Source organism: Bos grunniens, chromosome 9 (assembly GCF_055505025.1).
Source record: "Bos grunniens cultivar Pamir isolate PY7600 chromosome 9, Bosgru_T2T1.0, whole genome shotgun sequence".
NCBI classification, from domain to species: domain Eukaryota; kingdom Metazoa; phylum Chordata; class Mammalia; order Artiodactyla; family Bovidae; genus Bos; species Bos grunniens.
The window spans coordinates 97,639,802-97,751,273 of NC_141173.1; the positions used below are offsets into that span (position 1 = coordinate 97,639,802).

The 111,472-nt window shown below is 44.8% G+C and overlaps 1 protein-coding gene across 6 annotated transcripts; it reads left to right on the forward strand.

The window, feature by feature from the left end:
* The first annotated feature begins 5,239 nt into the window (after positions 1–5,239).
* MAP3K4 (mitogen-activated protein kinase kinase kinase 4) lies at positions 5,240–110,334 on the forward strand. Of its 6 annotated transcripts, XR_015133417.1 has the most exons (28): positions 5,244–5,533; positions 40,412–40,602; positions 50,826–52,192; positions 64,464–64,706; positions 67,505–67,651; positions 72,422–72,579; positions 76,210–76,326; positions 78,477–78,576; positions 78,754–78,837; positions 79,118–79,384; positions 81,195–81,344; positions 84,784–84,945; positions 85,360–85,493; positions 86,026–86,104; positions 87,192–87,258; positions 91,174–91,270; positions 92,263–92,391; positions 95,680–95,780; positions 96,455–96,535; positions 99,659–99,850; positions 100,949–101,019; positions 101,592–101,708; positions 101,800–101,890; positions 102,606–102,765; positions 105,284–105,406; positions 106,049–106,155; positions 107,824–108,003; positions 109,791–110,334. XR_015133417.1 is itself a non-coding variant. In XM_086318606.1 (27 exons), exons 1-27 carry the CDS (start codon positions 5,406–5,408, stop codon positions 109,809–109,811), a joined length of 4,773 nt encoding a protein of 1,590 aa, XP_086174732.1. In that variant the 5' UTR covers positions 5,243–5,405; the 3' UTR covers positions 109,812–110,334. The 6 variants fall into 6 exon arrangements, 4 of the variants coding, with proteins under 4 accessions (XP_086174730.1, XP_086174732.1, XP_086174729.1 ...); XM_086318606.1 differs by lacking the exon at positions 101,800–101,890 and having other exon boundaries at positions 5,243–5,533; XR_015133418.1 differs by lacking the exon at positions 92,263–92,391.
* Positions 110,335–111,472: the final 1,138 nt, after the last annotated feature.

Genomic DNA, 111,472 nt, shown 5'->3' on the forward strand with positions numbered 1-111,472 from the left:
TTCAGGGTTGATTTCCTTTAGGATTGACTGGTTTGATCTCCTTGCAGTCCAAGGGACTCTCAGCACCATAGTTCAAAAGCAACAGTTCTTTGGCGTTCAGCCTTCTTTATGGTCTAACTTTCACATCTGTACATTTATAGTATAGCTTGGCATAAACATTATTTTTTATTATCTTGCCACAAAACCATAAAATTTACTTTCTGCTAATACGTTAGCCTTGATAAGATGCTGCTGCTGCTAAGTCACTTCAGTCGTGTCCGACTCTGTGTGACCCTGTAGACGGCAGCCCACCAGGCTCCCCCGTCCCTGGGATTCTCCAGGCAAGAACACTGGAGTAGGTTGCCATTTCCTTTTCCAATGCATGAAAGTGAAAGGGAAGTCGCTGAGTCGTGTCCAACTCTTAGTGACCCCATGGACTATAGCCCACCAGGCTCCTCCATCCATGGGATTCTCCAGGCAAGAGTACTGGAGTGAGGTGCCACTGTCTTCTCCGGATAAGATGCTAAGGCATTATAATGATGCCCTTAACACTGATACATACTAGATACACAGACAGATAGATACCTATCCCTATGTTGATGGGGATGACAGAGGATGAGATGGTTGGATGGCATCACTGACTTGATGGACATGAGTTTGGGCAAGCTCTGGGAGTTGGTGATGGACAGGGAAGCCTGGTGTGCTGCAGTCCATGGGGTCGCAAAGAGCTGGACAAGACTGAGCAACTGAACTGAACTGATGTTGGTTCAGAGTTCGTCGTAGTGGCAGCATGTGTCAGAGCAGGGCCTGAAAGTCGCGGTGAGCAAAGTTCACAGTGTTTTGTAGCTTAACCTAAACTGGACCTTTGGTAGAGCTTTAACCTGGGCTTTTGCAGCTCACTTTAAAGTAAAGAAACTTAATAAGGGTTCTGTGAATTTAGTCTTGAGGACAGAGTGAGACACAATTCTCTGAAGATTTTATTGTCATTGTTTTTAAGAACATGGTTAAAGGCATGAGATCAGCTATGTGCTAAACAATTTAGAAACAAAAATCTAACGATGATCACAGTTCATTAATGTTAAAGAAACCCTACTTCCCAAAGGCAACAATATTTCCTGAGTTTCTCCAATGTTTGGGGAAACATTGCCTCACTGCCCTCCCTCCAGGACTGTTCCAGTGGGGGTCAGGGGTCAGTGGTGGATGACAGAAGGGGTCTGTCCTGAAGGAGTGGACACCCCAGCAGGAAAGGAGGGCTGTGAGGGTCTGGGTATGGACAGAAAATCATGCACTTTAATTGAACACATAGTACAAATTAAGTAAGGCTCACACAAGTGAAGCCGTAACCTAATCAGCTAAATGTAAATTTGTTTGGTTCCTGCTGAAATAGTACCCTCAGGCTCCAGTGGCAAAGAAAAAAAAAGAGAAATCAATAGAGAAAAGGAGAGGGTCTGTTTGACTATATAATATGTAAAACTTTTGTCTTCCAAGAAAGATTCTGGCTTGGAAGATTGTAAAGGAAAATTAGGAAAACTAGAATTACAGAAAACTGGTCAATACTTTTCCAAGCTTCCTTCTACACACTGGCCTTGAATTAGTGTGAAAATACTAGCTTTTATAAAGTCAGTTTACCCCCTTGGAACAAATATTTTAAAATCACCATTTGGATGGATGCTGATTCTCAGCCTGTAGGAAGGCCCTCGTCTCATTCCTGCCCTAGGGAGAGCATGTCACCAGGGGAGAGGTGGCCTCCTAAGAAGAAATGCTGGAAGGGGACGACTGGAAAGGGCCGGGCAGGTGAAAGGGTGATGGAACGGGATCTCTGTTTGCACAATCTGAGTAGCAGGACCACGTCTCGAGCATTTGACAAACTCAAAAGAGTCTGGCAAGGACTTTATTGGTAGAGCAACGAAATGTTGATAAAATGGATCTGATAAGAGTGATAGGGCTTCCCTGGTGGCTCAGATGGCAAAGAACTTGCCTGCAAATGCAGGAGCCTCGGGTTCTACCCCTGGTCAGGAAGATCCCCTAGAGAAGGAAATGGCAACCTGCCCCTGTATCCTTGCCTAGGAAATCCCATGGACAGAGGAGCCTGGTGGGCCATAGTTCATGGGGTTGCCAAGACTCAGATGTGACTTAGTGATTAAAGAACGACAAAGAGTGATGTGCTTCGATGGAGATTCAGAAAGGTTTTGGGGGCTGCAGCGTGAGAACAGATGGGGTGGGGAGTGAGCATGCTGACACCGGGAGGGCTGTCATGGTTATCTAGGGGAGATGCCGCCATGGTCTGAGATAGTGAGGCTGGAGAGAAGTGAATGGATTCCAGAGGGGGTCGTGTGTGATGGGACCGGACCCAGGAGTCAGGGGCTGCGTGGGTGGTGGTTCAGATGCTGACCAGGAGAAAGCTGCTGCAGATCATCAAGTCAGAGAGCCCGGGCAAGGAGTCGGGGTGAGGCTGGGGTGGGGAAGAAGGAGACGCACTCAGATCCTGAAATCTGGAACCCTGAACTGCAGAGCTGAAGTGACACAGGATGGGAAGAGAACACGAGTAACACCAAGGGCTGATCAGTTCAGTCCTGTCTGACTCTTTGCGACCCCATGGACTGCAGCACGCCAGGCCTCCCTGTCCATCACCAACTCCTGGAGTTTACTCAAACTCATGTCCATGGAGTCGGTGATGCCATCCAACCATCTCAAGGGCTGATACAGGATACAAAATGAACTTGAAGAAAAAATACACAGCACTTAAATTGAACACATAGTATATTAGTTCACTTGGGTTTCTACATACCTTCCATGATAAGTGTAAATTTGTTTGATGTCTGCTAAAAGAGTACCCTCAAGTGGAAATTAAAACAATAAAGCACACATCTCTCAAGTGCTGGGCTGTATATCGAATATTATAGATTTACAAGCTGGGAGACCCGAGGACAGGCCTCAGGCTGACTGTCTTCAGGAATTATTGTGAACCATGACTGATGCAAAATATTAAAATACCTTTAGAAGTATTTATTATTTGGCTGCACCAAATAAACAGTTGTAGTCTGCAGCATGCAGGATCTTTAGTTGCAGCACGTGGGCTCTATTTCTCTGACCAGGATCGAACCTGAATCCCCTGCATTGGGAGCACAGAGTCTTAACCACTGGACCAACAGGGAAGCCCCTCAAAATATTAAAATACTTGAAAGGTTCATTAGTGAGAATAAAGTGCAGTGATTTGGTCATATCACTATTTCAAAAGAAAATCTGAAATTCAGTAAGAATGTATCAGTTTTCTTTTGAAATAATGGTATGACTAAGTCATTTTATTCAGACCCATCTGTGTAAAGCAACATTGTCCCCTTCAAGCTCCTCCCAGTTTACTTCTCTCCATGCCAGTAATCACTGATATGTTAAGTATTCACTTGTTTTTTTATTTATTTATTTTTCTGTCTCTTGTTCGCATCCCCTTACTCAACTAGGAAGTGAACTCTACCAGGAAAAGACTTTGTTTTGCTTACCCCTATACTGCCAGCATCTAGCTTAGTTCCTGGCACACATGGATTTAATAAGTACTTGTTGAATGAATGGTGTTGAATAAATACAATGAATTTCAATTTGGAAATTCAGCACTATCAGGTCATAGAATAATAGACTATCTTAATAGAGAACATTAATAATTTTAAAATTAAATTAAAAAGCAGAGACATCACTTTGCCCACAAAAGTCCGTATAGTCAAAACTATGGTTTTTCCAAAGCTATGGTCCAGCTCTCATGAATGTGAGAGTTGGACCATAAAGAAGGCTGAGTGCTGAACTGATGCTTTTGAACTGTGGTTTAGAGAAGACTCTTGAGAATCCCTTGGACTGCGAGATCAAACCAGTCAGTCCTAAAGGGAATCAACCCTGAATATTCACTGTAAGGCCTGAGGCTGAAGCTGAAGCTCCAATAATTTGGCCACCTGATGCAAAGAGCCAACTCACTGGAAAAGACCCTGATGTTGAGAAAGACTGAGGGCAGGAGGAGAAGGGGACGACAGAGGATGAGATGGTTGGATGGCATCACCGACTCAATGGACATGGGTTTGAGCAAACTCTGGGAGATGGTGAAGGACAGAGGAGCCTGACGTGCTGCAGTCCATGGGGTCACAGAGTCAGACACAACTGAGTGACTGAACAACAACAAAACAGAGGATATAGACTGAAACAGTTGTTAAACTACAGAGAAATTTCTGTAAAGTACTGAGTGCACATTAGCTAATTTCACATATACATGCGAAATTCACAAATATGTATATATAATATAATGAACTTTTGAATGTGATACAGCTAACTGGCCTTTAATTGTATCTAAAATTTTTCATCTTGGCCACTCTTCTTACCAACATTTAGTCAATAAGTGTATCTTACATAGTCAAGCTCCACCGAATGAGCTTCTGAACACCAGCGCATTTGAATGAATAGACATGTACTTAATTTTCAATGATGCTTTTTTTGAGTTAAGTCTGAACTTCACCTTTAGGGACATTTATTTTGTTAAGCCTTGCAACTTAAAACCGTGAACCCTGACATGCTCTGTGAGCAAAAGATGCGGTGGAATTTCAACAGTTGTTTCTTTGACTCTGAAATAATCTTTGGAACATCTCCTCGGTGTAGGAGCACTGCAACGCCAGTGTCTGCAAGATCCATACTCCCTTCTTGTGATGCTGAGGTCAGGAGGTTAGATAAGCATTCTTTCCCGCCCTGTAGAGAGCGGGGCGACTTGAAGGTTCTGCGTTTCCAGAGTCTTACTTGTGCTGAAGACGGCGCTTTCAAAGCATAGCGCTCCCCTAGACCCCTCCCAGGACCCCCAGGACCCCCAAAGCTCCGGCGCCCGCGCATGAATGACCAGCGTTGCATCCATCCATCCCTGTCTCTGGACGACGGCCTGTTTGGCTACGATCGCCCTGCTGAAGTTTACAAAGCACTGGAACGTCTGGAACCGCCGCCTCGCCGAGGCCGCGCCGCCCTGCGCGGGGTGCACGCCCAACGCTGACCGACCACCTGGGCGCACCGGCGCGCACCGCCCGCAGCACACTGATCAGCTGCGCGAAGCCAGACGGCGGCGCCGCGACCCCGACCGGCCGGCCCGCGCCCGCAGCCCTGCCCCGGGCTCCCGCCTTCCCGCCCTCCCGCGCAGGGCTGCTCTCGCCGCCGCCGCCGCGCCCGTAGCCCGGGGAAACTTGTCCCTCGCCATCCGCCGCCCGCGGAAGCGTGTCCCTCGCCGACCGCCGTAGCCCGGCGCTGGCCGGCCGCCGTCTCCAAGATGGCCGCGGCGCGAGCGGCTCCCGCGGCGGGCTAGCGCGGCGGGGGCGGAGCCGAGCCCCTCCCGCACCCCCGGGGCGCCCCGGGCCCCCCGCGCCCGCCTGCCGCTCGCTGCCCGCCGCGGCCATGCGGGGCCCTGCGCACGGATGAGAGAAGCCGCCGCCGCCGCCGCGCCGGTGCCGCCGCTCGCCTGCGCCGTCACCTCAGCCGCCATGGAGGAGCCGCCGCCGCCTCCGCCGCCAGAGCCTGAGCCCGAGCGCTGCCGGGCGGCGAGGTGAGCGCGGCGGGCCCGGCGCCCAGAGCCGGGCGCGCCCTGGCCCGAGGGGGGCGTGGGGTGTCGGGGTGTTTTGGGGGGCCCTCCGCTTCCCGCCAGGTGCTGCGGGAGCATCCAGGGGGCCGCCGGGGCGCAGCCCGGGGCGGTACCCGGGGCGGGCGGGCAGGGCGGCCGAGTCGCGCGGCCGGGGCGCCGCGGGGTCCGCGGGAGCGCCCATCCCGCCGGCCTCGCTGCGGCTTCCCATGCTCGCGGGGGGCGCGCTGGGAGACCCCCCACCCCCTGCCCCGTGCTGCAGCCGCGACCCTCGTCTCCAGCGAAAACGCTGCCTCCCCTGCGCCCTTCTCCGAGGCAGGGTGGACGCTTGCGAAGCAGATACACGCTGGTTGTGTCCGTTCTCCTCTTGCCGTCCGTTTTTGTCCACCGCCCCGCCATCCCCGAGGGTGCCTGCTGAGAAACTGCATTTAAGCTCTGCAAACAGGTTGCTTTCTTTTTCCGAGGGCACCCCCCCCCCCCCCCTTCCCCGGCCGTCGGTAGGAGCCCGGTGCAGGCGGTTGCTCGCACGTGCATATCAAGTAAAGGACCGATTTGTGCCCAACTTGGCTCCCCCGCCACCACCCCCGCGGGAAAGTTCCAAGATGGAACTTTGGTACCCAAAGCGTGCATGTGGCGTTCGGTTCCCCTGGAGACTGTGTTCCGCAATGATTATGCCGTTTTAGTGACTGGGAGACGGAAACGCACCATAACCCAGGAGCACTCCGCTCCTCTTGCGTGCCTCTGTTTGTCCATTCAAATGCCCTCTTACCCCCTGTCCTCTGCATCGCCCCGTATAAACTTGGAGACTGCTGCCCCCTGTCCCTGTAAGGAAAATAACTTCCACATCTGCTCCTGCATCTTAACTGTCTTGCTGTATAGTTGCAGGAATAAAGGAGTTAAGTGTCCTTTTTCCTCCTTAAAGAAGTTTTAAAAGTCCGTAGCTGTAGTTTGAACCGAATACAGGAACCACATTCGTGCTTGTTATGACCCAGTCGGCCCAAACAGATGTGTTTTTTTTTTTATAAGCTGTGAAGAAAGTCCTCCTTCATTTTCCTTCATTCCAAACTCCTGAGATACTCTGGTGAACTTTTAGGGAACAGCTTCTCTAAGTCATGATACGTGGTGCAATGAGAATTTGTTTGGGTCCTTTGGAATGTATCTAACATTTTTAGAGCTTTTGTCAGAAAGTTTGTGCATTTATTAGTAGAGTCATTCTTGAGTATTTTGACCCCTGTAAGGTTCTCTTTAAAAATAATAGTAGCGAGCCCTTATCCCTTAAAACATGCTGTTTCTTTTGCTTATGTTAATCATTTAATCTTGACCAACAGCCTTATGAGGTATGTCCTATTACTGTCTCTTTTCAAGATGAGGAAACTGAGGCACAGTGTTAATTGTTTTGTCCAGGCTTTCACAGCTAGTGCTGAGCTCAGGTCTGGCTGCACTTTCCCTGTGTCTGATCCCCATAAAAAGGAGATGTGATTTCATGATACAAATGAGCAAATCAGAAGTTGTAAGTCTGTGCAGCTGTACTCTGGGAAAAAATGGATGTGAGCATTCTTAAGTAAAAGTAAAAGGAACAGAGAGAATTGAAAATGTGCTGTTAAAAATGACTTTCTCTAATGATGAAAAGAAACCTTGAGTTTTCAGCCAGGTCTCTGTCTTTGTTATAGTAGAAATAGGTCAGGATAATGGGCTTCATCCAACTTCAAGTGAGCAGCAGTGTACGGAACAAGCAGATCTTAGAAATATTTTTCTTAGCAACATTGCAGTTAATTTTACAATAGCAAATCTGTAAAGCATTACTTGACAGAGCTGTTATTTTCTCTTCTGTACATTCTCATTGTTACCACCACCTCTTCAGTGTGCAGAGCTGACCTCTGACCAGTTTACTGTAGATCATTAGTAGATGATGTTTCAGGGCTTCTGCAGTTGTTTGTTTGAATCTCTGCTGTTTGTGTTTTTAGCCATTTCAGAGAAGCTTGGTGTGCATTTTCAAATAATGTAGGATGCCACACTTGGCCACACTGGGGACCAGTATCGTGCCTTGTGCTACTAGGTTAACTGGTCTGGGGACAGACCAGAGTGAAGCTCACCGTCTGCCATCTTTGTTCACGTCCTTCATGGCGGTGTGTCATTGATCAGGAAGGCTGATCTAATGCACAGGTCTTTGGTGGAAAGCAGGCCTGCACACGTTGGCCAGGGCTGCAGGGTGGCAGGTGCCAGCCCAGCACATCTGCTCAGCGCCTGCTGACGTGAGAGTTATGCAATGACCGGGGAACACAGGCAGGTTGAGAGGTGATCGTGCGCTTACAGTGTTACTGCCTGTTGTCATTCGTGGATACCTCTTGTCCTTGTTTTTGATAAATAATTCATGATAAGGATAGAGCAGTTGTTATTGTTAGTGATTAAACTTAGGAGTAAATAAGCATTTCTTAACAATTTCTTTTTTAAGCTTCTGGGTCAGTTGTAGGAGGATCCCGAAATTATCAGGAGAGCTATTAAAACTGATCTGGAACGGTTTACTTTTGTGATTTCTTGAATCAGCACTTTAAAAAGCACCGATCTTAGCTACTAAAAGCTGATTGGAGACTGCTGCTGTATTCTGTAAGCTTTCATAAAAATATTTACGTTAAAAATAGCCCCATTATTCTTGTTTATTGACTGTGTAAAGTGTAGGTTACTTGAAATAACTTTTTGAAACCAGTGACTTTATTATTTACTGTAATATAGTTCTCATAAGTTTATTTGAAGAAAATAGGTCTCGTTGCTAAAAAAGAAGTACTTGGCTGTCCCATCACTCCTAGGTGATTTGACCCTGTCTCTCCACCTCAGTGCGCCCTTGGAGCCTGCTTGTCTCAGCCCTGACATGGGATGTCCCTCCCTATGTGTTCTCGCCAGTGGAACCCACCTTGTTTAGCAGCAGGCTCTCCTGGCCACATCAGTGATGGGCGTGGCATGAGACCCTTACAGGGGGCGCTAACCACTGACTGGGGTGGCTTTAGGCAGAGAAGCAGTTAACAAAGGACTCCAGCGATGCAGAAGCTCCCCCTTCATGTTCTGAAATGGGGACCTCTGTCTCTCGGGAAGGACTCTGTGGTTCCCTTTGATTGTCATGTCCTCAGAAGCCTCTTCTGCTTCCTCCGTCTGTGTTCTCTGGGTGTCTTGTAGATCTGGTTCTGAGCCCTGCTGAAATACGGGAATAGAAAGGCTTGATTGCTTACTGCATGCGTTTGCCTTAATAACTTCCTATTACGTCATAATTCCTCATTCCTCAGAGATGATCGTTTTTCACTCATAGCAGTCTGTTGTTTCAGCCTTCTCGTTTGACCAGGTGGTTTGTATTCTTTTTAAAGACACTTTGATGCCACCAGCGGGTAGGCCATTGGAAATGATTTCTTTAAGGAGTGGAGGAGATGTTAGAAAGGGAGTTTGGCCAGGGACTGCGGTGGGTCTTTAAAAGCTGGCGTTCCCTGGGCAGGATAAGGTAAGCAAGGTCCAGGCATGGAGCTTCAGCTCCCACCTGGCTTCATCTGTGCCTGGTGGCTCAGTGTACCCTCTTGCCAAAGTATAATTAAGAGATTGGTCAGCATGATGTCAGCAAGGGAAATTAGTGGAATGATCTTAGCGACTGATGTTACCACACCAAGTTGGCTTGCACCCCTGTTGGGCATACCCCCTGCTCCCAGGATGAGAGGCATGTGACAGAGTCTTACTCTTAGGCTTTCATTACCCTAGACTTCACACATGCTGCTTTTTTCCCCCATTGATCACTTGTTATTCAGTCACTAAGTTGTGTCCGACTCTGTGACCCTATGGACTGCAGCATGCTGGGCTCCTCTGTGCTCCACTGTCTCCTGGAGTTTGCTAAACTCATGTCCATTGAGTCAGTGATGTTATCCGACCATCTCATCCTCTGTCGTCCCCTTCTCCTCCTGCCTTTAGTCTTTCCCAGCATCAGGGTCTTTTCCAGTGAGTCGGCTCTTCCAATCAGGTGGCCAAAGTACTGGAGCTTCAGCATCAGCATCAGTCCTTCCAATGAATATTCAGGGTTGATTTCCTTTAGAACTGACTGGTTTGATCTCATTGCAGTCCAGGGGACTCATTGATCACTAACTTCCCTCAGTTGGTTAAGTTATAGTGTGTTTGTTTTTAACTTTTCAGTTCAGTTCAGTCGCTCAGTCGTGTCCGACTATTTGCGACCCCATGAATCGCAGCACGCCAGGCCTCCCTGTCCATCACCAGCTCCCAGAGTTCACTCAGACTCACGTCCATCAAGTCAGTGATGCCATCCAACCATCTCATCCTCTGTCGTCCCCTTCTCCTCCTGCCCCCAATCCCTCCCAGCATCAGACTCTTTTCCAATGAGTCAACTCTTCGCATGAGGTGGCCAAAGTACTGGAGTTTCAGCTTTTAGCATCATTCCTTCCAAAGAAATCCCAGGGCTAATCTCCTTCAGAATGGACTGGTTGGATCTCCTTGCAGTCCAAGGGACTTTCAAGAGTCTTCTCCAACACCACAGTTCAGAAACATCAATTCTTCGGCACTCAGCCTTCTTCACAGTCCAACTCTATACATGACCATTGGAAAAACCATAGCCTTGACAAGACGGACCTTTGTTGGCAAAGTAATGTCTCTGCTTTTGAATATGCTATGTAGGTTGGTCATAACTTTCCTTCCAAGGAGTAAGCGTCTTTTAATTTGATGGCTGCAGTCACCATCTGCAGTGATTTTGGAGCCCCCAAAAATAAAGTCTGACACTGTTTCCACTGTTTCCTCATCTATTTCCCATGAAGTGATGGGACCGGATGCCATGATCTTCGTTTTCTGAATGTTGAGTTTTAAGCCAACTTTTTCACTCTCCACTTTCACCTTCATCAAGAGGCTTTTTAGTTCCTCTTCACTTTCTGACATAAGGGTGGTGTCATCTGCATATCTGAGGTTTTAACTTTTAGTCTTCCTTTAATTAGATTATGACAAATCTTGCTTTTCCTACTTTACTTTGAAGTATATTGTATCCTTGTCCCTTAAAGACAAGGGTTTTTAAAAACAGTGGTAGATTTTTGCTAATGGTAAGCCTCAGAGGATCACCTACCTTCTCCACCCTCCCCATAATCCACTCCTCTTACCCGGAGCCCCGCTCCCCCGCCCCAAAGAGCCCTGTGGCTAGTTTCTGGAAAAGGTGTGGCAAAGATTGTTGGTGCTTTCCTAAAATGCTTTTTGTCTCTTGTGAGTGTTGTGTTTAAAAAAGATCATGATGGCATGTGGTTTTTCTGGATTTAAGTCATATAATTAAGTGTAAAAACCTTAGACCCACATAAAAAAATTCTGTGCAGCTATTACTAAAAAACCACGTTTTTAAGGTGTATTCAGTGACATGGGGAAATGCTCGTGATCTAATTCCTGTAAGTCTTCACACCAGTGGGACCTGTTACCGTTGTTAAAAAGATTCCCTGGGCACTTCTGGTTTATGCTGTGCTCAGTAGAGGGCAGGGCACACAGCAGCACGAGCCGGGTGTGGCAGCCAACCCGTGAGGTGTCTGCTCAGGTCACACGCGTTTCCCCACCAGCTCGGCCTGTCCACCCTGTCTTGCCACCCCGCGTGGCCGCCCCTCTCGTGACCCCGTGGCAGAGACGGAGCTGCCCTTGTCCTCCACTGCCTGGCTGTAGGGATGGCACTTGATGAGAGCTAGGCCCCTGGAGCTCTTTACTAGGATCTTTCAGATGGGAGCTGGAGGACGGAAAAGCTCTTTATAGTAACTGAAACGACTCCTGCGCAGTCATGAGCCTGGAGGTAGCTCCCTGGAACTCTAGTCACTGTCTCAGAGAGAAGTAGTCTGGTTTCAGAGTAACCAAGAGAAGTCGTCGGCCGCTGTCCTCTTCTGCTACATTCATTCCCATTTTCTCTTGAGAATTCAACGTGAATTAATAAATCCCTTTATTTTTGTTTAAACTGTTAATATAAATTTGAATTAAAACCTTTATACTTAGTGTGATCCTATTAAAACAAAAAGTGTATATGTGTTTAGAAAATAGGTCAAAGGGATACATGGTACTTTTTTCCTAAAATTTTTCATAAGGAATGTTGCATGCTTTTATTTCACAATAAAAAGAGAACCTAACTTATTGTACATTTATAAGTTTAAGTCTCTCTACTTTGCATTGTTCCTAAAATTGAAATTGATGAGATTCTATATGCTATACAAAGGGAGTGCTGTGGCCAAATTTTAAGTTAATTTAAATTTTCTTTTTAAGAATTTTGAATATATGAATTATCTGAGAGGACTGTATCCAGTTGATTTTCTTTAAGTACTCATGGCATAGGCAGTATGCAAATTTGTTTTTGACCTCTAAGATCATTTGTTGTATTTTGCAGACATTGATAGACTTACTAGTCTCATGGATCATGTGGATGCCAAATGTTTATAAGGTAGCAGGGAAAGCTATTAAGAATATATTAGGCATTCTTTTAAAAGCATTTTATAAGTGGAGTTCATTTCAGCGTAATTTCAAAAGAAATAAGCCTTCTGTGGAAAAAAGTGGATACTAAGCTTTGTTTTCAGTGGAACTTTTTTTTTTTTTTTCCTTTTTGTACATGAGCAGGCTATTTGAGGATACTGCTGAACTGTAGAATGTTCTGAACAGGGCTTATTAGAGGACAGCTAGTTTAGAGATGTAAAATTAACAAATCGTCAACCTTTTTAGTCTTTCAGAAATATTTTGGAAGAAGATTGAATACATGCGTTATTTTTATTGTACCATTAAACATTCTGAAGTCTTTATGTGGGAACATAAAAATGTAGGTGTAACTTGGTTTCCTCACTAAGTGGTTATAGTTAGTCTTTTGAATGTTTAAGTATTTAGTTCTTACTCCAATACGGAATCGAGCTCTTACTGTTTTGTTGCAAGTCTTACAGATGGAGGGACTCTTGGTGTGCATTTAGTCCTGCTTTGCATTGCTTGTAGACTTTCAGGAGGTTAGAGCCCAAAGGGAGCTTGGGGATCATCTGGGCGGTGCCCTTTATTTAGAGGTGAGAAGGCCAGCCCGGAGAGGCTGCGGCTTCCCCGAGGTCTCCCTGCTCTTGCTCCCCTTTGCTTCTGTCAGACTGTGCTCCCTTTAAGGTCCAAAGCTCAAGGTGCTGTTCACCTCAGACCTGCACACCAAACACAGTGAAATACTGTGTTTTCTGGATTAACTGGACTTTATAGGATGGAACAGCGATGAAGGATTTTTAGGGGGAAAAAAAGCAAAAAAAAAGAAAAGGAACAAACCCTACCCTGAAATCCCCCCAAACTCATTGTACACAACTTTTCCCCCCAAACTCATTGTACACAACTTTTTCCCCCAAACTCATTGTACACAACTTTTTCCCCCGTGAAGCTTTACTTCAGTCTTTCAGGCTCCCAGAATAAAGAGGAGCCAGTGCTCAGACCTTTTTAGACATCTCACTCTTCTTTCCAGTACTTGGTCTTTAGGCCAAGGCGGCTGTAAGATGGTAATTTCTGTCCTGGGGTGGTGATTCTGGCTGCAGTTGTGACCTGTGGGAGGAAGTGTATTTTACAACAGCGTGTGGGTGCTGTGTAACTGAAATAAAAACTTATGGAACAGTGCTTGACCTTATACAATATACTCTAGTAATTCTCGTTTTTGTTCTCTTCTGTAAAAAGATTGTTCATCATGACTCATTAAATTGATGTTATCATCCACAAGTCGGTTGTGACCCTCACTTTGAAAAGCATGGCTCCACCGAAATTAAGGGAAGCTGCTATTATGCCTTGTCCCTTGAGACTGAGTCAGGAGAGCAGCAGTGTTTGCCACTGAGTGATCTAAAGGCATTTTGAAGAAGCCAGGCATGTTAGGATCTGGCTATTTTCTTCCTTGAAAACAGTGTTGTTTCCCACAGGCAAGAATAAGAATGCATCTTAATCTTTGTCTCCCAAGGTCGTTCTCTTGGTTGCTTATCCTTAAACATAAGACTTGTAAAGATGAGTTTAAAATTTAGTGTAAGTTTTGGAGTAATATTGGGATTGGAATATATGAATATTTTAGATAATTTGTTCATTTTTCTCTGAAACACTAACATATATTTATTTATTTATTTATTTTTCCCAGTGGACTTGTCCTCAAGAAAAGGTAAAAAAGAAACTCATTGTCTCCTGCTCTGTGTGTGTGTGTGTGTGTGTTAGGGTACAGCAGCTTTCACTGCAGTGAAGTGTATTTTTAAGAAAACGGTGACCTGGGGTGTTATTTCTACCCGGTCACCTCTTCCTCCTGTCCCTGGTCTTCTCTGAGGCATTGCTCACCACAGGGTCAGCCTTTCCTTGACCTTGTACCCTTCCACCCATGTCTGCGTGCCTGCCCAGGCCTGTCCGACTCTTTGTGACCCTTTAAAGTGTGGCCCGCCAGGCTCCTCTGTCTCTTTGAGATTTTCCAGGCAAGAACACTGGAGTGGGTTGCCATTTCTTTCTCCAGGGGATCTTCCCAACCCAGGGATCGAACCCAGGTCTCCTGTGTCTCCTGCATTGCAGACAGGATTCTTGACCTCTTGAGGCATTGATTAGATTAGGTCCTTCTGTTAAAAGTCTTCCTGGTCCCCATGGTTTTCTGCCATGTTCTAGTGTCTCAGCATTTGTGATTATCCATTTGTGTGAATGTTTTTTTTGTTGTCTGTTGGCCTTAGTAGACATCAGACTGCAGAAGGGCAGAGGCGTGGTTGTTTGGCTCATCTCGGGTCCCAGCTCCTGGCGTAGTGTCGTGGTGGTCAGTTGGCCCTCTTGTCGGGTGGAGGAGGCAGTGGCTGTAGTGGGGAGAGCACATGGGCATTGGTACTAGAGTGAGTGTATATTAGTCTAGACAGACAGGCTTTGAGCCTTACCTTCTGATGACCAGCCTGTTAAATACTGGGGAATTATTTAACCTCTTTGCGATTCAGTTTCTGTATTTGAAAAGCAAATAATAATAGCACCTACTTCCTAGGTTGTTACTAAACTAGAAGAGCCAATCACCTTTTACAAAAAGTACCCAGTAATTTTTAGCTATCATTATTACATTTTTTTTCTTCTTTTAATTTTTTTCTTTTAAAGTGATAAGGGGGGAAGTCCATCGTAATTAGTTTTCATAAAAGGCCATCAAGTGTGCTTTGAGGCTACGTATATTTTAAAACAGTTGCAATAATCTTTATCCAGGAAACATTTGTTTTTCTGTGTCTGTGGAAGTCATAAATGAGGATTTGGGGACCCGGCTTTTCCAGATTCCCTCTTTTGCTTCAGCTATAAAAATTTTGCGTAGTACTCCTAAAGGTACTTGGAATTCTGACCCAAGGATCATAAATCACGCTACTAAAATCAGAAGTGTAATACTATAGGTTGAATGACTCCTTGAGGTCATTAGGTATAGCTCAGTCTTTTTTCTCTAGAACTTCTTTTTAGGTTTTTGGTTTAACTTGACATGTCTTTACGACTTAGGTTAGTACCGTTTTCATTTTTTAAAATGTTGTGCATTATGTTTAAAAGTATTGCTTTCCAAATTGATGTAGCTATTATTGCCTTAGAAAAGTGAATGAGATTACTTTTCTTAATCAGTTAGAAATCTCTGATTATAAAAGCAATGCATGTCAATTGTAGAAAAGTCTGAGAAGTATAAAGAAGAAAATAGTCATAATCCTACTGTCTAGAAATAGTCACCGCTAACATTTTGGCATATTTCTTTCCTGGGCTTTATCTCTTATCTGTGTGTGTGTGTGAGAGAGATTTACCTATGTAAGTTTATATGTGTAAGTCCTTCCTCCGTACAGTTTAGCTTGGTGTGCTTAGTTGCTTAGGCGTGTATGACTCTCTGCGACCCTGCGGACTGTATGTGGCCTACCAGGCTCCTCTGTCCATGGGATTCTCCAGGCAAGAATACTGGAATGGGTTGCCCTTCCCTTTTCCAGGGGATCTTCCCAACCCAGGGATCGAACCCAGGTCTCCTGGATTGCAGGTAGATTCTTTACCATCTGAGCCCCATTAGTAGCTAGCATATCATGAACACTTTCCCATGTTATAAACATATTTAATGGCAAGCACTATTCCTCATTATCAGTATGCTGTAATTTAATTGCTTTTGAATTACTTTCACAACAGTTCTGTCAGTCCTGATTCAACCCACTGGTATGATCTCAGAGTGGTTTAAACAGGCCGTCGGGAGCCTGTCCCTGAAAGTACATGGGAGAGTCCTTCTCCTCAGGCCCAGAGGTGGCCCTTCTTTGCTGGAGACAGGCACCCTGGCCTGGAGCTGATGCCCTGTGCTCTCGAGGAAGCAGCTCAGGGAAAGAAGCCCCTCTGTGGGTGGAAACGTAAGAGAAGGACGAGGCGATCCTTCCTACAGGGCGCTTGGCGTGGTCTTGGTCTGCCAGGGGCAACCCCTGTTGCTGCCTCCTGCCTCCCCTTGAGGGTTCCGTCAGGGTTCTGTTCCCGGAAGTGCTTCTGATCTCAGTTAATCTAACCAGTCTTTTGTCCGGCTATTTGAGGTGTTTCCATTTCTTTTGCTGTTATAAGCAGCAATATTATGAGTGCTCTTTTTGGCTCAGTCTTTGTGTATACCCAAGATATTTTATTAGAATAAAATCCTGGAAATGGAATCGCCTTATTAAAGAGTATGCATATATTTATGTTAGGTATAATCTGTTCCTCTCTAAGTACAGAATTTTACATATTGAATTATATATAAAATAGAGGCAACTATATAGGCTGTTGGCAGAGTTTGATAATACAAAGATAAAAGAGAAAGGGAGGCTAGTGACCAATTAGGTGTGACCTGGTAGATTCCTTCAGGTTTTTTTTTTTTAGTTTTAGATTTTTGGGCAACATTTGCTTTTATATTGTGTAAGGCGGACGTTTGATACATATGACACATGAAGCAGGATTTGGCATCTAGAAGCGAATGTGCTCTTGCAGAGATGAGCTTTGTGACAGAGAGCAGTGCCCTACAGATCCCTTCTGCCCGGCCACTGCCCCTCCTCTCCTCGTCGCCCTGACACCTAGCGACATTTTACATCTTTCATGAGACGTGATGTTCATGAGATTCATCTGTTTTCTGAGTGATGTGCTGTGCTCAGTCGCTCAGTCGTGTCTGACTTTGTGACATCGTGTCTGACTGTAACCTGCCAACTCCTCTGTCTGTGGGATTCTCCAGGCAAGAATACCTGAGTGGGTTGCCATTTCCTTCCCCAGGGGATCTTTCCAACCCAGGGATTGAACCCAGGTCTCCCACGTTGCAGACAGATTCTTTACTGTCTGAGCCATCAGGGAAGCCCAAGAATACTGGATTGGGTAGCCTATCCCTTCTCCAGGGGATCTTCCCGACACAGGAATGGAACCGGGGTCTCCTGCATCGCAGGTGGATTCTGAGCTACTGTATTTTTGTTGCTTTAAAGTGTTTCATTGTGTAAATGTGTCACAGTGTATTTTATTCACTCAGGGTTTTGGGGAGGGTTGTTTTTCATTTTGCTTTTTTTTTTTTCACCATTGTAATCATTTTTAAGTGTTCAGCTCAGTAGTGTTTAAGTATATTCATTCAGGCTGCTGTGTGGCAAGTCTCTAGAACTCTTCATCTTGCGAAAGGAGACTCTGTGCCCAGTAATTAACAACTCCCATCTCCTCTACCCCAAGCCCTGATGCAGGAAGCTTTCTGAGGTGGTGAACTCCCCAGACTCAGATTTGGCTAGAATGACGGAGGCCCTGAATTTCAATGCAAGTCACTTTGTGAGAAGACTTGTCAATATATCCCTGCACAAAGTTGCCACTCAGATCAGATCAGTTGCTCAGTTGTGTCCGACTGTTTGCGACCCATGAATTGCAGCACGCCAGGCCTCCCTGTCCATCATCAACTCCTGGAGTTCACTCAGACTCAACGTCCATCAAGTCAGTGATGCCATCCAGCCATCTCATCCTCTGTCGTCCCCTTCTCCTGCCCCCAATCCCTCCCAGCATCAGAGTCTTTTCCAATGAGTCAACTCTTTGCATGAGGTGGCCAAAGTACTGGAGTTTCAGCTTTAGCAACATTCCTTCCAAAGAAATCCCAGGGCTGATCTCCTTCAGAATGGACTGGTTGGATCTCCTTGCAGTCCAAGGGACTTTCAAGAGTCTTCTTCAACATCACAGTTCAAAAGCATCAATTCTTCGGCACTCAGCCTTCTTCACAGTCCAACTCTCACATCCATGCATGACCACAGGAAAAACCATAGCCTTGACAAGACGGACCTTTGTTGGCAAAGTAATGTCTCTGCTTTTGAATATGCTATGTAGGTTGGTCATAACTTTCCTTCCAAGGAGTAAGCGTCTTTTAATTTGATGGCTGCAGTCACCATCTGCAGTGATTTTGGAGCCCAAAAAAATAAAGTCTGACACTGTTTCCACTGTTTCCCCATCTATTTCCCATGAAGTGATGGGACCAGATGCCATGATCATTTTCTGAATGTTGAGTTTTAAGCCAACTTTTTCACTCTCCACTTTCACTTTCATCAAGAGGCTTTTGAGTTCTTCTTCACTTTCTGCCATAAGGGTGGTGTCATCTGCATATCTGAGGTTATTGATATTTCTCCCAGACTGGAATGCAAAAGTAGGAAGTCAGGAAACACCTGGAGTAACAGGCAAATTTGGCCTTGGAATATGGAATGAAGCAGGGCAAAGACTAATAGAGTTTGCCAAGAAAATGCACTAGTCATAACAAACACCCTCTTCCAACAACACAAGAGCAGACTCTATACATGGACATCACCAGATGGTCAACACCGAAATCAGATTGATTATATTCTTTGCAGCCAAAGATGGAGAAGCTCTATACAGTCAGCAAAAACAAGACCTGGAGCTGACTGTGGCTCAGACCATGAACTCCTTATTGCCAAATTCAGACTGAAATTGAAGAAAGTAGGGAAAACCACTAGACCATTCAGGTATGACCTAAATCAAATCCCTTATGATTATACAGTGGAAGTGAGAAATAGATTTAAGGGCCTAGATCTGATAGATAGAGTGCCTGATGAACTGTGGAATGAGGTTCGTGACATTGTACATGAGACAGGGATCAAGACGATCCCCGTGGAAAAGAAATGCAAAAAAGCAAAATGGCTGTCTGGGGAGGCCTTACAAATAGCTGCGAAAAGAAGAGAAGCAAAAAGCAAAGGAGAAAAGGAAAGATATAAACATCTGAATGCAGAGTTCCAAAGACTAGCAAGAAGAGATAAGAGAGCCTTCTTCAGCAATCAATGCAAAGAAATAGAGGAAAACAACAGAATGGGAAAGACTAGAGATCTCTTCAAGAAAATCAGAGATACCAAAGGAACATTTCATGCAAATATGGGTTCGATAAAGGACGGAAATGGTATGGACCTAACAGAAGCAGAAGATATTAAGAAGAGATGGCAAGAAAAAATAGAACTGTACAAAAAAGAGCTTCACGACCCAGATAATCACGATGGTGTGATCACTGACCTAGAGCCAGACATCCTGGAATGTGAAGTCAAGTGGGCCTTAGAAAGCATCACTACGAACAAAGCTAGTGGAGGTGATAGAATTCCAGTTGAGCTATTCCAAATCCTGAAAGATGATGCTGTGAAAGTGCTGCACTCAATATGCCAGCAAATTTGGAAAACTCAGCAGTGGCCACAGGACTGGAAAAGGTCAGTTTTCATTCCAATCCCAAAGAAAGGCAATGCCAAAGAATGCTCAAACTACCGCACAATTGCACTCATCTCACACGCTAGTAAAGTAATGCTCAAAATTCTGCAAGCCAGGCTTCAGCAATATATGAACCATGAACTTCCTGATATTCAAGCTGGTTTTAGAAAAGGCAGAGGAACCAGAGATCAAATTGCCAACATCCGCTGGATCATGGAAAAAGCAAAAGAGTTCCAGAATAACATCTATTTCTGCTTTATTGACTACACCAAAGCCTTTGACTGTGTGGATCCCAATAAACTGTGGAAAATTCTGAAAGAGATGGGAATACCAGGCCACCTGATCTGCCTCTTGAGAAATTTGTATGCAGGTCAGGAAGCAACAGTTAGAACTGTACATGGAACAACAGACTGGTTCCAAATAGGAAAAGGAGTACGTCAAGGCTGTATATTGTCCCCCTGCTTATTTAACTTATATGCAGAGTACATCATGAGAAACGCTGGGCTGGAAGAAAACAAACTGGAATTAAGATTGCGGGGAGAAGTATCAGGAACCTCAGATATGCAGATGACACCACCCTTTATGGCAGAAAGTGAAGTTGCCACTCAGGGGTAGCTAAATTTGAGACTCCTTTCAACCTAAGGTACAGGCTTCCCTGGTGGGTCAGTGGTAAAGAACCTGTCTGCTAATGGAGGAGACTGGAGTTCAATCCTTGGGTCAGGAAGATCCCCTGGAGAAGGAAATGGCAACCCACTCCAGTATTCTTGCCTGGAGAATCCCATGGTCAGAGGAGCCTGGTGGGCTATAGTCCATGGGGTCGCAGAGTCAGAGACGACTTAGTGACTAAACAACTACTACCAGGCCGAATAGACCCCGGGAGAACTTGCATCTTAGAATTTAGTCTCCACTCACAATGAACATTTTCCCATTCCCGAACACGACGTCTTTCTCAGCTTCTTGCCTGTGAGTGGATTGGTTTCTGGGAGCCTCTCGCCTGTGAGTGGATTGGTTTCTGGGAGCCTCTCGCCTGCGAGTGGACTGGTTTCTGAGCATCAGCTGCCCTTTTCCTTTCTTTTCTCCTGCAGTGTTTCAGACAGCACTTACCTTCTGAATATTCTCTTACTCCCCTAGGCCGGTAATACTTGTATTATGTAGGAGTGTAACATAAAACATCCCCTGTCTTCAGGGAATTTATAATCTAGTTGAGAAGAGATAAGGTAAATGGAAACTTTATAATTTGTGATCTGCTGTGGAAATGGTAATAAATTTGCATCTGTCACCCGTGTGCCATCATTCAAATAGTATCACGTGTTTTCTGTAATGAGCCTGCAAACTGGGTGCATATTTTTCAGATGGAGAAAGTGAGTCTTTAAGAGACGTACCAATGTTAGTTCAGAATACCTGGACTCAGGGCTCATTCAGCTTTGTTATACTTCAGAGTCTGTGGTCCTTTGTTTTATATACTGTATTTTTAGTCATGAATGTGAAAGAATGTGATGAATGATTTAAATAATGGTTTGCTGTAGCAATAAGAGATCTCACAAAAATGAATAATTCCCAAGTAAATTATACAGGGGTGATAGGGGGTCCCTCTCGACAGAGGTGGGTGTGATACATTGTCCGAACATACTGTGAGCATTTGCCATCTTAGTAACAGTATTAAACCGTCATTTAAAACTGGCTCTCTCATTCCATTTTATGGTTCTGCCATAAACCATCTAAGTTATTACCAGTTTCTTTCTGTTCCAGATAGCACTACAATGAACCCCCTGGTAACACAGCTCTGTTGGCTCTTCTGGGGGCTTTTGTGAAATCATTTTCTGAATGCAGAATTAGAAAGGAGTTTGAACACATTTAAAAGTTGTAATATCTATCGTTAAACATTTTCTTCTGGAAAGATTATAAAAACGTACAGGCCACAAATAGTGCTTACCTTATGAGCGTTCTAGTTTTGAGGATTTTTTAAAGCCTTTGCTAATTTAATAGCCCAGAAAGAGCTATCTTGTTTAGAGTGTCTGGTGACTAATAATAGGTGGAACTACTTTCATGTTTTATTGGTATTTAAGTTTATTTTGTGAATTATCTCTTTTTTTGTATTTTTCAATTATTATTTTCCTATTGGTATCAGGATTTTTCTTTCCAGTTTTAATGAATCTTTTATAAATTAAGGACAGTGTTTTTCTCCAGTTTAACTTTTAAAATGAGTGTTATTATATTTTATATTTTTAAATGTTCACATAGTTAAATATTTTCTTTTAAGTTTCCTTCCATTTCTTTAAAGCTAGGAAGACCAACACATGTAATTAAGGGAAAATAATTTCAGACCCATTTTTCTGGAAAAATGCAATAAGTACCATTTTCTGTGATATTTTGTGGGGAAAGCTATGAAGGAGCTTATAGTACTGGTTTCTGTGTTTTTACATCACTGTAAATCTTTTTCTAATAGCCATACACCTAGTAGATACTGAATAAGTATCTGTTGATGGAATACATAAGAGTTAATTCAATGAATTACCACTGGCAAGACTTTAATAATTTTACTGATTCTCGGCGCCTCTTCCTTTGTACTCTCTTTGTGTTCTTGTTTCCTGAGAACTTGTGAATAAAAGACAAAGGCGTGTCCTTTCTTTTAGACTCCTTATGCAAGATGTCAAGTCCTTTCTGCATCACTGTGTTCTGCATCTTACATGCCTGGTAAGAGCTCTCCTCTTGGAATTGCTCTTTGGGTGACAGCTGACCTAGAACCTATCATAAGATCCCCATTCCCTTGTTTTAGTAAAAGTAAGCTTGCGTTCTGTTCAAATCCTGCTTATCCCTGGTTCATATTGAGGTGTCCCTTTGGAAAAGAAAGTAAAATAACCTTTGTGGTTCAGTCGCTCAGTCGTATCTGACTCTTTGCAACGCCCATAGACTGCAGCACATCAGACTTTGCTGTGCTTCACCATCTCCCTGAGTTTGCTCAAACTCATGTCCATCGAATCGGTGGTGCCATCCAGCCATCTCATCCTCTCTTGCCCCCTTCACCTCCTGCCGTCAAATCTTGCCCAACATCAGGGTCTTTTCCAGTGAGTCGGCTCTTCACATCAGGTGGTCAAAGTAGTGGAGCTTCAGCTTCAGCCTCAGTCCTTCCAATGAATGTTCAGGACTGATTTCCTTTAGGATTGACTGGTTTGATCTCCTGGTAGTCCAGGGGACTGTCAAGAGTCTTCTCTAGCACCACAGTTCGAAAGCATCCCTTCTTAGGTGCTCTGCCTTCTTTATGGTCCATCTCTCACAATTGTACGTGACTACTGGAAAAAGCATAGCTTTGACCCTGTGGACCTTTGTCGGCAAATTGATGTTTCTGCTTTTTAGTATGATGTCTAGGATTGTCATAGATTTTCTTCCAAGGAGCAAGCGTCTTTTAATTTCATGGCTGCAGTCACCATCTGCAGTGATTTTGGAGCCCAAGGAAGTAAAGTCTGTCACTGTTTCCATTGTTTCCCTCTTTTTTGCCAGTGAAGTGATGGAGCTGGATGCCATGATCTTCGTTTTTTGTATGTTGAGTTTTAAGCCAGCTTTTTCACTCTGCTCTCTCACCTTCATCAAGAGGCTCTTTAGTCTCTCTCTGCCACTAGTGTGGTGTCACCTGCATATCTGAGGTTATTGGTGTTTCTCCCCTTGAAAGTGAAAGTCTCTCAGTTGTGTTCGACCCTTTGCGACCCCATGGACTCTACAGTCCATGGGATTCTCCAGGCCAGAATACTGGAGTGGATAGCCTTTCCCTTCTCCGGGGGATCTTCCCAACCCAGGGATTGAACCCAGGTCTCCCACATTGCAGGCAGATTCTTTACCAGCTGAGCTACCAGGGAAGCCCATTTTTCCCTTATTGAGATACAATTCATGTATCAAACAATTCACCCATTTAAAGTATCCAAATCAATTGTTTTAGTGTGCTCAAAGATATGTGTAGCCATCACCAGGTCAGTTTTAGAACACCGTGATCACCTCAGGAAGGTCCCCTGTGCCCGTTCGCTGCTGCTGGCTGCCAGCCTCATCCCTCCCAGTCCTAAGTGACCATTAATCTACTTTTGTCTCTGTTCTGAGCGTGTTATACAAATCGAATCATGTGATATGTGGTCTGTTAGGACTGACTTCTTTCATATAACCTAATGTTAGCAAGTTTCAGTCCTTTTGTACGATGTATCAGTCCTTCATTCTTTTCTTTGGCTGAATAGCGGCCCACTAAATGCATGTATCAGTACTGTGCTCTGCTTATCCACTTGTTACTTGATAGACATCGGCTTGTTTCCACCTTTTGACTATTACAAGTAGTGATGTTGTAAGTGTTCAAAGATGTATAGAGGTGTTTGTCTGGACATATGTGTTCATTTTTCTTGCATATATACTTAGTCTAATTGCTGGATCATAGATTTTTCAACTTGGCTGTACCATTTGACATTCCCGCCAGCTGTGTATGAGAGTTCTGATTTCTTCCCACCCTTGCCCATGCTTATTATTGTCTGACTTTTTGAGGACGGTCATCCTTACGGATGGAAAGTCCTGTCTCAGGGTTTGGATTTGCATTTTCCTAGTGTTGGTAAGCATCTTTTCAGGGCCCTTTGTATGTCTTCTTTGGAGAACTGTGTATTCAGATCCTTTCTCCATTTTTAATTGGTTTGTCTTTTTATTATTGAATTATGTTCAGGTATTTAAATGAGAACATGACCATTGAAGAAAAAATAGAAGACATTAAAAAAAAAAACTCAAATGGACTGTCTGAAGATGAAAAATACAGTGTCTGAAATGACAAATATATTGGGTGGGATTATCAACAGAGTAGACACAAGAAAAATGTGGCTGTAAAGAAACAGCCTGCCGGTGCAAAGGATGCCAGAGATGCGAGTTCAGTCCCTGGGTTGGGAAGATCCCCTGGAGAAGGAAATGACAATGCACTCCAGTATTCTTGCCTGGAAAATCCCATGGACAGAGGAGCCTGGCAGGCTATAGTCCATGGGGTCGCAAAGAGTAGGACACGGCTGAGCGACTGGTCACATTACACACAGGCACTGAGAAAAAAAAAAAACCTGGCCTTGTGAGCATAGCAACCGCAAGCGTGCACAGAGCGGTACAGGGAGCACGCGGGCCAGAAAACGCGCGCAGAGCAGCGGGGACAGGCGAGGTCCTGCCCAGCACTCAGCGTGTCTGCGAGTGCGGTTCTTGGAAGAGGAAAACCAGAGAAAAGATTTTAAGAAATACGGCTTAAAATGAACAGACACAGTAAGCCTATAGATTCAAACAGTTCATTGAACCCCAAGAAAGATAAACACAAAGTTCTCACTGGAAAATCACTTATTAAATCCCTTGTTCTTCCATGGTTTCTACCCTTGTGTGTCAGTCTTATAAATAACTTTATTCTTGTAATATTTTTTTCTTCTGCTTTCACATTTCTGTTACTGTATTATGTGGAACATTCTCCTTTTATCTCATTCACCAAACCATGGTGTTCCATATTTGCTTAATTTTACCCTCCAAAGGCTTTGCCTTTATTGTTTTTAATTGTAGCCTTGATTATGAACCGTTTAAGGCTTTCTCTAATTATTCCTAAATTAACTGTGCTATTCAATTAAATGTTCATTTATTTTAATTGACCACTTTTGCAAGGAGTATGGAGAATAGTGTCCTTCTAAACAGAAAACAACAGAGCGTCACAAAAGATTGAACACCGCGGCCTTATTTGGTTAACTTCTTGACATGTATGTGATTTAAAAGTCAGCTTTGTGCAAAGCCAGCTTGTGTGGTCGGAAAGGCATTGTTCTTACCTAATGTGGAAGCAACCTTGTAGCTCAAATACTGATTTGAATTTGTTATGCATCTGATACCTTTATCCTTTGAGTGTCTAATGTATGTCAGAATGAGACATTTTGAAAGAAGAACCCTGCTAAATGTTGGGCAAATATTGTCTAGGTCAGTGCATCTTCACCCTTTTGGGTAAGAGACTCCATCTGACAATCTGATAAAACTATGGACTCTTGACTCCAAAAATGCGTGTAAATTAAAATCTACATTCAGTTTCGGGACTCGTAGTCCCCACGACTGAGACACAAAGTGTAATAACATAGTTCTGATACTTTATTTTTTACATTCCCTATATTTTGTACATGTTGCATGTAATTACATACTGTGAGATCGGTTTCCTTTCTGAAACTGTGAGTGGTGTTTATCTTTGGAATACACTGGACTTCAGGCCTCACATTTCCAGCAAATTTCACATTAGCCTACGTATTCAACCACAGTTACCAATTATGTTCTCCTTAGTGAAGAGAGGTATAAAATTAGAAATAGCTTTTTTCTAAAAGTTTTTAGATCCAATAAAAGTTTTCTCCCAGTTTACATCGTTCTTAATTAAAAGATAGTTATATTTTTCACAAGACAGACTTTTTGTTTATCTCTAAGTGCATCTTTGACGTTGCATAGTGTTTTATTTCTTAGATGTTAACTTGCCATTTTTAAGAATTTCACAACTCCTGTAGGCAGCGTGCCTCTCAGGCGAACAATTATTTTTTTCTCTGCTGACTCCTTGCAGGTGAACTGGTCTTGTTTGTTGGCCTAGTGTAGACAGAATAGCTGTTTAGGTTGATTTTAAGACTGAATAGTTGAGCTTTATGTGTGAAAAAGTCAAAGTAGTCTTAGAAAAATGGGCGTATCTTTGTACCGGTCTGCTTGTGTAAGGAGACGTGGGAAACATTTTGAAGAAAAAGGTAGGTTCAGCCCTGCCTCGCCTCTGCTTAGCGCCCTCTGCAGCTGCACCTTTCTGTTAGGTCTGATGCCTGCCGGCGCCTTTGTGTACTCTGCTTTGCTCTGTCCTCAGCCCAGGCTGGCATGGCCTGTGGTTCTCGGAGGAGCTGTGGGCTCTTCTGTCTCAGCCACCTTCCCCCTCCCTCTCCTGGTCAGTGCCTTCAGCCGTCCTTCTTTGGAGATGTCTTCCTTGTTGTCACCCTAAGGGATCTCCAGGCTAGATCCTGTCCTCTGGTATGCTTTGTAGTTTTCCTTCACTACATAATGAGGAACTGTGCTTGAAGGACTTTGTGTGTAGTTAAGCTAAAGGCAAAGGAGAAAAGGAAAGGTACACCTATCTGAATGCAGAGTTCCGAAGAATAGCAAGGAGAGATAAAAAAGCCTTCCTCAGTGATTAATGCAAAGAAATAGAGGAAAACAGTAGAAAGGGAAAGACTAGAGATCTCTTCAAGAAATTAGAGACACCAAGGGAACATTTCATGCAAAGATGAGCACAATAAAGGACAGAAATGGGATGGACCTAACAGAAGCAGAAGATATTAAGAAGAGGTGGCAAGAATACACAGAGCTATACGAAAAAGATCTTCATGACCCAGATAACCACGATGGTGTGATCATTCACCTAGAGCCAGACATCCTGGAATGCAAAGTGGGCCTTAGAAGCATCACTACAAACAGAGCTAGTGGAGGTGATGGAATCCCACTTGAGCTATTTCAAATCCTGGATGATGGTGATGCTGTGAAAGTGCTGCACTCAATGTGCCAGCAAATTTGAAAAACTCAGCAGTGGCCACAGGACTGGAAAAGATCAGTTTTCATTCCAATCCCTAAGAAAGGTAATACCAAAGAATATTCAAACTGCTGCACAATTGCACTCATCTCACACGCTAGCAGAGTAATGCTCAAAATTCTCCAAGCAAGGCTTCAGCAGTACATGAACTGAGAACTTCCACATATTCAAGCTGGATTTAGAAAAGGCAGAGGAACCAGAGATCAAATTGCCAACATCCATTGGATCATTGAAAAAGCAGGAGAGTTCCAGAAAAACATCTACTTCTGCTTTATTGACTACAGTAAAACCTTTGACTGTGTGGATCACAACAAACTGGAAAATTCTTCAAGAGATGGGAATACCAGATTAGCTTACCTGCCTCCTGAGAAATCTGTATGCAGGTCAAGAAGCAACAGTTAGAACTGGACATGGAACAACAGACTGGTTCCAAATTGGGAAAGGAGTACGTCAAGGCTGTATACTGTCACCTTGCTTATTTAACTTCTATGCAGAGTATATCATGAGAAACGCTGGGCTGGATGAAGCACAAGCTGAAATCAGGATCGCCAGGAGAAATATCAGTAACCTCAGATATGTAGATGACACCACCCTAATGGCAGAAAGCAAAGAGGAACTAAAGAGCCTGTTGATGAAAGTGAAAGAGGAGAATGAAAAAACTGCCTTAAAACTCAACAGGCAAAAAACGAAGATCATGGCATCCAGTCCCATCACTTCATGGCAAATAGATGGGGAAATGATGGAACCAGTGAGAGACTTTATTTTCTTGGGCTCCAAAACCACTGCAGATGGTAACTGCAGCGATGAAATTAAAAGATGCTTGCTCCTTGGAAGAAAATCTATGAGAAACCTAGATAGCATATTAAAAAGTAGAGACATTAGTTTGCCAACAAAGGTCTGTCTAGTCAAAGCTATGGTTTTTCCAGTAGTCATGTATGGATGTGAGAGTTGGACTGTAAAGAAAGCTGAGTGCTGAAGAATTGACACTTTTGAGCTGTGGTGCTGAAGAGTCTTGAGAGTCGATTGGACTGCAAGGAGATCAATCCAGTCAATCCTGAAGGAAATCAGTCCTGAAAATTCATTGGAAGGACTGATGCTGAAACTGAAGCTCCAATACTTTGGCCTCCTGATGAGAAGAACTGACTCATTGGAAAAGACCCTGATGCTGGGAAAGATTGAAGGCAGGAGAAGGGGACGACAAAGGATGAGATGGTTGGATGAACATGAGTTTGAGCAAGCTCCGGGAGTTGGTGAAGCAGAGAAGCCTGGTGTGCTGCAGTCCATGGGGTTGCAAAGAGTCGGACACGACTGAGCAACTGAACTGACCTGCTAAATACCTAGTTCTCTGTGTAGATCGAAAAGTTTAGGAGGGCAGGCAGGGTGAGTCTCTTGTTCAGTAATGTGTGTTTCCTCAACTGCTAGCGCAGCCCTTGTCTGGCTGAGCCGATGCTGAGTGAACTGAGGGTCTGATGGTGTAGTTACACTACAGTATGAAGCAGTTACTGTGCAGTTTTCAACTGTAAATAAGGAAATCATTGAAATGGAGACCTAAGAAACAAAAAAACCTAAAGGCAATGAAATAACATACATTTAAAATTTTATTTCTTCTTCTGTCTCAGCTCTTACACAGAATCCCATTCTCAAAGTTAATTGTTGATTTCAAATAACTGGTCTCTAATTTAAAAGGCCTGTATTTCCTGTCCCTCCAGGGGGTGGTTTTACGCTCTTTTTTAGACATAAACACACAGATTTATATGAAAGTGAAACCCCAGCCTGATCTGTTGAGTGCTCTCGGTTCCCCTAACCATGTTCCCAGAAGACGGGGTGTGACTCCTGTACTTGGTAGGGGAGGTAGGCAGCTACCTGAAGGAGAGTGAAGTTGAGTTACACCTTACATTTGACATGCAGAAATAAGATGAAGTTCTCATCTCCCCGTACCCCCCTCTGCCTTCCGTTTATACTGTAGCCACACAGTGTCTACCCAGGGTGGAGTTAATAATACTCAAGCAGGTAGGCAGCTACCTGAAGGAGAGTGGAGTTGAGTTACACCTTGTTTTTGACATACAGAAATAAGATGAAATTCTCATGATTCCCCCCTCATCTATATCGTAGCCACACTGTGTCTCCCCAGGGCGGAGTTCAGACTCTTACCCATGCCCGTAGGTGAGGAATGTAGACCTAGAATAGCTAAGAGGCTTCGCCAAAGGAGGGAACCCCAGCGCTGGCCAGAGAGCTCGGTCCCTGAACTCTCCCTGCAGGCGCTTTCTCCAGCCGACAGGGACCTCCTTCCCAGGGGGTGCAGGGCTCTGTGTCTGCCTTTGGGAGGAGGTGGACACCCCAGGGACCTGGGACAGGAGGTGGGCCCAAGGTGGGAGAGTCCTCGGCTTTGAGGTCGAACCAGGGCTCCAGTTCTGCCCAGACACATTCCAGGGAGCAGGTCAGTTACCTTAACGTCTGCTTTTCCTCTTGTGCAGAATAGGGATTGGGAGAGGCGTGTTGGGAGGATGAGATGGCACAGCATCTGTCGATTGCCCAACTGAGTTCCCTGCTATGTGATAGGTATTTGATAACGAGAGTGTGATAATTTCCATAATCAACAAGAATGGGCCTTGTGGGCAAGGTATCCTTTCTGAAAATGGCGCCAGAAAGCTCTGGGGAGGATTAAATGCGCTCCTGTGGGGTGTTTACCGTGGTGCCTGACGGACCTTGGTGTTCAGTCTGTAAGGCAGCAGTTACACTGTCGCAGTGGGAGTTGTTTGTTACTGTGTGATGCATTCTGTAGCTGATGGAAAACATACAAACCTGATGCGTGTCCCAGTTTTGGAAGTCACTGTTTTAAGTGGGATTTCCTCATCTGCTGTTTAAAAATTGCTCTGTAACTGCAATCATCAATTAGAGTGATACAGAATGGCTTAGTTTTATAATTAACGTTAACATTTTTCTTTTCGTCCTGGCTTGTAGTCTTTTATGCCTGTATAGTAAATTTCTTAAGCGTTGTCATGGAATCCCATGGCGTGGCACGTCATGTCCCAGATCCCAGCCAGGACACCCCGTTACATTTAGTTACCATGTCTCCTCATCCGTGTCTTGGCTATTACTGTTCCTCAGACTCTGTTTCTGATGACTGTCACAGTTTTAAGGAGGGCCAGTCAGATATTCTGTATACTGTCGCTCAGTTTGGGTTTGTCTGGACTTTTTTTTTCATGTTTTGACTGGAGTCTGGGACTGTGACCACAGAGGTGAAGTGCCCTTGTCATTTGAAAGCTCATGTTCTCAACCTGACTTACTACTGATAATGTTGATTTATTTGATCATTTGTCTATGTAAATTACTTGGATTTTTTTCCATAAAGGTTTGTCCCTTCTCTTGTTTATTTATATAGTAATTATTTACAGCAGTAAAATCCAGTGCTTTGTCATTTATTTTGTTGTTCATATTGTTCCAGCTTTGGCCAGTGGGGATTCTTTCAGTTGCTCCTGTGGTCATTTTAAGGTACTCCTGTTGGTTTTTTGTTTTTTCAACACTTCCTCAGCGTGCTGCACGTACAAGATACACCCAGCTCATATTATGTCTTCCTCACTCCAGTCAGTCCAGGAATTGGCTGTTTCACCAAGAAGTCCTGGTTCTTCTGTTGAGAGTGTGGTGTTGGAAACCAAGATCTGGTCTCCAAGTCAATGAGCTCTCTCTCTGTTAATGTCAAAGCCGAGGTCAGAGGTTTAATGTCCAAATTGTCCTTATTCCACTTCTCTTTCCATTTTTCTTCACTGAAGACCCTGGGAGAGCATCTCATATGTTTGTATTTCCTCAATTCATCCCCTCAACAGTTGGAGTTCATCTTTTGAAAGTATATGTGTGTCATAGAGCATATTTATAGTTAACAATTTTTAAAATTTAACTTAGAAAAATAACTTGAGTTAAGGCAATTGAGACAGCTCATCTGTTTGCTACAGAAAGCAGCTCTTTAGTTACTTGATTTCTGAGAATTACATGGGAATTAATTCATGATATACAACACTTTTTCCACATATAAATTTGGATTAGAATAAGGGGGTTTTGAAAATGTTCTCACTTGTAAGGAAGAGAGTAAGTAGAAGGTCACAGTTCTTTGTTGTTGTCTTTAAAGTTTTGAACATTGGTCTTGTTTCTCTTTAAACTCTTAAATGTGTTGTGTGCTCTTGGTATGGTGTGGACCACTTGGCTTTTCCTCCCAGCTTTGGCACAGCTTTCTTCTTTGCAATTTCCCTGCCTTAGCTCCAGAGTTCTCTTTACTTAAGCCTGAAGCAGGCTTTGCAGCAATCATTGGTTTTACGTTGCTTTTCTTTAGATACATCCTTGGTCGGCATTCATGGTAAATTGCACCTGTGACGAGAAGCACAGGCTGCTTATCCTCACTTCTTGTGTTTACAGACGTGCTCCCTACTGACACCACCACCCCGGCACGAGCGGGTGCGCCTCAGGAATTTCTTCCCTTCTGATTGTTTGCTTGTTAATCTGTACACATACAGTCAGAGATCAATTTGCAAAGCTTGGGATAAAGATACAGATGCGCTCACATTTTTTTGGAGGCATTAGAACTGGCAAAAATAAGAAAGCACACTTGAAAATGTCTTATTCTTTGTCCCATTGTTTTAAAGTACTCACCTGTTTGCCGTGAAATTGCCGAAACTATAGAAATAATCACATTTATCTTTTATCTGTATCACAACTCATATATTTTTAACTACCTAAAATCTCTCTTTTTTTTTGGGTCTAGTTCTTTTTGGATAGTCTTCTGGTTAACCAGAAGTGAAGAATAATAACGTGAAATCTTTAAAGCATTTTGTTATATGATTGTATGATTTTTTTCTGAAAGCCTTCATATGACAGTATTTTTAAAATAGCTTATTTTTATTTCTAATGATGAATAAACTTTATCCATATGGGGTAATTTTTCTTCGTATATTTGTTTTCTATCTTTGTGTTCTTTTTTATTCTATGTACTTCACGACTGATAAAGTATACTTTGCAAAAATCTAATTCCCTGGTGGCTCAGACAGTGAAGAATCTGCTTGCAGTGCAAGAGACCTGGGTATAATCCATGGGTTGGGAAGATCCCCTGGAGAAGGGAATGATTACCCACTCCAACATTCTTGCCTGGAGAATTTCATGGACAGAGGAGCCTGGTGGAAGACAGTCCCTGGACTGACCGTCCCTGAGTCAGACACAACTGAGCAACTAACACTTTACTTTTTTCATGACTGAAGTAAGACTTCTAGAAGATCTAAGCCAGCTAGACCTGCACACTCATCTGCCTAACCCTTCCCAAGACCTCTCCCTCCCCATTTCTTCTGTAATCAGCTGATGCTCACAGCATCATGAATGATTGTGACTGATAGACTGCTCTCTCAAATGCCTGTGGTTTTCTGTTCCCACCAGTTGTTCCTATATATTTATCAAGAGTTCCTCATCTGTTCCTAAATCTTTTTAGGTCTCTTGTACATTTTAATTGTAATTGCAGAATTTAGTAAACGATTATATAAATATATGAGATGTGACTGCAAAAGGGAATTGCAGTTTCTGTATAAACTAATTTGGACTGCCTGGGAAAGTCTGAAGATAGGTCACCAAAAGAAAATTAGCATTAAGTTAGGGATAGGAAAGCACTGTTGAGGTTTAGATAATCCATAAAAATTACCCTATGAAAACCTTTAAATTTTGTTGCATTTTAAAGAACCAGAGAGTGGAGATGGCAGATGCTGTCCTTTGGTTGTGGTGTATTTGATGAAGTGGACTCCTGGCTTCTCTTGGGGATCCACACTAAAGACAAGGCTGTGGCCTCATCAAAGTCTTAACTAATTTAAACCCATTATTGGGCTTCAAGCAAAAATAAAGTGTTTAAGTATTGTATGTGTATCAATTCTCTATTGTAACTTAACAAACTATACCAAAGCTCAGTGACTTAAAACCATTTATTATCTGTTGTGGTATTGAATGTTTCTTCTGCTTTTCATGGTGTTGGCTTGGTCTCAGGGACAGCTGGAAGGTCTGAAATAGCCTCACACACAGGCTGGTAAGTTGGCACCGGCCGTCAGCTGGGGTGGGACCTCAGAGGCCTCTGGCCTGGCTGGCTTCTCCTTCATGCAGCCTTTCCATCTGGCTTATGAGGCTTTGAAGACCCTGGCAGTCTCAGGGTGGCTGGACTTCTTACCTGGTGGCTAGCGTGCCCTGGATACACGGGTGGTGTTCGTAAGGCTAAGGCCCAGAACTGGCCCAGAGTCACTTCCGCTACATTCTGATGACTAAAAAGATAACGGGGTCAGCCCACATTCAAGTTGTCGTTGTTGAGTTTGCTAAGTCATGTCCAGCTCTTTGTGACCCCATGGACTGCAGCACGCCAGGCTTCCCTGTCCTTCACTGTCTCCTGGAGCTTGCTCAAACTCATGTCCATTGAGCTGGTGATACCATCCAACCATCTCATCCTCTGTCACCCCCTTTTCCTCTTGCCTTCAATCTTTCCTAGCATCAGGGTCTTTTACAGTGAATCGGCCCTTCATATCAAGTGGTCAAAGTGGTGGAGCTTCAGCTTCAGCATCAGTCCTTCCAGTGAATATTCGGGGTTGATTTCCTTTAGGATGGACTGGTTTGATTTCCTTGCAGTCCAAGGGACTCTCAAGAGTCTTCTGTAGCACCACAGTTCAATGCATCATTTCTTCAGCGCTCAGCCTTCTTTATAGTCCAGCTCTCACATCCAGACATGACTACTGGGAAAAAACCATAGCTTTGACTGTGGGCCTTTGTGAGCAAAGTGCTGTCTCTGCTTTTTAATACGCTGTCTAGGTTTGTCATGGCTCTTCTTCCAAGGAGCAAGAGTCTTTTAATTTCATGGCTGCAGTCACTGTCCGCAGTGATTTTTGGAGCCCAAGGAAATAAAATCTGCCACTGTTTCCACTGTTTCCCCATCTATTTGCCATGAAGTGATGGGACTGGAGGCCATGATCTTAGTTTTTTGCATGTTGAGTTTTAAGCCAGCTTTTTCACTGTCCTCTTTGACCTCTATTAAGAGGAGATGATTATTCAAGGATGTGATACTGGGAGGCCACAGAGCAGCAGGAGCAACAGCCACCACAGGCGTGGCAGGTTTTTTACCTGCGGATCTCATTTTTAATGCTTTTAATATATATTTAAAAACTGACTCACCAGTATCACTTACCCAGTGATACTGGACAGAAGACTTCAAATAAGTGACAGTGTAAGCAAGCATAATACTTTGTTTAAAACTTGTATTCTTACTAATAAGTGTGGGGACACAGGGATTTCAGCGCATGGTGTTCTGACTCCAGAACCCTCCCTTATCCCATACTCCACTGCCGTTGTTGTGGTCAGGAGATAGTCATCTTGGCACCTGGGGTAACGCTATCACTTCAACAACATTGTCAGAAGTCAGCAATCTTTAATTCTTACAGCCTTTAAAAATTTGCATTCTTCAGATTATTAAATGTGATTTTATTAAAATAGAATTTAGATAATTAAGTCTAAAGTATCAAAAGATAAAATTATTAACCTCTCAAATCCATTTATTCAGCAGATAGTAGTGGCCACGTAATCTGCCCTGGGCACTGTTCTCCACCCTGGACAGACAGAGGACAGATGAGGTCCCTGCCCTCATGAAGCTTTGAGTCTAGTTGGGGGGATAGTTTCTTACCATTTCCATAGGAAATCTTGTTTTAGAATGTCTGCTTGTGTTTAAAAAATGAATTATAGTTAAAAAGAATTTGAATATCTATACTGAAAAATAATGAAGGCTTGCTGGTTTTGCACAGAGCTACACTCTGAGTCAATGCAAAAGTAAAGTCATGAATGTTGGACAAACTTGAGATTTGATAACAGCTTACCTGTATGTAAGCTGATGATAGACATTCAACTACAAGCCGATTGATTGGTCAGCTAACTTTTAATTGGCGCTTACAGTACAAGCCAACCATGCCACTTCAAACTTAGCTCCTTTTAATTTATAGTGCAGGCCAAGCAAACTATGTAAGGTATCTAAAAAAGAAACCTAGAAAATCTAGCCCCTTTGCCAACAGTAGTAAAAGCCCTCCTTTAATTATTATTTCACAGAGAATAGGTCAGTGACGATGTGGAGAGAAACTCACACAGGTGAGAACTGTACTAATATGGAATAAAATATTTTATGTTTAAGGACTTTCCTAAAGAACTTTCAGTGAAGTTAATTTTTTTTTTTAAGGGCTTTTGCAAAACCACAGATGTTTTCAAGCTCATCTAATCCAGCTCTATCGTTTTATAGATGAGCTATTTCAGGCACCATGTGGTTTCACCTATGATGTCAGAGCAGAACTATTTAACCCCAAGTTATTTGAATTTTTGTCTTTCACATACTTCATTTAAAAACTACACCAAACCCCTTTGGGTTGAATTTAAGTGGTGCCTTTCTTAGACCGGATTCCTGGTCAACCTGAATGGTACTTGAGCAAGGTTTCATGTTAAAAGAATGCAACATTGTTTTATGTGACTGTCAGATGTTTAGTACCAGAAAGACATTTCACATTTGTATGTTTTAAACACAAAGAAAAAAAATGTTTCAGGGCAGCTGATGTAGACCTTGTACTACTTTCCTTATCCAAAATAATTGGTATCCATGGAAACATTCTAAACCAGTCAACTGGCCACATGAGCTCATCTCACATGAGCTAATACCAAGTGAGGTTTTGGACGCTTTTGGTCAGTTACTTGAAGTGATGCAAGTTCTTTTGAACTTACACTAGTATTTATTTTCCTAGATTTTGTGTCTACATGATTTATTTTAAAGAAAAAAAAGAATGAACTTTTGCTCAATTTCCCCTCCTACCCCACCCCCCATTGTATTCTTAGCTAAAACTTCCAAATTAAGTTGTTTTTCTCTGACTGCTTTTCAGATTTTTCTCTTCATCACTTTTTTTTTTTAACAATTTGATTATGATACTCATAATCAAAAACTAGTAGTTTTCTTACATTCTTGTATCTTTGAGCTGCTGCGTTTGTTGTTTTTTCCCCTCAGATTTGGAAAATTTTCAGGCCTTATTTCTTCAGAGAATTTTTTCTGTTCCTCGCTTTTCTTGTTTTGAGCTCCAATAACACATATGTTACACTGGTGGTGGTTCAGTCGCTAAGCTGTGTCCAACTCTTGCTAAATGGAATAGAATTTTTAGAAATTGGATTTTTTTTCTGATGAGCTAGTTTTAGACTACATTAGCTAGTTTTAGAGTATTAATTTTACTGTACTTATATCAGTTTTAAAGTGAACGTGAAAGGGTCAGTCACTCAGTCATGTCTGACTCTGCAGCCCCGTGGACTGTAGCCCACCGGGCTCCCCTGTCCATGGGATTTTCCAGGCAAGAATGCTGGAGTGGTTTCCTTCTCCAGGGGATCTTCCCTACCCAGGGATTCAAGCCGGGTCTCCTGCACTGCAGGTGGTTCTTCACCAGCTGAACCCCAGGGAAGCCTGTGTGTATCACCCTGCTTGATGTTTATCCTGTGGATTACTGATGCTCTGGTCTTTCTCTTTTTCTTCCCTTTTTTTCTCTCAATCTTTTTCACTCTGATTAACTTTGGGTAATTTCTAGTGCTATATCTTCAAGTTTATTGATCTTTTTTTTCTATTGTAGCTAATCTGCTTTTATCTTTTCTAGAGTATTTTTCATTTCATGTGTGTTTTATCTCTGCAAGATCCACTTGAGTCATTTCTGGTCTGTCTCTATTGATTTTTCACCTGGTTTGGGTTGCATCTTCCTGTTTCTTTGTAAATTTGCATAGGATGGCAGATATTGTGAATTTTATTTATTGGGTGTTAGACTTAAAATTCTTTTAGGTAATGTTGGACTTTGTTCTAACGTTTAATTAAATTACAGTTACTTGGATGGAATGTAAACCAATAACATTTCTGACAGGTGTGACCACCATCTTAACAGAGTTAAGTAAACCTTAAGAAAGTATTAAATGCATATCTTCATCTTTGTATAATGCTTCTCCTAAGATTTATTTTAATTATGAATAAATATAGTATCTGGCAGCACATGGCGTTTTTCCTACCTCATTTTCTATGGTGCATAATGAATAAGGGATAAACTATATTATGTTTGATTGATTTTAATATAGTGTTTGACAGTATTCATCTTCACTTCCTTGTCATTCTGTATGTTTGCTGCTAGAATAATTAAAGTTTGGAGATGCTTTGAAATCAGTAGTTTATTGTGACTTTTTGTTTTGTAATAGATGTAGATTTGAAAACAAGAGATATTCAGCTTCTGTAGAATTATTACAAGGACTTAGTCTTCTACTCTGATTTGGAAAGTGCAGCCAAATGAATTTTTCCATGTGTAGAGAAATACAGTTGGAGAACAGTACAGCACAGATACCTTTTTCTGTTTCCCCAAATAAAATTTTTCATAAAAGTTAACATTTTCAAAATATGTGCTTTCTTAGTGGAGAAGGAAATGGCAACCCACTCCAGTGTTCTTGCCTAGAGAAGCCTGTGGACAGAGGAGCCTGGTGGGCTGCTGTCCATGGGGTTGCACAGAGTCAGACACAACTGAAGCGACTTAGCGTGCATGCGTGCATTGGAGAAGGAAATGGCAACCCTCTCCAGTGTTCTTGCCTGGAGAATCCCAGGGACAGAGGAGCCTGGTGGGCTGCCGTCTATGGGGTCGCACAGAGTCGGACACGACTGAAGTGACACTTAGCAGCAGCAGTGCTTTCTTAGGTTGTTTTTATCTGCTAAAAGCACTGGACCTTGTAGATAAAACAATGACCTCTCCTGTCTTGAGTTTGACTCTGTCCTCAGGGCTGGGGCCTTGCCGTTGGAGACTTGGCTTAGTGACGTGTGGACATTGTTAGTCCCTCTTCAAAAATTCCTCTTCTACCTGCACGTTACGTTGCGTTAGTTCATTCATCCACATAATACTGCTGGATGCGAGTGAAACGTTCCATTTCTTTATGCCTGTCTGATGCTTTAGTATTTTCTGCATAGCCTTTTACTACCATTATTTTGTTTTGTTTTTTGAGTCTTCACAACTGAATTTCCTGAAATATTTTAGAATATTGACCTTAGAAATTCTGAATTACTGTTTCTTCTTAGTCTGAGATTACGTTATGTGCAGTCACCCATCCAGGAAGGCTGGGGCTCAGCCTTGGGTCTTCTGCCTCCAGGTTCATGCTCTCCACCGCAGAGGGGTGTTCTGAGCTGGGTCTGATTTGCTCTTTCATACCTGACTCTGTTCAGTAATATATGAGATGTATTATCGTGGAAAAACAATGAATGGTTTTGAACATTGTCCTGAAAACTATTGGAGATACAAAAATAGTAAAATACAAAGTCCTTCCTTACCACTGACTTTATCTTAATGGGGGAAAAACAGAGTTATAATATTGAATTTGAAAGGAGTTAGAAGATGTTAAAGGGGCTTCCCTGATGGCTCAGAGTTTATAGCGCTACCTGTAATGCGGGAGGCCTGGATTCGATCCCTGGGTTGGGAAGATCCCCTGGAGAAGGAAATGGCAACTCACTCTAGTATTCTTGCCTGGAGAATCCCATGGACAGAGGATCCTGGAGAGCCACAGTCCATGGAGTTGCAAAGATTTGGACATGACTGAGCGAATTCACTTTCACTTTCAGAAGATGTTAAAATGTTAGAATTGTTTCCGGTGGTGTTCATGCTGAAGTCAAAGGCAGATTCTCTTTCCAAGTTGGGCAGATGCATGCTGAGTGATGTCAATCATTTAGTGATACTGCTCACACTGCTCCTGTTGAGCATGCTTTATAGGGTTTAGCCCTTACAGGTATGGAGTTCAAATACTTATCATCCTTATTTTATATATGTGCATTGCGGAGATTTTAAATAATTTGGCTGAGGCTCACACAGCTAGTAGCTGGCAGAGTCAGGATTTGAACCTAAGTCCCTTGTGTGAGGAAGCCTGTGTTATTCATTAGAAAGCTTGTGCTAGTAATCACAACACCAGATGGGAATGAAATCAGCAACCTTGTGATAGCCGTGTTTGTTTTTATCAGTTGAATCAACTATTTTGTAGTGAGTGCGGAAGAAATGAATATGGGAAATTTCAAAATAATTTATGTCCATGTGAATCACTTCAGTTGTATCCCACTCTTTGCGACCCTATAAACTAGCCCGCCAGGCTCCTCTGTCCATGGGATTCTCCAGGCATGAATCTCGGGGTGGGTTGCCATGCCCTCCTCCGGGGGATCTTCCTGACCCAGGGATGGATCTCATGTCTCTTATGTCTCCTTCATTGGCAGGCAGATTCTTTACCCCTAGTGCTGCCTGGGAATCCCACATTGTTATTTGCTGTGTGACTTCGTAAGTCTTAAATAATAAAGGTAGCTAGCCTGAGGGAATAGGTACATTTAAAACTTATGTCTAAATTTGCTTATGGGTTTAATTTGATTCAGTTAGCTTTTGGAATATTCTGCTTGTGTGTCTGATTGTGTGGGCCTGTGTGTGTGGAGGGCGTGTGCGCTCACGGTATCTAGAGTGGTCTTGTCTGGTTTAAAAATCAGTTTTTGACCTGTCCCAGGGATTCTTTAAATATTTCAGTGCTGTAAATTTGAATAATTCTGCAGCATTTTTATTTTTGAAAGATAAGGATCTTTTGTCAGTCTATTCAATTATAATGTTATCATACATTTTAGGGTGGGATTTTTTTTTTCCCCCTCATGATTTTGAAATAGCTTTGATTTTCTAACAGGATGTGTAAATCTCCAGGGAGAAAACTGGTTGTATCTTGAATTTAGTTTAGAGTTCTATTTTTAAAATATGAAGTATATTTTATAAAGAAGATTCAGAATAGGTTAGATTGTAAGGGTCCCTATTTGAAAGGAACTTCATGATTGTGTCTTTACAGTTTGCTGTTTGAGAACTGTATCTGTTCTCAGTTCATATATTAAATTTTATTTTCGTTAGCATTGCAAAAAATAGAACTTTATCCAAGTAGTGGTATTGTTGAGGAAGTCTCCTGGGGACAGAGAATTGGCAGGAAGTTTCCAGAGACCAGGTTAAGGGGAACTGCCGTTTGGAGGTCAGGAGAAAGTCGTTCCCTTCTCTCCTGCACAGCATCTTCCCCGCACGCCCCTCCCCGGCACTGCACTGCGGTCCCTACCACGTCATCAGAGCTCTCTGCTCAGCTCCTGCTCTCTGTTCTGTCTGTGTGTGCTTCACAAAGGAAGGAGCGGGCCTCTGAAGTCCAGGCAGGACTTGTCCACTCAGGTTTAGCTTGTCCGCACCTAGCACGTGAGCAATGCTCAGTTCAGTCGGATTTGTATCTTTCAGTTCTTTGCTCTTTTTTTCCCCCCAATCCTCAAGTATTTAGTTTTAAACTTCATTTATGTTGGAAAGAATTCTCCAAACAACAGAAACTGCACATTAGTTTCTGTGCGTGCTGAGAGCAGGAACACAGTGGCTGCGTTCTCCTTGTGAGTTTCTGCAGCTACAATAGAGGAGCAACATACACCAGGCTAAGGAGATGACAGAGCCATGGAAAAGTGTTACAGAGAGTTCTTAAAAGGAGCTTGGAGTGGTTTAAGTTTGAATTCGCTTCCTCTGTCACTGAGTGTTTTCTTCGCTTGTTGTCTTTATCAGGCAAGAGTGCGTATTGGGAGACTCAGCTTGCAAGAATTCCGAATCCGATCCTGAGGACTTTTCAGATGAAGCCAACACAGAGAACCTTTATGGCACCTCTCCTCCCAGCACGCCTCGGCAGATGAAACGCATGTCCTCCAAGCACCAGAGGAATAGTGTCGGGAGGCCCGCCGGTCGCGCCAATCTGAAAGGTCAGTCTTGCACTGGAGAAGATACACGTGCGAGGGCGTGGCGCGGTTCAGCGTCTCTGTGCCACAGGGCGCTGTGATGCACGCCTTCTACAGTAGCGGTGGTTACTCCCCTTCCTTTAAGTTTGATCTTACGCTGCCTGAAAGTTTTGTTTTGATACTTTCTGAGTTATTATCATTAGCAACGTTGTTAGTAAAGGAGAAACTGACTCTCCAGAGGTGGAAAGGCTTGTCCTGAGTGTTCGTTCAGGTCAGCGTGTGAGGCATTCGCGTTCCTTGTAGGATGTGGAGGAGGCGGTGGGGATGCCGTCGGCGTGCGCGTCCCGGACGGCTGGCTGCGGGTGTGCGGATCTGTGGCCTTCTTTCCTTCTTCGTATCTCTTGGGGGATTCGTATCTGTCTCCCGGGTGTGACGTCCTGGGCAGGTGGGGAGAGGCAGGGCCCGGCGTCTCCTCCAGGGTTCTCTGGGCGGCCTGAGCCCCGTGCGCTGTTCCCTCGTGTGTGGGGCCCTCCTGCATCCTGAGCACAGCACCAGATGGTGCCTTGTCACCAGGCTCAGAACTTCTGTCTCGCCTTTCTCTGTTTTTGAAATCCCAAAGCCCAGATAGCGTCCTGCTCCTGGAGACGGAGACTGTTCTCTGCTTTCATTTCTTCCTTCCTCGGAGCACGTCACCGCTGTTCATTTCTGAGGTGGAAGAATTGAAGCGTGCAGACCTGGCTACCTTGTACATACTTTCTAACGCGGAACCTCGGGTCACCAAGGCCTTACGGTTTTAGAAACTGTCTTGATTTCAGAAAACCACTGGTCCTAAAGCTGATCTCTTAGCTTCCTAGAATTCATCCACCTATTACTATGCAAGGTCGAGATTTCATTCCTTGTCTCCTCTGAGAAATTTCCGCTTGTCACATGTTCTCCTTACTGGAAAGCCTCATTTCTGGTTCCCTCTTTCTGTAGCCTGCGTTCTTCTGCCCTTTTTGGTCAGCTTCCCTGTCCCACACCTTTCTTCCGTACACTGATCTCTCATGGTTGATGTCCGCAAGTCCATTCTGGGTCCCTGTTATATATAGCTTCTCCCAGAAAGGAGAGAGGCAGGAGAGGTGGACTTTATTGTATTTGTGTGCTTGAATGACTTCTTGTCCAGGGAGGAATTCCTAGGCAGTAAATACCCTTTCTTTCCTATGAGGAAGACGTTTTTTTTTTTTTACTTTGTTTTAAAACTTTATTTGTAGTAGGATATTAACCTATGGCCTGTATTTACCCCGTTTGGAAAGTAATAGCTTTCTATTGCAGTATAGTATCTTTAAAATCAGTCCTTATCCATTTTCTCAAAAGAATTTCTCAGATGCCTACAGAAGGGCCTTATCTAAAGTAGTATTAGTGAAGGAGCATCTCCTGATCAGTATTGTTAATGACTGACTTGCTTTGTGGTGCTGAAACGTGATGATGCCAACAGGACATCTGCTTTTTCTTTACTGGTTGGTTCATACAGTTCTGGAGGCATTGCCCTGGTGGCTCAGCAGTAAAGAATCCGCCTGCAGTGCAGGAGACACGAGTTCTATCCCTGAGCGGGGACGATTCCCTGGAGGAGGAAATGGCAACCCACTCCAGTGTTCCTGCCTGGAGAATCTCATGGATCGGTAGGGTCTCAAAAGAGTTGGACATGACTGAGTGACTAAACAACAGCAACAGTTTTGGAACAGGAGTTGAGAACACAGTCCCCCTCTGTACAGATTAAGAAAGTGGGGCCCAGGGTTTTAAAGCAACTTCTTAGCCGCCAGAAGGCTTGAGATAGCGGCAGGACTGAACGGCCAGAAGGCTTGAGATAGCGGCAGGACTGATTTTAGGTGCTTTTTTTTTTGACCACTCTGTGCAGCTTGTGGGATCTTCGTTCCCTGACGAGGTATTGAACCCAAGTCTTCGGCAATGATAACCCACTGGTGCCAAGGACTTTCCAGGACTGGTTTCAGCGCTAGCTCTCCTGGGCCTCAGTTTGGACTTTATTCCCAGTTCGAGCAGCAGGGGCTAAGCTCTGAATGTGCTGCTTGAGATGGCTGTGTGTGCTCAGTCACTCAGTCGTGTCCAGCTCCTTGCCACCCCACGGACTGTGGCCCACCAGGCTCCTCTGTCCACGGGATTCTCCAGGCAAGAATATTGGAGTGGGTTGCCATTTCCTCTTCCAGGGGCTCTTCCCGATGCGGGGATTGAACCCACGTCTTTTGCATCTCTTGCCTGGGCAGGCAGATGCTTGACCATGCAGTCACCTGGGAAGCCCATTGAGATTACTGCGCATTGTCCCTTATCGGTCAGAAAACCAGTCACTGGATAGTTGTTGAGCTCCTGCTGTTGTTCTGGGCTGTGCCAGAGATAGAAGGTAGAGGAGAGATTGTCTGTCTTCTTCCTCAGCTTCTTTCAATTGTTTATTTCATGAAATGACAGAATTTTAGGTCTGGAAGATGTCAGAGACCACTTTAATTCCTGCCATTTTGCAGGTGAAGAGGGAATGCTCATTAACCTTTGACTTGTAGCTACCTGAAAGCAGACCTCAGGCATCAACTTATTTTTTTTTCTTGTTGCAAAAGATGACATGTTTAGGGAGTTTAGAAAATGCTGACAAAAAGAAAATAAAAATAGCCGTAAACCCAACATGTAAACATAACTTTTGCCATCTTTGCCCTGTAGTCTCTTTTTGCTTCAGTTCAGTCGCTCAGTTGTGTCTGATTCTGCAACCTCAGGGACTGCAGCACGCCAGGCCTCCCTGTCCATCACCAACTCCTAGAGCTTGTTCAAACTCATGTCCATTGAGTCAGTGATGTCATCCAACCATCTCATCTTCTGTCGTCCCCTTCTCCTTCCGCCTTCAATCTTTCCCAGCATCAGGGTCTTTTCCCAGGAGTCAGTTCTTCGCATCAGGTGGCCAAAGGATTGCTGTCCTTCATTAGTCCTTCCAATGAATATTCAGGACTGATTTCCTTTAGGACGGACTGGTTGGATCTCCTTGCAGTCCAAGGGACTCTCAAGAGTCTTCTCCAGCACCACAGTTGAAAAGCATCAATTCTTTGATGCTCAGCTTTATTTATGGTCCAGCTCTCACATCCATACATGACTCCTGGGAAAACCACAGCCTTGACTAGGTGGACCTTTGTCAGCAAAGTAGTGTCTCTGCTTTTTAATATGCTGTCTAGGTTGGTCATAGCTTTTCTTCCAAGGAGCAAGTGTCTTTTAGTTTCATGGCTGCAGTCACCATCTGCAGTGATTTTGGAGCCCAAGAAAAGAAAGTCTGTCACTGTTTCCACTGTTTCTCCATGTATAACACAGTCTCTTTGCTTACATATAGCAATATCTGTGTTGCTGTACTGTATTGTTTTACAGCTGGCTTCTGTTTTCATTTCCTATGTTGTGAACTTTCTGTGTCATGGAGTAACCCGTGCTGAGTAACCCAGTTAAATGGCTGCTGAATCGTCTGGGGAAGCATCTGCCCAGTTATCACTGACGGTTCTCAGCACTGTGCTTGGCTCCTCAAAGGAGTTACCTTTTAAATATCATAATAACCCAACGAGATGTAGGTTCTCTATATTACTATGCAGCTTACGGTTGAGGAAATGACACAGTTTCTAGGGTGTGTAGTTTTAACTGTCCTGTCATGCGTACGTTAGAAAGTAGTTAGTTTGCCATCTGGTCAGCTGTTTTGGTCATGAAAACCAAAGAAAAATGGATAGGAAGCACCCACGTTGGGCGGGTGGGCCGTGTTACCTTATGGTGATGAGGTGTTCATTTTGAGCAGTAGAGCACTTGAGAGCTCGCCTGCTTCGAGACCTCGGCTACTTCGAGACCTCGGCTGCTTTGCGAACTTGCAGCAGCAGAGTGTGGTGGACGGGAGCACAGACTCGGTTCCCGGATTGCCTGGATTCTCATCCTAGCTCTCTCAGCTTCCAACCTCCATGTCTCATCTGAGAAATAAATGCCTTCCAGTGTGGTGAAGATTGTATGTTCAGTAAGCACTGGCTGTCATTATTATTACTGGGAGCTGAAGATTTCCTTCTCACTGTTTGCCTTAAAATTTTAAGGTAGAATTGAATAATTGTAACACTGAGCGTTTCCTTGTTAGCCGGTGCTCCCACTTTCAGGACAAGTCTCAAGTCACCGCTGCTGCGGCGTGGAGCTGGGCCTCTGTCTGGATTGCCCGTCTCCCGTAGCTCCTCCCAGCCCCCTTGCCTTCTCTGACTGCGTGTGTTGCCGTCATAGGTACGTTTTCTCCGGTCCTTCTCTCCTCCCTTCCCTCCCTTTCTTTGTGCCTTTGCCTCTCTCTCCTTTCTTTCAGCCCCCTTCTCTCCCCACCCCCACTTCCATCCCCCCTTATTTCTCCCTCCTCCTTTCTTTGACTCAGAACTTTGGTGACTGCGTAGGCTGGTGTTGTGCTGGACGATGGATAAGCCCTTGCTGATCTCCAGTCGCAGCCACGGAGATGGGCAGGCTGCCCCACCTTGTGTGGTCGAGCTGGGGTGCAGGCGAGTGAGGGGGCTCCTGCGGGCCCCCACAGGAGGGACCGAGCATACCTGGGCCTGGGAAGGTTTCAGGAACAAGCGGCACTCCTGCTGTGACCTGAAGGCTGAGCTTGGGAGACCAGGATTTCAGATGCATTTGTCATTCATCAGAGTATATTGGTCTCTCAGTGTTTTCAAGGGCTTTTTAGAGTTAATTAGATTGGCCAGACTTATTTTCAAAGCTTCCCAAGGAAATAGGAACTGATGCCTTCTTTCTTTCTCTCTGTGACTAGCAAAGGCTGCCTGGACCATACCCTTCAGTTTAGAACCGCGTGAAAGTGGAGCTCATCTCTTTAAAGAACGTCACCAATGGCCCTTTCACGTTTCCGGTCATCTGTCGCTGTGTGACAGACCGCGCCAAAGCGTGGTGTACCAAAGGAGCCCCCGTTTTCTTGTGCCCACGGCCCTGTGGGCAGGTGTCTGGGCAGCGTGCAGCTCCTCTACTGGCTGATGTCTCGGGCTTTAGCTGGCACAGTGCAGATGACTGGACGTGCCTTCATAGCCCGGCTGGGCGCCCGTGTCTTCTCCACGTGGTGTCTGCAGGATCTCTGATGTCCGGGATGACTCTGCCACCTGGGCAGAGAGCTGGTTGGCACTGTCCTTTTTTCCACGTGACCTTCCATCTGGCTGGCCTGGTCTTCTTCACAGCACCCTGGTCCCAGATAATTGGACTTCTTAAGTGACAGCTAGCTTCCTTCAGCTAGTTCAAGAGGTCCAGGTGGAATCTGAAAGGCCTGGGAGGCCCCAGAGCATCGTGGCTGCTGCCTTTTGCCCTGTGGGGCCAGCCAACACCCAGAGCGGGTGGGGCCGCGCCTGGAGCTGTGGTTCCGTGGCTGTCCTGAGAGACCTGCTCCTCCCTGCGTGTGAGGCTTTGGGCCTTACTGTCTGCTCAGTCCCGCTGTCTTTGCGTCTTCCGTCCCCACTCCCTTATAAATGGAAGTGCTGTCAGGAGCATCCTCGGAGGAACATAAGGTCACCCAGAGGTGACTGAGGCCCCTGTGTGCTGGAAGCAGGTGAGAGGAACCACTGACACCGTTTTCTTTAGACAGTAACCGTTGTCACGCGCTGATTATATGGATTTGATTGTTTAACTATTCTTATCGTCTGCTCAGAATAACTACTGCTGTTACAGACTGATTTTTTTATAACTAGAAATTCCGTCCCAGGCCTGAATCATACCCACTGTTTACTACATCCCTCAGTACAGCAAAGGAAGTAAGTCGAGTTGGTCCCGTAGCGTAAGTGGGCTCGATGAGAATGAAGACACCAGGTCAGAGTGCTTTTCAGGGCGAGCCTGCCCTGTGACCGCCATGGGCTCCGTTTTGCGGCAGTGATGTAACACTGTGAGAGCCAGGTTACAGAGACCCGTGTACCAGAATTTGTACATGCTGTACACACGTGTGCACATACGTGTACACACACGTGTGCACATACATGTACACACATTGGTCTCCTTGCCATTAGCAGGTATCTCAGGGGGTGTGTGTCTCTGTATGTGTGATTTTTTGCTAACATGGTGAGATTAGCAAGTTTTTTTTAAAAAATCATACTGCTATAAAATTGATCTGCTAAAATGGTTATAAATGAGATTCAGTCGCTATAGTTAGAGGAATGTTCACTGTGAACCAGAGTGGATTTGCATCTGTATTTCAGCTCTTTAATCCAAATCTAGCCCAACTTTCAAAGTTCTGGTTTAATTTTACAGTCTACCCTACACTTGGAGGCTCACTGTTGTAGCCACAGTCTCTTCTTCTCTGCCTTCATGTCATTTTGCATGTTTGTTGTCTGGCTTAAAATATTCTCTTGCCTTCCTTTCTGCCCTTATTTAAGGTGACCCCATTCTTTAAGGCCGTCAGCCAGGTAAGTACCTGGTCTTGCTTAACTCTTCTACAGATGAGTCCTGTAGCCCTCTGCAGTCTGTCTTTTATGGCACTCAGCATCTTAGCCTTTGCTTGGTCACATGGTCCTGCCCTGGGAGCAGCTCTGACAGGTGTAAAGGTGTTTGACGGCACAAACGTGAGTTATAGTAGGATCCCCGTCGGGACGTTCGCATCTGTGTGATCATCTGTGTGATGTGGTCCTCTCCAGCACGTGTTTGTTGTGAAGATGATGACAATTTCTATAGAGCCCTTAACCTCGGAAATGGGGAGATTGAATAAAGCAGTGTTTTCCCAAATGTGGTGTCGTTCTAGCCAGGCTGAATCAGAGGCCCTGGCAGTGGGCCCAGGAATCTGCATTGTAGCAAGAATCTGAGTGATTCTTTAATGTTGACTGAAGTTTGAGAACCTTGGATTAGGGGGTCTCTTAAGTCCCTTCGGATTGCTGATATTGACAGTCTAGCACATCATTGCCATAAATATCATCTCTCAGTTAAAGAGCAGGCATCTGTTTCTGTGTTCTTATTTGAGAGATTGCAGAGGGCCGGTGTTTTGAATTTGATATATATAGATGAAAGAACATAAGAATTGCAGGGGCTTGATAGAACTTAGATTGTATACATATTCTAAAGAGTCATTTTTAGGTGTGAATTGCAAGGAATTCAGTTGATTGTCTTAGATCTGTTGAAACCAGTGATTCATATTGCTTGTCATTTGTTTGTGTTCGGTTTTATTATACAATTTTTTTTTGTTCTTTTCCTTTCATGTTTTTCTGATTTGGCAGGAGTTATTGGTAATTGGCCAACGGAAGCAGAAACTTCTTGGAAGGTTTGTTTTAACGGTACTGCAGAATCACAGCACTCAATTTATAGCCAGTTGGGAGATCGCTATTCATTAGTCTTATTTAAGTCATTATGAATTAGTTCTGTAGTACTGTAATTAGAACTTGTATAAAGCATTCTGTATACTTTTGATCCATTCTCCTTTCCAGAAACTCTGTTTGACTTTCTGTTCATTGCAGAGGGATTTAGCATGGGCAAAAAACTAAACAAGCAAAGATTGGTATTTTCTTTTTGCACGGTAGCTAGACTAGAGCTTGAATCTATTTTCAGTTTAAATTATGTCATTTTAATGGTATATCAGTTTCCATTTGTGTTTTTTTTAAACCAATTTGGCTTTTTATTTTGGAAAAAAATATAGCTTCTTTGTCTTATCTTCCTCTTTTCCCAATTTACTTTCCTTTATACACATTGTAGATCCAAATACTGAACCATTCATTGCTTTTTGTAAGTACAAAATTAAAAAAAAAATGTTTAATATGCCATTTGTATGCTATAAGATAGGCTTCACAAGATGTGTATGTGATCTGCAAAACTTAGGTCTCTGGGCTTGCTAAAATTTGATTCTGTATTTACAGAAAAGTGGGATTATAGCATTTCTCTTCTTAAGTCCTTTTAATTGTTAGAATAAAGATCAAGGCTGAGAAGCTTCATCTCTTGGTATTTTCACGCGATGATTGTTAGCTCTGTGGTAAGTTTAGCACAGATTTGGGCTTAAAGTGCATAATGCAGCCTTCTGTGTTGTTAGATTATTGCACTGCCGGGTGGCTCAGTGGTAAACCCACCTGCAGTGCAGGAGCCATGGGTTCAATCCCTGGGTTGGGAAGGTCCCTTGGAGAAGGAAATGGCAAGCTGCTCCAGGATTTTTACCTGGGGAATCTCATCGACAGAGGACTTGGCAATTAAACAGCAGCAACTCCCAGTTAACTCTTTGTCTCCCTTAGAATCCTTAAATCATGGATTAGAAGAACATCTATACTCCTGTGGAATTACTGAGCCGAGCGGCAGTTCTGATTTTGGTTTTTTGAGAAAAGGTCTGCAGTGACTGCACGAGCTCAGATTCCCACTGGCAGTATGCGAGGATCCCTTTTTCTCCACGACCTTGCCGACGTTTGTTATTTGTGTTGTTTTTGATGGTAGCCATTCTGAGTGAAGAAATTTCTTGAATGGAGTGTATAAAAAGTTTTAAGACATGTAGAGTAAAGTAGATTAAAATAACAGATAAAATTTCCATTGTTTAAAAGTATTGCTAATTTAAAATATAGTAATAATAGTTTTATGTTAAAATATAGCAAATCTTATAGACAGATAAAATCCTTTTTGATGGATTATAAAATGAATTGAATATAAGTAAGTCAAATTGGAAGTGCTTTTAGAAATACTTGTTTGAAAAATCCTTACTTTAAAACTAAATTAAATTGATTTGGAGATATATTGATTTTGAACAAATTTTCTTTGTTAAATTAACTTTAACAAAGTTATATTAGTCTGGGTATATTAGTCGGTAAATTGATTTTGGGTATGTTAGTCTGTAATCATATAAATACACCCTATTTCATAAAATCTAAAGACATACTGTGCTATTATATAGTAAGAAAAAATGCTTATAGTTGATTCACAGTATATTCTTACACTTAGAATTTTTAATTATTTATCTAAAGAACTCTTTTATACTTTCTGATATTTAGATATAAGTTTTTAAAAGCCATTTATTACTTTTGTGCATATGTATATAAAGGAAAATGTAAATGAAATATATTAGTGAATATTTTCCTAAAAGTTGTTTATGTTACCATTAATTATAAAGCATATTCTAATTTCAAAGCAGTTGAAATACAAAATGTGTGTCCTAGATTCAAGGAGACAAACTGTACCTTGAGAGTAGAGGGTACATGGGGGTGGTGCTGTAGGCTTGGGCGTCATCAGTGTGTGAAGGGCACATGAAGGTCACCCAGGGAGAAGGCAGATGAGGCAGGAGAGACTCAGGAGGACTTGGAGAAACACGCACTTTTCATGGAGCGAGCTGAGGTCCCAGGAGGGACTTTGGAAAGGGGTGACTTCAGGAGCAGAAGACAGCCCTGAGACTGCTGCGTCTAGAAGATGAGAGAGTGCAGGGGTTTCTGTGAGGTAGAGATGGTTCAGAGGGTCAGAGATGCCCAACAGGAAAGAAGACGTGTGTTTGTTTCAAAGCTTGGGAACTCAGTTAATAGAACTATTCACAGTTCTTTGAAGGAGAATTGTGATGTTTGCTTTTTTTGCATTAATTCTGAATGATTTTTACGTGTCAGTATAATAGACTAGGCAAATTTTACTAAATTAGGCTGTATGTCTTCAGTTTCCTTAATGTTAAATTAAGAAATGTTACTGCTCACTTGTTTGTGGCAAAGAAGAAATCAAGGAACAGAAATTAAGGTAAGCATTTTTGCTTACGTGTCTTTCAGTGTTTCATGAGAATAATCTTAAGGTGCCTTAAGGGTTCTTTCCTCCATCTGCTTGATTTTACAAATGACAGGAGTAACCCAGAAAACTTAACCGATTTGCTCTAAGGTGATGCTTCGGTTCGTGGCCAAGGCAAGAGACGGATGTGTTCTCTCAGCTGGGTACTCTCGGGCCTGCTGTGCTGTTTCTCCGCTCTTAAGTCCAAGGTGATAACTCAGGAAGGTTTGGTTTACCTGGATGACTGCACTTTGTAGTAGACAAGTAAACAGCTGCTTTTAGGTTAGTGGTGGAGGACATTAGAGAATATAGCAAGTATTATGTAACAGGAAAAATGGGTTAAAACCTTTTTAAAAGTTTACAGAGAAATGCTTTGTGTGTTGTAGTCTCTTAATTTTCAGCACATGGTATGATTATTTTCTCCAGTGGCAGCCTGCACCTATAAATACATGTGGATATCAGTCTTACTGAAAATATTGAGAACAGCTCGATCTTTTAGAGTAACGTTAATGTTCTTCTTCTTTTTTTAATAGAAAAAATGAATGCATCAAACCAACCTCCACACAGAGACACTGGAAAAACTGTGGAGAACGTGGAAGAATACAGCTATAAGCAGGAGAAAAAGATCCGAGCGGCTCTCAGGTCCACGGAGCGGGATCATAAGAAGAATGTGCAGTGCTCGTTCATGCTGGACTCAGTGGGGGGCTCTCTGCCCAAAAAGTCCATCCCGGATGTGGATCTCAATAAGCCTTACCTCAGTCTCGGCTGCAGCAATGCTAAGCTTCCGGTCTCTGTGCCCATGCCGATAGCCAGAACCGCCCGCCAGACTTCCAGGACTGACTGTCCGGCAGATCGCTTAAAATTTTTTGAAACTCTCCGACTTCTGCTAAAGCTTACCTCAGTCTCAAAGAAGAAGGACAGGGAGCAAAGAGGCCAGGAAAGCACATCCGCGTTCTGGTTTAACCGATCTAACGAGCTGATCTGGTTAGAGCTGCAAGCCTGGCACGCCGGCCGGACCATTAACGACCAGGACCTCTTTTTATACACAGCCCGCCAGGCCATCCCAGACATTATCAACGAAATCCTTACCTTCAAAGTTAACTATGGGAGCTTCGCCTTCGTTAGAAACGGAGCTAGTCTTAACGGTACTTCAGTAGAAGGGCAGTTCGGAGCCCCTCACGGGACGCAGCCTGCGGGTTACTCAACCTATCACGAGCACCTCCAACGCCAGAGGGTGTCCTTCGAGCAGGTCAAACGGATAATGGAGCTGCTGGAGTACATAGAGGCACTTTATCCATCGCTGCAGGCTCTTCAAAAGGATTATGAGAAGTATGCTGCAAAGGACTTCCAGGACAGGGTGCAGGCGCTCTGTTTGTGGTTAAACATCACAAAGGACTTAAATCAGAAATTAAGGATTATGGGCACCGTGTTGGGCATCAAGAATTTATCAGACATTGGCTGGCCGGTGTTTGAAATCCCCTCCCCGCGATCATCCAGGGGCAACGAGCCCGAGGATGAGGCGGAGGACACAGAAGGAGAGCTGAAGGAGCTGGACAGCAGCACGGAGGAGAGTGAGGAAGAGCAGAGCTGCGGCCCGAGGGCACCGGAGCCCAGGCCGCCCGCCGACCACAGCCGCCACATCCAGTCGCCCCCGGACTGTGTCCCGAAGAAGCTCGAGAGGCTGGAGTCGGAGGACGAGTGTGTCGGCTGGGGAGCCCCAGACTGTAGCGCCGAGGCAGGCGTTAGTGGGCACTGTCTGACCTCTATCTACAGACCCTTTGTAGACAAAGCGCTGAAGCAGATGGGCTTAAGGAAGTTGATTCTAAGGCTTCACAAGCTGATGGACGGTTCCTTGCAGCGGGCACGTATAGCGCTAGTTAAGAGCGACGGTCCAGTGGAGGTAGGTTTCCAGAAGGCAGTGAGCTTAGCCTTTGTTCTGCTGTTACTTGTAAATTACAGTGTATGTTGTATTACATATGTACTTTCATAGCCTAGATTTTTTGTTGTTGTTAATTGAAGTATAGTGGATTTACAGTATTGTGTTCACAGTCTTGATATTTTTAAGGCATAAAACGGTAGTTATTATAAACTGCAGACATAAACATTTCTATAAAGTATTGTGATAAATCGGAAAATGGATCTATGAAAACTGTATGAAATTGGGTGAAATTAAGTGTGTGGAGGGGGAAAAAAAATTCAACGATTTAAATATAGGATGGAGAAGGACAGACTAGGTATAAATAAAGAGGGAAGAAAGCCACAATCATGGGTGACCACAGGCTGAATATGAGTCAGTAAAGAAGTCAACATGATGTTGAAATATTTTTAAATGAGTATGGCATCCGAGGTCACAGATGTAGTTCCTTGTCTATTCTTTGCAATAGCTTACTTCTTTTGAGTCGCATGTCCCGTTTTGATCACTGGATTATAAAGAGAGATGAATTATACAGAAGGCTAAGAATGGTCATAGGGAAACAGTATACGCTGTTGGGTAAGCTTAAGCATAGATGGTCAGCATAGATGGTAGAAGTTTATTGAAAGTATTATCAAATATGTTTTGGCATGTGAAGATTTTTGAGAGAGGAAAATGTCTCCAGAGGAAGTGGCTTGAAAATGGTACAGATTTGGTTTTATTAGCTTGATATCTTAGAAATTCTTTACAGTTAAAAAGTGGCAAAACTAGCAGAGGGTATATTGTTGGATATTGTTCTCGAGAGTGAAAGAGTATAAGGAATTCTTCTGTTGTGGTGAGTTTGCATGTTCGTCTGGCTAAAAGCAAAAGCACCCAGCTCTTTGAGATCCCTAATTACCAGAGTTAGGCTGTGATTCTGAATTTTAACAGCTATATACATATATATATGTGTGTGTGTGTGTGTGTATCTACTTTTTTAAAAAGCTTAATTACACCATCTGGCTTGCTTTGGAGTCAGAGATGATAAAACAGAAGATATTCTTTATTCGTTAAGATGGGAAGTATCGGAAGAGAACTCCAATTTGCAAAATTCTAAGTTTTAATCTGATGGCCAAATTATGAGCTCTTAGGAGAAGGGCTCAGGCAGTCACATAATATAGCAAGATGTTTGCAGAATGAATCAATTTTGTAGCTGTAAGAGGTTAGTTTACTTTGAGTATTATTTTGATTAAGTGAAGTCACTCAGTTGTGTCCGACTCTTTGCCACCCCATGGACTGTAGTCTGTCAGACTCCTCCGTCCATGGGATTTCCTGGGCAAGAATACTGGAGTGGGTTGCCATTTCCTTCTCCAGGGATTATTTTGACTAGAAATCTCAAAAATGAATTTTCTTTGAGCAGTATTTTGACTCTGTGAATGACTTTTTATGTATATCTTTTTATTAGGGCAAATGATGTTTTTCCCGTTTAGTCCGTGAATAACTGTTTTATAATAATAATTTATTATAGTAGAAGTTTCAAAGTCAGTAGAGCAAAACTAGATCCATAATAAAGATTTGGCATATGCTTCAACTAGTGAGCAGCTTATCTTGGTTTGGGTTTTCGGCTGGAGTTCAGTTCCAGCAAGGACACCTGTGGGATGGGGTTGATTAATTTGTTTGGTGTTTTTTTTTTTTTTTTTTGGCTCTGTGGGCTTTTCTTTAGTTGCGTCAAGTAAGGTCCTCTCTAGTGTGGTGAGCGGGTTTCTCATCACGGTGGCTCCTCCTGTTGCAGAGCGCAGACTCCGGGGCCCACGGGCTTCGGCAGCTGCAGCACGTTGGCTCAGCTAGTTGTGGCCCCAGGCTCTGGAGCACAGGCTTAGTACCTGTGGCACACGGGCTTAGTCGCCCTGCAGCCTGTGCGATCTTCCCAGACCATGGATGAAACCTGTGTCTTCTGCGTTGGCAAGCAATTTCCTCGCCACTGAGCCACCAGGGAAACCCGATTAATCTTTTTTTCATGAAGCACTATTTTTGAAGTGATATCAGTGAAAAAGTCCTGGCATTATTACCTCCCCTTGGATTCATTAGCGCTCATAGGAGAGAAGGGTTCATGGTGGGGGGCTCAGAGCGGCGTGTTGGGGCTTCTTAAAACTGCTTTGCGTTCCTGCCCGCAGACTGTCTTCCTCCCTGCCCTGGAACCTCTGTGGCATTGAATCCCTGCTGCTTCTGGCACAGCTTTGCATCACTTAGATGCGTTGGAACAAGAAAAAGATTGTGAATGAGTGCATTTTCTGTTAGAACACTTATTGAAAAAAGACAGTAGTGGGTAGCTCATAGTTTTGAATTCTAAGTTGTATGCCTTTGGTGTGACCAGTTGAGACTTAACTGAATGAAAAGGTTATCTTTATTACAGAAAAGAGATACATACAAAATCAAAGTGTATGAATTAAAGATGTTTATTAGAATTATTTGGGATCGTTTGCTTTTCAAAAAGAAATGAAGTACAGAAACACCTCTTGTTTTAAATTTTGGTTTATAAAATGTTGTGTTTGTCAAATAATGAAAGAGGAAATAACCAAGAGCTAAAATTCTGTGTTGGAGATTAATCCAAACTGATAAAAGATAAGTCTCCAAAATGATAATGAACTCAATGGGAAAGTAAAACTTTATTTTTATTCCTATTTCAGGGACATAATTTCCATAAAGGAAGTGTACATTTATGTATATATATGAATATGTACACTCCCCTTCTGGGTTTGTTTTAGTTTTTTTATGAAGTATGTCTGGGAAAGAGCCACAGTTTTAAAATCAAATAACTGGATTCCATTTCTTGATGCAACGCTTTCTCGCTACACAACTTTGTAAATGACTTAATCTTCCTGATCCCAAGTCTTCACGTCTGTAAAATGGATATAATAATACTTTCCTACCTCACAGGGTTGTTGTGAGGCTTAAAAAGATATTTGTGTAAATAGTAAAATGCTATAGAAATTAAATATAAACTATTGTTTTTTAGAAGTTTTGTTAACATTTTTCCCTCTTGAAGCTGACTGTACGGTAGTAGGGGCTAGACAAGTCTATATTTTTACTTTTTAAGTGTATTTTTAGCTTTTCAGTTCAGTTCAGTTCAGTTGCTCAGTCGTGTCCCACTCTTTGCGACCCCATGAATCTCAGCACGCCAGGCCTCCCTGTCCATCACCAACTCGCGGAGTTTACCCAAACTCATGTCCATTGAGTTGGTGATGCCATCTAACCATCTCATCCTCTGTCGTCCCCTTCTCCTCCTGCCCTCAATCTTTCCCAGCATCAGAGTCTTTTCAAATGAGTCAGCTCTTCACATCAAGTGGCCAAAGTATTGGAGTTTCAGCTTCAACATCATTCCTTCCAATGAACACCCAGGACTGATCTCCTTTAGGATGGACTGGTTGGATGTCCTTGCAGTCCAAGGAACTCTCAAGAGTCTTCTCCAACACCACAGTTCAAAAGCATCAATTCTTTGGTGCTCAGCTTTCTTCACAGTCCAACTCTTACATCCATACATGACCACTGGAAAAACCATAGCCTTGACTAGACAGGCCTTTGTTGGCAGAGTAATGTCTCTGCTTTTTAATATGCTGTCTAGGTTGGTCATAACTTTCCTTCCAAGGAGTAAGCATTTTTTAATTTTAGCTTTTAATCTCTTTCAAATAATCGTACATTTTTAAGGGCATACGTTTTAAGCAATGGATGACCTTTTAGGTTTGAGGACAGTTTTGTTTTCATTCTAATTGTTAGAAACGTCTTGTCTGACTGGCACTGCAGACCGCGCCCAGTACGTGTCTTCTGCTCTGCACGGTTTCTATGGCTTATGTGATAATAGTGATGAATACAGCTGAAGGATTCTGTAGAAAAGAAGAATTATGATATTTGATTGTTCTCGTATATGACTGTATTTTTATTTCTCATGATTAAGTTATTTGCAACTTGTGTTTGTAAATAGCATCTAATATTTAATTCTCATTGGCTTGTAAACATGCTTTATTTATAAAACAGCTTTCCCTAAAAAGAAACATATTTCAGTATCCTTAAGTTTAAAAAATGTAACTAGTGATACTAAAAAATCTATTTGCAAATTGTTTTAATAAAACGGATATCATAAATAGCCTTAATGGTTTGTTAAAGATCAAGTAACGTTGCAGCTCCCTGTTGTGCTGTTGAGGCTCAGTTGCTCAGTCCTGTCTAACTCTTTGGCGATCCCAGGGACTGTAGCCCACCAGGCCCCTCTGTCCACGGGATTTCCCAGGCAAGAATACTGGAGTGGGTTGCCATTTCCTACTCCAGGAGCCCTTCCCCACCCAGAGATTGAACCTGCATCTCTTGCATCTCCTGCATTGTCAGACAGATTCTTTATTGCTGAGCCACCTGGGAAGCCCCTGTAGCTCCCCAGTTCCATAAATTCATTTTCTCAGGACATGTTTCTAATTACATATGCAGTCTCTGGTTAACAAATGAGTTCATTTCTGAAGTTCAGTTTTTAAGACAGTTGTTTCAATCTCGAAAATAATTATTCAGAGAAAGTGCCGTAAATGAGCTTCAGGCCTTCAAATAAAACTTAGGAAAATCTAAGTAACTGAACTAACAAGGCCAGCTAAAATTTTATTCCTGGCAGCAAGGACAACATAACGTCAGAGTCAAAAATGAGAGAAAACGTCCCCGCCCCCCCCACTTTGCTTGTGGACCTAGAGATGAACCTGGTTCTTTCTCATGCTTACTCGTTTGTGTCCTGGTTTTCCTTTTTTCTTGATATTTAGCCCATCCCAGGATCGCAGTCCTACTTAATTCCCCTTCTTTGCTGCAGTGGAAGCTGCTCTAATCTAAGTGTGGTTGATCTCGAGTCTTAGGAATACATGTCCTGATGGCCGCTTCATAGCAGTGTGTGCTGCTGTCCTTTCACGGTAGAGATTTTTTAGCCTCCGATTTCTGCTCCTTCTCCATCAGATGCTGCTTGTAGAGTATCTGTCCCAGCTTTCCTTAAAAATTAATAGGAATCGTCTCAGTCCAGTAGTTCCTAGGTAGCCTTTCCTACAGCTACTCTAGCTGTAGGTTTTGTTATGTTGTTTATAATTCAGTTTTAGCTTAAAGAGTAAAACAAGAGACTATGTAAACATATATAAAAGATTGATCCTTCATTTCAAAACTACCCACATGCAATTGCATTTTTTTTTTTTTAGTACACTTGTAATCATGAATACTTTCAGATTTTTAGGGAACTTACAAAGATAGTACACAATTTTCATATGCTCTTCATCCAGTTTCCTCTGATATTGACATCGTCATCAACTCTGGTCCACTTCTCAAAATTAATATACTAACATTGGCGCAAAATGCCGTTAACTAAGTTACAGACATTATTCGTGTTTTTGTTCTTCTGCTAATGTCCCTTGCTTGTTCCAGGATCCAGTCAAGGCCACCCCACCGCATTTAGTCAATGGGTCCTCTTAGTCTCTTCTGATCTGTGGCAGTTTCTCGACGTTCCTTATTTTTCATGACCTGGATGGCTTGTAGGATACTCTCGAATTTGGGTCTGTCTGATGTTTTCTCACGATTAGACTGGATGAGCTTCTGTGTGTAACGGGCTTCTGTATGAGCATCACAAAGGTGAAGTGCCCTCGTGCTGATGTCGACCTTGACTGCTTGGTTCACGTGGGTCTGCAGGTTCTTCCACAAGTGACCAGTTTTCCCTCTCCACGCTCTGTTCTTTGGAAGTAGGTCACTAAGTGCAAGCCACACTCAAGGGGACGGGAATTGAGCTCCGCCTCCAGGAGTGGGGAGTATGGGCGTGTATACTTGGAACTCTTCTGTAAAGCAGGTTTGCCTCTCCTGTCCCGTCTTTTCAATTATGTATTTACCTCAGTATGGACGCATAAATCTTGGTTTTCTACTTCGGGTTGTAGTTCAGTGGTATTGCTGCTTACTGTCTTGCTCAGGTTGTTCCTGCTTTGGCCATTGGAGCTCCTTCAAGCGGCTTCTGTATCCTTGTCATACTTGCTCCTCCTTTTTGTGTGTGTGGTTTTGCTTTTGAGCAGTTTCTTGCTTTTTGGCATCATCTTGTATTTTCCCTGTTCCAGTCCTGAAATCAGCCTTTTCTCTAAGGAGCTCTTCTTCCTTTTATTGGAGAATGGTATTTAGGAACGGAGCCCTGGGCCCCAGATGTGTTCATTACTACTGGGGTATCATTGCTTCTAGGCGCTGTCAGTGATCGAGTTAAAAAATATAGATCTATCTTCTAATCCATGTATACACACACAGATCTGTAGTTACTTCCATATGTGTCTTTCTGCCTGTCTGTTAAAAGTGAACATGAGTTCGTACTGAAGTCTCAGGTGCTGATCCGGCTCCACTGCTTCTGCCCGTGCCTTATTGTAACTTCTCTTGCAGTGAGAAGCCTGGCTCCCATTACTGCAGTGGATTTATTATGTTTGTGCAAGCCTAGTTGACATTAAGGTAGTCTTAGAATTGCTAACCAGGACCCCTCCAAGGACTAAATTTACCAACTAGAGTAGTGTTTAACTGTACGCACAGTTCTCTGTGTCTTTAGCCTCAGAGCATGTAGATGGAATGTAGTTTTCTACAGTTAGGTGAGCACCTTTCTCTTCACATTCTCCAGTGCGGTTATAGCATGCATTTGTAATACAGTGATCTCAGTCTGTCCTGGGGTCCCCTGGTGTCCTAGCTGATGTTTACTATAAAGTTCATTCTTTGTGTTATATAACTCTCGCTTATATAACTCTCTGGGTTCTGTGCATTTAATTTGTGAACACCTATAAAATGTCTAAGCTCTAGACTGTGATACAGTTATTTTATGCTCCTCTGTTTTTGTTCTACCTTATGAAACTTAAAATGAAAAACTATATTTTAATGTAATGTACAAAAAAAAGTAGCTGACTTTGACTGTGTATAACCATGCATATTACTCCAAATTCCAGGAAGATTTTTGGTTACTTTATTACTTTTTTGTATTAGGAATGGATCATGTAATTATTATAAGCTTAGTGACCAATGAAATATTGTTTATCTTTTGGATCTGGCTATAATTATGTTCTTTTTTCCCCATAAGCACAAGAAACCCTGAAGAGGTTTTCTTTTATATTCAGAATGGGCAGAAGACTGTAGAAACTAGGGAAGTGTTAGTCACTCAGTCGTGTTCAACTCTTTGCAAACCCGTGGTCTGTAGCCCACCAGGCTTCTCTGTCCATGGGATTCTGCAAGCAAGAATACTGGAATGGGTTGCCGTTTCCTCCTCCAGGGGATCTTCCCGACCCAAGGATCGAAACTGGGTCTTCTGCATTGCAGGCAGATTCTTTACCGACTGAGCCAGTAGGGAAGTCCAACTCTTTAACTAGAAACTAGGATATATATAAGCTATTATCATTTATTGAGTCTTACCATGTGCTAGATACAACAACCAAATGAAATGGTGGTGTTATTTTTCAGAGAAGGAGATGGGGGGCTAAGTTGCCCCAAAGCACAGAAGCTGTAGATTGTGGGAGGGCTTCACACCCAGGATTTGGGGATACCGGACTTTAAACTGTGCCAATGGCTTCTAAGCCTGGCTACACAGCAGCATTACCTCAGGAGCTTTTAAAAACACTTGCCTTTGCCCTTCTGGGCTAGAGGGCAGGTCAGACTCTCTCATGGTAGGACATACGCACTGATATTCTTAACCTCGAGTGAACTTTATATGAATCCAGACCAGCCCCAGTGCAGCTGAGAGTCAGCCCTTTGGAAACACCCTAAGTAGACTACAGTACTCCCGTAGCCCATCTCCAAGGTCAGTGTTCAGTAAAACTGTTGTCATAGCTAATTTTTTATTTGTTGTAATCATCACCTGTCTGACTTTGTTAGTAAAGTTACAGGAACTTTTGAAGAAAAGCTGCCCTAACCCATTTTTAAAATAATTTTTATTGGAGTATACTTGCTTTGAAAAAAAGCTTTTTATTCTTATTTTTTCTGACTTTTATTTATTTTTTTACAGTATGTGGAGGAGATTGTTTTTTATTGAAGAATAGCTGATGTATATATTATCTGTTGCGCAGGTACAGTGTAGTGGTTTTCAGTGTTTGAAGGTTATGCTCCATTTATAAAATACTGTCTGTATTCCCTGTGTTGTACAACGTAGCCTCATAGCTTATTTATTTTATACAAAGTAATTTATATCTCTCCATCCCTTCCCCCACGTCGCCCCTCCCGCCTCATCCTCCCCACTGGTAACCACTGTGTGGGTGGTTTTCTGTATCTGCAAGTCTGCTTTTTTTTGTTACATTCACTAGTTTCTTGTATGTTTTAGATTCTTTTATGTGACATCGTACACTGTGTGTCTTTCTCTGTCTGACTATTTCACTTAGAATAATACCCTCCATGTCCATTCGTGTTGCTGCAAATGGCAAGATTTCATTCTCTTTTTATGGCTGGATGCTATTCTGGGAGGACAGGGGAGCCTGGTGGGCTGCAGTCCATGGGGTCGCAGAATCACACACGACTTAGTGACTGAACAATAGCAACAAGTATTCTCTTGTATATATGTAGCACATCTTCTTCATCCATTCACCTGTTGATGGACACTTACATTGCTTCTGTGTCTCGGCAATTGTAAATAATGCTGCTGTGAACATTGGAGCGTGTGTGTCTTTTCAAATTGCTTCCCTGGTAGCTTAGCAGTAAAGAATCCACCTGCCAATATATAGGAGATGTGGGTTAGATCCCTGAGTCAGGAAGATACCCTGGAGAAGGAAGTGGCAACCCACTCCAGTATTCTTGCTTGAAGAATCCCATGAGCAGAGGAATCTGGCGAGCTACTGTCCATGGGGTAGCAAAAGAGTCAAACACGACTCAGCGACTAGAGAACAGAAAAGAAACGTCTTTTCAAATTAGTGTTTTTGTTTCTGGATATATACCCAGGAGTGGAATTTCTGGGTTGTAAGGTGATTCTATTTTAGTTTTTTTGAGAAACCTCCATACTGTTTTCCATGGTGGCTGTACCAATTTCCACCCACATACATGAATTTTCTAATTGAATAACTGGAAAGATAATAAGCACATGCTTGCTTATTTGCCTATAGGTTTTTTGTTTTGTTTTCTTAAAGGAAGCACACTTACATGGGACAGAATAGGAAGTTGAGGTGTATTATTTTTGACCGACATGAGCCAGCTGAATCAAACTCGATGTAAGATGAAAGAACAGAACTCACCAGCTTGTAGTGGAGAACTGAATCTGTGCTGACAGTGACTAGACTAGTAGCTGGTCTTGAATACTCGTTTTATAGAGGGGGGTTGGTCAAGTAACTTGGTCAAGGTTGCAAGACCAGTAAGCGGTAGAGTCGAGGTGTGAAACCAGCACTCCCTGCTCCTCACTGTTACTGTGTACTGCCTCCCCAAGTTACGCTTGGTTCCACACAGCACCTTAAATGTTTTTCCTAACGCTTGTGTATCTGGTGGATTCGGGCCTTAGCTGCTGCATGGGGAGTCTTCGCTGTTTCCTATGGGGCCTGTCCTTGTGGTGCACGGACCCTCTGGCCGCGGCCTGCAGGTTCCAGAGCGCACTGGCCCAAGGTTGCAGTACTCAGGCTTAGTTGCCCCGTGGGATGTGGGATTAGTTCCCCGACCAGGAATCGAACCTGCATCCCTTGGATTGCAAGGCAGATTCTTAACTCCTGGACCACCAGGGAAGTCCCTTTAAATGTTTTTTTGACTTGGTGGCCAGTGTTTAAAAAAAAAAAAAGTCACGTGAAAATCTGGATTCTTTGTTTTCCTTGAAATCCCGGGAGGTCTGTCAGCACCGGCCCTGTCCACGTGGCGTGCTCGTCCCCGCTTTGCACACGCCCGTCGTTTGGGAGTCGGGCCTGTCTCACGTGTTTGGTGGGCTTGTCTCTCTGGCTCCTGTCATGGCCTGTAGGGTTCTTCTGCCCCTCCTCTCTCAGCTTACAGTAACTGTGTGTTGGATTCCAACATGATCCTTTTCTGTTGTTCATTTTTAAACATGATGTTTGTTTTCAGAACTTTCGGGAAACAGAGAAATAGGAGAGGGTTTAGGGTGTTCTTGTACCTCGCTGCCCTTTCCCCTCCCCGTGTTTTATTACAATTGGGAATTTTAAGATCCAAGTTTTCCCTTATATATATATATGCTTTTAAATTTTTTTGCAGTTTCCAGTATTCCTTGCTAATACTTGAATTGGAGTCCTTAGCCGAGTTACCTTCATGGAGTTGTATCTGTCCTATACCTTCTCTCTTTTAGATTCACGGCTTCTCACTTCCTTGGGCATCCATTCTTACCACTTTTGATTTGACTCCAATCTCCTTTTCTTCCTCGGGTAGTTTTTTAGAGAAGGTAAATGAGTTATACTCGAGTTCTTCCCTATTCAGAGGGTGTTTTCCTTTTTCCTCACAAATCAGGGATAGCTTGACTCTGCAGAAATCTCTCATCCACCTCTTCCTTTCATTCTTTCTGGAACTCCCATTTTTCTTGTGTTACAGCTTCTAGATCTGCCCTCCAGGTGTCTTACTTGTCACTCAAAATTTCTGTTCCTTCTTTTGCCCTAGGTTGTAGTGGTCATTTCTGCAGTTAATTTCTAAATTATTTCTAATTTGTATATTCAGATTTTAACATCATTCCTCCTATTTTCACTGCCTTCGAGGATTTTATTTAAGGAATCTTGGTTGGTTGGGTTTTTTTTTTCCCCCAGAGGAGTTTAGTGAGATTTGCATTAGGAGTATTTTTGCCGTTCTCTCCTGTGTCCTGCATTATTAAATCAGTGTCAGCTTTTCTGATTCTTCACCTCAGTCTCCCTCGTTAAAACCGCCGTTCCCTTTTCCATGATCAGGAGCTTTGTAACGTCTCTTCCTCTCTGGATGGGTTGGTGCAGCAGGCAGCGCCAGCAGGAATGCGTCTCCTCGAGCTGGGTGGGCCTGGCCGCTGGATCTCCGGACTGTCTTACAGTTGTTGAGAAGGAGGGATTGTCCCTTCCCAGTGAGCCTGAAGCAGATGAATCAGCAGGCTGGAACTACAGAGAACGCCAAGACTGTTCTTCAGAATTTTATCCTAGAAAGTTTGCCGAGTTTTGTAGAGCTCTAAATAAACATTTTATCTGATGTCATTGTCCACACCAGAAGAAACGAGCATTTATACCGCCAAAAGCGTTCACACAGACATGTCTTAACCCTGACCACATTTATCACAAGTTATCATTTTTTTAAATTATGCAGCTATTTTAGAAATTGTTGCCTGTTACGGGAAACTAAAAGTATGTATTAATTTAAATGCAAAAATATGTGTGGACAATAAAAGAATGTGAGTTGGGAGACCAGTTAAGAGGAGTAGCTGTAATTAGTGATATTATAAGTTGAAGAAAAGTTGAGATTTTCGAATTTTGATGGCTTCAGTTTTCTCAATAAAAGGAGAAGGCAAGGATGGTGTTGCCAGAGGTTTAAGAACACTGGGAGAGCTTTAGATCTGCAGTTTCAGGGGGAGAGCGTGAGGAATCTGATGGGTAACTGTATGAACGGTGAGCAACAGCAGGATTCCTAGGAAACAGAAGACAGACAGATTCTGAGTGGGACCGACCAGGTTCATTTTATGATTTTTTTTTAGCCTTTGATGTAACTCAGGAGAACAGATGGACAAAAGACTTGATCAAACCCACAGTTTTTATGTTTCACAAATGGCTATCTGGTTTTGTAATCTTCTCTCAAATTTAACAATTCTCTGGTTTTCTCAGTCTAGAGATAGTTGTAAATAATACTGTGTATAACCTCAGAACTAAATGCTCCAGTTAAGTACGATAAAAAATGTGTGATGAAAAAGATGAGCTTGATTCTTTTTCTACTTTGCTTTTTTGATAAAGGTGTTACACAATTTTATTTTTAGTTCTCGTGTGTGTGTGTGCTAAATTTCTTCAGTTGTATCCGACTCTTTGCGACCCTATGGACCACAGCTCACCAGGCTCCTCGTCCATGGGATTCTCCAGGCAAGAATACTGGAGTGGATTGCCCTGCCCTCCTCCAGGGATCCAGGGGTCGAACCCGTGCCTCTTAGGTCTCCTGCGTTAGTTCTTGTTACTGTTTTCTAATACTCCCAGAGCTTTTTCGCTCTGTGTTGAAAATGGTGAATTATTCTAAAGATTATCTCTCCTGTAAAATTACGGTTTTATTGGTTTGTCAGCGAATTTGAGAGAGCAGTAGTTTGTGAGTGCAGCGTTAGGAAGTTCTCCTGGATGCTGTCTCACGCTTTGTTGCATTTGCGTTGCAGTTTTCTGGATTTCCAGATCCCATGTGGGGTTCAGATTATGTGCAGTTGTCCAGGACGCCGCCTTCCTCGGAGCAGAAGTGCAGCACCGTGTCCTGGGAGGAGCTGAGGTCCATGGATTTACCCTCCTTCGAGCCTGCCTTCCTGGTCCTCTGTCGAGTCCTTCTGAACGTCATTCACGAATGTCTCAAGTTAAGGCTGGAACAGAGGCCCGCTGGAGAGCCATCCCTCTTGAGTATTAAGCAGGTTTGTCTCAAGGACTTTCAGAAAATGCCGAGTTCTTACTATATTTTTTCTATAGACTCAAATTTTTCTTTTTAGGATTTTCCTCCTCTAATTGTTGCAAATAGTGAAAATTAGTGTATGTTAGTGTTTCTCAGCTGCTCTCTGTTGGGTAATTTAAAATGTTCTTTTTCCATGCAGTCTTTAAAAATGAGGTGGTGGTTCCACCCTTTCTGTCTTCCACTTCCTCATTCTAAAAGGGTTGCCCACGCTGGTATGACCCTCTGTGTCCTCATCCCATCAGTCTTTGAAGACTGGAAACTTAAAATTCATTCATAAGAGAGACTTTCAATTCTTTAATTTATCATTTTGTTCTTTTTGAAGCTTTGTGTAGACAGGTGAAGGTGTGAGGTATGCAGGGAGGGGGAGTGTGGACATTTTGCTTGCTTAGGCACTGGTACAGTTTAAGCAGTAATGGCAGCTTCTGCTTTCTCAGTTACTATTAATTTGGGTGGGGTTTGCATGGAGTTTGCTGCTCCACAGGTAATAGAGGAATGGCTGGAAGCAGTTGTATCTACCAGACTGAGCGTTTATATTGATGCCTCACGATGTTCCCATATTGACATTCATTATATGAAATAGCCACATTGGATTTGATTTTGTGTGTGTGTGGCCTGCGATGGTCCATCCCCAGGAGTTAGGTCTGGGAGCTCACTGGCCCTGAAGGTCAGACGGGCAGCGGGGACGATTGAAGGACAGGCGGGGCGAGACGTACAGAACAGGCCCTGGCGTGGTCTGTTCCCGGTGGCTGATAGGACTGGAGGCCGGCCCTGCAGCTCATCACCTCTCTTCCCACCCAGCACCGGCCCGAGCTCTGTGTCCTCCTTTGCGCTATTTCCTTCTCACCGTCTTGGTTCTGGTCACTGGCTACGGTCCACATGGGCCGTTCTTTTCACTTATCCTCCATATCACAGCAGTTACTTAGGACGTTTGGTAAAAATACCTTACCTCCCCTCCCCACGGAACAAATACAAACTTAGGGAATGTAACCAGGTGAGACGGGGGAGTTGACCTTTTACTAATGGGTCTGTTATGAGGATTAAACAGTCATTTATGTGAAAACATTTTGGAAAGTAAAAAACCAATACTTGGATTGATGTAGCTTTGTTGCTACTCAGTTGCTAGGTCATGTCAGATCTTTTGCAACCCCATGGACTGTAGCCGGCCAGGCTCTCTTTCCCTGGGATTTCCCAGGCAAGAATACTGGAGTGGGTTGCCCTTTCCTCCTCCAGGGGATCTTCCCAATCCATGGATCAAACCTGTGTCTCCTGCACTGGCAGACGGGTTCTTTACTGCTGAACCACCTGGGAAGCCCAGTGTAGCATTATTAGAGTAAAAATAAAATAGAAATTGTGACTATAATGATTTCAGATTGAGTTGTAAAGCACCTAAGTGACATCTGTAACAGAAATTACGTTAATACTTTTTAATAGATTTATTTCTAACCGTTTCTCCCCTATTGTGAGTAATTATTTTAAAAACATTTTTAAGGGGATCTTGTTATAAAGCAATCCATGTTTATTTTAGAAAATCTGAAAAGTACAGAAAATTTCAAAAGTACAGAGAAAAATGAAAGCTATCCTCTTATTCTGCTATTCAGAGGTAACTGCTATAACATTTTGGTATATTTCTCTCCATTTGTTTTTCTATATGTACATGCTTTCTACACATGTAATGATTTTAAAAAGAAAAGAATATGAGTTTTCACCATACACGTTGTTCAGAAATGAGGCTGTAAATGACTGCCCTGGTGCCCTACCGCATTAGCGCACCAGTGTACCTGATCTTCATTGTTCTCAATGATATTGTGATAAGTATATTTGTGGGCCAGTTTTAGCCTGGATCTCTGATTACTGTTTGAGTATAAACTGTGAAAACTAACTAGTGAGTCACACATTTTTGGATTCTGGTAAGTTTGCACCAGTTTACTTTCCCTGTAGCAACGCTGTGGTTCCTTTTGTGTCTTGATTAATGCATCTTAAGGCTAATGTTAACTGTGATCTAGTCCCACAGCCCCTGCTGGTTAGAATTTGGGGGAACGTGCCCAGCGTGTTATTAACGGAAGGACTGTACAGGTCCTGTCATTCCGTCTCACCTCCGTTCTCACAGTGCCTCCCGGGGCCTGCACATGGTGGCAGTGGGTTTTACTCATCCTTTTGTTTTCTTTAAAATTCCCCACCTTGCGCCACCCCCACCCCCCACCACTTCTATTTAATTCCATCAGATTTATCTTAGGTGGTTTTTTTTTTGTTTGTTTTTATGATGATACAGTTTTTTTGATGGTAAAAGCCACAAATCACAGTAGTTAACTGTGCTAAATTATTACAAAGGCCCCCGGGCTCTGTGGTATGTGAGTACATTTGAATCTTTATTAATGTTTTGTTGTTGTTGTTGTTAAAAAGGACCAGTCTCATGAGGAACTTTTTTTTGTCTTATATCCCTTGTCTCATAATGTGAGCTAGAAGAAAAATAAATCTTTTTCTGTAGAATTTAGTTTCTGTAAAACTTTTATTTGTAGAAGAATACATTTTAGCATATCAGTTTCCTGCGTATATATTTTCTTTGTGTACTCTCGCTGTGATATTAAATACTTTTATTTTCACTGTGAACGAATGGACAAAGAATCTGGAAAGTATTTTAGGGTTCTCAGAGGCACTGCTCACTTCTGAGTTTTTTGAGAATTTGCGCGGGAACTGTGTGAGAACCAGCTGGTCGTCTGGTAGCATGTGTGTGACGGTCGAACTGTGCCTGCTGTCTTGCAGCTGGTGCGAGAGTGTAAGGAGGTGCTGAAGGGCGGCCTCCTGATGAAGCAGTACTACCAGTTCATGCTGCACGAGGTCCTAGACCAGCTGGAGAAGACCGACTGCAACATCGACGCCTTCGAGGAGGACCTGCACAAAATGCTGATGGTCAGGGCGGGCCCGGGGGGTGCGGGCGATGTCTGACTTGTGTGTCTTCTCCTGGCTCTTCTAAGCTCTCTGCTTGTGCTCCTGTTATTCCTTCCTGCTCTAAGTGTCTCCTCTCCTCCTCATCCTTCCATTGAAGATTTACTTTCGAGTGTTAGCTGACAATTTTCACTCCGAGTGTGCATCTGTGCACTTCTTCTCTGAACTCCTCCGGTGGTTCCGATCGTAACTGTCTAATACTTAGTAATGCTCTGCTCATCTGTCCTCGGGTTTCCCCAGTTTAGGCTGAAAGCTGCATGAGCCAGGGGTTGTGACTGGGGTTCTTCTGCCTTCCGTAGTGTTTGGTGGAGTGTTAGTATATAGTAAACCCGTGTTAGCGCCGCTTGAGTAGGTGCACAGATGGTTACGTGACGTGGCAGGTTGATGAAACAGTATAGAAGATAGCAAGGCTTGTCGTCATATTGTTTTTGGAGAGCCGTCACCCTCGCTTGACATCTCCCTGTATCCTGCTTCAGGATGGCTGCAGCACCTCCAGACACACCACCCTCACTTTCTAGGCTGGAAGAGATGAGAAGGGGGCAGAGGGACAAGTCTCCTTGTCAGCTAGGTCCAGAAGAGCAAAACCTCCCTTGGAAGCCCCAGTCAGCAGAAGTCCCCTACATCCTCCTGACGAGACCTGCTGGGTGGCTGCCTCTCTCTAGGGGAGGCTGGGCCTCAAGGATTCAGTTTTTCAGCCTCTATCAGAAGGAGAAAAGAAAGGGTATGGCTGGGGAGGACTTACTACATCTGGCATCTTGCAAGAAATAATTTTGACTATAAAGTGACTTTTTTTATTGTTTGGGAGAATACAGAAAATGTATGAAATGTGGCTATGTTTTGAAATACTTTATATATGCCTTGTGTCAGAAAAGCCTATTGTTGAATAGTTATGATAAAACAGCAAGCAAATTAGTTATTGTCTCTGTGAGTAGTTAAACCAGAAGTTTAAAAAGACAAAAAGTGCCTTGCTTTCCAAACTGTATTTGATGGCCTCACAAAGGCACTTGCCGCATCTTTTATGGGATGTTCACTGAGGCAGGAAGGGTGCGCATTGGGTGGGTGAGCTGTGCCGTCCAGGTCATCGTGTGCGTGGGAGAGGTCGACAGCCTGGGTTCAGGGAAGTCCCGAGACTCTCAGCTGGTTAGAGGACCCTAGCAGTACTGGGAGTTAGTTTTGACTTTGCTTCTAGTTTTCTGTGTGAGTCATCATGTCCCTTAGTTCATTGCCGTAATCCTACAGATGAAGGACTAGAAATTATCAGTGATTTTAAAAGTTGTGTCCCAGAGTGTCCTAGATGAAGTAGTGCAGGGGCATAACTTGAGAACTGGTGGAACCCAAAGAAAACCAGTGTTTCGTCAAGAAGGAAGGAGACTGTGGCCTTCAGAGAGGCAGGCACGTCATTTAGTGCACCATCCCGCCCTCCTTTCCACACGGAGGGCTCGTACAGTGATGAATTAGAGCTGTGGCATCTCGGGGTGTGACCAGGCTGGAGGGCTGCAGGTCATGGCCCCGAGGAGGACACCCTGAGCTCATGCCCCGAGGAGGATAGAAGGCGTGTGGTGTGCAGAAACCGTCGTGTTGTCTGCAGCGTATCCTGTCCTGCGAGCCTAGAGAAAGACCACGCAGGGTCTCGTCTAGTGGTGCGCGCGCTAGTCCCTGGGTTACAGAGGAAAAGCATAGATTTAGGGAAAGGCACAGGGGTTGAATCCCTCGAAATTGGCAGAACTCAGGGATGGGTTGGGTATGGAGCGGGTATAGAGAGAGGTTGCTGGGTATCCAGTTCTTGCAGCCGGATGAGTACTGGAGATGATGGGTCCAGTGAGCTTTTTAAATTGAAGATAGCTGAGACCATTTGAAAGCCTTTGGGATTGATTTTGTTGAATGAAGGAAATGAAAAAAAAAAAATCTCATGTACATGAGAGGAAAGGGAAGACTGAGAGTGCAAGGTTCCTCGGGTTCCACAAGGAAATGGGTCTCAAAACACAAGTGTTGGGCTTGGCAGGAAGCCCAGTGCCTCTACTGTTAAAAAGGGAAGAATGGTAAAACAGTATGTACGTTCATGTTATTTATCTCAGGATGAGGAGAGCTTTTATATCTAATAACAGAGTTTTTTTTTTTTTTTTTTAAATGAAGAGAGGTGACATCACCTGTGAGAATGGGTTGCGATGGATTTTAGCCATGTGAGGAAAATGGAGAAATTTCAAACTTGTGTTTGTAGAGAGAAGGTGAATGGGCTGAGCAGAGGTTCAGGTATTACCAGGAACGTGTGCTCTGTGCTTGGCAGATGTGACTGTGTAGAAGAGCGGCCCCTCCCCGTGGTGTGGCTCTTGGAGACCTCAGCTTCTGGAGGACAGTGGACATGGGGAAGGGCACTGGGCTTGTCTCGCTCTGGGGTTGTGACAGGCACATGAAAAGGCATTGAGGGGTGGCAGGGTGTGGGGAGGTGGCAGGGACACAGCTGTGCCGACAGGAGCACTGTGGCAGGAGGACAGGGAACTGAGGAAGAGAGGAGTGAGTCTGAAGAAGAAGAGGAGCCAGGGCGCCAGAGCTCCCGATGAAGTGAGGGGAGCAGTGTAGTAGGGGAGCCGGGCAAGCAGACTGCAGGGAGGAGAGGAGGTTTCAGCATCAGAACGTTTGAACTGGGTTTGGGGCGGTTCTGGTAAATGCTAGGATCAGAAAGGAAAGCTCGTCAGAGAGGAGGAAAGGTGCTTGGAACCAGAGGCAGTCGGAGAATGGAACTGAATCGGTGGGGGGGGGGCGCCCCAGATGTTATTTAAGTCACACAGCTGAGCCTGGGACGGAGAGAAGGCCGCAGCGCAGGCTGCTGTGTGATGGCTGCCTCTGGGCCGTGGAAAATCAGTAGATGATGGTGCGGACACGGGGCGTCCAGGGCATTCCTGATCACGGAAACCTTAAAGGGGCAGAGTGTTGCTTTTGTTTTTAAATAAGGCTGTGTGAGGATGCTGGTTTGAAAGCAGCAACGGGACACCCAAAGATGCAACCGTTGGCAGCCCTTGCGGTGTTCTGTAAGGCAGCTGCCCCTTGAGAAGGCTCTCAGGACAGCACAGTTTCAGGGAGGCCAGGGAGATGAAGCTGCCCTCCAGGAGTGGAAAGGGAGGTCCAGAGCCTGATGTGCAAAAGACCTGTTTCGTTGGGATGAGATGGGCATAGACCTGTTAAGTCGCAGGTTCCACTACACATGTTCATAATGGACCTGTGACTGGCGATTCATGCCGAGTGCCTAGGTGGAGGAGGACCCAGAAACTCCAAAGATACAACAGAAGATAGTTTTCTTTAAGTGAAAAACTCCAGAGTTTTTGCCTACTGAAAATTATTATTGGATCTCAGAAAACCCTCATTTCAGAGAACCCTAAGGTGTAGCCTGCTAAGGTCCTTGGGATCCAGGCCTGGAGAAGGGAGCCTGTAAACCCCCAGGCAGGGAAAGGAAGCTGCCTTCAGGGGGTGGGGAGGGTGAAGATCAGTCTGTCAGCAGTTTTGTTTATTCTAACATGACTCGCGGTGTTAGAAGCTACCGGGGTAAAGTCTTCAAGGCTCTGAGGGAGAGGATGTGTAATTCAAACATTTTATACCCAGTCAAGGTATCCTTTCAGTAAAAGAATCCACAGACAGTGATGTTTTATAAAATAACAGTTGTGAGCCTGTCTTGAGAAAAAAAGTACATCATAGTAAAACCCTGCTAAGCAGCAGATAAAACAAGAATTTTAGCACTGTGAAAGCTGTTGGAAGATGAACTGTGGTGGACATGAACTCCTCCTTAGAACAATCAAGTATTTTGGTTATAGATCATAATTTATATGTCATAAACCTTGAAAAATTATGTCATGAGAACGTGGATGCTTGGAACATAATTGTGGGAAGAAGTGTGCTCATTGCCTCCTCTTAACATGTAAGATGGAGAAGGCAACGGCACCCCACTCCAGTACTCTTGCCTGGAAAATCCCATGGACAGAGGAACCTCATGGGCTGCAGTCCATGGGGTCGCTAAGAGTTGGACATGACTGAAGTGATTTAGCAGCAGCAGCAACAACATGTAAGAAACCATCTAAAACTTAAGTAATTAAAGAAATAAAGGTCCCACGCTCTTAAAGGAATATTATTCACAGTATATTAAACATGAAAATTTCTGTGTTATTATTTTGATTTTTTTTTTTACTTCATTGTATTTTTCTGTACAGTGTGAATGTTTTATTTTCTTAGTAACTTGCAGCTGCTGCTGAGTCACTTCAGTAGTGTCTGACTCTGTGTGACCCCACAGACGGCAGCCTACCAGGATGCCCCATCCCTGGGGTTCTCCGGGCAAGAACACTGGAGTGGGTTGCCATTTCCTTCTCCAATGCATGAAAGTGAAAAGTGAAAGTGAAGTCGCTCAGTCGTGTCAGACTCTTAGCGACCCCATGAACTGCAGCCTATCAGGCTCCTCCATCCATGGGATTTTCCAGGCAAGAGTACTGGAGTGGGGTGCCATTGCCTTCTCCGGTAACTTGCAGCAGTTGTGAATAATATGTTCAGTTGCTGAGGAGTTGAGTTATACAATTAAAGAAAAATCCTATTTAGACCTCAGTTAGTAGTGATGGAGAATCTCGCTTCACTTCATGCCTGAGTGGTCCCCCTTCCTCTTGTCCAACTTAAAATTTTCATGTTAACAGGGATGAAAGTTGTGAGTTGTTGAATCCTGTTCTCAAATATCTCCTTTTGCGTTTTTTGTATCTTAAGGTATATTTTGATTACATGAGAAGCTGGATCCAAATGCTACAGCAATTACCTCAAGCATCTCATAGTTTAAAAAATTTGTTAGAAGAAGAATGGAATTTCACCAAAGAAATAACCCATTACATCCGGGGAGGAGAAGCACAGGCTGGAAAGCTTTTCTGGTAGGAATCCTTGCGTGGCTGCCTTCCTTTCTCGCTCCTGGTTTGCTCTCCGGTTCTGTTCTACACGTGCGAGTGTCTAATTACATGAAAATGACAAACATTCGTACCTCTTGTGTGCCCCTGTCCTGGGCTTTGTCATCCTTAGAGCAGTGGTTCTCTGCCGGGGGTGACTTGCCCCCGGGACGTGTGGTGGTGTCGGAACGGTTCTGATTGTGTTTGCTGGGTGGAGGCCAGGGACGCCGGGATACATCCCATGATGCACAGGACAGTGTGCTCCCCCGCCCCCCGAGAAAAGCTGTCCACCCAGCACGGCAGTTTTGAAGTAGAGAAATCCTGCCACAGGATGCACCCGCTTGATTATATAAAAGGGGAAGAATTTAAAGCCTCCTGATGAGTGGAGTAGGCCTGCAAGTATCAGTCTTTGTGTCCGTCTTGGTGGGCACTTCTGCAGCCTACCAAGGAGGTGTTTTCACCGACACTGTTTTGGGAATGTTATGCTAATCACAGAAGCTCTTTATAAACTGGGTGTTTATATATGATGAAAGAATCGAACCGTAAACAGAGGACAAGCATGAAGCAAGGGGGAGTGCTCACTGGTCTGTCTGCTCTGGGACACGAATGTGTCTTCTCGAGTGCAGGCACCTGAGTGTTGAGAGCGAGGTGTCAGGTATGAGGTCTTTGTGGTAGGCTGCTCCCCTGCTGAGGGACTGGGGACCGGGCCTCCTCCCTGGCTCTAAGACCTGCGGCCGCCCCGTGGTGCCCCCTTCTCTTGCTGCTGCGTCAGCCGTTTCGTCTGTTGCCTTTTTAGGAGCTCTTTTATACCCAGCTCACGTTTCCTTCCCCGCCCCCACCCGGCTCTGTGTGTACCCTTCAGGACTTCGGCTGTTACAGAGCTCTCTTCTCCCTGCAGAAAGTCACTGTCTTCAGCCCGCAGGTCTCTTTGTATCTCAGAATGTTGTGTTGACTCTTCCGCCCTGACCACCTGGTCTTTACGCTTTCCTCCATCTCTGAGTGAACAGTGAACTTGCTCTTGTCTCAGAGCTCAGCTGGCTTCAGGCCAGGGTTCCCAGTCTGTCCTGGTTTCCTATTCATGTTGGTTTCCACAGTCAGCCTTACAGAAACGTGTATTCACTGCCATTTTCAAAGTCTCTTGCCCCTTAGTTTTCCATTGTTCTGTTTCACCTATAATTTCTTCTATTTGTATCTTCTGTTCTCAGTCTGTCAAGCTTTGCTGGAAAAAAAAAAAAAAAAGATGTTTGAAAAGGTTACTGTTTCATTTCACTACCCATTCTTGTTATTTAATTTCTTTGTACCCTCTCATGTACCTGTCAGTGTTCGTTTTCATCTTTGGCTTGTCCTTCGATTCCTTTTCAGCACGGTCTGTGGCTGCCAGCCTCACGTCCCGTGCTCTGGGAAGCTCCGGGGCCCCATCACTGCCTGTGCTGAGGGGCTGCCCACCTGCACAGTTCTTGTTCTGGGTATTCGTCGCGTTGCGGCGGTGTTCTGCTTCTCCCGGGTTGGAGCCGTCTTGGCGTTAACCCTGCCCCCATTTTTCTCTCACGCGCCATCTCTAATTCCCCGTGGCTGTCCCTCTGGGGTGTAACCAGCATCTGACCTCCGCTCACCACTGCCCGCTTCCCCTCTTCCCAGCCTGTTATTTCTTTCTTGTATTGCTGCAGCAGCTCCCTCAGGAGTCTGTTTTTGCCCTGCATCCTCTAAGGCTTATTCTCAGTGATCCTGTTAAACTGTACATGAGACCATTTTTTGTTCCTGTTGTTCAGTTGCCCAGTCGTGTCTGACTCCTTGTGACCCCACGGACTGCAGCATGCCAGGCTTCCCTGTCCTTCACTATCTCCTGGAGCTTGCTCAAACTCACGTCCATCGAGTCGGTGATGCCATCCAACCATCTCATCCTCTGTCGTCCCCTTCTCCTCCTGCCTTCTCTCTTTCCTGGCATCAGGGTCTTTTCCAGTGAGTATGCCCTTCACATCAGGTGGTCAGAGTATTGGAGCTTCAGCTTCAACATCAGTCCTTCCAGTGAATATTCAGAATTGATTTCCTTCAGGATTGACTGATTTGATCTCCTTGCAGACCATTTTTACCTCTGTTCGAAATACGCCAGTGGTTCTCCTTACTTAAGTAAAAGTGAGAGCACCTAAACAGTGGCCCGGGAGGCCAGGTACAGTCTCGCTTTTCACGAGCTCTGTGTCCTCATTTCCTGGGCTCTCCTGCGCATCCTCTGCGGCCGCAGTGGCTTCCTGCCTTTTCTTCCTAGGCCCGGCCTGCTCCTGCCTCAGGCTCTTTGCGCTTGCTCATCCCTGTGCTTGGACTGTTTTCTACGACTTATTCCCCACTTCCTGTCGGTCTTTGGCCAGATGTTATCTTCTCCACATTTAAAGTTGAAACTCCTACCTGCAAGAGCACCTTAGTGTTCTTCCTTAACTTTTCCTCTCCAGAGCACATATCAATAGTTGAAGTACTCTATTTTTCTTTTTTATTTGATTTATTGCTTCTTTTTCCCCTCCATTTACTGAAGAAATTTTATCTCTTTTGTTCGCTGCTCATCACTCCATAACAGATCCTGATTAGTTGTTGAATAATTGATCCTGAATATCCTGGTACACAGGCATGTTTTTAATCAGGCTGTTTTCCCACTTGGTCACTGTTACAGCCCACCCTCTCTGCCTACCAGAGGGCGATCACACAGTCGCAGGACGTCCAAGGCCTCCCCCGGCACGGCTGGGTTACCATCCTGGTCCTCACTCCCCTCTTTCCAGCTCTGCAGTTTCTCTTCACGAACACGCCTCCTGCTTAACACACCCTCGTGCCCTTCGATCATCCTTCCTGTTCTTCCTCGACTTGCCTTCCCCCTCCTCCCTCGTCCGTGCTCCTCCTGACAGAACCCCTCTTCCCTCTGCTGTTCTAGTTCCTGCAGTTCTGCAGGGCCTGTTGAACCCACACCCTCAGACAGCTCCCCCAGTAGTTACCTTCTGCCTCATCTGATGTTGGTTGTGGACTTACCTGCTCTGTTTCACTAGGTTATAAGCTCCTGTCATCATAGAGGTCGGTAAGCTGTTGTTGAATTTTCACTGAACTCATTTAGATTTATTTTATACATTTGGGTTTGCATTTTAACCCTAATATTTAGACTGTACACTTGATGAGAAGCATCAGTGATTGCAGTAGTTCATGTTCATTGACTATGAAAATTGTGATGGAAAGTTTTAAAAGCAATTGCATTTAAGGAATTCACTTTGTTTCTTATGCTATCATTTAGTTTATTGAGCCTTTAAAAATATTTTGTCATTGATATATATTTGAGCCCACTTTTATACCATTTCAAACATTTAAGATGGAAGTAACATGATAATTACATAGCTACTGTGAATGTAATTTAAGACTTTACGGTTTATAATGAAAAACTGGTGGTTGAACAAACGTAGATACATCTACAATCGCGATTTCTACTTTTTCATGTTAGTCATGATTTTATGTTAAAAGAGATGCCTCACTGTCATTGATTTTGAACTGTTGACGTAACAGCCCAATCTCGCAGTTTCTCCTTCCAGTTAGACTGAGTGGGGACGGTTTTTCTTCTCTGGTTTACATCTGTTGCTTCTGTTCCCTTAGTGACATTGCAGGAATGCTGCTGAAATCAACAGGAAGTTTTCTAGAGTCTGGCTTACAGGAGAGCTGTGCGGAATTCTGGACCAGTGCCGACGACAGCAGCGCTTCAGATGAAATAAGGTTGAAGTTGCGTTTCCTTTCCTCTCCCATTCCTGATTTCGTGTAGTTTTACTCTTGGCAGTGAGCCTACAATATGCCCCTTGTTGAAGCCAAATCATGTTGGGCTCGAAGAATGTGGGTTTTAGGTCTAAAGGGATTTACGTGCGACTGCTGTATTGTCTTTTTGTGTGATCTGTTAGTTATGGTTTTACGTGAAATTGTCCTTGAAGGTGACTGTTGTTTAATCCTTAGAGACGGTGTTGTTTACGTTGACTAAGAACTGGTAGGGTAGAATTCATTCACGTGTTCCGGACTGTCTTTAGTTAACTAGTTTCTGTCGTTTAAAGCCTCTGTAGTGGTCCGTGAACACATAACTGACCTTTGGTGCGTTTTGTTGTTCTGTCCTTGCCTCGCCCCTTCTGTTGGGCTTGAAGCTTGAGCGTGTGGAGCCGCGGCCGGCTCGTCTGCTGCGCTTTCTTCAGTGGTGTGCGCACAGTGCTGAGGGTGAGCCGCGTTCAAGTGCTGTTTTTGTGGCTTATGTGCCACTCATAGAGCTGTTTGTGGCCAGTTATCAACGGTACCCTGTGAGTCAACGTGAAGAAGTGCTAAGGCAGAACTAACTTCTCTAGAGGTGTTTTCTCTCGCCTTCCAGAATTTGATAGAAAACACATTTGGGGGCTTCAGAACACTGGAATGTCTTTATACCAGGATTAAAGAAAGAAGTTACTACATAGGCTCTCACCTGGGAAAATGCTGAATTATTGAGAAATGGAATGAATCAGTTCGTAGAAGGTCTTGCAGTTTGGGGCACTGACATGGTAGACTCAGAATAAGCGAGTTCAGTCACTGGGGTGGTGAACTAGAGAATGGCTCTTACAGTGCTCTGATCGTTTACTGGGGATGGATCAAGAAAGGGGGTTCACACGCAGTGATGTGTGGGGCTGACTGTCCCGGCTCCAGGGCACCCCTGTGGGTCGTGCACACCCCCAAGTCACAGCTCAGTGACGTCCTATTGGTGGATGGAAAACTGCTATGATGGGTGTATCCACACTGAGAAAATTGGCAAACACCACCCAAGATAATAGTTTAGGGGGTGCTGGTGTTAAACATTTCCTGGCTCACTGCTCCTTTTTAGTTAGATTATGAGCCGAGAGTCCAGTACCTAATTCCTGCTCCACGAGTTACCCTAATGTTGTTGTTCAGTCGCTAAGTCGTGTCTGACTCTTTGCGACTCCATGGACTGCAGCACGCCAGGCTTCCCTGCCCTTCACTATCTCTCAGAGTTTGCTGAAATTCATGTCCATTGAGTCGGTGATGCCATCCAACTATCTCATCCTCTGTCATCCCCTTCTCCTCTCAGTCTTTCTCAGCATCAGGGTCTGTTCCAGTGAGTCAGCTCTCAGTTGCATCAGGTGGCAAAAGTATTTTATGTATCCTAATGAAACCCTAATGAAATGCCAGCAAAGGTCCATCCAGTCAAAGCTGTGGTTTTTCCAGTAGTCATGTATGGATGTGAGAGTTGGACTATAAAGAAAGCTGAACACCAAAGAATTGTTAATTTTGAACTGTGGTGTTGGAGAAGACTCTTGAGAGTCCCTTGGACTGCAAGGAGATCAAACAAGTCTCTCCTAAAGGAGATCAGTCCTGAATATTCATTGGAAGGACTGATGCTAAAGCTGAAACTCCAATACTTTGACCACCTGATGCGAAGAACTGACTCATTGGAAAAGACCCTGATGCTGGGAAAGATTGAAGGCAGGAGGAGACGGGGGGACGACAGAGGATGACATAGTTGGATGGCATCACCTGTTCGACGGACGTGAGTTTGAGCAAGCTCCAGGAGTTGGTGATGGACAGGAAAGCTTGGCGTGCTGCAGTCCATGGGGTCGCAAAGAGTCAGACATGACTGAGCGACTGAACGGAGCTGAGTGAAGCTTTGAGGAAATGGGGCACACTGCCCTGTGCAGGTTGTTCAGTGCACCTGGTCTCTGGAAGTACTTTCTAGAAAACTGGGGGAGCAAGCTGCAGCATATTTCGAGTGTATTCGTAATAATTGCTTGTTTCTAAAATCTTCAGTCTTTATTAACGTGAGTTGGAATTTGCTCTGTCTTTATTGTGTATTTCTTGGCGTGCCCTCGTGCATTCTAACTGGGTTTCTGTCCGCCTGGCAGGAGGTCGGTTATAGAGGTCAGCCGAGCACTGAAGGAGCTCTTCCACGAGGCCAGGGAACGAGCCTCCAAGGCACTGGGGTTTGCCAAGATGCTGAGAAAGGTGCGATCACAGTCCTGACGAGCTGTTACTTATTTTTTTCTTTTATCTTTTTTTTTAATTAATTAATTTTTTAATTGAAGGGTAATTTCTTTACAGAATTTTGTTGTTTTCTGTCAAACTCTGTTTATTTTTTTAAAAGCTAACCCTAAAGAAGTTTCTCTGTAACTGTGATCCTAGGACCTGGAAATAGCTGCGGAGTTCATACTCTCGGCCCCGGTTAGAGACCTTCTGGACGTTCTGAAAGCAAAGCAGTACGTTAAGGTGCGTAGTTCAGGCGGCAGAGTTATTTTACCTTTCTTACTCTAAACAGAAATTCAACTTAAAGACGTAGGTAGTAAACGTGGTAGGCTTTGCAGTCGATGTGTGGGCCCCGTTTTAAGGCTGCCCCATGGTTTCCCAGTACTATAAGCAGAGAAGCAGAGTTCCTCATGCTTACTAACTTGTTTTAAGGCTACAGATGAAAAACCCAAAACATGCACAGTGACATTTCTATAATAGATGGTGTTCTTTAATTCAGGATTTTGGATTGTTTCTCTTCTAGGTACAGATTCCTGGCTTAGAAAACTTGCAGGTGTTTGTTCCAGACGCTCTTGCTGAGGAGAAGAGCATTATTTTGCAGTTACTCAATGCAGCTACAGGGAAGGACTGCTCCAAAGATTCAGATGAAGCACTAATTGACGACTATCTACTTTTGACCAAGCATGGTGACCGCACTCCAGACTCGGAGGCCAGCTGGGCCGCCTGGGAGGCGCAGCCTGTCAAGGTCGTGCCTCCGGTGGAGACGGTGGACACCCTGAGAAGCATGCAGGTCCGTCTCGCTGCCGCGCCTTCCCCGCCCTGCCTGGAGGCAGTGTTGTTATTGTCACTGTTGTTGTTTAAGTCGCTCAGTCACGTCCCAGATGCTTTTTGACCCCATGGATTGTAGCCCCCCAGGCTCCTCTGTCCATGGGATTTTCCAGGCCAGAATACTGGAGTGGGTTTCCATTCCCTTCTCCAGGGGATCTTCCCAACCCAGAGACTGAAGCCAGGTCTCCCGCATTGCAGGCAGATTCTTTACCCCCGAGCCACTGGGGAAGTCCCAGAAACACGTATTGCTTAGATTTTGATGTTTTGATGATTTTGTTTCCTTACTGTACTAAAATATTCTGGGAAATTCTTTAGTTGTACTGAAGTATTTGAGATGTTTTTATCTTTCCTCACTTCAGCCACGTACGTAAGTTAGAGGCACCCACCCGTGACCCGGAAGGAATTGTCTCCCTCATTTAGTTTGTCGTTGCAGACATCTCAGCTCTCCAAGTGTTGATTTAGCGGCTAATCACTCTAAACAAGACAAACTTTTTACCTTCTTACTGGCTGCTTGACTCCCTTCTTCTGTGTAGTCAGGTTGTCAGCTGCCTACCTGGCAGTGATCCTATGACAGTCTGTGTGCCTCAGTAACTAAAACTGTAAGAAGCCTCTCAGGCCGCTGTGTTCAGAGAGCATCACACTGATATACATTCGCTTCCGTGTGCAAGACAGACAGCTAGTGGGGAGCTGCTGTGTAGCCCTGGGAGCTCAGCTCGGTGCTCCGTGATGGCCTAGAGGGTGGGATAGGGGCGTGGAGGTCCCAGAGGGAGGGGATGTGAGCATACACATAGCTGTTCACACTGTCGAGCAGCGGAACCTTGCCGTCCAGCATCAGACAGCAGTTCTTCTCCAGGTAACACACACACACAAACTGTAAGAAGCCTCCTCCCACCTCTGTGCTCAGCTCTGGAGCAGCGGTGAGTGCACACCTGCGCCTTGAGCTCAGCCTGTACAGCCCGGCCGACTGCCCCCAGCACCACGTGTCCGCCTGTCTCAGTGACTGGCGTTCCATCCATTCCGGTGTTTAAGCCAGGATGTGGCCGTTCATAAACGTCCAGCCTCCGCCCTCCTCCACTTAGGCGGCTCCCCCCGGCCCGAAGCCTTTCCAGTCAGTGGGCTCCTTCTGCCTCCCCGGAGGCACTCCTGGGTGGGGGCTGACGGCCCCTTTCCTGCTCTGCGTGGGGCCGGGCTCCTGGGTGGGGGCTGACCGCCCCTTTCCTGCACTGCGTGGGGCCCCACTTCTGGTTTCCCTGCTGCGAGCCTCGCCTTCCACCCCTGTCGTCTGGCGCTCGTTTAGGTACTTCCAGAGTGGTCCTCACTCTCACACGTCTCATCACAGGTCTACTCCGAATACCGCGGTGACCGTCGCTTAAAAGAGCACAAGTAGTTCAGTCTTGGTTTCTGTTTTATACAAGGCCCCTCATCCTGTCCCATCCTTACTCCTGCATTTCCCATCTTCACACGCTGCTCCAGTGCATACACACGCTCTCAGTCTCTGCTCCAGGAGGGTGGTGTCTTGGCGTTCTAGCATACTTCAGACACTGCCTGCCCACCATCCCGTGGGATTTCTCCCTGTCGTGCTGGAGAGTGTAGCTGTCGGTGCCCGCTGCACTGCTCCGGGGGAACGGCTCTAGTCCAAAGACGTACTTTCTCATCAGGTGCTTGCTGGCTGGGGGGCCCCGGGGCTGGTGGTGTTTGGGGCCTGGGGGTTGAACTAGAGCGGACAGCTGACTGGGCCTGTGTTTGAGCCCCGTGCTGGCTTTTCTTCCCAGGTGGACAATCTTCTACTAGTTGTCATGCACTCTGCGCAGCTCATAATCCATAGAAAAGCTTTCCAGCAGTCCATCGAAGGACTCATGACCCTACGCCAGGAGCAGACTTCCAGTCAGCCCGTCATCGCCAAAGCTTTGCAGCAGCTGAAGGTATTTCATCCTCACCTCTATCTTAGCTGTAGTTTATTTGTATTTGGTACAATGCAAGGGAAGAGTTGGTGTGTTCTAACCTAAGTATTCCAGGGACTTGAACTCTTAAACTGTCCTCCCCCTTCTCTGCCTCTTCCCACTTTTCCCGCGTCTAAGTTAAAATTTTTCCTGCATCTTCCTTGGAACAGTGGAACAGTAGAATTGGAAAGGGTGAAAATTTGAATAGTTATGTGACTTCTTAAGGTCACGTGTTTGGTTAGTATTGGACCTGGTCTCCTCCTTCCTAACCCAGTTTATTTCTCCTTTAGCAGTTACCAGTATTTACTAGAGGTACCGTCTGTCAAAAATGTGTAATTTAAAAAAAATATTTATTGTTTCACTTAATAGATGATTCAGTCAAATTGATGATAATAGAGAAAGCCAGTTGTGGCTTGTGGACAGGCAGAAAGGCCTTCAGAGTTCATGACAAGCTAGAGCCTTGCCTTTTCTTCCCATTATTTCCCATTTTCCCCCACTTTTTATTTTGTACTTCATCCATCACTGTCCCACAAGCCATCAGTTTTCTGTCACATCACAGCTTTGCTTCCTGAAGAAGCGCTTCTTGAAATTACAAGTAGTTTGATAAACGTTTGTTTTTGTTCTGCCAGTCTGTTTCGCCTTATTTAGCTGTAAACATTCTCCTTTATACGTTGTGAAGTAAAAGCCGTTCAGTCATGTCTGACTCTTTGCGACCCCATGGACTGTACAGTCCATGGAATTCTCCAGGCCAGAATAGTAGTGGGTAGCTGTTCCCTTCTCCAGGGGATCTTCCCAACCCAGGAATTGAACCCAAGTCTCCCGCATTGCAGGCGGATTCTTTACCTACTGAGCTACCAGGAAAGGCCCCTTTATAGATTATCACCCCATTCTAATACCAGGGCAGGGGACTTTTGTTTTTTCTCTTGGTTTGAGTTAATGAATTCTGGAGAGTACAGAATTGTATACGATGTTGATTATTCTTGGGCTTGAAAAGTGTGTAGCCTTAAGGATCTGACCTGTCACACTGCAGCACAGAGGAGGGGAGACTAGGTCCTCCCAGTAGCAGCTGGGGATTGCTGCCGTGGAGGCACTGCAGCTGGGGAGGATTTCTGAAGGTGTAGGTTGGGAAGGTACCAGTGAGAGAAACATTGGGGCGTGGTGTCCATGGATCAGGGTCATGAGAACACTCACAGAGCATCAGTCTGGTTTGGTTGGATCCTGATATATACAGTGGGAAGGAGTGGGGGATGCGGCTGGTAAAAAATCAGGTGGGCAAAAATCAGACCATTGGGAGATTCTGAATTTCATATTCTAAGCCCCAGAGAGTCATCGAAGATTTTGGAATACAGTATAGGGGACTCGCTTGAAAAGTGAAAGTTGGTCAGTCATGTCCAACTCTTTGCGACCCCATGGGCTATACAGTCCATGGAATTCTCCAGGCCAGAATACTGGATTGGGCAGACTTTCCCTTCTCCAGTGGATCTTCCCAGCCCAGGAATCGAACCCAGGTCTCCTGCATTGCAGGCGGATTCTTTACCAGCTGAGCTACCAGGGAAGCCCTTTAAAAGTTTGGCCCGCTTTAATTTAAGGTTCGTTCTCACATAATCTAGTGAATACGTCCCATTCGCTAGTTAACGAGCAATAAGGTGAATCATCCCAACTGGGAATAAAAACTTTATCAAACTTAATCTCTTTTTCCTTAGAGAGTGGCATTTGTCTCACAAACCCTGCTCACAGCGCCAATTAATGTTTTGCCGAAAGCATTCACTTTTCGTCTCAAGTTCAAAGGATTTGTTAACAAAATAAGCTGCTCGTTATGTACAAATAAATAATACAGATATTCATTAGAGAGTTATCTAGCTTATTTTCAATATGCTAACATTAAAAGAAAAGAGAAAGAGCAGAGAGTACATCACCAAATTGAATTTTGACCAACATCCAGACTTAAACAGCACTGGGAAATCCCGTGTCACAGCACATCTGGAGTCCCAGTTGGGAAAGGGTCATTACATTTGTGTGTGTTTAAGGGTGAGTGGTTTTTCCTGTGGTCGTGTATGGATGTGAGAGTTGGACTGTGAAGAAGGCTGAGCGCCGAAGAATTGATGCTTTTGAACTGTGGTGTTGGAGAAGACTCTTGAGAGTCCCTTGGACTGCAAGGAGATCCAACCAGTCCATTCTGAAGGAGATCAGCCCTGGGATTTCTTTGGAGGGAATGATGCTGAAGCTGAAACTCCAGTACTTTGGCCACCTCATGCGAAGAGTTGACTCATTGGAAAAGACGCTGATGCTGGGAGGGATTGGGGGCAGGAGGAGAAGGGGACGACAGAGGATGAGATGGCTGGATGGCATCATTGACTCGATGGACGTGAGTCTGGGTGAACTCCAGGAGTTGGTAACAGACAGGGAGGCCTGGCGTGCTGCGATTCATGGGGTCGCAAAAAGTCGGACACGACTGAGCACATGACTGAGCGACTGAACTGAAGGGTGAGTGGAAAGGGAACCGAGTTTGGAGCTGTTGTACTGTTGATTAGGGAAGACAACAAAACTTGTGCTAGGGCAGGGCTCTCCAACCCCCGTACTGTTGACACTTGGGGCCAGTCAGTAATTGTTTGGGGAACTGTCCTGTGGCTCAGATGATAAAGAATCCACCTGCAGTGCGGGAGACCTGGGTTCGATCCCTGGGTTGGGAAGAACCTCTGGAGGAGGACAGGGCCACCCGCTCCAGTATTTTTTCCTGGAAAACCCCCATGCACAGAGGAGCCTGGCGGGCTATAGTACACGGGGTCACAAAGAGTGAGGCGTGACTAAGCACAGCACACACTGTGTGTTGTAGGGTGTCTGGCAGCGTCCCAGACCTCTGCACAGTGGATGCCAGTAGGTTTCACAAGTCTCTGCCCACCCCTCCCCACATTGGACAGCCAGAACTATCTCCAGCATCGCCCGTGTCCCCTGGGGTGGCAAAATTGGTCCCAGCTGAGAACCACCCTGAGGGGGACGAGAAGGACAGTGTGACTCATAACACTGTAGAGGTCTATTAGAAACATATCAGTAGTTTACTCTATGGCGCTGAAATCCTGCTAACACTTGAGCAAGCACCAAGGGGAGACACAGCTGTGGTTGATGTGCAGAAATGTTGGGCTGTAAGCATCTATTCAAAGACCACCATATAATCAGGCATGGTATTTCAAATGGGTTGTTTTGCTCTTGTATTTCATCAGGCCTTAAGAATACCTAAAACAAGTAAAAACACCAAACTTGTTTTCTTCTTCTGTCATTACTTTTGAATAACCAAAATAAATATGACTGTACCGTATCACAGTGGTCAGTGTCTGTGTGATGATGAAAGGAATCTTCCTCTAAAATAGGACAGACACGTGTGATCTGTTCCATTTCGGATTAATCATGGTTTGGGATTCTTTAGAATGATGCCTTAGAGCTCTGCAACCGAATAAGTGATGCCATTGACCGAGTGGACCACATGTTCACTTCAGAATTTGATGCTGAAGTTGATGAATCTGAGTCTGCTACACTGCAGCAGTATTACCGAGAAGCCATGATCCAAGGGTACAATTTCGGGTTCGAGGTAGGTACAAAATAAGAGGCAAAGCACGGTACAGTTTGGCCACAGCTTTGTAACTTACTGACAGAAAGCACTGGGAATCTTGCACGGCACATCTCATGATCCCATGATTGTAATCACAGCTTAGTCCAGAATGTCATCTTACACCCTTGCTGGATGTCAGAAATGTTGGGTTACTTTTAAACTGTCAGATAGTTACCCAGTTTTTAGATTTAAGCTTATGAGTAAGACCTTTTGAAATTGCACTTGAAGACATTATTTTCTCTGTAACTCTTCATACTCTTTTTACCATATGTAAAGTTCACTGGCTTTTGCTTTTTGTTTTTAGAAAAAAAATTAAACAGCATTATACAGTGTGTTAAGTATTTGTGTAATTGTTTTCTTCTTAATTTTGATATACATGAAATCTTTTTACAGTATCATAAAGAAGTTGTTCGTTTGATGTCTGGTGAGTTTAAACAGAAGATAGGAGACAAGTATATAAGCTTTGCCCGGAAATGGATGAATTACGTCCTGACTAAGTGTGAGAGCGGCAGAGGGACGAGACCCAGGTAATGACCACGCAGGATGGCTCCTTCCTGAGCCCTGTATGGGCTGGAGACACCCCATTCTGATGCTTATGGGGGTTTCTGAGCACATGACGGGAAAGCATTTGGAACTCTTTGACAATCAGTTTTTTTTTTTTTTTTTTTTAATGAACCTATCCACAAAGAAACTCCGATAACTCTTGAAATACTTTTTCTTTTGTAATCGTTCCAAAATGAGTTATCTTTAAGCAGTTCACATTCTTCCTGGACAGGTCTTTTTAATTGCTAATCTTCTTTCCTTCTTTCCTCATAAAGTTTACACCCATTATTTAGTGTTAAATGGAAAAGAAATCAGTAGCCAGTTCCTTTACTAAGAAGCCATTCGTCTTTCTCAAAAGGCCCTCTAATTGTACTGAACACAAGGCAGATAGAGACGAATGTGTTTTGTCCTAGGTAATAATTTTCCAATGGGATTGCTTTTCAGCGTTGAGTAGACTAAAACGGCTGTGGCGCTCGCTCGGTTGTTTTGTGACTGTTGAACTTTTCTGCGTGACAGGTGGGCAACTCAAGGTTTTGACTTCCTGCAAGCCATCGAGCCTTCGTTCATCTCTGCTCTGCCAGAAGACGACTTCCTGGTATGGGATATTCTAAAGCGTTTTTCCTTAAAAAGCAAGTTGATCGTTCTCTGTTTCTGATTGTGTAGTTTTTTTTATTAACATAGAGAGTGGTTCTTCAATATTTTCACCTAATCGTAATATTAATGCTGAGACCTTACTGCACTCTAATAGCAGAGAAGGACGTTCCCTGCTCTTTTTATAACAGTGCTGTTGAGCTGACCAAGTCAGTATACAGTTGTTTATGCAGCCTGGCACCTACAAAATATGTGTGAGTTTTGTATTTTATAAAGTGCTGCTTTTTAGCAGCTTAATGAAGAGCGAGGAATAGCTGTTTCAGTTCAGTGTGTGTCTTTTTTTTATTTTGACTTCCATGCATTACTGTGAGATCTTAGTTCCCTGAAGGTGAAAGTGTTAGTTGCCCCGTCTTGTCCAACTCTTTGTGGCCCCATGGACTGTAACCCGCCAGGCTCTGTCCGTGGAATTCTCCAGGCAAGAGTACTGGAGTGGGTTGCCATTTCCTTCTCCAGGGGATCTTTCTGACCCAGGGGTCGAACCCAGTTTGCCTGCATTGCAGGCAGATTCTTTACCGTCCGAGCCACCAGGCTGCCCACTGGTTCCCTGACCAGGGCTCAAACCCACGCCCCCTGCAGTGGAAGTGCAGATTCTTAACCACTGGATTGCCAGGAAAGTCCCACGTGGGGTGTTTTAGAGCATCTTGCCAAATGTTAAATGTTATTACCAGTATTCAAATAAATTCTATCGGATCAAGAAGACGTTGTTCAGACTTGTTCATTTCAGCCTCCACATAGAACGATCACAGGAGAAGCCCTCTGCTTGTGCATGTCATTGCACTGTGGGGAGTTGCACGCCAGTTTGCTTTCACTTATAAAAATGGAATTGTGTATTGTGTTATCTTAAATTACGTTCAGTGTGTGTTTAATTTGTGTTCATACCTGTTTTCTCTTAAACTAATTTTGAAAATGTTTACTTGAGGAAAGCATGTTTGTTTTAAATATGCCGAATGCTTAATCTGTGCCCTGTACTTATATGATTGAGAAAGTGTACGTTTTGTTCTCTTCTCCTCCCCATTTCCTTCGGTTTCTAGAGTTTGCAAGCCCTGATGAATGAGTGCATTGGCCATGTGATAGGAAAGCCGCACAGCCCTATTACAGGTTTGTACTTTGGTAAGAAAGCAGGAAAAGCGCCTCTCCTGGGACGAGCACATTGTCTCGATACGGCAGACATTTAAAATGCTTTGGAGACTAAGAACATTCAGGAAAATGACGATGAAAGTTACAGGAATGAGGTTATACATATAGAACTCCACAGTAGCTTTTCTGAATTTAACAAGAAAATTAAAATGTGAACCCAAGGTGGTCCGTGCTTGCTGCAGTATTAAATAATTGTGTTTTCTTTTTTTTTTTTTTTACATCACCATTCATTCCGTTCTCCCCCTTAAACTCTTTCCTTCTGGGGAGGAGAGACTTGGAGAAACACTTCCTGTTAAGAAGCAAGGCATTTCTTGCCGCAGGTGGTGAGTGTGATTGTTCTGCCCCTGCTTCCTCACCTTTGGAAGGAGGATGAGTTTATTTTCTTAACAGCTTTCCCAGATACCCACATTCTTCACCCATCTTCCCAACTAGAAGATTCCTAATTGCTGCCCCACCCCCTATCCCACTCCTGTTTTGTTTTAAAAAAGAAAAAAAATTGTCATGCAATAATATACTCAAATTACAGTTTTCAGTTATAGTTAATATATAGTCTTGCAGTGTATGTTAAAACTTTAAAGCAGAATATCAGTAAAAAGCTATCTTACCCCATTCTTGAGATAGTAAACAAAAGCAAAGCTATGTTTATGTGTAATAACCAGAAAAGAAAACTTAGACATTTTTAATAATTTCGATTACACAAAGTAAAATAATTCATAAATGGTAAATTTATTAAGCAAAAGCATTATCTTAAAGGGTGCTTGCTAGCTACTAAAAGTTAGTAGACTAGGTTTTAATGCTTGATTTCTGTATCTTTAAAATTCACCCAATTTGTATGGCTTTTTCTCATTTCTATGAAATGAATTATCATTTGTAAAATCATTTGAACATTTTATATAAAACATTCCATATTATCATCAAAATTTTCATTAAGCATATTATCATAAATACTTTGAGTTTCTGATTTCCTAAAACATTTCCATAAGAATACATGATCAGTAATTCAGTAAAAATTGTTGTTGTTCAATCACTCAGACGTGTCCAACTCTTTGTGACCCTGTGGTCTGCAGCATGCCAGACTTCCCTGTCCTTCACTATCTCTCAGAGTTTGCTCAAAAGTAAAAATTACCTCTCTAAAATATTTTTATCAGATTTATTGAAGTAAAAATTACTTCTTCAAAATATTTTATTGCATGAGGAATCATTTTATTTATAGAAGAAGAAAACTGCAGTGCAAAAAAAGCATGTAGAAAATGAACATGTAGAAGAACGTTACAAGAGAGGAAAGCTCCTCCCCGTGGAGCAGGGGCTGTCGGTGTGAGTCACTGCCACGCTGCTCCCCGCGCCGCTGGTGGGACAGTCGGTTCGTGGCTCTGTCTGTGGACACAAGGTGTTCTTTGTCCTCCCTGCCCCTCACTGGCCTGAGAGCCAGATTGCCCCAGGGGTCACGGGAGTTGAGTGACCTGGGGCTGCTTATTGAACATCTTTGAGCCTCCTCTTCTAGTGCTTAAAATCGGTTGCTGAGGAGGGTTCGGTGAGGTGACGGCATTCTGTGAACTGTACTGTTCTGCACATGGCAGGACTCTTACACTTTGGTCGTGTGCTCTGTCCTCATGAGAAATGAATGAGTGTGAGAGTGCATCACTGCCATCGTCCCTTGCTTTCTCCTCCCCCTCGACTCTGTCACCCTGAGAATGGCCGGATGCTCTGTCATCGCAACCAGATGATAGCAATCTGGTGTAGAACCTTCTGTTTTTCTCTCTGCACTCATTTAAGTACACAGATGCATTCTACCGCACCTTTCTTTATCGCTCATGTAATCACACGAGCATATACACTGTTGCTTTCTTCCCCTTCTCGTTTACTGTGTAAAAATTGGATCACTTTGGATATTAATCTCTGAGAGTTGTGGAAATCCCTGCACGTCAGCACGTGTATGTCCAGCTCACTCTCTTCAGTGGCCTTGTATCCATCAGGGAAAGACTGCTGCAAGTCTTCCCATCATTTCCTGACATGTTTTGTTAGTTTTGCCGTGAAGAGCATCTCTATCATAAATGTTCACCACTTGTGAAATCCGAGCATCTCTTTTGTGTTTATTGGCCATTTGAATTTTCTTTTCAATGAAATAGCAGCTTTATAGCAGTGAGATACACATACTCTTAAAAGAAATGTTTTGTTTCATGCAGGGGGAATGTTAAACTTGTCTGTGTTTTAATGATGTCTCTTTTATACCTTCATGGGAAATTTTTGTAGTAATTTTTGACTCAGTGGTTCTCAGTATGTCTGCTGAATTAAAGACATCACCATTCTTACCAGATCTGTTTTTTTTTTTCTTTTTGTCTTTGAATTTGCCTGGAGTTTCTTCCATCTAGGGTTATAATAGTTGAGATAATGAGCCATAGATACAAATTGCTTCTGAACATTTCCTTGATTTTTGTTTTTCACATTTTCCCTTTAGATGTCTCCAGTTTGGGTACTTCTCTTTCCTGTGTAATGTTATTAAAAGTAAACAGAAACCATGAAAAAGGAAGTCACGTCACTTAGGGTGAAACATATTTAGAATAAAACGTCGTTCCATCACTAAGTCGTGTCCTGCTCTTTGGACTGCAGCGCTCCAGGCTTCTCTGTCCTTCACTGTCTCCCAGGGTTTGCTCAAACTCATGTCCATTGAGTCGGTGATGCCATCCAGCCATCTCATCCCCTGTCTCCTCTCGTCTTCTCTTCCAGCCCTCAATCTGTCCCAGCATCAAAGTCTTTTCCAGTGAATCGGCTCTTCACATCAGGTGGCCAAAGTATTGGAGCTCAGCAGCAGTCTTTCCAGTGAATATTTAGGATTGATTTCCTCTAGAATTGACAGGTTTGATCTCCTTGCTATCCAAGGGACTCTCGATAGTCTTCTCTAGTACTACAGTTCAAAAGCATCAATATTTCAGCACTCAGCCTTCTTTATGATCCAGCTCGCACATCTGTACATGACTACTGGAATAAAACATATGTAGACTAAAATCGTTAGCATATGAAGAGAAAATATGGTGTTTTTAAAAACTAACGGAGAAGGAAATGGCGACCCATTCCAGTCTCCTTGCCTGGAAAATCTCATGGACAGGGGAGCCTGGTGGGCTGCAGTCCATGGGGTCGCAAAGAGTTGGGCACGACTGAGCAGCGTACACACTTACACTTAAAAACTAAGGAAGGTTAAAACAAAGTTAAAAGTCAGAAGAAAGCCTGTTAGGGACAAGCAGACAAAATATATCATATTCATGCCTAGTTACATTTAGTTATTGGGAAAATAAGAATTGTCAGCATTTTTGTAGTTACTAGGTAAGGTGTGTTTTAAATTGTGTTTAAAATTTTATCCCCATTTACCCTCTACCAGAATATTTAAAAGAAGAAAAGAATAGTCAGTTTAAACCAGTGCGCATCCTCCTGGTTTGATTTAAAGGAATTAAACTCCCTGTATTCAGGAAAATGACAGTGACCTGCCCTCAGCTCAGAGCCGATTGAAGAGTCACCCGACCAGACTCTCTTTAAAAGTGGGGACGACTTGACTCCTCTTTAGTAAAGAAATGCTGCATAAACCACATTTTCATCTGTCTCCTCAATGGGTCGCATGTCATATATTACATATATTTCACTCCAGGATTTAAAAAATGGTTTTGGTGGAGAAAAGTTTGAATGTGTAATATAACTTTATTAGCTTCCAAAGAGTGACATTTCCCAGCATTTGTATGTGTAATATGATTTTCCTACTTACTTAAATGGTTCTATTTTGGTCACCAGCAAAAGTAAGCCGCCTCCTGTCTCCACTGAATTGCCTGCTCTGACAGTTTTCTGCTGGTTCCTTTAACAAGTTGTTTTTGTCACTCTTTTCTCTGACAGCCATTCATCGGAATAGCCCCCGTCCTGTGAAGGTACCTCGATGCCATAGCGACCCTCCTAACCCTCACCTGATTATCCCAACTCCAGAGGGATTCAGGTATTTGGTGCCTGTGTGGTTGTTTGCTTTACAGATTCTTCTCTGATGTGCATGCCGATCTGAGAGCTGCTGATGCTTGCTCTGATACCAGATACTGTTTTCTGTGTTGTTTATACATTTTTAAAAGCTCTTATTTTCCTCATCTTGAAGACACACCACTCTGCCTTAGTTACAAAAGAATAAGACTTGCAAATTTAAAGCACACTTACACCTTTCAAGATAACTTTGTTTCTCAGCTTATTTTTAACTGCCGGCTACTAAATGCTTTCCAGCTTTGGAATAATTCTTTCTTCTCCTTTCTTTGAAAAATAACTTTAGGAAAACAAATTTGAGTGTGCATAGCGTGGTAAACATTTGAAAAGCAGAACTAAATGTCATTTTAAAAGCTGGAGATAAAAACTAGAGCGACCCTTCCAGTCTTGACTTCTATGTGTGTGTGTAACTATGAAGCAACTTAAACTTTGAGTGAGTTGGAAACTCTCGTGCATTCAGAACACTTCCCTCCAACGTGGTGGCCTTTCTGCATGTGGGAGTGGTGAGCCTTGCTCTCCCCTGAGGGTCAAGCAGCTTTTAAGTTAGTTTTATTTTTCACAGTGCTCGGCTAGGAAAGGACAATTATTGCTAAAAATAGCTAGCTTGAAATCGGTTACTTTTTTTCATGCGCGTGCATGCCCAGTTGCCTCAGTCGTGTGCGACTCTTTGCGACCCCAGGGACTGTAGCCCAGCAGGCTCTTCTGTCCGTGGGATTCTCCAGGCAAGAAGACTGGAGTGGGATGCATGCCTTCCCGACCCAGGGATGGAACCTGCGTTCCCTGCATTGGCAGGCCGATTCCTTACCACTGAGCTACCTGACCTGAATCTCAAAGAGCAATTTGCATTTCTGTCTGAACATGATTTTTTGCTTCCTCACCCTGTGTTATCTTTTCCTGAAACCACGTGAGAGCCCATCCCCTTCCTCGCCTGTGTTCCTGAAGCTTTTCTTCTCCTCCCAGCGCCCGGAGCGTGCCCGCGGATGTGCGGAGCCTCGGCAGCCCCGCGCCCGCGCCTGCCGCCGCTCGTCCTGGCCCCTCGGGCAGCGACCCAGCACCGCCCAAGCCCATCAGCGGTGCCCATGAGACCAGGTAGTCTGCCCCACCCCTTGCCCTGGTGCGGTGCCCATGAGACTGGGTGGCTTCCGCGCCCCCCACCCCCCAACCCCCGCACTCCTACAGTGACCTCGGCTCTGGGATGTGTCCAGGGTTCGTGGGGCTGCTTTCGTGCGGTCGGGCGATGCTTAGGGGCCCTCCTTGGGATGTCGTGGCCCCAAAGCTCCAGCACAAGTAGATTATCTGCCCAAGTTTTATATTTCTTTGGCACAAACATTAACCCAAATGACTCGAGTTTCTGCCGATAATAACCATGCAGGGAGTATCAGTGAAAAGAGCCTGGTCCAGTGGTAGGAGAGTTCTGGCAGATGCAGTGCCTTCCTGAGGAGTTTCTCGGGTCACTCAAAGGTGACTTCTGTCTAGGTTATAGATAGAAGTGGTGGTGGTGATTTGTGTTTGTTTTTTTAATCTTTTTTTTTAAATCACTTTTCAAATCCAGTTTCCTGATTTCCACAGTCGTGGATTAGAAGTAGTTTATAGTGGTGTGGAAAACCACTTCATGAGGTTTGTTTTGCATCTCGTATGGAGACTAGATCATTACTAGAGAGAGCTGTCAGACGCTTGGCAAGCTCCAGACAAACGTGAGCCTCTTGCCTGTGTGTCAGTACTGAGGCCGTGGCAGCTTTTCCCATTTTTGCCGAGTTATTTGGTGGTGGGGCAGGGGGGTCGGTGTGTAGGGGATCTCATCAAGGTCTCAGATGCTTAAAGGAGAGAGGACATTTGGTGGCTCTTAATCAACCCTTGTGCCTGGTGACAGAACGGATGGTCAGTCTTCTCATCTTCCCGTACGGATGCTGACAGTCAGACAAAACTGAACAAAAACGATGACACTGGGAAAGATCTCGGTGCTCTTTATCCTGCTCCCAAGGAGAAACATTAGCGTGTTGGCAGAAAGGTGACACGTGGTTTTAGAATTTAAAACAGACTAAGGTATTTTTAATTGAAGGATAATTGTTTTACAATATTGTGTTGGTTTCTGCCATACATCAACATGAAGACGAAGATATTTTTAGACTTAGTTTATAGCAGTCTAAAATGTCTACAGATATTTCCCATTTTCTCATGCATTAAAATAATTAATATTCCCTAATTTTTAGTAATAAATGTTTGTCTATAACCTAAAAAAAAAAAAGCCCAAGTATGTTACAGCTTAAGCAGTCAACTAAAAAAAAAGTTAACAATTAACATTGAACAAATTCCCATTGACCCTCTCTTTTTCATGTTTAGAACATTTCACAGCAGACGTTTCCACGTGTGCTTCATGGCCGTGTAGGGGGTTGCAGCTGTCTTTTTTGTTGGTTCAGTTAGGGAAGCGATGAGCCCTGAAACACAGTCATAGTTGAGAACACTCAGCCAGCACTGTGCTTCCCACCGATGTCTCCAGAACTGAAGGTTTCATGAACTCTGGGTTCTGGCTTTTGTCAGTCAGGGGTGCGTACCCCGAAGCAGATTGTTGTGCAGGTGGCCTGTGCCCACCCTTAGTCTCAGGCCCTGCCCTGGTGGTTTCTCAAGCATGTTTTGAGCAGCATTTCAGGAGTGTTCTTCGTTTATCCTTTAAGACAGTCCTTGAGATGTAGACGTTTTACTACCGTCAATGCGCCATCCTGAAGGCCTTTCCTCACCGAGGAGTCAAGTGGTCTGAACTTCTGGCAGTGTGTGTGACGGGAGGTCGGGGGCCGCGGGGCCAGCCCCCTGCAGCCCTCCAACCTGAACCTCTGCCGCAGCCTCCCAGGCTTCCATGCAGGGGCCGCATGGTGCCTCCAGACGGGCTCTCCGCACTACCCGGGGCCGGGATGGGCTTGGGGAAGCAGGGTGGTTCCCGGGCTCCCTGACCTCGGCAGCCTGCCTTAGAGAGATGTCAGCCACAGGGAAATTTTTACTTTGCCCCACGGCATCCGATCAACACTTTGATTCGATACGCTTTGACTTAGGAAATGGGCTTCCGCGATCCTAGCATTGTCAAGAAAGTCGTCTTCCAGTGCTCTGCTTGCTGGGGCATCTCTTAATGATTTGCGAGACCCGGTGGTTTATTTTTCAGGAATTGTGCAAGTCAGTTGTTAGACCACAGAAACTGTTGAAGTCTGCAGACTCCTGCTCCCCCTGCAGCAAGCCGTTAGGCGTTCACTCATACACCATTTGGTTGAAGTGTGTTTTCTTGCCTGTTGCCCTGGGAGAAATCTGAGGATGTGGAGTTGGCTAACCTCCTCTCTGGGAAAGCAGGAAGATAGGGATGTTGGTGGCTTCTCCGTGGTCCCAGGATTGGCACAGCTTAGGAGGAGGGTGTTTTTTCTTCACTTCAGCATCGGTGTTTTTTTCCATGAAACGATACTAAGACTTCTTGATGTTAGGAGATGTCCTCCTCACTCCAGACTTAACACAGACTGCACTAGATTTGAGAGTGTAGGGAGATAAAAAAAAAAGCCTTGCACACTTCATAATTTGTGAATGTCTGTCCAGTAGACCATGTTGCTTTAAACCTACTCAGTCTGTAATAAAAAAGAGCATAAAAGCTACCATACTTCATTATATCATTCGTTTAAAAAAATATGCACTAAACTAGTTAATAAACTAACACCGTATTTATTTTTGATGATTTGAATTATAATTTAACGCTTGCCCTTATTTAATTCTGGACTTGATTTACCCTTTTGTGGACTCACTCTGGATTGCTGAACACTTCTGGAAAAGCCGCAACTTAGCTTTGCCCTTTACATGTTAAGCTTCCTGCTCTTCTGCCCTTTTGCTTGGCTACTGCTTAAGAAATGGTTAGGCATTCCCTTCCACTTGCTCCTGAAGAGACTTGAGCTCTTGTGAATCATGTAATGATTTTAGCACTTTAAATAGAATTAAGTACTTGAATATAATGTGATGATCATCTTAAATATCAGCCAGATTTGGCTCCTAATTTTAATCCATCCTGGGCCTAAATTAGAGAGCTTTCCACACACGTCAGCAATACTTCAGTAACTACTGTTTTGTTTTTATTTTTGTTGCTGTCTTTAACATGAAGCCATGTATTGTGCAGGCAGTTCTCCTGTGTTCTCCTTCCAAGCCCCAGAGACAGGGGTCTCGGTGGGGGCGCTGTCGCTCTGGGTGGATTGGTCTTGGTTTGGGGGCTGTCCTTCCTGTAGTCCTTTACCCACGGATGCCCGATGTTCTTGGGGGCAGATTCACCCCCAGTTGAGAATCGCTGCTCTAGAAGACTCTGACAGATTTCTCAAGTTCTATCAAATTGATAGCTTAATTTTTGAAATGTTAAAACAGGGGTTCCAGCGTCCCTGAAAATGACCGCCTGGCTTCCATCGCAGCTGAATTGCAGTTCAGGTCGCTGAGCCGCCACTCCAGCCCCACCGAGGAGCGCGAGGGTGAGTGAGAGTTGTCCCCTGCTTCTCCCGCCGGCCTCACCGCTCGTCCCAGACCACTGGCTCCCGCTGAGAACACGGAGTGACAGAGCCCTGGGAGAGGTTCAGTGCTGGGCACGCTGGCCTTTTAATATAGGTGTTTTTCTACATGTGCGTTTTCTCCCTCTGTTGCTAAATAATTTTTGAGAATTATTGTTGCTGATATTTTAACTGTTGAGCGCTCTTAACTCACTTTGAAAATGTAAAGTGGCACTGTGCTTGTGGGTGACAGGTGTTATTAGGATGCAGAGCTAGGGGTCTTTGCCCAGAAACCACACCGTTGCTCCTGTGGCCCTACTGTGCTCTTGCGTAGGACCTTGGGAAGGGGGGACCCCTCCCACCCAACCCCCCCCACAAAATCCAGTTTCTGCTCAGTACTCTGTTGTCTGTTACTTGTGGAAGCTTAATGTAGTTAAAGTCTTGTAACCCATGAACAGCTCCTTAGTTTGGTGCCATTTGCTCTGAATGATTGTAGAGACAGCTTTTCACACTCACAGCAAACAGATCAATCACCGGGCACGACAGGCTGGTGGTTCACTAATCATCACTGTCACCTGCATTTCATTCTGGCTCTGAATCAAATATGCCTGTTTGTTTTATAAATCTTATTAGTTTGTATGAAAAAACACTTTCTGCAGAACCAGCATATCCAAAAGGTGATTCAAGTGGGTCAACTCGAAGAAGTTGGGAACTTCGGACGCTGATCAGTCAGACCAAGGGTAAGAGGAAGAATGGTGAATGCTTAAGCATAAAGCAAACAGTTTCAGCTAAAACACGCTTCAGCTTATGACTTACGCGACCTTCTGCATTAACGTTTCATGGTCCCCTTTGTGCCTCTGGCATCACTTCCTGTCTGTGCTGTGTGTGTGCAATTCCTGTTTCTTATCATTATAAGTTCCTCTGGAGCAGGAATGTGTGTTTCTCAGTTTTGTATTCTTTAAACAGGTTGATGTTCATTTTATGTGTCACGTGGGTGGGCCCTTCGCATAATCCTTTGAACGTGGTGTGTGTGTTAAGTCGCTTTAGTCATGTCCAACTCTTTGCGACCTTATGGACTGTAGCCCACCAGGCTCCTCTGTCTGTGGGATTCTCCAGGCAAGAATACCGGAGTGGGCTGCCATGCCCTCCTCCAGGGGATCTTCCTGATCCAGGGATCGAACCCACATTTCTTACGTCTCCAGCGTTGGCAGATGGGTTCTTTACTACTAGTGCCACCTGGGAAGCCCTTTGTACGTGGTAGGAATATAATAAATACTTGTGAAATGAATAACCACTTATTTATTATGTTAAGAAGCTGAGAGAAAGCATTTGTCATACACAGCAGGTGATCGGTCCGTATGAACCAGAAGAATAAATAGCAGAAAGGGCCCTGGTCTAGCACAAAATGCTTTCGCGTATTCTTCATCACAACAGTCTTGAGCCATACCTAGGCAGAATGGATCCTGGTCTCTTTTCCTAAATGATCCAAGTTTCTGAGAGGCCAGACGTTTGGCCAAGGTCGCCCGTGCTTGCCCCCAGAGTGCCTTCTGGAACATGTGTGACTGAGCAGGAGGGTCATCACCAGGCCCGGAGCGGTCACGTGGGGCTTCAGGGAAGGTCGAGGCTTGGGCTGGCCCCTGAAGGAGAAGGAGGTCTGTGTCCAGCCAGGAGGGAAAGTACAGAAGGAGAAACATATCTGGAGGCCCGGTGACTAAAGAGCAGACCAGCGGGTCCGGCCCAGCCTGGCGAGCACGGGTGTAAGTGGAGGCGGACCTGAAAGGGTGCGGGAGGTCTCTGCACAGCCAGTCTTCAGCGGTGGGCTCTGTGGTCCAGGGCCTGCATGCAGACCATGGGCGGCCCCTGAGCCTCTGCAGCGTGCAAGTCTCCTGTGTTCAGGGAGTGGGGGGCAGGGGGTGAGGAGGACGGCGGGGCAGGCCTGGGTCGCGGGGGAGCTGGGGAGCGGGGCTGAGCACCGTCGCGGGCAGTGTATTCACATTGGCCATGGGGCATTCAGGAGGCAGGAGCAGCCGTGAAGCTGCATTCGCCAGGCCAGGCAGGTGAGGCGCCTATAGGGTTTGGGGGTCAGGAGGCGTTCGTCAGCTCGAGCCCAGTGGCGGGGAACGGGGTCTCCCCAGGGCCTCTCACGTCATCAGTGGTTCCCATGGATACCAGGTCTTTGTGATAATTTTCAAAACAAATACTTTGTGGTCAAGTAAACTCGGGAACTCTTGGAAGAGTTACAGTTTGCACAGACATCTTAAAAGACTAGGAAATCTTGAGAAATGTTTACTGTAAAAGAAAAGACTATTTCCCAGAAGCATTTAACAGTGGAGCCCACGGCCCGACAGCCACGAAACCTCGGTCACTGCCAAGTAGACTCGATGTGTCATGTAGTGAGGTAAGGGAAACAGGGATCCCTGTTTGTAGGAAATGATTGTAGTTGGAACTTTATAAATCTCTGGGAATTTCTCTTCTCAGAGTAATCTTTCAGTCGCCCCAGTCCTCAGTGATCGCTTCGATAGAACATTCAGGCTCTTAGATGCCTCCTTAGGGTACTGCATGTGAGAACCGCAGAGGCCGAGAGCTTTTCACATTATGGATTGTGACCTGTTAGTGGGTTGTTGTAAAATCAGCACACACACACATTGAATGGAGACCCAGTCACGTGTAGAAAGAGTAATAGTGTTTCATGAAACAGTTGTTTTAGGTTTCTATGTAAAAGATACTTCTTTCTATAAATCATGGTAAAGTAAGTTGGAGAAATAGAGATGGCTAGATGGAAAAATAAGGAAAGATAATAACAGAAGCTGAAATTTACCCAGTATTTTCATGTTCCAGGCACCGGGCTAAATGCTTTATGTGTGTGATTTCATTAAGTTCTCGTAGTATCTCTGAATGAGGTATTTTTGTTTTGGGATTTGATGGCTAAAGAAGGTAATTCGCTTGTCGATTTTCAAACACTTAGAGAAAGGTGAAGCCCGGGTTTTGTTCCAGCCATTCTGACTCTAGAGAAAGGAAAGCTTTACTCCCTTCCCAGCAGATAGCAGAGACAGCTTCCTGGAGGGGAGTAGAGCTCTGACAGCTGGAAGACAGGGAGGTATGAGCACGGGCGAGGAGTGAGGTGCGGTGTGGTGTGCTCCATGGAGGCTCTTCAGTCAGGCTGGTCCGGAGACTGCAGTGGGGCCAGGGGCAGTGGCCAGGAGAAGCAAGCCTGGAAAGACCCTGCGTGATGGCCTTGGACTGTTGATCAGCAACTTGGGATAGACCATGAAATAAATTATGTGGGTAAACAATGTGATCAGATTTTACGTTTGAGTAAGAGAATTCTGGGGGACTCCCTTGTGGTTTGGTGGTAAAGAATCTGCCCACTATGCAGGAGACGAAGGACATGTGAGTTCGATCCCTTAGTGGGGAAGATTCCCTGGAGAAGGAAGTTACAACCCACTCCAGTATTCCCACCTGGGAAATCCCACAAACAGAGGAACCTGGTGGGCTACAGTCCATGGGGTGGGAAAGTCAGACATGACTGAGTGGCTAAACAAGAAGAAAATTCTGAGCAATAAGAGCAAGTGGAGGGGAGAGACTAGAGGCAGACAGGTGGTTACTGCAGAGTCTCAGCAGCCTTGGGAGAGGACGCCACTGGTTCTGTCTGAGTCACTTCTGTCTGTGTGCGCACTTCCCTATAGTGGATGGTATGCTCTGAAGATGTTAGCTTTTGGGGACTTTAATTCAGGTGCTATATAGCTGAATAGATGATGCTTGATTGGAGGGCTAATGTCTGCTGCTCTGTTTTTATGATTATTTGCTGGAAGTCGACTTGATTATGGTTGTTGGGATGACTGAGTTTACGCTTCTCCCTGCAGATACCGCTTCTAAGCAAGGACCCATAGAAGCCATTCAGAAGTCAGTCCGGCTGTTTGAAGAAAAGCGGTATCGAGAAATGAGGAGGAAAAACATCATTGGTCAAGTCTGTGACACCCCCAAGTCTTACGACAACGTCATGCACGTTGGCTTGAGGAAGGTGACCTTTAAGTGGCAAAGAGGAAACAAAATCGGTAAAGAAACTCAAGAACACGACACAAAGATGGTCCCTGTTAGAAATAACAACAGTCACACTTTTTAGGTTAAGTCTCCCATGGTTGGTCTTTTTCTCTGACAGGCGTGGCAAATATACATCCTCTCGTTTGCACACGGTTCTGGTTTTTTGGTTTCACTTGTAAGATATGTTCTAAGAACAATGTAAAAGAGATGTTTAAATGATTCATTAAATGGAATAGTTCTGCTTGATAACTCCAGAAATTGCCAGTGGAGAACTGCGTAAATCTTACTCCTTTGTTCTAGTCTGTATTCTTTACGTCTTACTCCCACACAATCCTTATTGAAGCAGGACTGAATACAAATGCCAATGGGACGATGTCTTCAAAAACATTAATTGATTTCCAGATGAAACAGTTTCCTGTTAAATAACTAGAGATAGATTGTGTGGAGAAGGAGCTGATTAAATTTCAGACCTTCCCCCTTTCAAACGCGTATATCTGTTGAGCATTTAGGTCTGAAGACGCGAACACAGTTGTAACATAGGACTCTGTGAGCCTCAGGAAGTTTTTGTAGAGCTGTCAGGACAGAAGACACTGAACAGAATCAGATCCTTTATAAGTGGTGTGAATTCTCATTGTCAGTCTTAAGTAGCCATATGGCCCCTTAGTTTAATGTTTCAGAAGGTGTCTTAGTAGAATATCCTACCGGCATCCCACACGCCTGGACGGACAGCAGGGAGGCCCATTGGGATGGCAGCCAGGCCCACCCTGGCCACGCCTCCTACCCCAGCCCAGACCTCCCCCAGGGCCATAAGGGGCTCCGGAGTATGCACCAGGGGCTCAGCACTCGCCTTCAGGCCCCTTCTGGGATTTGCCGGTCAGTTCTATTTTGTTTACAGGTGTTTACAGGTAAGACAGAGTGAAAAGATTGCCCGAGACTTGGGTTATCAGGGGACATTCAGAAATAGTCTGGCTCTTGCAGTAGTAGGCTGTGGTAAGCACGGTTCTGAACATGTGAACGTGGAGTCGGGACGGGAGGACGGCATTATACGTTTGAATGAGTCGGAGTGGCCTGGCTTTGGTGGCTGAGAGCGGCACGTCTGTCCCTGTTCACAGGGGAAGGGCAGTACGGGAAGGTGTACACCTGCATCAACGTCGACACCGGCGAGCTGATGGCCATGAAGGAGGTGCGTGCCCGGCCCTGCAGCCTCTGTGTGCTGGACACTTGGACCGAGGCTTGGGTTCACTAGCTGAGGGCTGGCCCGAGTGCTCCCCCAGTGCACCGTTTCAGATGTCTGAAACACTGATGTTTCCCACAGTCTAGGCATTTACACCTTTGGGACCATGGGGCACTTGGTCGGGGGGCTTGGGGGACATTTGTGATAAGGTTCAGAAATGAGCAGCCTGTTAACTGCTGGAGGTAGAGTGGCAGGAGCCAGAAACACCCGAGGAAGGACCCCTGGGAGACACTGAGGGCTGTGGTGGGTGAGGCCAGTGCCCCGAGCCGTCGTGGGGCACCAGGCATGTGCAGCTCCGCCCGTCAACCCCTGCAGCGTCTCCTCATCCTCGCCAAGGGGCACTTAGGTTGGTTAATTCAGTCTGCAGTTACGAAAATGATCCTGCTGGCTGCTGGCTGAGCATGTACTCTAAAGCAAGCGAGCTTAGCTCATCAGCAAGGGGAAGAGAGCCTGCCCGGAAGTTGGGGGGCACATTTCACTGTTGCCCGTGCCAACAGTAACCAGCCGGTTTCCTTTTCCAGATTCGATTTCAACCCAACGACCATAAAACCATCAAGGAAACTGCAGACGAGCTGAAAATCTTTGAAGGCATCAAGCACCCCAATCTGGTTCGGTATTTTGGTGTGGAGCTACATAGAGTAAGCCAACTTTGATCACACTGTGTGGTGTGAGCGGTCAGTGAGGGCGCAGATGGAGTCCTGTCCTACATCACAGGTCTTCTCATTTCAGAGCACAGTAACTTTGCCTAATTATCAGGAAATCTCCATGAGTTACACCATTTCTGCCTTCTCTCTGAAACTAGAGGAGTCCTTCCTGAAATGTAAGTTGTAGACCGTAGTCATTAACCCGACATTATAAAGCACTGAAACCCATCCTGCCGATCAGAAGATTTCTCGAGTGCCCCCCTGACACGGCTGTTGGTTGCTTTTTTCCCTCCCCCTTTTTTTTTTTGCCGAGCCACTGTTGAACACACTGTTCAGTAATTTTTTTTCCCTTTTGTTTGTATTTAAAGAACCATTGTAAAATGAGAGAAAGCGAAGACTTCAGCTTACTTTCTCCTGTGTGTTTAGCAATAAACACTTGGAGGGAAAGAGGATCACCTGGAGCTTCTTAGTGGAATATGAGCTTCTGGGGAATTTGGATACTGGCAGTTTTGAATGTTTTTCACGGATAAATTCATATCTGAAAAGGATGTGTTTCAGTACTTGATAATACGTTTATAGGGACAGTCCTGTTGGTCCCTGTCTGAGATTATATAGCAGACTGAATTTCAGAGGGTTACAGACACTTATCACCTGTGATTCGGCGATGGTCTTATCCCAACAAGCTGTATAATTCCAGACAGAGGAGGCAGGCAGAGACACCGCTCTTTGTAGAGGAGTTAGAAATGACCGTTTTGAGACGAATTCAGACTTGAGGATGACCAGTGTAGCTGACCCTTAGAAGGAAGCGTCCTCGGGGCGTGGCCAGTGGAGCGTTCCAGGCTCTGCACCCAGCGCCCAGGTGGACATGGGCCTGTGTGGTTCCTCCCGCAGGAGGAGATGTACATCTTCATGGAGTACTGTGACGAGGGCACGTTGGAAGAGGTGTCGCGGCTGGGGCTTCAAGAACACGTCATCAGGCTGTATTCAAAACAGATCACCGTGGCCATCAACGTCCTGCACGAGCACGGCATAGTTCACCGTGACGTTAAAGGTGATCCCGCGCTCCCCTGCCCGCCAGGTCGTCAGCCGTGCCCAGCACAGGGTGGCTGCCCTCACTTCTCCAGAAACAGCTTTACTTTGAACATTCTTCTGTAAAGAACCCAACATTGAGAAGCTGTACAGGACACACATCTCCTTCCAGGAGCTTGGCTTGTGATCAGAACATCCTCTCTTTCCCTTCTGAATCTGAATGTGACCATTGTGAACATGTAAAGTGATGGTGAATCAGGAATGCTGGTCTAAGTTAAAATTTGCAGCTGAGTTTGGGGAGAGGACAGTGTATTGGGGCTTCCCTGGTGGCTCAGATGGCAAAGAATCTGCCTGCAATGCAGGAGACCTGGGTTTGATCCTTGGGTTGGGAAGATCCCCTGGAGGAGGGCGTGGCAGCCCACTCCAGTATTCTTGCCTGGAGAATCCCGTGGACAGAGGAGCCTGGGGGCCTACGGTCCATGGGGGTTGCAAACTGTGGGGCGTGACCTAGCGACAAACACTTTGACTTCAGGGTTTATTTACACCACCCTCGTCCAGTGTAGAGTTCTGCTCGAGGTCAGCTTGGTCACACTAACTGAAGGGAAGTGCTGGCCCTTCTCGTGTGAGGGGAACAGCCATCTTATCCCAGAACTTCCCCCCTTGTGTTTATCTGACCCACACCATGCCCCTGATGTGTGTATTTGGGAGTCTCGGGGATAAGTAGAATGACAAATTAGGTTGGTCTCTAACTGACCCCAGACTGAAGGATTTCATTCTCTCCCTTAACCTGAGGCCAACCTACAACCTACAACCTACACATCACTGTAGATGGCGGGACTTGCAACCAGGCATTAGCCTCCGTGGGGCTGGGCCACCCCAGGGCCTGCTTCGCTGGTGGAAGAACTGCCCGTGCTCTGTAATGGCTCCTGCATGCCCGGCGTACCCGTCTCGCTGCCTGCCCACCCCGTCCGCCACATTGCTTTGTTGTCTGGGCATTTGCCTCGTCGGCTCTGGGTGAGGCCACGGCGTAGCCCATTTCCAGTTGTTCTAACAAACACCACACTCAGGAAGTGGTACCTTAGTGTCATTGGCTGTGGCCATAAAGAGAATCCCTCAGAGTCCTTGAATCAAGTCCGTCCCTGTGCATCCGTGTGATAATCTTTAGAGCTCAGTGTGGCTGAGAGGGCCTGTGAGTCAGCTCCAGAACCATGCATTAGTGCAGTGTGCTCTGGGGGACCGCCTGCCCTGGGCGCGGGGAGGGTCAGCAGCTCATTGTGCAGCTGGCTGTCTAACGTGAGGGCTCTGTATGGCCTTTGGAGGGAGGTACCTTGGACAGAAGGCTGAGCCGTGTGGCTCGGTCAAAAGGGTTCAGGCCTTGTAGCCTGCAGGAGGCAGAGCCGCCCCGGGAGATGAGCAGTGACCCCGGGTTCCAACTGGAGTACGAGCCAGGTGTGTGCGCTGCTCCTGAGATAGGAGACACGCACAGAACATTCTTTCCATCAGCCTGGACTCAGTCTGATGGTGGCTTCGGATGCATCTCTGCAGACTAGCAGAGAGAGAGAGAATGTGTGTGTGAGAGAGAGTGTGTGAGTGTGTGTGTGAGTGTGTATGTGTGTGTGTGTGTGAGAGAATGAGTGTGAGTGTGTGAGTGCGTATTTGTGTGAGCGTGTGTGAATGTGCACGTGTGTGTGAGAGCGTGAGTGTGTGTGTGTGAGCATGTGTATGTGAGAGTGTGTGTGTGTGTGAGTGTGAGAGCGTGTGTGTGTGTGAGAGTGTGTGTGTGTGTGTGTGTGCACATGTGTGTGAGACCGTGTGTGTGAGAGCATGTGTGTGTGAGTGTGTGTGTGTGTGTGTGTGTGGTCTCGATTACACTTGCTTCCTGCTACGGCCACTGCTGAGTGTACACCAGCTTTCACCTTCAGAACTGCTGCCACAGGAATTTGTGATTTATAGGTAATTTCTCTTTTAAGTGTCTCCCTGAGTTTTTAAAAAATTACTTACTTTATTTTTGGCTAGCTGCTCGAGGACTTTCTTTGGCGGTGGTGAGCAGGGGCTGCCCATCCTTGTGGTGCGTGGGTGCCTCGTGGATGTGGCTTCTCTCTTTGCAGAGCGCAGGCTCCGGGGGCATTGGCTTCAGCAGTGGCAGCGCTCGGACCCGGCAGTTGTGCTCAGCTGCCCTATGGCAGGTGGAACCTTCCCAGACCAGGGATCCTACCCATGTCCCCTGCATCGGCAGGTGGATTCTAATCCACTGTGCCACTAGGGAAGTCCCTCTCCCTGCGTTTTTAATGTTGGAATTTATGCATGTGTTTCAGTTCAGAATTTGTCAAAGCTGTCTGCACTGTTATTAAAATTTCTTTACTTTGTATTACCATTTGTGAATGAGGCTTAAAATCTTTCTAATGATAACGCTTTGCGAGTAAACTTTCACCAATCTTTATAATGTTGCGAATCAAGTTCCTGATGGTTCAGGTCACCACCTAAGCTTCAAAGCGCCTGCCTTGTGTTTCAGAGGCTTACCACCGCTCATTTCTCCCTAGGTGCCAACATCTTCCTGACCTCGTCTGGACTAATCAAGCTGGGGGATTTCGGATGCTCAGTAAAGCTTAAGAACAATGCGCAGACCATGCCTGGTGAAGTGAACAGCACGCTGGGGACAGCAGGTGGGTCCAGCGAGGTTCGGCTCTGCCCTGGACTCCCTCCAGCGTGCTGGGACCCTTCCCCCCCCCCCCCCCCCCCCCGCCTCCTTCTGGTTGGCGGACATGGGGAGCGGTCAGGGCTTCTCGCCAGGCGGGAGGAGCCACGCCTGAAAGTGCTCATCAGACTGGGAAGTCACATATCTCCCTTAAACTTACGGCAGGGAAGAAAGGCCTCATTTCCTTCCCAGAAAAGCCTTGTGTTTCACACTGGGTTTATTAAAACTATCCTAGTCAAAACAGCATTATGTTTAAATGGTGATTATTTGTTTTGATCATTTAGAAACATGTCATAAAACTTCACATTCTCTTTTGCAGGTTAAATTTCATATTTTTCGTCACAAATAGAATTTATCTGAATATTTGCACATTCAAAATCTCTTTTAGGAGATTAATTTGGCTCCTAAAATATCCATTCAAGAAATTATTTTGAGATATTTATTTTGAAGTCTTAATATTTTTTATTATGTAATTGAGAGAAAGTTTCCCCTGAACAAACTAGTTGTTTCTTCTCTGTGAAATATTAGATAATATTAATGTTTTGTTTGGTTCTGTTAAATCACAATGCTGTATTTGTAACCCGTTCCTCTCTTATCTGTGGCTTTTAAGCGTACATGGCTCCGGAAGTCATCACTCGCGCCAAAGGAGAAGGCCACGGGCGTGCGGCTGACATCTGGAGCCTGGGGTGTGTTGTCATAGAGATGGTGACTGGCAAGGTGAGCAGAGCCCATGCCTGGTGGAAAGCCTTGAGGGGGGCACTTTGCATTAACAGAGCAGTCATGTGGCTTCACTCCCATTATGAATACTGGGAACATCTTTCCTGCAAAATAGAGAACATGACCTGTCGAAAGATATGGTAAGTTAAAACAAGTGCCAGACTAGGAACCAAATGTTTATCAGATGCATGACTCAGAGGACTCCTCCAAGGAAAGAAAAAGCACAAAACTCCAAATAAAACAGAAAAGTAAGCAGATACGAGAAGCAGCAGAAGTTGAAACCTTCTGTCCACACAAAGACTGCATGTGAATGCCTGTATCTGTTTTATTCATAATTGAATAAATGGATAAACTGTGATAATCCACACAACGGAATATTACGCAGTGACAAAAAGAAATTGGCCATGAAACGACAGGGAGAAACCTGAAAACGCGTATTCATTGCTGAGTGAACGAACCCAGTCTGAAAACCCCACATCCTGTATGATTCTGAACCTTCTGGCGTTCCGGAAGAGGCAGAACAGGCAAGTCAGAGAGGATCAGAGGTTGCCAGGGCTTCCCAAGTGATTCTCGTGGTAGAGAGCTCGCCTGCCAGTGCAGAAATTGCGGGTTCGATCCCTGAGTCTGGAGGATCCCCTGGAAGAGGGCATGACAACCCACTCCAGTGTTCTTGCCTGGAGAATCCCATGGACAGAGGAGCCTGGCAGGCTGTAGTCCATGGGGCCGCAAAGAGTCAGACACGACTGAAGCAACTGAGCACTGGGAGACGGATGGAAGGACAGACAGCGCATATCGATTTTAAGGGCAGTGAAACTGTCACATGTGACATAATATCTGAAAATCCTCAAAAATTGGTCTTCTAATGTAGATACTGCCGATGAACAATTGTACAAATGTATAAAGGTCATGTGTTTGGCAGGGGAGGTTTATAGCATTAGTTGTAAAGCAAGGAAGTTATAAACCTCTTAAGTATTATTAGTAGGAAATAAAATTATTATACAGCTTGCAGCCACTGAGAATAAGCACTCAATAATATTTAGCTAGTATTATTTCTGTTAGCATTGACATAGGTGCCCACAGTACCTGTTATTTCAATCAAGCCATACATTGGAAAGAGAGCGAGTTCTCACACTGAAGACTGTACATCTCAATACTAAGCAGTGGTGCATAAATTGGGAGGCTTTGTTCTTTCCCCCATGAGTCTCATTTCCCTGTAACTGTAATAAAATAAGCTTGGCACTAGTAGAATTTAATGCCGATTATTCAACAAGGGAGCATATTAAACATCCTAGTAAGATAACTGTTGGGTTTTGTTTTATTGACTTTTTATATTATTTTATGTCTTAGATGACGATGACATCTAGGTAATGCTAGACGATAGGACACCTTGAGGGGTAGGCAGACTATGCCCACCGCCTGGTTTTGTAAATAAAGTTTTATTGCCACACGGCTCTACCCATTCATTTATACATTGTAGCCTAAGCCTGCTTTTATGTTATAATGGGAAAATTGAACAGTTGTGACAGAGACCACCTGGCTTGCAAGCTTATGTAAAAGTTTGCCAGCCTTGGTACGTATCGATACTGAGATGCCTAAAAAGAGATGGGGCAGCTGCTTTTTCTTTATGGTCATGTAGTGTCGAAAACTGATTTTTTTTCCTGTTTTCAGAGACCTTGGCATGAATATGAACACAACTTTCAGATTATGTACAAAGTGGGAATGGGGCACAAGCCGCCGATCCCTGAACGATTAAGCCCCGAAGGGAAGGACTTCCTCTCTCACTGCCTGGAGAGCGAGCCCCGGATGCGGTGGACAGCCAGCCAGCTCCTCGACCACTCCTTCGTCAAGGTTTGGCAGAGTGCTGAATAAGTGTGTGTGTTCTGTTCGCATCTGGCACGTGAATGAATTTTGGAAGCTTAAATAGAAAATACCTGTACCTGAAATGGAAATGAGCTAAAATGAACGGTGCTGGGGAATTTTGTATGTTTTTTTCCTTTGGGCAGATGTTTGTTGCGGTTCTCCTTGACCCATGTTGGTGCTTGGAGGGGCACTTGGGACCGTGAAATGGGATTTTCAGGGGGACGGGTGAGAGGCAGTTTCCCTTCAGAGTATGCAGTCTGCTTGAGTGCAGGGTTGGTAGCAGCCAGTCTCTACTGAGGGAGCAGAGACAGACCGAGTACCGAGCAAGGGTCGTGTTAGAGCCGTGACGGTGGGCCGTGTGCCACGCTGCAGCGTCACCGAGGAGAGGACTTTCACCCGTCAGGTGACCCTGGCTCCGGCTTCCTTCCGAGTGAGACGCCAGAGCCACGGGGGAGGGATTAGCCAGCTCAGGGAGCAGAGGCAGGGGTCGGGGGGACAGAGTGGAAGGGAGTCCACCTCCCGAGGGGGTGAAGCCGGGTGTCAGTGAGAGCTGACGGCGCATAGGGCAAGGATGGCGGCCAGCGATAGCGCCTGAGGGTGGGCAGGAACTGTGAGCAGGGATATCAGTTTTATTGTCAAGCACGACACGGTGATTGTGCTGTTGAGTGATGACTGTGGAGGCAGGAGGCTAGGTAGGAAGCTGGTGACACGGCCGATAGGCAGGGAGGGGAGGTCAGGGTGAGGGATCAGCCACACACTCCATCCTGAAGGAGATCAGTCCGGGTGTTCATCGGAAGGACTGATGTTGAAACTGGTCTCCAGTACTTTGGTTACCTGATGCGAAGAGCTGACTCATTGGAAAAGACCCTGATGCTGGGAAAGATTGAGGGCGGGAGGAGAAGGGGGATGACAGAGGATGAGATGGTTGGATGACATCACCGACTCAATGGACATGAGTTTGGGTAAACTTCAGGAGTTGGTGATGGACAGGGAGGCCTGGCATGCTGCAGTTCATGAGGTCGCAAAGAGTCGGACACGACTGAGCGACTGAACTGAACTGAGAGGTTAAGGTGGCCGCGAGTGTGTGACTGACGGGGTGTGGAAGGAGGTGCATGGGGGCAGGAGCCCAGGACAGTGCCAGGCCCTGCTCGCGTCACCAGGTATCGGGTTCCACTCACCAGGACAGGTCAGGAGGGCCCCTGGCTGAGGGGTGGGTCCAAGAGTGACGGTTTTCTCTGGTAGAAGCAGTTTGAGGTGTGTTTGGGATGCCTGCTGGAGCACGTGAATACTTTGGACTGGCACTCAGGAGAAAATTGGGGTAGGAGATAGGCTTGGAGACAGAAATACTGCTGGGACAGTATTTGGAGACAAAATGGAAAGAGAGCGGAACCCTGAGAAAACATTTACAGGTCCTGATTAGGGGAGATGAGGCTGGGGGGATGGTGACGTTATTCCTGGGGGAGTGAAATCAAGGAGCCAGTAGCTTGGTTTGCTGCATAGATACTAGGGATTTGTAACTAAATAAAAATGTGTTTATCATTTATAAGGTATACAAACAATTTTTGGTGACCTGTACAGGTACATCCTGGCAGATGCTGTCAGTAGTCAGTTCGTAAAGCCGGAGCTTGGCGGTGACGTCCCACTGCCTCGATCACACCTTTGCCCTGGGCCAGGCTCAATGCTGGAGCATCAGGGGGCACCGGTGAGGACTCACCCTTAAACCTGGCATGCGGCATGCACGAGGGGGGCTCAGCACTGTCCTGCCTTCCTCACAGGTCTGCACGGATGAAGAGTGAAGCTGGCGGGCCTGGGGCCTGGCAGAGCGCCTGTACTCGGAGAGTCCCCTCGATCACTACTGTACGTAACGTTTCCACAAAGACCGCACCCAGAAGCGGCGTCGCCCTCGCTGACCCTCTGAGACAGCGGCTGCCCGGTGACGAGCGTCCGCCTCCTGCTGCTCCTGTCCACGCCCCATGGCCCGGGGCCCCCCTGAGAGGGGCGTCCGCGAGGTGGAGAAGCTGCGTGCCAAGTGCCATTACTACTGTACACGGACCCCTGCCGCCATGCCCGCCGTGTCCCCGCCGACGGAGAACCGTGGCATCAGGGTAACACCGTCGACCTCTCTAGGTCCAAAGCAGCCGTAGTGTTATCAGGCGTCCCAGGCCTCGTTGTTAATCTCCTGTCTGCCGAGTGCACTGACTGTGAAACCGTACCTTTTTTGTTGTTGTTGGCAAGCCACAGGTTTGTTCTGCAAAAGGCCGATTAATGAAATTTTAAGAAAAAAGGTTCTTTTTTCAATAAATGGTTTATTTTAGGAAAGCTGTTATATTGTCTCTCAATGGTTTTCAGCTTCAGAGCCAGCACGTTATCCGTACAGAGGTCTGCCCTTGTCACTGCGGTGTCCCTCAACAGAACGGGCACCGTCAGGCCTTCAGGCTCTAGAGTTGCCTCGCTGCAGAGCAGGAGAGAAATGAAACAGCACTAAGGATGTCGGAGGCCCTTTCAAGGCTCTGGGTGTTCCCTGCAAGTTCAGAGTAGATACAAGTTCAAGCCTTGCTATCACATGTTGGGACTCAGTTTTATTTTTAAATCAAGATGTATAGGTTCCGGGTCAGTGTACATACTGCTGAATAATATCTTGACAAGAAAGCGTCTTTTTTCAGAATGTAAATATTTCAGTAGTTAGTTTTTTAAAATAGCCCAAATTATCTGTTGTTGATGGTGTTCTTTTATTTCTTTTTGCTATTAAATTTTTTAAAAGATTGACCTTAAAGCTTCCTGAAATCTTTCTAGAGGGTATCTGACGCACTCCTGGCACATGGCAGCTGGCTCTGGGCGAGTGCTGGCTCAAGACGTTCTGTCTGTTTTCACCTTCCCTCCAGGGCGCTGATCCCCTCAGCACAGAAATTAACGTCCTTGAGAAAGTTGGCCTAACAGAATGATTTGTAATTTCATTTTTTAAAAATAGCTATCGGAGGGATGATTTATATAACGTTTAAAGTGTACAGTTCAGTGATTTTTAACATAGGTACGTAGTGGTACAGCCATCATTATAATCCACCTTAGAATAATTCCGTTTCCCCAAAAGGAAGCTCATGCCCGTTTGCAGTCAGCCCTCCCCATCCGTAGGCAGCCCCTGAGCCACCAGCTGATTCTGTAGATGAGCCTGTTCTAGACATTTAGTGTAAGTGCGATTTCAGACTGCGCTCCTCTGTCGGCCTGTCACGAGCCCGATCCCAAGGTGTGTGCACGTGGTAGCATTGTGTTAATTGCACCATCCCTTTTTATTGCTGAGTGTTGATCCATTGTATGGATCACCACGTGATTTATTTATTCATTGACTGCTTTCACTTTCTGGTTGCGGTAGATGACGCTGCTCCGGACATTTGCATACAGGTCTTGGTGTGGGTCTGTATTTTCATTTCTCTTGAGAGTGGAACTGCTGGCTCAGAGGGTA

Coding starts and splice junctions, on each gene's coding strand:
- MAP3K4 (XM_086318606.1), top strand. CDS start 5,406: ATGAGAGAAGCCGCCGCCGCCGCCGCGCCGGTGCCGCCGCTCGCCTGC. Junction 78,838..79,117: donor AAGCAAAGCAGTACGTTAAG/GTGCGTAGTTCA, acceptor TTTCTCTTCTAG/GTACAGATTCCTGGCTTAGA. Junction 102,766..105,283: donor AGTTCACCGTGACGTTAAAG/GTGATCCCGCGC, acceptor ATTTCTCCCTAG/GTGCCAACATCTTCCTGACC.